At 43.4% G+C, this 126378-nt stretch overlaps 4 protein-coding genes across 5 annotated transcripts; 3 read left to right on the plus strand and 1 right to left on the minus strand.

Moving 5' to 3' along the window:
* The first annotated feature begins 34605 nt into the window (after positions 1 to 34605).
* LOC139564381 (nucleolar GTP-binding protein 2-like) lies at positions 34606 to 74903 on the plus strand. The gene is given in 17 exon segments (XM_071383859.1): positions 34606 to 34776; positions 35198 to 35288; positions 35496 to 35590; positions 35892 to 35958; positions 35960 to 35999; positions 52997 to 53181; positions 53468 to 53534; positions 54173 to 54331; positions 59670 to 59783; positions 60437 to 60565; positions 64306 to 64410; positions 65147 to 65305; positions 65974 to 66081; positions 66631 to 67124; positions 73354 to 73430; positions 74000 to 74082; positions 74248 to 74903. Coding segments are annotated over 17 exon segments (2181 nt in total). The 5' UTR covers positions 34606 to 34712; the 3' UTR covers positions 74392 to 74903.
* dnali1 (dynein, axonemal, light intermediate chain 1) lies at positions 74904 to 80737 on the minus strand. Of its 2 annotated transcripts, none has more exons than XM_071383862.1 (7): positions 80503 to 80737; positions 80274 to 80372; positions 79891 to 80027; positions 79578 to 79747; positions 79160 to 79338; positions 78473 to 78637; positions 74904 to 75070 (listed from the first exon to the last, which is right to left on the minus strand). In XM_071383862.1, the coding sequence occupies exons 2-7, from the start codon at positions 80352 to 80354 to the stop codon at positions 75035 to 75037; spliced, it is 768 nt and encodes a 255-aa protein (XP_071239963.1). In that variant the 5' UTR covers positions 80355 to 80372; positions 80503 to 80737; the 3' UTR covers positions 74904 to 75034. The 2 variants fall into 2 exon arrangements, with proteins under 2 accessions (XP_071239963.1, XP_071239962.1); XM_071383861.1 differs by having other exon boundaries at positions 80469 to 80737.
* Positions 80721 to 87047, plus strand: LOC139564382 (smad nuclear-interacting protein 1-like). Its single transcript, XM_071383860.1, has 4 exons — positions 80721 to 81020; positions 84626 to 84749; positions 84922 to 85550; positions 85809 to 87047. The coding sequence occupies exons 1-4, from the start codon at positions 80854 to 80856 to the stop codon at positions 86059 to 86061; spliced, it is 1173 nt and encodes a 390-aa protein (XP_071239961.1). The 5' UTR covers positions 80721 to 80853; the 3' UTR covers positions 86062 to 87047.
* A 3071-nt stretch (positions 87048 to 90118) lies between these two features.
* LOC139564380 (mitogen-activated protein kinase kinase kinase 5-like) lies at positions 90119 to 120595 on the plus strand. Its single transcript, XM_071383858.1, has 28 exons — positions 90119 to 90620; positions 90804 to 90943; positions 91699 to 91886; positions 92188 to 92356; positions 95918 to 96024; positions 96337 to 96507; positions 96947 to 97059; positions 97645 to 97804; positions 102285 to 102435; positions 102834 to 102938; positions 103311 to 103363; positions 105156 to 105251; positions 105937 to 106021; positions 106702 to 106835; positions 107667 to 107794; positions 113782 to 113918; positions 114225 to 114330; positions 114500 to 114657; positions 114932 to 115124; positions 115524 to 115683; positions 116030 to 116201; positions 116744 to 116929; positions 117349 to 117454; positions 117662 to 117905; positions 118218 to 118330; positions 119116 to 119213; positions 119527 to 119603; positions 119872 to 120595. The coding sequence occupies exons 1-28, from the start codon at positions 90290 to 90292 to the stop codon at positions 119978 to 119980; spliced, it is 3990 nt and encodes a 1329-aa protein (XP_071239959.1). The 5' UTR covers positions 90119 to 90289; the 3' UTR covers positions 119981 to 120595.
* Positions 120596 to 126378: the final 5783 nt, after the last annotated feature.

Genomic DNA, 126378 nt, shown 5'->3' on the forward strand with positions numbered 1-126378 from the left:
CACCTCCACCATGAAATCTTCCAGGTTATGGCAAACGGTGGATTATTGCTCCCGAACAGCCGTCACCCAGGAGAGCGCCCTTCCGGACATTAGCGTAATTAGATAAACTATCTTCGATTGAGCCGAAGGGAATGAAGATGGCTGAAGCTCAAAAATGAGGGAGTACTGGGAAAAAAACACCCGGCAGGTTCTAGGATTGCCAGCATATCGCTCCGGAGGAGGTAAGCGGGGTTCTCGGGGAGCCAGGGTAGTCTGAACAAACCCACCACTAGTAGGGAAGTTACTGAGTGGCTGGAAGGTCTCAGATGTGGCGTGCTGTCTGCGAGCTAATTCACGGAATTGCTCCATTAACGCCTTGATCACCTGGTTGTGGTGTTCCGCCAGAGATCAGAACCCCTCCATCAGGTTCTGAAGTAGCTCCTCCTGTCTCTTAATGGTAGCTCCATACAGGGAGACAGCGACGGAGCTGGTCCAAGTCTGCTGGGTCAGTCGTGGTCAGTTCGTACTATAACGACACAAGGACAGGTGAAACAGATCAGGGTGTGACTGACCTTATATAGACTGGTGTGTGCCTTTCCAAATCATGTCCAGTCAATTGAATTTACCACAGGTGGACTCCAATCAAGTTGTAGAAACATCTCAAGGATTATCAATGGAACAGAATGAACCTGAGCTCAATTCCGAGTCTCGTGGCAAAGAGTCTGAATACTTATTTCAATAAGGTATATTTATTTTATATAGATTTTTTTCGCAAAATTTCTAAAAACTTGTTTTCACTTTGTCATTATGGGGTATTGTGTGTAGATTGATGAGGGAAAAAAATATTTTATCCATTTTACAATAAGGCTGTACCGTAACAAAATGTGTAAAAAGTCAAGGGGTCTGACTACTTTCCGAATGCACTGTATGTCCTGATATCGAAATGTACCTCCAAATCGACATCATCTACCATATCTTGCCGATCTTGCTTTTTACTCTTCAATCACATGACAGGGAAGCAGAAACGTTTAAACGTGTCAAAATGGTGTCCAAGATTGAGCGACTGGAACCACCAAAGTTAATGGTGCAAAAATGATGGAATGTTTGAGAAAGTAGGTGAGGCATGAAAGAGCCCATGAATAGGCTACCAGGCCCTGGGCTTTGCTGAAGTTCAACACAATATGGCTCTGTCACAACGTTCTGTAAAATAAGCACCAGACCTGGGTTGAAATACTATTTTAAATATTTTAAAATACTTCAGCTGTGCTTGATTGTGCTTGCCTGCTTGCCTGTCCCCAAGGTGCAGACCACGCCCACCTGGCACTCCTAGCAGACCAAAGCAAATGCTCAAAAGTATTTCAAAGATTTCAAATAGTACTTGAACCCAGGTCTGATAAACACAACTCAGGGTGAAGCAGGGCATCCCTCTCCCTCTGCCTCTCTTCTCTTCCCTCTCTCTCGTTCTCTCTGTTCTTCTCCAGACAGACAGGGAGAGAACCAGGGCTGAACGACCACACTAACACCAAAATGCCTTGCGAAGCTAAATTAATGGGGTTCAGCACTGCGAGACAGTCGTGGTGATGCCAAACGCTCTGCACTGCCTGGTAGAAAAACACCGTTAGCCGCCGCAAACCCATTTATTAAAAGGGATCTTGGGGGAACCTTGGTTCTAATTTACAGGTCCTCGGGTCCACCACGAAGGGAGTGTTGTGGTTGCCCAAGGATGCCAGTGCTACTGCTCCAGATCTAGTTCTCGAGTCAGTCAGGTCAGAGAGAAACCATTAAAGGAGACGGGCAAAGGGTTGTTATAAAGGCACATACAGTACATGCTTATAAGAAGTTTATAAAGCATTATACCCGAAGGCTTTTAGTAGAATGTTACCAGTTTCTTTTTATGGACTAGAAACGTGGTAATGAAAGTAATAAAATGAGGATTGTGCTGTTTAGACAAGATGATATCGTGGCACTTCATATGTATGACTACAGAATATGAATGTGCTATGTATTGTGTAAAACGGTAACAAGCAGGTTGCCATACACAAGGTCGCTGATTCGATTCCCACCCCCAACACCTTACCCTGAACTTAACCAATCACGTCTTGCCTATATTTAGCCCAATCCCTAAACAATTAGGATTACTTCCCTAAATTTAATGTGGCACTCCAGTCTCCTTTTCACCTCATTTAACAGCTGATTTACTGAACAAAAGGCACATCTCAATAGGTGGTTCAGGTTAGTCATAACATAGCACAAGTTCTCTATTGTTCTCTATTGCTCTTCTAATGTTCCTCAAGCACAGGGGGAGGCCGTTGACGTCACGGATTCCCATCAGACCAACTCCTTGAATGCCCTACTGAACTCCTTGATGTTTGCAAAACAGTTTTTGTTTTTTACCTTTTAGTGTGTGTACTTTACTGTATTTATACTTGGGATGTCGCTTTTCAACAGTAAAAGTAAAAAATATTGTTGGAGGATGTCTTTAACCAATCTTCCCTAAACTTCACCAATCACATTTGTTTCTGCCCTCGTGGCAGAGCTGCCCTCAGAAAAAGATTGAATAAGAAAAACAACCTGAAAGTTGCTGACACAAAGAAATGGAAAATATATAGAACTCTATGTCTCTGACATTAGCAAGCTCCCAGTCACTAAACCTATAGGTGCTGAGTCATGTGGCTGTATGATGTGGCTTTTCTTGAACACTGAATAATTTCCCACCTCGGGGAAGCCAAGCGAGCAGACAACGGGTACAAAGACAAGAGGAGAGACAGCATGAGACAGAAAGAGAAAATGGAGAGAAGAGAGAAGGAGGAGTGCAGACGGACTACATGGGAACTAATCATCTGGGAACTAATAATCCATACACAATGGCCCCAGGCATGAAGGTTCTGATCCGCACCATGGTGGCTCTCCCTGGTCCCGCACATTCTTCCCAACCCAGGTTTAGTTCCTCCGGGAAACGGCACCCACGTTGGGTCTTTTTCCCACTCCCCCGTAGAAGCCAATATCTCTGATCTTTCCCCGGGTCCATATAGCACAAGGTTGGGGGTCGGAGGGAAAAACGTCTGACTCATACCCTTCATGCCTCTTTGTAATAGCTTTTTAAGTATCAAGGTCAGACTCTGCATCACTGTAATAGTTACACAACTTAAAGAATTGTTACAGAAAATCCATTTGATTTGTCTTTGAGTACTGATTCATTTTAGTCCATAATCTCTCTCTATGGAGTGCAAAATGTCACATAGGCATATACAGTAACATGTGCCATGGCAGGTCAATCATACTACTCTGTCTTGTTACAGCCCTCCCAACCTTTGTCACTCTGCCAGAATACTTTTTTGATCCTGGATCCAATTCAAAGATATGCAAATCATATAAATCATTGTTTTTGCATATTTGTGGACATACTTGGAGCACTAGCTGAAGCATGCGGAGCGATTGTTATATATTACAAGTCACCCCTCCCGCTCCCATCATGGTCTGTAAAGAAGAGAGGAGGCTGGGGAGTAGCTGTGGCATCCCTGACTCTAGGCCGGACAGCATCAAGCTTTAGCAGCCATTCCACAGCTAGTGCTAGACAGGGGTGATGTGAATTCCATCATGGCAAAGTGAAACTTAATTTACAGCGATGCTTCTGTTTCATTGGACATACAGAGAGAGAGCGAGAGATCCCCATCAGGCCTGGAGAGCAGCTGCAGCCCACACCTCTATTCCCTCGCGTTTCCCCCTAGACTACTTTGCCTCAGTCAGCATTTTACGTAAATAAAGCTCCTTAAAAGCTCTGTTTCTCTCTATGTGACAGCAAGATGTTTCAACAGAGATTAACATTCCACAACCGGTGTCTGTGTGTGTCCTTAGTCTTCACACTCCAGTATGTGCACACTGAATACTGGTTATTGATAGACTGCCATTGCACAATTCTGTGCTGTATTTGGTCTTCCAGCCTTTCCCTGACAAAGCAATCCGTGCTCATTCCACATTTTACACATCTGGCCAAAACGAAAAGGGAGAAAATAGACATAGAGAGGTCAAAGTGTGTTTGTGTGTGGAGGGGAATAACAACTTCTACTATAAATCTTGTTATTTGATCAGCTGGATGAAGAGGGGAGAAGAGGCACTCCAGTAGCATCAGAGAAGAAAAAAGGAAATGCACTCCACATAGGAGAGCAGGACAAGGGGATGATTTTCACCTATTTTATAACCACCTTTGCCGGGGTCATTAAAAGAAGCCAGAAGCATTGTGGTTTGCGGGGACCGTGACAGACCTTAGGTAAACATGTCTTGAAGCAAAATAGAAGGGCGCCGTTAAACCAGAGCTGTTTTTTATGTTCTCTGGCGGAGGTCGTTGCAGGTTAGATGTGGAGACCAGTGTCTGGAAGAGGTTTGGTGGAAACACAGACACAAAGAAACACACACGGCTGCCAGGGGTGTCACTGTCTCTATCTCTGTCCTTTAAAGGTAACACTTGCACCATAGTGATATTCTGTTGTTGCTCCCCCGGGACACATAGTTGCGATGGTCCCCATCCTGTAAGCACCCAAAAGGTTGTATCACGATACCTAGAAAGAAAATTATTTCTTCCATTTGTCCCTTCCAGAGATCCACTTAAAGGCGCTGTAAGCGTTCACTTCCGCAAATATTTAAAGTGAGACGGATACGATAGCTTCACCTGGCCACCGAGGAGGGATTGTCATAAGTGGTCTGGATGAACACCAACATAGTCTCATGAGCTTGATGAAAACAGAAGCTAACAAACGCAGGAGGTCAGAATGGTCTGATGAGATTTGTGTTTAATGAACATTTCCTGGATGTGTGCCCGCAATCTTCCCAGACTGATCTCGCTTGAGTCATTACAGGCCTGTTGCAGAATTGTCCAATCAAATTTCCCTATTTACTGTGATCTCTAAAAGGTTTCTATTTTCGACATTGTCCTCTAGCCGAATTCAAAAAGCGTTTCAGAGTGGTACTGCTGACCGAGGATCAGGTCCCCGCTGTCCATATGATGTTTTTGATTATGATCTAAAAGGCAAAATGTATCCTGTATCCTGTATCAGCAAATCTACTGTGAGACTTGTGCATACGGGCACAAAGAATAAAGACCTCTCATGGGGCCCTTCTAGCAATTCTGGTTGAATTGGCGCTCAGGTCAAAAGGATGCAAAACTCAAGCCATTCTCCATTATATTGAAGTGAAACAGCAACCCACATTATAAAAGCACCATTATGATACACATGCAGTATGTAGTTTGGCGGTTTGATACGACCCCTGTATGACACACAACATAGATTTTTCCCGGTCATGTATAGAGTATTTTCAGACCCCGGGCTAAAAGGGTTATTCAGCTGTCCCCATACGAGAACCCTTTGAGGAACCCTTTTTGATTCCAGGTAGAACCCTTTTCGTTTCAGAGAACCATCTGTGGAACTGGTTCTACATGGAACCGAAATAGTTTTTTTCCTCGAACCAAAAAGGGTTCTCCTATTGGGACAGCCGAATAACCCTTTTACAACCCTTTTTTCTAAGAGTGCATTTCAAAATGTATGGAACCATGTTACTAATACACCAAACGTTTAAAACAACTGCCTCGGGAGAATATAAAGGAAAGGACACTTCTGTGTCTCTGTGAGAGTTGTTCTCTGTGTGGTGTCTGACTGGTGCTGTGACTGGCCCTGTCAGACAGACAGCTTTACACAGGGAGGGTCAGGACAAACAGCAGAGGCATGCTGGGAGTCGGACAAGGGATTGTTTCCTTCTGCGCTTCCCCTCTTCACCTGACATCCTCTCCCACGTTGTTACAGAAGAAATATGTGGCTTACCAAGGCCAGTCCCATGTCATTTCAATGTGGAGAATTGGGTAATATTTGGTAGATACGTTGATCAATGAGATTCCAACCTATTTTCACCCACTCAAAAAGACAGCCAAAAGTTGGCTGGATGATGCAATCTCTATTGCACTCCACACTGCCCTTTCCCACCTGGACAAAAGGAACACAGATGTGATAATGTTATTCATTGACTACAGCTCAGCATTCAACACCATAGTGCCCTCAAAGCTCATCACTAAGCTAAGGACCCTGGGACTAAACACATCCCTCTGCAATTGGATCCTGGACTTCCTGACGGGCTGCCCCCAGGTGGTAAGGGTAGGTAACAACACATCCGCCACACTGATCTTCAACACGGGGTCCCCTCAGGGGTGCGTGCTCAGTCCCTTCCTGTACTCCCTGTTCACTCATGACTGCATGGTCATGCACGACTCCAACACCATCATTAAGTTTGCCGACAACGATGAGACAGCCTATAGGGAGGAGGTCCGAGACCTGGCTGTGTGGTGCCAGGACAACAACCTCTCCCTCAACGTGATCAAGACAAAGGAGATGATTGTGGACTACAGGAAAAGGAGGACCGAGCACACACCCATTCTCATCGGCGGGGCTGTAGTGGACCAGGTTGAGAGCTTCAAGTTCCTTGGTGTCCATATCACCAACAAACTATTGTGGTCCAAACACACCAAAACAGTCGTGAAGAGGACACAACAAAGCCTATTCCCCCTCAGGAGACTGAAAAGATTTGGCATGGGTCCTCAGATCCTCAAAACGTTCTATAACTGCATCATCGAGAGCATCCTGACTGGTTGCATCACTGCCTGGTATGGCAACTGCTCGGCCTCTGACCACAAGACACTACAGAGGGTAGTGCGTACGGCCCAGTACATCACTGGGGCCAAGCTTCATGTCATCCAGGACCTCTATACCAGGCACTGTCAGAGGAAGGCCCTGAAAATTGTCAAAGACTCCAGCCACCCTAGTCATAGACTGTTCTCTCTGCTACCACACTGGAAGAGGTACCGGAGCGCCAAGTCTAGGTCCAAAAGGCTTCTAAACAGCGTCTACCCCCAAGCCATAAGACTTAAGACATAAGACAGCTAATCAAATGGCTACCCAGACTATTTGCTTTGTCCCCCCCCCCCCCCCCCCCTCTTTTACACCGCTGCTACTATCTGTTTATTATCTATGCATAGTCACTTTAACTCTACCTACATGTACATATTACCTAAATGACCTCAACTAACCGGTGCCCCCACACATTGACTCTGTAGCGGTATAACACATATATGTTCCTTTTATTTTTTACTTATCTATTTTTTACTTAACACTTATTTTTCTTTAAATTGCGTTGTTGGTTAAAGGGCCTGTAAGTAAGCACTTCACTATTGTATTCGGTGCATGTGACAAATAACATTTGATTTGAAGTTTGTTGAATTCCCAATGTGTTATCACTATGCTTTCAACCATTTAATTTTTTTTTTTTAAAAGCACAACACAGTTCAAATGGGAATACAATGTGTTATCACCATGCTTCATCTAATAGCACAACCAAATGACCTGGATTGCAGTTGGGTTTCCAATAAAGTGCATGGTGCAAGTGATCAATGCCGTTTGAGATTCAGTGCAGATTATTATAGCAATTGTGAAGATTTCCACAGACCTGTCAACCCGAACATGCACTCTTTACATAACTCTTTACATTACATAAGAATACATGTATTGTATACAGTAACCTCAACATGTGGCCGTGGATGTGTTACTAATTTGAATAAATGCTGTTACATTCGTTTTTAAGATAGCCTTAACATTACACGATTTATTGTCTTACAAAAGTAATATTGAACAATGCAAGCAAATATCAACATTTAAAGGAGATGTACAGTGCATTGGGAAAGTATTCAGATCCCTTCACCTTTTCCACATTGTTACATTACTGTCACGCTCGTCGTCCTCCTCGTCTGAGGAGGAGTAGTTGGAAGGATCGGAGGACCAAAATGTAGCGTAGTATGTGTTCATCATGAATTCAATAAACAGAGAACACTGAACAAACTATACAAAACAATAAACGAACAACGAACGTGAAGCTATATAAGAAATGTGCTGACACAAGCAACTAACATAGACAATCACCCACAACCCACAACCCACAATGACAAAACAGGCTACCTAAATACGGTTCCTAATCAGACACAACGACTAACACCTGCCTCTGATTGAGAACCATATCAGGCCAAACACAGAAACAGACAAACTAGACATACAACATAGAATGCCCACTCAGATCACACCCTGACCAAACAAAACATAGAAACATACAAAGCAAACTATGGTCAGGGAGTGACAGTACCCCCCCCCCCCCCCCCAAGGTGCGGACTCCGGCCGCAAAATCTGAACCTATAGTGGAGGGTCTGGGTGGGCATCTGACCGCAGTCGCGGCTCTGGCGCTGGACGTGGACCCCACTCCACCATAGTCTTAGTCCACTTTAGTAGCGTCCTTTGAGCGGCGACCCTTGCCGCCGACCTAGGACTGGCAACCCTACTAAAGGGCTCCACTGGACTGAGGGGCAGCTCTGGACGGAGGGGCAGCTCCGGACTGAGGGGCAGCTCCGGACTGAGGGGCAGCTCCGGACTGAGGGGCAGCTCCGGACTGAGGGGCAGCTCCGGACTGAGGTGCAGCTCCGGACTGAGGGGCAGCTCCGGACTGAGGGGCAGCTCAGGACTGAGGGGCAGCTCAGGACTGAGGGGTAGCTCAGGACTGAGGGGCAGCTCAGGACTGAGGGGTAGCTCAGGACTGAGGGACAGCTCCGGACTGAGGGACAGCTCCGGACTGAAGGGCAGCTCCGGACTGAAGGGTGGCTCTGGCGGCTCCTGGCTGACGGACGGTTCTGGCGGCTCCTGGCTGACGGACGGCTCTGGCGGCTCCTGGCTGACGGACGGCTCTGGCGGCTCCTGGCTGACGGACGGCTCTGGCGGCTCCTGGCTGACGGACGGCTCTGGCGGCTCCTGGCTGACGGACGGCTCTGGCGGCTCCTGGCTGACGGACGGCTCTGGCGGCTCCTGGCTGACGGATGGCTCTGGCGGCTCCTGGCTGACGGACGGCTCCTGGCTGACGGACGGCTCTGGCGGCTCCTGGCTGACGGACGGCTCTGGCGGCTCCTGGCTGACGGACGGCTCTGGCGGCTCCTGGCTGACGGACGGCTCTGGCGGCTCCTGGCTGACGGACGGCTCTGGCGGCTCCTGACTGACGGACGGCTCTAGCGGCTCAGGACAGACGGGCGGCTCTGACGGCGCTGGACAGACGGGCGGCTCAGACGGCGCTGGACAGACGGGCGGCTCAGACGGCGCTGGACAGACGGGCGGCTCAGACGGCGCTGGACAGACGGGCGGCTCAGGCGGCGCTGGACAGACGGGCGGCTCAGGCGGCGCTGGACAGACGGGCGGCTCAGGCGGCGCTGGACAGACAGGCGCACCTGTAGGGAGGAGACGGAGAGACTGCCTGGTGCGTGGGGCTGCCACAGGACCCACCAGACTGGGGAGACCTACAGGAGGCCTGGTGTTTGGAGGAGGCACCGGAAGGACCGGGCTGTGGGGGAGCACTGGAGCTCTGGTGCGCAGCCTTGGCACCACTCCCCCAGGCTGGATAACTACTCTAGCCCGGACCCTCCAGAGTGCAGGCACAGGTTGAACCGGGCTGTGGGTGAGCACTGTAGATCTAGTGCCTACTACGCACACCTATCCCTTGGGCTCCACTCCCACATTCGCACGGCACGAGCGGAGTGCAGGCATAGGACGCACTGCACCCTCCCAGCGCCCCGGAGACACAGCACGCAGAGCCGGCGCTGGATACCCTGGTCGGAAACGGCGTACCAGAGACCAGACACGCTGAGCAGGCACAATACGCCCTGGCTGGATACCCACACTCGCATGACACTTTCGGGGGGCTGCCCTATAGCGCACCGGGCTATGGGCACGTACTGGCGACACCGTGCGCTTAACCGCATAACACGGTGCCTGACCAGTGTCATGACGTCGCCTGCTTGGGTATTGCAAACCTCACCACCCCCTCTCCCTGCCTTTCCCTGCCTCTTCAACCCATGCTGTGGTCACAGAGAGGTCGTAAATTCCTGAAAATCTCCTCATGGCCAAACAGTATTAAGAGAGAGGGTAACCTTTCAGGACAAAGGAATTCTTTTCCACCTCACAGAACTTGAGGTACGAACATATTTCATATTCCTGCAAAAGTATAAAAGATCGGTGGGGAGTCCAGCTATTAACATGTCCATTTGTCACCACGTGGGAAACTCATGTGAGACTGTGGGACTACATTACCATACCGCTGTTTATATAATAACCTCAGATATGAGGTTTACATCTGTTTGTTGTATAAAATGAATGAGTGAGTATGATACTGTTTGTATAATTGTGTAATATGATTTTGAACTGTTTAATGAAGAAAAATACAAATCCCTGTTGTATTTTAACTAAATCCAAGGACCGCCCTGAGCCAGTTGGGTCAGAGACCATGGGACAGCCCCTCTCTGCTATCTGAATAAAAGCCAACTCTAAGAAATTACCATTAAACCATGTTTTTCTCCATTAGGAGGAGAACGAAGGTTGAGTACCATTGCTGAATCTTTAACCATACCACGTGGTTAAACTCTTAAGACGAATAAGAACAAGTCGTTGATATTGACTACTAGTCTGCAGCTAGGAATTCGGTATCATTGAACGCGAAGAAAGACAACCGCCGAAACATCCATTCTATAACGAATGTCACTCTGAACTCTCCACAATAACTACGACAGAAGGAACTCCAACAAAAACGAACTTCTCTCCAACGATCAAGACGACACACAATGAGCGTAAATATATATATATTGATTGCAATTGTTCCCGAATGAGTGAGCGTTCATGTGTAAGGATTAGCATGTCAATTGTTATAAAGAGTATACTCTGTAGTGACTTCTGAATCGACCCCCCATCCATCCCTTTTGTCTAACAAGCCGCTATGCCGGTTCAGCCCACTAGGGCATATTTCTCCTATCATTTCATGTTACTATTTTAAGTTTGTGTGTTTGTTTAATTAGTTAGTAATAAATAAATGATTTAAGACAATTGATGTATGGATGACTCATAGTGAAGACTGGGTTCGTGCAGATAATCAACAATTTACGACGTTTGAAATGAGACTAACGTGAGGTAAAAATAAATAAATCATTAATCAGAAGACTATTGATCAGATATGAAAATATCTGAAAGGTTATATTGGGAAATTATAACTTTGTAATCTAATAACTTTCCCTGGTGCCCTCGAATTCATAGTTAATTAGTTACGTTATTACTCAAGTGATCGCGTAATCCCTAATTACAGGAATCTTTGATAAAACTATAAGTCTTCAATTTAACGATAGCAAAGACACGACACCAGTAACGCGCTGCTTATAATAAGCACGAGGAGAGACACAAGCAACTAACATAGACAATCACCCACAACCCACAATGACAAAACAGGCTACCTAAATATGGTTCCCAATCAGAGACAACGACTAACACCTGCCTCTGATTGAGAACCATATCAGGCCAAACACAGAAACAGACAAACTAGACATACAACATAGAATGCCCACTCAGATCACACCCTGACCAAATAAAACATAGAAACATACAAAGCAAACTATGGTCAGGGCGTGACAATTACAGCCTTATTCTAAAAATGGATAAAAAAAATTATACTCATCAAATACTCACCAATCTACGCACAATACCCCATAATGAGAAAGCAAAAACAGGTTGTTAGACATTTTTTAAATACATTTTTTATGGAATATCACATTTACATAAGTATTCAGACCCTTTACTCAGTACTTTGTTGAAGCACCTTTGGCAACGATTACAGCCTTGAGTCTTCTTGGGTATGACACTACAAGCTTGGCACATCTGTATTTGGGGAGTTTCTCCCATTCTACTCTGCAGATCCTCTCAAGCTCTGTTTGGTTGAATGGGGAGCGTCGCTGCACAGCTATTATCAGGTCTCTCCAGAGATGTTAGATTGTGTTAAAGTCTGGGCTCTGGCTGGGCCACTCAAGAACATTCAGAGACATGTCCCAAAGCCACTCCTGCATTCTCTTGGCTGCGGGCTTAGGGTCGTTGTCCTGTTGGAAGGTGAACCTTCGCCCCAGTCTGAGGTCCTGAGTGCTCTGGAGCAGGTTTTCATCAAGAATCTCTCTGTAATTTGCTCTGTTATCTTTGCCTCGATCGTGACTAGTCTCCCAATCCCTGCCGCTGAAAAACATGCCAACAGCATGATGCTGCCACCATGCTTCACCGTAGAGATGGTGCCAGGTTTCCTCCAGACATGACGCTTGGCATTCAGGCCAAAGATTTAAATCTTGGTTTCATCAGACCAGAGAATATTATTTCTCATGGTCTGAAAATCCTTTTGATAAACTCCAAGCGGGATGTCATGTGCCTTTTACTGAGGAGAGGCTTCCGTCTGGCCACTCTACTATAAGGGCCTGGTTGGTGGAGTGCTGCAGAGATGGAAGAACCTTCCAGAAGGACAACCATCTCCACAAAGGAACTCTGCAGCTCTGTCAGAGTGATCATCGGGTTCTTGGTCACCTCCCAGCGACGCCCCCCTACTGTATATGTATTGTGTATTTTTTGTTGAATCCTGGGCTGAATTTAAACAACAGCTGTTGCCCACTGAAGTCGGTTACGACGCCGAACTGCAGTCAGGTCAAGACCTTGGTGAGGACGATGAGCATGCAGATGAGCTCCCTGAGACGGTTTCTTACAGTTTGTGCAGAAATTCTTTGGTTGTGCAAACGCACAGTTTCATCAGCTGTCTGGGTGGCTGGTCTCAGACGATCCCGCAGGTGAAGAAGCCGGATGTGGAGGTCCTGGGCTGCCGTAGTTAAGCTTGGTCTGCAGTTGTTGGGTTGGTTGGCGTACTGCCACATTCTCTAAAACAACGTTGGATGCGGCTTATGGTAGAGAAATTAACATAACAATTTCTGGTAACAGCTCTGGTGGACATTCCTGCAGTCAGCATGCCAATTGCACACTCCCTCAAAATTTGACACATCTGCTGCATTGTGTGACAAAAGTGCACATTTTTGGCCTTTTATTGTCCCCAGAACAAGGTGCACCTGTGAAATGATCATACTGTTTAATCAGCTTCTTGATATGCCACACCTTTCAGGTGGATGGATTATCTTGGCAATGGAGAAATACTCACTAACAGGGATGTAAACTAATTTATGCAGAAAATTTGAGAGAAATACTAGTTTTATGCGTATGGAAAATTTGGGGGATCTTTTATTTCAGCTCATGAAACATGGGACCAACACTTTACATGTTGCGTTTATATTTTAGTTTTATACATCTGAAACTTAAAGCATTGTATTTGGTTCAAACCATTCTGTAAGACCTAAACCTCAATAGGAGTTATGAATAAAGAGTGTGACCATTGAGCAAGTTGAGGAAGCTAAACTCTAGGTATAACATTGGATGGTCAATTATCATGGTCAAGTCATATTAACAAAGTTGTTGTGAAGATGGGGAGGGGTATTTATGTTATAAAAAAGATGTTCTGCGTTTTTTACACAAAAATCAACTGTAGTGGTTGTTCATGCTCTGGTCTTGTCCCATTTTTATTACTGCCCCATAATATGGTCAAGTGCAGCAAAGAGAGACCTAGCAAAGCTGCAGCTGGCTCAAAACAGAGCAGCATGCCTTGCCCTTAATTACACATGCAGAACTAACATCAACAACATGCATGCCAGTCTTTCCGGGTTGAGGGTTGACGAGAGATTATCTGCTTCTTTTCGAGAAATATTTCTGTGATGAAAATTCCAGATTGTCTGCATAATCAAATAACATTTACCTCAGACACTCATACATACCCTACAAGACATGCCACCAGGGGTCTCTTCACAGTCCCCAAGTCCAAAACAAATGTACGGCAATGCACAGTATTATACAGAGCCCTGATCACATGGAACTCCCTTCCATCTCCAGCAAAATGACCTTTAAAAACAGATTAAACAACAACTCATTGAACGGTGGGGACTGTGAGGGGACACACTAACACACACATTATTTTGTGTTGTTGTATTGTTTGTATTATTATCTGTTGTATTATTTGTATATCGTATTTTATCAGTGGTTTGTTACTTTTTTTGTGTTACTTGTATTGTGTTTTTTTGTGGACCCCAGGAAGAGTAGCTGCTGCTTCTGCAAAAGCTCATGGGGATCCAAATAAACAAATACAAAAAAATGGCATTCATATCGACGTTTATCAATCAGACGGTTAACAAGCAAATATTATATATGTTTTCCACTCGCAACTAAACCTGGCTGATTAAGCTAGCCAGTTGATAGTAAAGCTATGATGAATGTCAGAAGTCAGCTACAGTAGCTAGCTAACGTTAGCTGCTGTCAATGGAGTTCATCTGAAATGTACCATTATATTTCACATGATAAACAAACTACACCAAAAATCGATGTACACATATAAAAGAGAATATTACCGTCAAATAGATCATTTTATTCTAGTACTTCAGGCCGAGGAGTAACATTCATAGCATTACTTTGTAGAAATTACTGATGTTCTCCTCTTCAAGGTACTTCCTGAAATTTGATTGATGGATCAATCTAGCAATAGTTGCAGTAATAGGCAGCTGTGTTTTTGGCTGAATGGTCAGGAGTAAAAGGTCCTACCCCTAGAGCAGCTCAAACCTCGTTTTTAATTGCAAATCTCTTTCTACAAACTTAAAAAACGTTCAACAAGCTTACGAATCTTTTAATAAAGTGATAGAACTCTGAGCGTGCACAGATTCAAAATCTGCATGTAACGGCTGTCGTCGGTGGAAGAAGGTGAGGACCAAGGTGCAGCGTGGTAAGTGTTCATGATGTTTAATAATCATCAAAACAGAACACTGAATAACAAAATAACAAAGAATCAACCGAAAATAGTTCTGTCTGGTGCAGACACACAAAGACTGAAAATAACCACCCACAAAACCCAACAGAAAACAGGCTACCTAAATATGGTTCCCAATCAGGGACAACGATTGACAGCTGCCTCTGATTGAGAACCATATCAGGCCAAACACAGAAATAGAAAATCATAGAAAAACTAACATAGACAACCCACCCAACTCATGCCCTGACCATAGTAAAACAAAAGACAAAACAAAGGAACTAAGGTCAGAACGTAACACTGCAGGTGTATTTTTTGATTCACAGCAGAATATTTATAGTCGTAAATGGACCAAAAATCCTATTGAATGTATTTAAATGTCAAGTTACAAGTTTGCGACCATTGTTACATTTTTCACACATCATGATACAAGCTTGCGAAATTAAATTACACATTTGCGAATTATATTTGCAACCACGGATCTCAATGTGTGACCACAAAATTCAAAATACAAACTCATGGGCTTCCGTTATCATTATCCCATAGAAAATTGGTTATCATGATGACATAATCTTGTGGTTTAAATTTTACCCTCAAAACAACAGTTGCTGACTTTTTCAAATCCAATGTATTTTCTACATAGATTCCACAACACAATACAGTGACAAATTATGTTAAAACAACATTGATTTACACAGCTTGTGCCCAGTAGGTAGTTACTGTCACGTTCCTGACCTGTTTTCTGTTAGTTTTGTATGTGTTAGTTGGTCAGGACGTGAGTTTGGGTGGGCAGTCTATGTTTTCTGTTTCTATGTTGGTTTAAAGGGTGACCTGATATGGCTCTCAATTAGAGGCAGGTGGTTTTCATTTCCTCTGATTGAGAGTCATATTAAGGTAGGTGTTTTCACACTGTTTGTTTGTGGGTGGTTGTCTCCTGTGTCTGTGTAAGTGTATGTTACGCCACACGGGACTGTTTTCGGTTTTGTTTGTTCGTTCGTTTTATGTAGTCAGTTTTCCTGTTATTGCGTTTTTCACGTTATATGTAAGTTCGTGTCCAGGTCTGTTGACTGCGTTTGTTATTTTGTAAATTCTCAAGTGTTTCGTGTTCGTCGTGTTTTGTTTAATAAATAATATGTCGAACTACAACGCTGCAGTTTGGTCGAATCACTACTCCTCCTTTTCGGATGAAGAGGAGGAACGCCGTTACAGAACCACCCACCAATCCAGAACCAAGCAGCATAAGTTCGAGCAGTGGAACACGAAACAGGAATGGACATGGGAGGACGTATTAAACGGCAAGGGTTGCTACACATGGGAGGAGATCCTGGCTGGAAGGGATCGCCTCCCATGGGAACAGCTGGAGGCACTGAGGAGAGCAGAGGCAACCGGACAAGGGAACCGGAGATATGAAGGTACGCAGCTAGCGAGGAAGCCCGAAAAGAAACCCCCAAAATTTCCTGGGGGGGGGCTAAGAGGTAGTGGGCCAAGGGCAGGTAGGAGACCTGCGCCCACTTCCCAGGCTAACCGTGGAGAGCGGGAGTACGGGCAGACACCGTGTTACGCAGTAGAGCGCACGGTGTCTCCTGTACGTGTGCATAGCCCGGTGCGGGTTATTCCACCTCCCAGCACTGGTAGGGCTAGATTGAGCGTTGAGCCGGATGTCATGAAGCCGGCTCTACATATCTGGCCACCAGTACGTCTCCTTGGGCCGGCTTACATGGCACCAGCCTTACGCATGGTGTCCCCGGTTCGCCTACATAGCCCGGTGCGGGTTATTCCACCTCCCCGCACTGGTCGGGCGACGGGGAGCATTCAACCAGGTAAGGTTGGTCAGGCTCAATGCTCAAGGGAGCCAGTACGCCTGCACGGTCCGGTATTTCCGGCGCCACCTCCCCGCCCCAGCCTAGTACCACCAGTGCCTACTCCACGCACCAGGCTTCTAGTGCGTTTCCAGAGCCCTGTTCCTCCTCCACGCACTCTCCCTATGGTGCGTGTCTCCAGCCCAGTGCCTCCAGTTCCGGCACCACGCACTAAGCCTCCTCTGCGTCTCCAGAGCCCTGTACGCACTGTTCCTTCTCCCCGTACTCGTCCTGATGTGCGTGCACTCAGCCCGGTGCCACCAGTGCCGGTACCACGCACCAGGCCTATAGTGCGCTTCGAGAGGTCAGTGTGCCCTGTCCCTGCTCCCCGCACTAGGCTTGAAGTGCGTGTCTCCAGTCCGGTGCCTCCAGTTCCGGCAACACGCACCAGGCCTACAGTGCGTCTCAGCCGGCCAGAGTCTGCCGTCTGCCCAACGGCGCCTGAACTGTCCGTCTGCCAAGCGCCGCATGAACTGCCCGTCTGTATTGAGCCTTCAAAGCCGCCCGTCTGTATTGAGCCTTCAAAGCCGCCCGTCTGCCATGAGCCTGCAAAGCTGCCCATCTGCCATGAGCCTACAGAGCCTTCCGCCAGACAGGAGCCGCTAGAGCCTTCCGCCAGACAGGAGCCGCTAGAGCCTTCCGCCAGACAGGAGCAGCCAAAGCCTTCCGCCAGACAGGATCAGCCAGAGCCATCCGTCTCCGCAGCGCCATCTGAGCCATCCGTCTCCGCAGCGCCGTCTGAGCCATCCGTCTCCGCAGCGCCGTCTGAGCCATCCGTCTCCCCAGCGCCGTCTGAGCCATCCGTCTCCCCAGCGCCGTCTGAGCCATCCGTCTCCCCAGCGCCGTCTGAGCCATCCGTCTCCCCAGCGCCGTCTGAGCCATCCGTCTCCCCAGCGCCGTCTGAGCCGTCCGTCTCCCCAGCGCCGTCTGAGCCATCCGTCTGTCCCGAGCCATTAGAGCCGCCCGTCTGTCCCGAGCCGTCAGAGCCGTTAGTCAGTCAGGAGCCGCTAGAGCCATTCGTCAGTCAGGATCTGCCAGAGCCGCCAACCAGACAGGATCTGCCAGAGCCGCCAACCAGACAGGATCTGCCAGAGCCGCCAACCAGACAGGATCTGCCAGAGCCGCCAACCAGACAGGATCTGCCAGAGCCGTCAGCGAGCCATGAGCGTCCAGAGCCGTCAGCCAGCCATGAGCGTCCAGAGCCGTCAGCCAGCCATGAGCGTCCAGAGCCGTCAGCTAGCCATGAGCGTCCAGAGCCGTCAGCCAGTCATGAGCTGCCCCTCAGCCCAGAGCTGCCAATGATCCAGAACTGTCCCTCAGTCCAGAGCTGTCTCTCTGTCCGGAGCTGCCCTTCAGTCCGGAGTTGCCCCTCTATCCTGAGCTACCTCTCTATCCTGACCTACCTCTCGGTCTTGAGCTATCTCTCTATCCCGGTGCTGCCCCTTGTCCTGGTGCTGCCCCTTATCTTAAGGTTAACATTTAAATTAAGTGGGTGTAAGATGAGGGTGGTCATTCTAAGGGGGAGACGTAAGCTGGGATTGACTATGGTGGGGTGGGGACCTCGCCCAGAGCCTGAGCCACCACCGTGGTCAGATGCCCACCCAGACCCTCCCCTAGACTTTGTGCTGGTGCGCCCGGAGTTCGCACCTTGAGGGGGGGGTTATGTCACGTTCCTGACCTGTTTTCTGTTAGTTTTGTATGTGTTAGTTGGTCAGGACGTGAGTTTGGGTGGGCAGTCTATGTTTTCTGTTTCTATGTTGGTTTAAAGGGTGACCTGATATGGCTCTCAATTAGAGGCAGGTGGTTTTCATTTCCTCTGATTGAGAGTCATATTAAGGTAGGTGTTTTCACACTGTTTGTTTGTGGGTGGTTGTCTCCTGTGTCTGTGTAAGTGTATGTTACGCCACACGGGACTGTTTTCGGTTTTGTTTGTTCGTTCGTTTTATGTAGTCAGTTTTCCTGTTATTGCGTTTTTCACGTTATATGTAAGTTCGTGTCCAGGTCTGTTGACTGCGTTTGTTATTTTGTAAATTCTCAAGTGTTTCGTGTTCGTCGTGTTTTCTGTTTTGTTTAATAAATAATATGTCGAACTACAACGCTGCAGTTTGGTCGAATCACTACTCCTCCTTTTCGGATGAAGAGGAGGAACGCTGTTACAGTTACTGAAAGGTCTCTGTATCGCATAGAAAGTTCTGCAAATGTGCTTGAGCAGGAGAGGTATTACTTTACCAATTGGTCTCACTTAATATTTTACCTCATAGATTGAGGTTATCAGCCAACCATTTGTTTTACTGGGTAAAAGGCACAAGATAAACAAAGTAAAGAGACCCTAATTGAAGCATCTTGTGGTTTTTAGTATCACAGGCGTTTCACTTTTCTCACAAAGTTCAAGATGGAAATGTGATGTATGGTGTCATAGTCCCTCTGCCCAGAGTCCCAGACCCTTTCCCTTCCTCCCCAGGCCCTCTCTCCTGGCAAGAAAAGTGAGAAGAAGTGGTTTCTTGGTTCTCTTTGATCCACACTGGACCATGACTCTTTGGAGAGGGCAGAGAGTCGTTGTAATCATCTGTGCTGTAGATACATCTCACTGCATGACCTCAGTGGTTCCCCCTCAAAGTTTCAGGGTGCCACGAACCTCGGGCACAATGGTCTTCTCTGTTGTCTATCTAATGCTAAGTGCACCAGATAAACAGTGGAGACAAGGTGGCACAGTGGGTAGCGCCCGCCACAGAAAAACTAGAGGAGTAGGAGAGAGTGGAGGTGCCCACTGGGGAACACAGCACTGTTTCGATTCAACTGGAGAGAATTATTGGCAGGGAGCAAGCATGGCTTAATGCCCTCTTTAAACTTACCGTGCAAAAATATTTTTAGCCTTCCCCTCCAGTTTTACATCACAGCATGACCGCAATCCAGTTACTGACATTCAAACTATAGCCCGCAGTCCAAGCTCTTTACATTTGCACGAACACCCCAGATGCACAGACGTGGTGCGAAGGAGAGGCCTGAACTCCATGAGAGCTCATCGTTGGACTTTGGAGAGTGAGGAGCGTCCGAGCGTGTTTGTTTTGGACCGACTATAGACAGACCTACATCTGCCAGCTTCTCTGAGCAAGTGCTCTGGCAGAAAGCAAATGGCTCGGGAAACTGAGATTGCGGGCGGGGAATCGTTTTCGCGTTTCACTTCAGATTAGCGTCGGGTTTCCGAGAAAACCTCGGCTGCACATATTTTTCTTATCAGAAGGTCATTCTTTTATTGTTACTTTAAACACTCTGGGATAGTTTGCATACTTGCCTTCCTTAGTGTGTTTCATTTGAAATACTAGGCCCGTAAGAAACAGATGAGTGTGTTTTCAGTCACATAAAGAAACAAGCGGTGTAGAATAAAAAAGGAGAGCAAGCTTTGAATCTTTTTGGTCCTAAAGGGCTGTGGGAGATCAGTTTCCTTGATGTCCTGTTGCCTTGGTTGTTCCAAGACACAAGTCTCTCTCTGTTAGTTCAGTCATGCACCCTGTTTTACAGATTTTGTAGTCCTTGATATTGTTTCATCAAAAGACTCTTGAAAGTATAGTTATTTCGACTTTTTGGGCTTTGCTCGTAATTGCTCCCACATGTTTCATTGGAGATCGCTATCTGATCAGATAAAACACTAAACAAAAGTGGAAAACTATTTTCAGGCTAACTAATAAATGCCTTTCAATGTAGAAAATGACTTGTAAAACCCCTGACTCGCTATAAAACACTTTCAATCACAGGCTCAATGCGAAGAAAATTTCTTCCTTCAGAGGTGACAAAGGTGACAACAGAGGCTGTTTTATTCTCAGTGGCCATGCACAAATTTCCACTAACTGTGATGCTCACTTGTGATTTGTGGCAAAGAGAGACTATGTAGGTGGCGAATTAGCGCGCATTATGAGTCAGTATGATGGCGGGTATTCCTCACTACTGTGAGGCCTACATCACTTCCCATTGGGCACAGACGTCAGTTCAACGAACTGTCACCCTTTAACTGGATTTAGGTTCAAAGTTGGGTGAAAAAGAATTACGAAAATTCCCTTGTGTTGATAACTTTTTTCAAATCCAATCAGTTTTCCCCATTTATTCAGCGTCGTCACATTAAATGTTTTTGTTGATATGACGTGTAAACAAAGTTGATTCATCCAGTTTTTGCCCAGTGGGTTGCTCCCAATATGATTCCAATGCAGAGGAAAAGTCACTGAATGACTGACTGTAAATTGGTAGCATGAAATTAACTGATGAAGTTAAACAATGGTGAAACAGAGTATATCAGTTTGGATTCTAGCCAGGTTAGCAGATTGGATCCTACCAACAATCTAGGCAAAGGTTCAGCTAATGTACTACATACACTCGGCCTAACCCTATTGACGGAGACATATAGCCCAAACAGTAGTTTATATGCCGTAGATTAGGCCCCATAAACACCATTCATTAAAAGAGTGGGCGCAGAGAATGCCTCTCAAAGCCCCTGCCAGCATATAATGCCATGATTTATGTGGTGTGAAAATTGTGGCCACGGCAAGCTGGGGAAGTGGGGCAAAAATAAACAGAGGATAAAACCCATTAGTAAAACATATCTCCTTAAAGAAGAAAATACAAGAAGTGCCGTAATTCCATTCCAGCTGGGTTTTTCCAACATTGTTTTCATTAGTTTTAGTGATTCACCGTTTGTTCCCGTCTTTCCATCTTTCTCTCGTTCGATCCCCTACCGTGAATTCCAAACCGGTCTAATCCCACATTAAACTGGCAATAGTCTGTCCACATATTTAATGAGGTGTAGGCGGGTATGAGTGATCTGCAGACAGTGCTGCTGGGTAGCTGCTTTGGCCTGTTAGCCGAGTGTGGGTAGATGGAGATCGAGGAGCTGAGATAGCCGCTGCCTCATAGCAAAAACCACAAGCCTTCAAGAAGATCTTCAAATGATATATAATGACACAAAGTGGGAATGTTGGAACTGCCTTAACAATTGGGTTTAGCTCTGCTGAACATGCTCCCACCCAAAGGAGATGGAATCTCGTTTCTCTGCGTTTCCAACCCACAACTGCATCTACACCTTCTCTCCATCGATGGGTGATCCCATTCGAATGTGGTGGCAAACCTCTGGGTTATTTCGATGAAATGGCTCAAAGCAGCAGTGGCTCCGTCAGCACTTCGGAAGCACTTCAGTCCAGCTCTGAAACCCCCTTGTCATGAGAGCAGGTATTCTACAGCAGGGTCTCCACAGCACAGCACAGCGCTCAGAGTGCGAGAGAGAGCTTAGAGCATCAGCAATTAATCTCTTTTTGTTTAGTCAGGCCGGTCGAAGGCTGTACTCCCTCACCAGGGCCACGTATCCCATTTTGACTCAAAGCAGAGCTGCTTCGAGACCCTTCTAATTAACCACACTGAGATATTATCTACAAATGTACATACACAGTCAATTAGGAGCTTACTTCAATGCGACGCCACGCCGAGCCGAAGTGGAATAACTCACTAGGCCTAGCCTGTTTTGATCATCCCCTCTCGCTGCATGCTGTCGATTTTAAAAGGCAATTTTACCTTTTAGCCTCGTTGTATCCTCTGCATCTGGCATTTGTCTAGCTGGTGCATAGAGAGAACAAATGTTTTCAACGAAAAGAAAATGTTTATAATTCCTGCCACAGCGTATTAGTGCCCAGCCAAACAATAGCGAGGGAGGAATTGCCTAATTGCATTGCTTATGACGAATCATTTTGCTTTTCGGGCACTGCGGTTTTATACCAGCTTTAATTTGATGCTGCTGTGGCCTTTTGAGATTTTTCAGGGCTTCACTGTACAGAAGGGGGGCTTTTAACGCCTGCCTTTGTGTTTTGGAATTACATTTTCCTGTAGGCCAAAATCTGTCCTCAGTTACAGATTCTGAAGAAGTTATGTGATTTGTTTTGCTCTGACAAAATGAAGACAGAGGCCACACACTACATGTTCCTGTGATGAACACCTAAACAACGCTGACCTGAGTTTGACCTGCATTCCATCAACAGCCATAGAACAGCAATAGAGCAGCTCAGGTTTCTCTGTCTTATATCATCTATGTTGCCAGGCACAGGTAAGCCATCAAGGGGAATTGGTTCTCATTCATTAAACTGCACCAGCCTTTCTGAACCCTCGTATACTTAGGTTAGCTTGAAGACACCACCTCTGCAGTCTCTGAACCTTGTTCTATATGGTAGCCTAAGTGTAGCAACATCAGAGGTGAATACATCATTAGCCCTGCAGTGTTACTTAAGACATAACTGAATAATCCCAAAGCAAAGCAATGATGGCCTAACGACAACGTTTACAGTATCCACAGGGGTAAGAGCAACTTAACGTAAAGTGTTACCCAACAATACAGTTTACTATGAGACGCCTTGACTCTTAGCACAATACGAGGTCCAGTGTTGTGTTTATTATAAAACATATGATCAGCTCTGATAGCTCTGCTGGGAAACGGTGTTGTCTGGATCTCACGTCCTACTTCTGTGACGTCAGTCACGAACACGCTCCACGGAGGAGTCCGCATCCATCCAAGAACTTGAGTGAGTCAATACCAACCCGCAAGAGGGATGCCATGACCTCGCTCGTTGGCCCTGGGCAGAGGCAAAGACGAAATAAACAAGTTCTCCTTCCCATGAGGCTCCAGAAGAGGACCCAACAAGAAGAAAGGGAAGAGAAGCACTCTGCAAGTCATCTGTCAAATATTTCTCACACTGGCTCCTGGATGAGTGGCCAGAGCACATGGGGCTCCCCTACTTGCTAGCCCACTTTGTTATATAGTTCTATAAAAACTAATACACGCAGAATCCTGTAATTTAATACAAGATTGCTAGCTAAATCTGCAATTTATTGCAGTGGTGTAATTTAGCTGTGTCTGCCGCCGCTTGCTCTGTCTGCACGAGAGCACTGTGACCTCACTCTCCCTCCAAGACACGGCTTAGACGCTCCAGAGTCTGGGAGCACTGATACATGCTTTTGTAAACCTGCCTGAAGAGTAGGGCATAAATAACCTTACCACACAAGTGGAGGAGAATATAGACCCATCTCACATGGCAAACATCAACAGGATCACTTTGGGTGCGTCCCAAATGGCACCCTACTCCCTAAATAGTGCACTCCTTTTGACCAGAGCCCTATGGGGCCTGGTTAAAAGCAGAGCACTAACTAGGCAACAGGGTTTCATTTGGGACGTACCCTTTGTCTGTTTAAAGTCAACCTACTGAAAATGTAAAATACTTTGCAAAACCCCTATGATACAAAGTGACATAGTACATAGTTTACGAAAGTTTAATCAAGAAGGCTGGTCTGAATGCTTGTTAAATTCATCAAGTATTCAGAACATAATTTACTGTGTTTCCTATTAAATGGGCATAGTGGGAATGAATGCAAACATATCATCATCAGCATAGCGTCTTGCTTCTTCTCCTCTTTCCTTTGCGGAATGTCATTCACCTATTTACCTCATAGCCTATAAGCAAGGCACAGTAATGCACATTCCTCATGCTTGCTGTTCAATCTATGGGCTCACTCTTGCAATTATCACCAACTCTCTCAACCAAGGGGTATAAATCTTGGGAGGTATTTTTGTCAACTTACTCATGTTCTCTCACTTGCTGTTTTTCAGCAGCAGTTGTCGACAACCATCCACCTCCCCACCGCCACCAGCATAATAACCTTAAGGCCAGTCACTGGAACTCCTTTCCCCCAGCGAGGGGTTTTGATGCCAGCTGCCCAGCATAGGGCTACCTGTCATCAGCATCTGGCTCTGATGAGTATACCCCAAACTATTCAATAAAATTCCATATTGCATTCTGTCTTTGTTGTCTATTCAGTTTAGTACTCGGTTGAACTGTTCTGCTTCTGTTAGACGGTATAGTGTCTCCTACAAACTACAATGAAAACAAATGTCTTAGTCAAAATGTTTTCCGTATGTTGTAGATGGCTGGTTCCACATGGTAGTAATGACTGGTTACACTTTGCAACATTCATTTACAACACTTTATTGCTCAAAGAACAAAATGTTAACAAAGATAAAACAGGAATAGGGTATTTATTATCTGTGACGTATGATATGACCAGAGTAATACTCAGAAATTACCCTAAATTGCACTCCCACTCTAATCTAAACGGTTAGGAAAATGTGAAGTGGTCTTGAAGCAACAGCTCTAATGTTAAAAAGACAGATGAGCTCAAAAAGGCAAAAGGTATAAAAGCTGAAAATAATTCAGGAGCATTTGTCTGTTCTCTCTTTGTTTGTCCTGACAAGACCCCAGCCTTTGCTTGAGATTTCAATACATTTTGAAGGGAAAACGCAGCTTTGTGATCTGAGGGTGTTTTATTTATTTATTTATTTGCAGTGCATTGCTGATGCCGTCTGTTCCAATTTCATCTGTATGAAAATTAACAGAGAACATTACTTGGTTTGGTCAGAACTTTTCTCCTGCTGCTGTTGCGAGCTTACTGGAGTTGAACACTGGCAGAGCCACCTTCAGAGGCAACGAAAATGAACGCTACGGCATGGCACTGTGCCATATAGTGTAGTACTACCACAGTAGCCAACTCTACACAATCTTATCTTTACTTCTATAAAGTGTTTAGTTGAGTGCAATTTATGTTATTGCGTCGTATACACTACCGGTCAAAAGTTTTAGAATACCTACTCATTCAAGGGTTTTCCTTCATTTTTACCATTTTCTACGTTGTATAATAATAGTGAAGACATCAAAACTATGAAATAACACATATGGAATCATGTAGTAACCAACAAAGTGTTAAACAAATCAAAATTCTTCAGAGTAGCCAACCTTTGCCTTGATGACAGCTTTGCACACTCTTAGCAATCTCTCAACCAGCTTCATGAGGTAGTCACCTGGAATGCATTTAAATTAACAGGTGTGCCTTGTGGAATTTCTTTCCTTCTTAATGCATTTGAAACAATCAGTTGTGTTGTGACAAGGTAGGGGTGGTAAACAGAAGATAGCCCTATTTGGTAAAATACCAAGTCCATATAATGGCAAGAACAGCTCAAATACGCAAAGAGAAACGACAGTCCATCATTACTTTAAGACATGAAGGTCAGTCAATCCGGAAAATTTCAAGAACTTTGAAAGTTTCTTTAAGTGCAGTCGCAAAAACCATCAAGCATTATGATGAAACTGGCTCTCATGAGGACCGCCACAGGAATGGAAGACCCAGAGTTACCTCTGCTGCAGAGGATACGTTCATTAGAATTACCAGCCTCAGAAATTGCAGCCCAAGTAAATGCTTCACAGAGTTCAAGTAACAGACACATCTCAACATCAACTGTTCAGAGGAGACTGTGTGAATCAGGCCTTCATGGTCGAATTGCGTGCAAGGCCTTTGATGCCATTATCTACGCATTCCACAAGGTATCTGCACAGGTTTCAAGTGTATTAGCCTATAGACTGTAGGCAAAACACATATATTTGTCAGGGCTGTACCGTCACACGCAAAAATACCTTGAAGACCACATTTTCATAAACTTATCTACTATGAGCACAGATTGTTGCAGAATAACAATGTAATCTAACCAACATTTGCATTTGAGCTTAAACTGATGCATTTAGGCTAACTTTTTAATAAGTTAGTGGATAAGTAATCAGAATGACAGTGTTTTCAGTTAAGAATGGAAACAACAGCAAAAAGACAGGTACGATGTATGACAAACAGTCCAAAGTTGGTAGTTAGGCCTATATAAATCGATGGCACACATGGGTAGGGTATAAAATAAATTGTTATGTGGTTAAATAAAGTGCAACTGTAAAACTAAAATGGGAAGGCTATTTATAATCTCAATTTATAACCTGAAAGAAAAGTTGCAATAGGAATAGATGTATAGGATTGACAGTAAAAGGCTTAATGTACACTTTTGTGCACAATCCTCTATGACCCAGGCAAGCAAACCAATACAACTGTATTGCACCCTCTTCTGGAAAAAGCAGCAATGTGCAGAATTATAGCATTTAGTAGCTAGTATCACCAGTACAAGCTACTATATAAATAGGGTCTACATAAAAAAAAATGCTTTCTCAATTGGTGATAAAAATAAAATAAAAATCTACAAAAAAGTGAAAGAGCAGAACATTTAGTTTGGGGGGGGGAGGTCACCTCGAAAAAGACAGAACATGTATTTTATTCGTCGTTTTGGGACGTGGTTTGCATTGTTAGTATTTCGCTTGGCTAAACAGCACCCGTTTGGGAATTTGTTTGGGAATGTAAAATAAGCAGAAGACCTTAGAACACCAGCTAAACGATTTTTGGACAAAACTGCATAGGACATAGCCCAGGATGTAGGTCTACTCTTAAGGAGCCTACCACTACTCCTTAAGATCCAAGGATGTTATATATTATTTTCATAGGTAACTGGCTCTGCCAGCCAAAACAGCCAAAAGCTCCATCTAAATGTGAATTGATTCTCAATTGCTATACGGTTCTCAAAACATAAAGCCCTTTCCTTTCATGTCACATTAAAATTATTTCACAAATGCAAAAATATACACTTACTATGCAGTGTTTTAACTGGCTTCATCACAGTTGCAGCAGACAGTATTTTTCAATGATCAAGTTTACATGCGCACAGTATTCATGATAGTAGCTCATATCCCGCTTAAGGTGTTATTCGGGATAAGCTGTTTACATGCACCTTTGATATCTCGCTCATGAGTATCCCTATATCTATGAATAAACAGAATTTACCTCATATAAATATATGGGTTAAATGGATAGTAACTGAAATATGAACGCTGACTGTAGGCCTTTAATCTCTCACCTGTAGTGTAATATACACTGAACGAAACATGTAAAGTGTTGGTCCCATGTTTCATGAGCTGAAAGAAAAGATCCCAGAAATGTTCCATGCGCACAAAAAGCTTATTTCTCTCAAATTTTGTGCACACATTTGTTTACATCCCTGTTAGTGAGCTTTTCTCCTTTGCCAAGATAATCCATCCACCTGACAGTTGTGGCATATCAAGAAGCTGATTAAAGAGTGTGATCATTACACTGGTGCACCTTGTGCCGGGGACAATAAAAAGCCATTCTGAAATATGCAGTTTGTCACACAACACAATGCCACAGATGTCTCAAGTTTTGAGAGAGTGTGCAATTGGCATGGTGACTGCAGGAATGTCCAGCAGAACTGTTGCCAGAGAATTTAATGTTCATTTCTCTACCATAAGCCATCCAATGTTGTTTTAGAAAATATAGCAGTACGTCCAACCGGCCTCACAACCGCAGACCACGTGCATGGCGTCTTGTGTGCAAGCGGTTTGCTGATGTCAACGTTGTGAACAGAGTGCCCCATTGTGGCTGTGGGGTTATGGTATGGGCACGCATAAGCTACTGACAACAAACACAATTGCATTTTATCGATGGAAATTTTAATGCACAGAGATAGTGTGACGAGATCCTGAGGCCCATTGTGAGGCCCATTTTTTTATGGTATCTGTGACCAACAGATGCATATCTGTGAAATCCATAGATTAGGGCCTAATGAATTTATTTAAATTGACTGATTTCCTGAAATAAACTGTAACTCAGTAAAGTCTTTGAAACTGTTACATGTTGCGTTTATATTTTTGTATAGTATAATATTAATTCCTGCAGAATTTTACATTTATTGCAACGAAATTATACAACAAATGTTCATTTTGTTTCGGGAACAGGAGTGAAGAAATATATATATATTTTATTAGCATCGCTTGAGAAAATGCGAATGCACGTGTAATGTGTTGTCTTTGACACTGTTAAGCAAGCAGACAGTATTTCAACCACATAAAATATGCACCCATAGGTGTTTCATCGTTTCCTCAGCTTTTCATTTCCTTAAAACTGTTCAAACTGATTGAATTGCCATTGCCATTTTGCACAGGACCAATCTTTGCACTGTTTTGGAGTTATTGTGTTTTCTCCCTGCTCCTTAAATAAAACAGAAACCTTAACCAGTGTTAACTACACTGAACAAAAATATGAACACAACATGTCAAGTGTTGGTCCCATGTTTCATAAGCGGAAGAAAAAAAATCTCCGAAATGTTCCTTAAATACAAAAAGCTTATTTCTCTCAAATGTTGTGCACAAATTTGTTTATATCCCTCTTAGTGAGCATTTCTCCTTTGCCAAGATAATCCATCCACCTGACAGGTGTGGCATATCAAGAAGCTGATTAAACAGCATGATCATTACACAGATGCACCTTATGCTGGAGACAATAAAATGCCACATACTGTATCTCGTAAGTTTTGAGGGAGTGTGCAATTGGCATGCTAACTGCAGGAATGTTCACCAGAGCTGTTGCCAGATAATTTAATGTTCATTTCTCTACCATAAGCTGCCTCCAACATCATTTTAGAGCAATTGGCAGTACGTCCAACCGGCCTCACAACCACAGACCACATGTGACCACGCCAGCCCAGGACCTCCACATCCGGCTTCTTCACCTGCGGGATAGTCCGGGGGGGATTCATTCTTGGCTGGGCCTGGCTCGCCAGTGGCTGACAAGTGGGTGGGCCTATGCCCTCCAAGGTACCCATGGCTGCACCCCTGCCCAGTTATGTGGAATCCATAGATTAGGGCCTAATAAGTTTTTTTCAATTGAGTGATTTCCTTATATGAACAGTAACTCAGTAAAATCTTTGAAATTGTTGCGTTTATATTTTTCTTCAGTATAGATTACTAATGCATTAATTCTATCGATGTAAGACATTATTCAGGTGAGCACTACATTATTTAGTCTTCTGGGGGAACACGTATTGATAGAAGAGAAGCTGCGTGTATCAAACTATAGTTGACAAACAAATGGCCTCCCAAATGTCGGAAATTATAATATGGCCTAGCAAATGTTGGAAATTATAAGCAGAAAGTTGTCTAAATTAGGGGTGAAAGTAGCCAGTAGTAAATTATAGTAAATTAATTATAGTAGGCTATATTATTATGTTGGATTGAACTGCGCAGGTTGAACTGCTTTTTGAAGTGATTTGTTTGACAATCAGATGAAAACATCATCACACAACATCCATGATATGTGAAACTGATCCTGCACAGACCGCAATACAACAGTAAACAGGATAAGATGTTTACATGCAACAGTATCCTGTTTTAGATCAGCATATTCCAGGCATCTTATCCGGGTTTTTTAACACCGGGATACAAGCTTTTTCGGGTTATTGTAAACGAGATATGAGGTTTATACAGTATGTGTCAACTCAAAAACAGAATACTTGAGTATCCTGAATAATAACATGATATTGGTGTGCATGTGAACATGGTCACTGACAACATGTTTCAGGCGGCCTTAATCCATTAGCATGCTAGATAACTAATTAGCACAGGTGGTCCCTCTGTCTTCTGTAAATACATGCTGTAACATGGATGTATGGCTGTGTGGGAACAGTAACCCTAACCCTATAGATGGGCTAGGGCATAGCCGCGGGAGGGCGCTACAGCATCCCCTGAGAAATCTGAATTAAAAAATGTGATTTAGTGCACTGCGCTTTTAATAGTCCTTTAATAGTGAAACTATATGGCTATGGGTTAAGAGTTATGTTTAAGGTAAGGGTGGAGAAGTCCTAATGATCCCGGATAGCACTGACCCTTACTTGAGCATCACATGGTCAGAGATTTCATGTAGCGTTCAAAACAACTGGGAACTCGGAAATCTCTGACTTCCGACTTCAGTGTGTTCAAGACAACTGGGAACTCTGGGAAAAAACGAGCTCCGACTGGGAAAAATTATTTTGAGCGTTCCTCCAACTCAGAATTCCAAGTCGTAAACTCTGCCATCTTTCTAGAGCTCCGAATTTCTGGCCTGAAGATCACTGACATCATGATTTCACCTTGGTTTTTTTTTGTTCCCAGTTGTCTTGAACGCACCATACCTATCACTAAAATCTGTCCAAATAATGCAACGTTCAAAGTCACTGGGAGCTCGGAACTTGGAAATCTCAGATTTCCGACATCAGTGCGTTCAAGACAACTGGGAACTTTGAGTAAAAACGAGCTCCGACTGGAAAAAATAGTTTTGAACAGCATCCAACTCGGAGTTCCAAGTTGGAAACGCTTTCATCTTTCTAGAGCTCCAACTTTCCCACCTGAAGATCACTGACGTCATGATTTGACCTTGTTGTTTTCCGAGATCCCAGTTAGCTTGTGCCACGTTCAAAACAACAGGGAACTCGGAAAATACAAGGTCAAATCATGACATCAGTGATCTTCAGGTGGGAAAGTCGGAACTCTAGAAGAGGCCAGATTTCCCGAGTTGGAATTTAGTTTTCCCATTCGGAGCTCTTTTTTAATTTTTTGTTTGTTTTGAATGCACTGAAGTTGGAAGTCAGAGATTTTAAAGTTCCCAGTTGTTTTGAATGCGGCATAAGCCTAATGCGTTTCGTCATTGTATACAGATCAGTGTTTTGGTACATGTATTGTCAATGTGACCCTTTTGGTCACATTCTTTGTCTTGTTATCAACTGTAACAACATCATTATTACTATTACCAACATTTACGGGTACAATTCCAAACTTGAAAATGATCAGTTACTTGAATCTTTGGAAAAGCGTTTTCTCCATTGGCTAACCAAGTTCCCTAATGCTTTACTTATAGTAGGTAGGGATTTTAATATTTCTATGAATCATTTAATTGATAGATGGCCTCCGGGACAGTCCACTTCTATGAATACAAGTTTGAGGCAGTTTTTGGAAAGGTTGAATATTATAGATATTTGGAGAGTAAAGTTTCCTAATGACAAGTCTTTCACTTGGAGTAATACGGCATGCTCCAGACAATCACGCATAGATGTTTGGCTGGTGTCTAAATGTTTTGATAAACAGGGTATTTCTGTTAACATCCTGGACACTCCCGTTACTGATCATATAGCTATTTATATTGACATTAAACCTTTTATCTCTGATATGATGGCCTTGGCAGAGAATCCTACTGGAAGCTTAATAGCTCTATATTAAAACACGAGTTGGTCAAGATGGAGATAAACAATTTAATTACACACTTCTGGAACAAAGCTATAATGACAATTCATACAGTAATAACTGGGAGCTTTTTAAACATGAGGATGTAAAATATTTCAGAAAATATGGGAGTATTCTTGCCAAGACGAGCTGAAGAAGAAAGTGTAATTACAAAGATCACCTCTCTTGTTCAAAAGCCTGTTGAAACTCTCTCAGAGGAGGACAAATCTGTTATTTTTGAGCTACAACACAAGTTGGATGATATGTATGAACTGAAAGCAGAGGGAGCCTTTGTCGGATCTAGGAAAAAGTGGCTAGAGGAGGGTGAACAAAAGTCATCTTATTTTTTCAGTTTAGAAAAATACCACTCAAAAAATAATACAATTCAACAATTAAATACTAATGGTCTCATCACAGATGATCCCAAATTAATCTCTAACTTTAGTTGCAACTTCTACAGGAATTTATATAGTTCTAAGTATTGTGAGATGTCCTCAACTCTTTTTTTTACTCTCTGGGGGATGTGAAATCAATTGGGGAGGCTGAACAACTTCAAAAGAATACGTCTCCTGATGGTATATCTGCTGAGTTTTACCAAACGTTTCCTCAACAGTTGGCCCCATTTCTGTTGGAGGTCTTTTCTGAAAGCATTGAAAATAATGCTCTCCCTCCCAGTTTGACTCAAGGTCTGATTACCAGAATCCCTAAGCCCAAGAAGACTTGCTTCTCCTCGATAATTGGCGTCCAATCTGTCTGCTCAATAATGACTACAAAATATTAGCCTGTATAGTTGCAAAAAGAATGAAGGCAGTATTGGACTCAATTATAGAAGAGACCCAATCTGGCTTCATGAGGAATAGACATATATCTAATAATATCCGACTTGTGTTACACCTTATTGACTATTCTGATCTAATCTTCGAAGAGAGTTTTATTGTCTTCTTAGACTTTTATAAAGCATTTGATACAGTGGAACATGAGTTTCTATTTCTCTCCCTTGAGAAATTTGTCTTTGGGGAATTATTTTGTAGTACTATTAAAACTATTTATATAAATGGGAACAGTTACATTAAATTAAAGCATGGCATTTCTGCTAGATTTTATTTGAAAAGAGGAATTAGGCAAGGTTGGCCAATTTCGCCTTACCTCTTCCTGCTTGCAACCCAACTTCTTACAAGTTTTGTTAAATCCAGCGATATAAAAGGGATCTCTATTGCTGACAGAGATATTATCATAAGTCAGCTTGCAGATGACACCACCCACTTTTTGAAAGATGCTGACCAGATTCCTAGAGCAGCTGATAAATATTTTTTCCAAAGCATCTGGTCTTTGCCTATAAGTGTGAATTGTTTGCTGCTAAAGTGAGATACCCTCAATATGCAATATTCCAGTCAGGGAAAAAGTAACATACCTTGGCATTACCATATCTAAGGATCAACAGGAAAGATGCTCATTAAATTTCATATTATTGAAAAAAACAAAAATTAGTTGAACCATTGGTTGCAAAGTGATTTATCCTTGAAAGGTTGATCATTGCTTTCTAAAGCTGAAGGTATCTCCAGACTTACTTATGCAGCCCAGTCCCTACATCTTGACAAAAAAATAGGTAAAGCTTTTCAACTTCATCTGGAAAAATCGTACACATTATATTAGGAAATCTGTCGTTATGAACACATATGAATATGGTGGTCTCAATTTTTGGGATTTTCCTACTTTGAATAATACTTTAAGATAACTTGGGCTAAACATTTCTTAAAGAATCCAACTTCCATTTGGAATTTCATCCCTTATTATATCTTAAGATCTTAAGATAAATTGGGCTAAACATTTCTTATAGAATCCAACTTCAATTTGGAATTTCATCCCTCATTATATCTTCTCCCGTTTTGGTGGCTTCAATTTGATGTTACTTTGTAACTATTGTTTTTTTTTTTTATTGAACCTTTATTTAACTAGGCAAGCCAGTAAAGAACAAATTCTTATTTACAATGACGGCCTACACTGGCCAAACCCGGACGACGCTGGGCCAATTGTGTGCCGCCCTATGGGACTCCCAATCACGGCCGGATGTGATGCAGCCTGGATAACATTGATAAGATTCCTACAAAATTATCTGCTTTTCATAGACAAGTATTCTTGGCGTGGTCGTTAATATATAAACATGATTTTTTCCCCTGCATAGGTATTTCATTTGGAAGGATATTTTGTATAGAAAGAAGTATTTTTTAAGAACTGGTTTAATAATCATATCCTGCTGGGTGAGTCAACTTTTTAATGCAGAAGGATTGTTACTCAATTATGAGGAATTTATATCTTGTTACAATATCCCTGTTACACCTAGAGAGTTTGCCATAGTCTTTGATGCTCTTCCATCTGGAACTCTCATGTTGTTTAGAGGTGTAACCAGACCTCAACTTCTTGACCTACCCTCGCTTAATCCAGTTGACTCTTCAGTAGGAAAAATGTGTTTCTCCTTGTTCCCTCAGAACAGATCTATACGTGCTTTATTTCAAAGGGATATTGTATCCATTCCTTATGTCACAACTTACTGGAATACATCTGTCTAAAATATCTGTTGGGGAAAAGTCTGGTTATTACCACACAAATACCTGCTTGTTAACAAGGTCAAAGAGGTCTCTTTCAGAATGATCCATAAGTATTACCCTGCAAATCATTACCTGAAGAAACTCAAAAAAGACATTCACAATTTTACCTCATAAATCTAATTGTGTTAATGGCAAAATGTCATATTCATAAATTTAAATTCACTAATAAAAAAACACTTCCATGTTTTCTGTAAGGAATTTGAACAGTACATTAAGACCATTCTGCATTCTTCTAATAAGAAAGCTGTTAAAACAATCTATATGTGTGTATATTTGAAGGTCTGTATAATCTGTAATTTGTTTTACCCCCTAGCATATGGTATCATTGCCTGTTTGTATACATATATATATATATAAACTAAAAAAGAAACATAAAAAAAACAATAAAGAACACATGTGTCGCTCTCTGATGACGTCCTTCCGGAATGTGCGGGACTGATTTAGGACACGTGGTTCGGGTACATAGAAGAAGTTGAAGCTATAACTTGACATTTTGAGTGTTTTCTACTTGTGCCAGATAACCTGTCAAGATGGTGAAGCCACGGTTCAAGGGGAAAAGCACGATAAACACATCGGCGGCCAGCAGTAATCCTGGTAAGTTACAGTCCATGCTCTATGTAACGTTACTGTTTGTTTACAGTTAATGTTAGCTAGCTAACGCGATAGACTTTCTCTCTGATAGATCTGTCTGTTTCGTCTAACTACACAGACACATTTGGTCCATATGTGACATTCGTGTTAGCTACAAATAAAAACGTATACAATATGTTTGGCACTGACATAATTAGTTCAGTAACTAGCTAATTTAGCTACACATTCTGTTTAACTTTATGCCAAAAACACAACGTAACTTTCATAACAAAATTGAGAACTACACTTTTTATATCGATTTCCAATATTGTTCTGACACTGACAATGAATTAACCCAAAATACCACCACACACACACCTATAATCTCTAACACTGTGTGGCATATAATGTTGTCACCATAACCTTACGACTCTACCTTTTACAGACCGACCAAAGACTCCTGCAGGTTCAGGCAACAGCATGAGGGACCGGGCAACTGTCAGGCGTCTGAATATGTACAGACAAAAGCAGAGATGGTAAATGATGGAGAGAAAAAAACATGTGACACTTACTTCCATATGAACTCTTTCCTTTAATGCTAGTGTAACTCTCAGGTCAGGGGTTGACATCAGTTCCTGGTATTCTATATGTTGCTCCTCTTCATTTCTTTTTTTTAATGATTGTGTTGTAATATATTTGACTAATATAACCATGTGACCACTGACTATTTCCTCTGCCATTAGCAACAACAGAGGCCAGGTGATCAAGCGTTTGTCGTACCAGTCCACTGTGGCTGATGGGACACAGGCCAGAGTGGAGCCCAACATCAAATGGTTTGGTGAGTAGTGCTGTTAACTGCAATTGCCACACTGTCTCAGGTTAATCCACAAATTCTCTTGGGTCTGTTTTTATTATTGATTGGACAGGTATAATGGCAATTTGTCTAACAATTGATTGGCTAGTTAAAGCAAGTTGAAACTGCATACAGAATGGTGGAGTTCTTGTCAATAATGACTAGCAAACCCTTGATTTGTAAGAATAAATCTGTTTTATGTATTTTTAAATATCTGTGTATGGAGAGAAGATGGCAGCCTCAACTCACACACACACACTGGTTAATTCTTCCCCTCTGGTCTCAGCAAACACTCGGGTCATCAAGCAGTCATCCCTACAGAAGTTCCAGGATGAGATGGGTGCGGTGAAGAAGGCTGCCCATGTCCCTCCTGCACGACAGAGTCAAGGCACATGTGGGTACCAAGCAGGGGCGCATTCATTTGCGCACACTGTGGTGTTGTCACGATACCAACATTTTGACATCGATACCAGGTTTAGTATCAGGACACTGAAACAATACTGCTGCAAAAAATGTCACAGAATAACCACTGGCCTTTATTTTTTTTAAACATTGAACAATATGTTTAACTTGTTTTTATTTAACCCATATTTAGTACAACATCTAAAATAATATATTCAATTACTTTCAAAAAATAAAACTCCATATTAATTACCACCTATAGTTCTTTTTTACTATTTTCTACATTGTAGAATAATAGTGAAGACATCAACACTATGAAATAACACATGGAATGGTGTAGTAACCAAAAAAGTGTTAAACAAATCAAAATATATTTTAGATTCTTCAAAGTAGCCACCCTTTGCCTTGATGACAGCTTTGCACACTCTTGGCATTCTCTCAATCAGCTTCATGAGGAATGCTTTTCCAACAATCTTGAAGGAGTTCCCACATATGCTGAGCACTGCTTTTCCGTCACTTTGTGGTCCAACTCATCCCAAACCATCTCAATTGGGTTCAGGTCGGGTGATTGTGAAGGCCAGTTCATCTGATGCAGCACTCCATCACTCCTTGGTCAATTAGCCAGTGAACAGTTGATGTTACTTGAACTCAGTAAGCATTTATTTGGTCTGCAATTTCTGAGGCTGGTAACTCTCTAATGACCTTATCCTCTGCAGCAGTCATGACGGTCCTCATGAGAGACAGTTTCATCATAGCGCTTGATGGTTTTTGAGACTGCACTTGAAGAAACTTTCAAAGTTCTTGAAATTTTCTGGATTGACTTATCTTCATGTCTAAAAGTAATGATTTCTTTTCTCTTTGCTTATTTGAGCTGTTCTTGCCATAATATGGACTTGGTCTTTTACCAAATAGGGCCATCTTCTGTATACCCACTTACCTTGTCACAACCCAACTGATTGGCTCAAATGTATTAAGAAGGGAAAAAAATCCACAAATTAACTTTTAACAAGGCACACCCTTTAATTTAAATGCATTTCAGGTGACTACCTCATGAAGCTCTTTGAGAGAATGCCAAGAGTGCAAAGGGTGGCTACTTTGAAGAATCTGAAATATAAAATATATTTTGGTTACTAAATGATTCCGTATGTTATTTCATAGTTTTGATGTAGAAAATGGTAAAAATAAAGATAAACCCTTGAATGAGTAGGGGTGTCAACTTTTGACTGGTACTGTATGTTCGTCATTCAAATTTAGTTGCTAGTAGAATAACGTTACAATGCAATTGTTCTGTGTACAGTGGCAAGAAAAAGTATGAACCCTTTAGAATTACCTGGGTTTCTGCATAAATTTGATCTGATCTTCATCTAAGTCACAATAGACAAACTCAGTGTGCTTAAACTAATAACACACAAATTGTATTTTTCTGGTCTATATTGAATTTAAACATTCATAGTGTAGGTTGGGAAAAAATGTGAATCCCTAGGCTAATGACTTCTCCAAAAGCTAATTGGAGTCAATGAACTTGGAGTCGAATCAATGAGACGAGATTGGAGATTTTGGTTAGAGCTGCCCTGCCCCGTTAAAAAAAAAAAAAAAAATCCACATAATTAGAATTTGCTATTCACGAGAAGCATTGCCTGATGTGAACCATGTCTCGGACAAAATAACTCCGAAGACCTAAGATTAAGAATTGCTGCCTTCCATAAAGCTGGAAAGGGTTACAAAAGTATCTCTGAAAGAAAGTCCACGGTAAGACAAATTGTCTGTAAATGGACAAATTTCAGCACTGTTGCTACTCTTCCTAGGAGTGGCCGGCCTGCAAAGATGATTGCAAGAGCACAGCGCAGAATGCTCAGTGAGGTTAGGAAGAATCCTAGAGTGTCAGCTAAAGACTTACAGAAATGCTAACATCTCTGTTGACGAGGCTACAGTAGGTAAAACACTAAACAAGAATGGTTTTCATGGGAGGACACCATGGAAGAAGCCACTGCTGTCCAAAAAAACATTGCTGCACTTCTGAAGTTCGGAAAAGAGCACCTGGATGTTCCACAGCGCTTCTGGAAATATATTCTGTGGAGAGATGAAACTAAAGTTGTGTTGTTTGGAAGGAACACACAACACTGTGGAGAAAAAAAGGCACAGCACACTAACATCAAAACCTCATCCCACTGTAAACTATGGTGGAGGGAGCATCATGGTTTGGGGCTGGTTTGATGCCTCAGGTCCTGGACAGCTTGCTATCATCGACGGAAAAATGAATTCCCAATTTTATTAAGACATTTTGCAGGAGGCTATCTGTCTGCCAATTGAAGCTCAACAGAAGTTAGGTGATGCAACAGGACAACAACCCAAAATACAGAAGTAAATCAACAACAGATCAACAATATGCCTTCTGAAGTGGCCCAGTCAGTTCTGACCTCAACCCAATTGCGATGATGTGGCATGAACTTGAGAGCGGTTCACGCCAGACATCCTAAGAATATTGCTGAACTGAAACAGTTTTGTGAAAAGGAATGGTTTAAAATTCCTCCTGACCGTTGTGCAGGTCTGATCCGCAACTACGGAAAACTTTTGAGTTTATTTCTGCCAAAGGAGGGTCAACTGTTATTAAATCCAAGGGTTCACATACTTTCCCCAACCTGCACTATGAATGTTTATACGGTGTGTTCAATAAAGACATGACAAATTATAATTGTTTGTGTTTTTACTTTAAGCAGACTGTTTGTCTATTGTTGTGACTTAGATGAAGATCACGTTTTATGACCCAATTTATGCAGAAATCCAGGTAATTCTAAAGGGTTCACATACTTTTTCTCCACACTAATTTTTTTTTGTCGTTTTGGAATCAACCTTCCTTGCACTGCTTTGTAGCACCTTGTGCTTAGTTGTTTCTGTTGGCTGGCCCTCATCTGCTCTGTACGCAAAGTATTCCCATAGTTCACTTCTGGATATCATTTTGTCAACAACCTGGGGGCGTGGAGATATGATGTTTTAGTTTGAAGAAGCCATGCTGTCGGCATTTTCTCTCTCCTCCCGCTTGCTTCTCAAATGTGGCTTGCGCTGTGTCTGCTGCATGCGCAAGTAGCCTGGCTATCTTACTACTGTCCCCCTTGAAAAGATTCAGACAAATTACTAGATGGACTAGCTCCTCTCAATCCGTATGTGACTTGAGAAACATTTGACACAAGTGCCGAAAGTAACAAATTCTAGTATCAACCCGTTTTTCATGTTTTTAGTATCGAAAAGTACCAACGCTTCGGTAGACCGTGCTACATTAGCCCACTGTAGCAAAATGTTTTGCGACTGAAAACTAAAAGTGGTTCAGAACTTTTAGTCTTCTGTTTGGTGCCTAATGAATACGAGCCCGGTCAAATTAGGACACCAAGTGACTCAGCACTGGGGTGGAGTTGGCTACTTGATGCTGAGCAGACGGCACTCTCCCCACTGTGCTTTCATATTTGTGGTGGTGATGTTTTTGACTACAGGGAGTGTCAATTGTGTTCGATCCCACGCAATTCAATATTGTCCCATCTGGCAAAGCTGTAGCGGTCTGTCTGTCTTGTGTGATATGAACATTAATTTTTATTTATTTGGATCCCTATTAGCTTTTGCAGAAGCAGCAGCTACTCTTCCTGGAGTCCACAAACTCAAAACACTGATGGACAAGTCACACACATTTTAAATACAACATGAAACAAACAATACAGCTATAAAAATAAAAAAAATGGCTCCTCATTGTCCCCGCTGTTCCATGAGTTGTTTTTAAAGGTAGTTTTGCTTGAATAATTGGAGATGGGAGTCCCATGCGATCATGGCTCTGTATAACACTGTGCGTTGCAGTGAATTAGTTTTTGAACTTTTTGAAGAAACTCCTGTTGGCATGTCTTGTGGGGAATGTATGGGTGTCTGAGCTGAATGTTATTTGGTTATATAGACTAGAGGTCGACCGATAACTTGAGAATCGCCATGCCAATTATTAATAACAATCGGTAATCGGCCTTTTTGGGTGCCGATTATGGCCGATTTACATTGCAATCCACGAGGAGACTGCGTGGTAGGCTGACCACCTGTTACGAGAGTGCAGCATCAAAATGACCTTGTGGCTGCAAGGAGCCAAGGTAAGTTGCTAGCTAGCATTAAACTTATATTAGAAAAAACAACCATTCTTCACATAATCACTAGTTAACCTAGTAATATCAACCATGTGTGGTTAACTAGCTTGTCCTGCATTGCATATAATCAATGCGGTGCCTGTTAATTTATCAACGAATCACAGCCTACTTCAACTTTGCCAAACAGATGACAATTTATCAAAAGTGCAATTGCGAAAAAAGCACATTCGTTGCACAAATGTACCTATCCATAATGCCTTTTTAAAATCAATACACAGAAGTATTATTATTATGAATTTTTTACCTGCATATTTAGTGTCACGAGAATTATGTTCTCAATGTTCATAAACCCAATTCAATTAACTACTCCGTCTGCGACCCAGAATTTGTAAGATACTGGTTGAAATGAAACAGACGGAGGCCCCAGCTATGATAGTCAATGTTTATTCACGGGCGCGCTGGTTAGTTGTACAAAACCATTCATTTTATACTAGCTCCTTACGCACATACTCTTGCACACAAACAGAATTCATACGCACATACATTTGCACACAAACAGTAGTTGTCCTACGCACATACTGTCCTGCTACCCAGCCGACAAAGATTAGGGAGTCCGTGAGAATCACTCCCCATCCTCCCTCAAGATAGGGAGACCCTGGGAAGTACTCTGTGGCCCCCAGCCAAGGTCGGCACCGAATCTTGCTCAGACAGTCTGTGTTTAAGATACTGTAGAGACATATTGTTTTACTGACTGAAACTACACACATCATTAATTATAACTTTATGATTCTAGTCAATTTCATACAATTATATGGTTTCAGGGTGGAGTATTCTAATCATTCATTTAACTTCTCTGCGCACAGATCCCGTTAGCGGGATTAAATTTGACAACATACGGTGAGCGCTACATAAATAGTCATATTAAATATTCCTGAAAATACAAGTGTCTCACATGGTTCAAAAGCCTAGAATCTTGCTAATCCAACTGCGTTGTCAGATTTAAAAAAGGATTTACTGCGAAAGAATACGATGTGATTATCTGAGGACAGAGCCCTATACCAAAATACTATTTCAACCAGCACAGGCATAACAAAATCACAAATTGCAATAAAATAAATCATTTACCTTTTGAAGATCTTCCTCTGTTTGCAATCCCAAGGCTCATTGTTACACAATGAATGGTCTTTTGTTTGATAAAATCTATTTTTATAGCCTAACACGAAACATTTTGTGAACCGCTTGTGTCGTGAATTCCGTCTCATTCAATTTTTGACGAAACATTCAATGTAAATACACACACTAAACGTGCTTTTATCCAGTCATGTTTGATTTCATTGCAATCAACTGGTTGTGTGTAACACAACCAAACATGATGGGTCTCTTCGCGGGACGTATTGACCGAAAGAAACCGATTTGAAGACAAGTAATAACCTCATTGTGCACCAATTATATGACCGCTGTTTCGTTGATTGACTGTATTTTAACCCAATGACCACTGATCGTCTTGAAATCTTACTTGGTAGATAGCCAATGAGCTGAGGTAAACGGCAATATGTAATGGATATGTGTTGGAAGACCAGCCCATGTAGTAAACTCCGGCGTAAAGAGGTTCATTCGCCATTGAAGATTCATACTGGAAGGAGCCACGTGTGTTACGCACAGCACTATTTTGGTAAAGCGCATCTTCAGCTGTTTATATATCAAACAATATGGCGACTAAGTCAGGGAAATCTAAGTCTAGATATACAGATGGACACAGAATTATAGAAGAAATTGATAGGGAAAGTGAGACAGAGAGGCTCTTGGAGGACGATTCAGTTAGCGAGCATAGATAGCTATGACTCCCAAATGGAAGATTATTTTTTGAACGGAGAGGACATCGTTTTGGACTGGTAAGTTCTTCTCATGCTAATGCCGTTGTTTGAAATTAATAATATCAAATATTTTTTTTTTTTAATTTGCAATATATAAAAATGTAATGAAATGTGTCAAGTACACATTGGCTATACATTGTGGGTGGGGGTATGTATGTGTATGACCCATAGCCTATGTTTGTGTATGTGTGTGTATATACTGCTCAAAAAAATAAAGGGAACACTTAAACAACACAATGTAACTCCAAGTCAATCACACTTCTGTGAAATCAAACTGTCCACTTAGGAAGCAACACTGATTGACAATAAATTTCACATGCTGTTGTGCAAATGGAATAGACAAAAGGTGGAAATTATAGGCAATTAGCAAGACACCCCCAATAAAGGAGTGATTCTGCAGGTGGTGACCACAGACCACTTCTCAGTTCCTATGCTTCCTGGCTGATGTTTTGGTCACTTTTGAATGCTGGCGGTGCTCTCACTCTAGTGGTAGCATGAGACGGAGTCTACAACCCACACAAGTGGCTCAGGTAGTGCAGCTCATCCAGGATGGCACATCAATGCGAGCTGTGGCAAGAAGGTTTGCTGTGTCTGTCAGCGTAGTGTCCAGAGCATGGAGGCGCTACCAGGAGGCAGGCCAGTACATCAGGAGACGGGGAGGAGGCCGTAGGAGGGCAAAAACCCAGCAGCAGGACCTCTACCTCCGCCTTTGAGCAGGAGGAGCACTGTCAGAGCCCTGCAAAATGACCTCCAGCAGGCCACAAATGTGCATGTGTCTGCTCAAACGGTCAGAAACAGACTCCATGAGGGTGGTATGAGGGCCCGACGTCCACAGGTGGGGGTTGTGCTTACAGCCCAACACCGTGCAGGACGTTTGGCATTTGCCAGAGAACACCAAGATTGGCAAATTCGCCACTGGAGCCCTGTGCTCTTCACAGATGAAAGCAGGTTCACACTGAGCACATGTGACAGACGTGACAGAGTCTGGAGACGCCGTGGAGAACGTTCTGCTGCCTGCAACATCCTCCAGCATGACTGGTTTGGCGATGGGTCAGTCATGGTGTGGGGTGGCATTTCTTTGGGGGGCCGCACAGCCCTCCATGAGGTAGCCTGACTGCCATTAGGTACCGAGATGAGATCCTCAGACCCCTTGTGAGACCATATGCTGGTGCGGTTGGCCCTGGGTTCCTCCTAATGCAAGACAATGCTAGACCTCATGTGGCTGGAGTGTGTCAGCAGTTCCTGCAAGAGGAAGGCATTGATGCTATGGACTGGCTCGCCCGTTCCCCAGACCTGAATCCAATTGAGCACATCTGGGACATCATGTCTCGCTCCATCCACCAACGCCACGTTGCACCACAGACTGTCCAGGAGTTGGCGGATGCTTTAGTCCAGGTCTGGGAGGAGATCCCTCAGGAGACCATCCGCCACCTCATCAGGAGCATGCCCAGGCGTTTTAGGGAGGTCATACAGGCATGTGGAGGCCACACACACTACTGAGCCTCATTTTTGACTTGTTCTAAGGACATTACATCAAAGTTGGATCAGCCTGTAGTGTGGTTTTCCACTTTAATTTTGAGTGTGACTCCAAATCCAGACCTCCATGGGTTGATATTTGATTTCCATTGATAATTTTTGTGTGATTTTGATGTCAGCACATTCAACTATGTAAAGAAAAAAGTATTTAATAAGAATATTTCATTCATTCAGATCTAGGATGTGTTATTTTAGTGTTCCCTTTATTTTTTTGAGCAGTGTATATATAAATTGAATGGAGTAGAATGTAACAGCAAACCCACACATCTCAACACAGCGACCATGCTTCCTCCACTCAGTCAACATATTGTGGATTAGAGGGAGCATGGTCGAGATGCGTGTGTCTGCCGCTCCACCCCACCCCCACATGAAATAGCCTATTTGAGGCTGTTGAGGCAGGCCCACAACAATGGCCAAGGTGAAATGGAACAGCACTTCAACCTAATGTTCCCTGTACTCTATATATATCTGTTTTATTATACCTGTTGATACAGGGCTCATATGTGAAACTATTCTAACTGAACATTTTCTTTCACAGTGACACTGACTCCGAATGGGAGCCCCCTGTGCCAAGGTGTCCATCCCCCACTGAAACTGGTTCATCCAGCCGGAACCCTGCTGTCTCCGGCTCCACACCTCCCGGTCCATCTAGAGGTGTGAAGGCACTGACAAATAAGTGGAGGAGGGGAAGTGTGCAACCTGCTAACAAAGGGACAGAAGGGCGTTGGCACACTGTCCTAGAAGAAACAAACCAACCAAGTGGGGTTACAAGCTGTTTGTGTTGGCTGATTGTGTGTGTGCTTACACATGCAATTGTTTTGTCTGAGGGGAAGAACAGTTTTGCTACCGGTAAGGGACTTAGCTATGACTCTGTAATGGAGTTATTGGATTTTCAACTGCTAGGGAAGGGCTACAAACTGTTTGTGGATAACTTCTACACAAGCCCTACCCTGTTTGCAGACCTTAGGAAGCGGGATGTGTGGGCTTGTGGCACCATTCGTACCAACAGGGTGGGCTTTCCGAAGACGAAGGTGAACGACATGCCTAAGCAGGCTGAGCGGGGGACCATGCGATGGGTCCGTGAAGATGGCCTACTGTTTGTAAAGTGGATGGATACCAGAAAGGTGGTGATGTGCACAACAATCCACAAATCCTTCAGTGGCGATCACGTCGTCAGGTGTGTGAAGGGCGCTACTGGGGCATGGACCACAAAAAATTTCCCCATTCCAGCTGCAGTGAAGGACTACAACAAGAGCATGGGAGGTGTGGACCTGTCAGATGTGCTGATAGGCTATTACAATGTTCTCCATAAGACGATGAAATGGTACAAGACATTCTTCTATTATTTCATCGACATTGCTGTGGTGAATGCATTCATCCTACACAAGGAAATGGCTAAGAGCTGTGGAAAGCCCCTTCATCTCACAGCTAGCATTCAGAGAGCTGCTCATCAGGGAGCTTGCTGGCTACAGCACCACTGCACTACGTTCTGGCCCCTCTACCTCTGTCCCTTCTGCTCCTGCCACAAGTGGTGTTCGTCTGCCCAAATTTATTTCTGCAGGCATGGATGTGCCTCGGGGCCAAAAGGGTACAGCATGGAGGCGTCGCTGTGTTCTTTGCAAAATGAAGTCCCCCATCACCTGCACCACATGCTTGGTGACCCTCTGCTTTACAGCGGAAAGAGACTGCTATGGGACCTGGCATCAGCAGCACAATATTGTGTAGAGGACTGAGGGTCTTCCAAATATTGAAAGTGTGTAAATAGTTACCCTTGTTATTTTGTACATTTATTTATTTCTCAATTTTTTGGGGGGGAGATGTGTTAGAATACCATTTTGGTATTTTGTATATAGTTATTTGTTTCAAAATGTATAACTTCACCAATTTGGCCACTTGGGTACATTTGGGCTACTTGTGTGGGACACCTGGGTGACTACATGATAAATGTCAGGTAGCACACTCATTCCTGAAGTTATCATTCTGAAACTTTGCACAAGTACTGTTGCCTTATGTTTTTCACTGAAATTGTCCCCATCATCCTATCTGAATGTTTGTTTTTTCTTGTTCATTTTAAAGATGATGATGCAACAATAAAAAAGAAAAACGTATGGTTTTTTCATTGTATTATCTAAACCAGATCTATTGTGTCATATTCTCCTACATTCAATTCACATTTACACAAACTTCAGAGTGTTTTCTTTCAAATGATAGCAAGAATATGCATATCCTTGCTTCTGGGCCTGAGCTACAGGCAGATAGATTTGGTTATGTCTTCAGGCTGAAATTGAAAAAGGAGAGGGGGTAGCATTAATTCCAACAACAGTTAGACATTCATGTTAGCAGGCAATATTAACTAGGGAAATTGTGTCACTTCTCTTGCGTTCAGTATAAGCAGAGTCAGGGTATATGCAGCAGTTTGGGCCACCTGGCTCGTTGTGAACTGTGGGAAGACCATTTTTCCCAACAAGGACCATAATTAATTTGCCAGAATTTTACATAATTATGACATAACATTGCACAACCTTCAATGTAACAGCAATATTTAGATGTAGTGTTGCCACCCCTTCGATAAAATACGGAAAGGTTCCGTATTTCACTGAAAGAATAAACTTTTTGTTTTCTAAATGATCGTTTCCGGATTTGACCATATTAATGACCAAGGATTGTATTTCTGTGTGTTTATTATCAATAAGTCTATGATTTGATAGAGCAGTCTGACTGAGCGGTGGTAGGCAGCAGCAGGCTTAATTCAAACGGCACTTTACTGCGTTTGCCAGCAGCTCTTAGCAATGCTTGATGCACAGAGCTGTTTATGACTTCAAGTGGGTGATGGCAATACGAAAGTGCCTATAAGAACATCCAATAGTCAAAGGTATATGAAATACAAGTGGTATAGAGAGAAATAGTCAACGTGTCATAATTCCTATAACTACAACCTACAACGTATTAACTGGGAATATTGAAGACTCATGTTAAAAGGAACCACCAGCTTTCATATGTTCTCATGTTCTGAGCAAGGAACTTCAACGTTAGCTTTTTTACATGGCACATATTGCACTTTTACTTCTCCAACACTGTTTTTGCATTATTTAAACCAAATTGAACATGTTTCATTATTTATTTGAGATTAAATTGAATTTATTGATGTATTATATTAAGTAAAAAATGTTGAAATTGTCATTATTACAAATACATACAGTTGAAGTCGGAAGTTTACATACATCTTAGCCAAATACATTTAAACTCCGTTTTTCATTCCTGACATTTAATCCTAGTAAAAATTCCCTGTCTTAGGTCAGTTAGGATCACCACTTTATTTTAAGAATGTGAAATGTCAGAATAATAGAGTGATTTATTTCAGCTTTTATTTCTTTCATCACATTCCCAGTGGGTCAGAAGTTTACGTACACTCAATTTGTATTTGGTAGCATTGCCTTTAAATTGTTTGTTTAACCTGGGTCAAATGTTTCGGGTAGCCTTCCATAAGCTTCCCACAATAAGTTGGGTGAATTGTGGCCCATTCCTCCTGACAGAGCTGGTGAACTGAGTCAGGTTTGTAGGCCTCCTTGCTCGCACACGCTTTTTACGCCACTCCAATACCTTGACTTTGTTGTCCTTAAGCCATTTTGCCACAACTTTGGAAGTATGCTTGGGGATCATTGTCCATTTGGAAGACCCATTTGTGACCAAGCTATAACTTCCTGAATGATGTTTAGAGATGTTGCTTCAATATATTCACATAATTTTCTCCTCATGATGCCATCTATTTTGTGAAGTGCACCAGTCCCTCTTGCAGCAAAGCACCCCCACAACATGATGCTGCCACCCCCGTGCTTCACGGTTGGGATGGTGTTCTTCGGCTTGCAAGCATCCCCCTTTTTCCTCCGAACATAACGATGGTCATTATGGCCAAACAGTTCTATTTTTGTTTCATCAGACCAGAGGACATTTCTCCAAAAATTACAATCTTTGTCCTGATGTGCAGTTGCAAAACGTAGTCTGGCTTTTTTTATGGCAGTTTTGGAGCAGTGGCTTCTTCCTTGCTGAGCGGCCTTTCAGGTTATGTCGATATAGGACTCGTTTTACTGTGGATATAGATACATTTGTACCTGTTTCCTCCAGCATCTTCACAAGGTTCTTTGCTGCTGTTCTGGGATTGATTTGCACTTTTCACACCAAAGTACGTTAATCTCTAGGAGACAGAACGCGTCTCCTTCCTGAGCGGTATGATGGCTGCGTGGTCCCATGGTGTTTATACTTGCGTACTATTGTTTGTATAGATGGAACGTGGTACCTTCAGGCGTTTGTAAATTGCTCCCAAGGATGAACCAGACTTGTGGAGGTCTACAGTTTTTTTTCTGAGGCCTTGGCTGATTTCTTTAGATTTTCCCGAGAAGTCAAGCAAAGAGGCACTGAGTTTGAAGGTAGGCCTTGAAATACATCCACAGGTACACCTCCAATTGACTCAAATGATGTCAATTAGCCTATCAGAAACTTCTAAAGCTATGACATAATTTATTGCAATTTTCCAAGCTTTTTAAAGGCACAGTCAACTTAGTGTACGTAAACTTCTGACCCACTGGAATTGTGATATTCTGAATTATAAGTGAAATAATGTCTGTAAACAATTGTTGGAAAAATGACTTGTCATGCACACAGTAGATGCCCTAACCGACTTGCCAAAATTGTAGTTTGTTAACAAGACATTTGTGGAGTGGTTGAAGAATGAATTTTACTGACTAACCGAAGTGTATGTAAACTTCCAACTTCAACTGTATATATAAATAAATAGTAATCGTCCGATTTTAATCGGTATCGTCTTTTTTGGTCCTTGAATAATCGGCGTTGAAATATCAGAATTGGTCGACCTCTAATTTTCGTCAGTAATATTTCTTATAAAAAGTAGATCAGAAGCAGTTAATCGCTCATCAACCCTCAACCAAGAAAGACTGGCATGCATGTTGTCGATTTTAGTTCTGTATGTACAGTTAAGGGGAAGGCGTGCTGCTCTGTTTTGAGCCAGTTGCAGCTTTGCTAGGTTTTTCTCTCCTGCACATGACCCTATTACCGGACAGTAATCAAGAAGGAACCAGAGCAGAGCCTGAACAACTAGTACAGTTGATTTGTGTCAAACGCAGAACATCTTTTTATAACAGACATAACCCTCCCCATCTTCACCACAACTTTGTCAATATGACTTGACCATCCAATGTAATACCTAGAGCAAGTTGAGGAAGTTAAACTCCTATGGTCATACCTTTTATGTACAACTCCAGTTGAGGTTTAGGTCTTAGAGAATGTTTTGAACCAAATACAATGCTTTTAGTTTTAATGTAGTTAACACCAGTTTATTATGAATCACCCATTCTGATGCTAACTAACTCCTTATTTAGAATTTCAGTGAGCTCTCCGGCTTTGGTTTCTGAAATGTAGCGTGTGGACTCATCTGCATACAGTCTTTATAGCTTTGTGGCAAATCATTTGTATAAAAAAAATAGATGCGTAACGGCCCAAGGCATCTGCCCTGAGGGACACCGCACTGCACATACACTACTTGACCAAAAGTATGTGGACACCTGCTCGTCGAACAGCTCATTCCAAAATCATAGGCATTAATATGGTCCCCGCTTTGCTGCTATAACATTTTCCACTCTTCTGGGAAGGCTTTCCACTTAGATGTTGGAACATTGCTGCGAGGACTTTCAGCATTAGTGAGATTGGGCGCTAATGTTGGCTGATTAGGCCTGGCTCGCTGTCGGCGTTCCAATTCATTCCAAAGGCGTTCGATGGTGTTGAGGTCAGGGCTCTGTACAGGCCAGTCAAGTTATTCCACACTGATCTTGACAAACCAGTTCTGTATAGACCTGGCTTTGCGCACCGGAGCATTGTCATGCTGAAGCAGGAAAGGGCCTTCTCCAAACTGTTGCCACAAAGTTCGAAGCCCAGAATCACCTATGACGGTGCCACATTGAAAGTCACTGAGCTCTTCAGTAGGGCCGTCCTACTGCCAATGTTTGTCTATGGAGATTGCATGGCGGTGTGCTCGTATTATTTATAAAAAAAAAAAATCCCCCCTTTTCTCCCCAATTTCGTGGTATACAATTGTTAGTAATTACTATCTTGTCTCATCGCTACAACTCCCGTACGGGCTCGGGAGAGACGAAGGTCGAAAGGCATGCGTCCTCCGAAACACAACCCAACCAAGCCGCACTGCTTCTTTACACAGCGCGCCTCCAACCCGGAAGCCAGCCGCACCAATGTGTCGGAGGAAACACCGTGCACCTGGCTACCTTGGTTAGCGCGCACTGGCCCCGGCCCGCCACAGGAGTCGCTGGTGCGCGATGAGACAAGGATATCCCTACCGGCCAAACCCTCCCTAACCCGGACGACGCTAGGCCAATTGTGCGTCGCCCCACGGACCTCCCGGTCGCGGCCGGCTGCGACAGAGCCTGGGCGCGAACCCAGAGTCTCTGGTGGCACAGCTAGCGCTGCGATGCGATGCAGTGCCCTAGACCACTGCGCCACCCAGGAGGCTGTGTGCTCGTATTTTATAACCTTTCAGCAACGGTGTGGCTGAAATAGCCGAATCCACTAATTTCAAGGGGTGTCCACATATACTTTTGTATATATACTGTATCTGATGTTAGAACACTCTCTAGGTTCTGTTGGATAAATAACTCTGCAACCATGTGATGGCTGGTGATGTAAAGCCATAGCAAGTGAGTTTTTTTTCAATAACAATTTATGATCAATAAAATTAAAGGCTTCACTGAAATCTAACAATACAACTCCAACTATCATCTTATTCTTTTATTTTAACCAATCATCAGTCATCTGAGTCAGTGCTGTACAAGTTGAGTGCCCTTCTCTTTATTTATGCTGAAAGTTAACTTATTGTAAAATCATTACTCTGTTTTCTTCAGGTAGCCTATTTCTTAGAGCCTCGGATACACCAGACTGAGCGTTCATTCCGGTTTAACCAGGCTGTATTTGTGAGGTGAAAAATGCACGGGTTGACAGGTCAGGTGGGATCTTCCTCTCCAACTGGCCTATTCCCGCTCGTTTTGCTCCACTTCACAATGAACCAACCTGCCTGTATCGAGTTGTGTTTTGCAAGAGAGAGTTCGATGCAGTTGGCCAACGTTGCGCCCCCGGGTGATTTTGCTACACAATGTTCCTGTAGATTACTCTAAAACCATTATTTTCTCAACCGTAATAGCCTATGCATTATGTTGATTCCTGCTATGAAAGTATCTGCCTGTCCCTGTTTCGCGGCCTGCTGCTGTGTGAGCTGTGCGCATGGTGGAGGGAGAGATGCATTCTGAGAAGCACAACCATATGACCGTTGACAAATGCTACTGCAGGCAAATTCAAGTTTTTTAAGCTACTACTGTTTTAGAAACATCAAGTAGCCTACGCCTGGCACTGGAAAGTTGTTGTTGTAGGACATTAGCCTACATTTTTACTGATGGATTAATAAATGATCCTACATGGCTATATATAAACACTCAAATATTTTGAGTTATCAATCTAGCAAAATGTTTTGAGTTTGCACTTCCATCGGGATTTGAATAATTTAGCTTATAAGCCAATATGAACAAAGATGTCATCAAATTCTCTGAAGAGCCAAAAATAAATCAGATCATTCTGGATCTTATTTTGACAGGTTTCATATCAAAATATTAGTCATGCATTCCCTGTATATGCTACGTGAAATAATAGCTCTTTTAATCAGAGGCTGCCATCTCTGTCTTACTGGGTAATTGTCCAGAGCCCACTAATGTGCAGTGAATGTTCTTGTATTTGTTATCGAGCAACATGGTCAAATGTATCACAATATGACTTATTGTCCATTTCGCCCAGCTAAAAAAAAAACACCCCAAAAGACTACAAACAATACTTCTGTCCAGTTCTTCATGTTCTCTCTGAACATTGTTGTTGACTGAGTTTTTCTGTGTTCTTTCCCTTCTAAATAGCTCCATATGCGTGCAAGACCTTTCAAGACGCTCAAAGCTGTTGGAAATGAATGGCCTTTTCCTTTTTTACTCTCCCTCCTTTCCCCACTCCTCCTTCCTCTTGCCATTTTATGTCTTACGCCATTTAGGGAATTGAACCCCATGCCAAAGCAATGTGAGCAAGTCCAGATACGTTGCATAAATAATTTTTAATTGGATGTCAATTTTGGTTCTCTCTCCGTCTTCTGATCTGTTCCTGATCTTCACTGTTTGTTGGCAGAGTATTCTCGCCAAGGTCTTTGTCAGGTCTCTTATTCTATTTTATGGTGATGTTTTCACCATAGTTTCTGTCTTCAGTCAGTAGCACGTATTTGGAGTTTTTGCTCCCCCCCCCAAGGAAAAAAAAAAAAAGGTCATTTACTGTTCGATTTTAATTTAAAAAGCCAGGCTTAGCATTAGAATACTTCAAAACAAGACCAGAAGGGGTGGAAGAATGAACCTGGAGGTGATGGACACATCGTTTTAGAAAGAACAACCTCTAAAACATCCTGGCGGATGGTCAAGGTGAAGCTGAAATCTTAAACATCGTTGCTTTTGACAAGATCCGTAAAACTGTTTGTTTTCTCTCTCTCTCTCCGTGTTGCAATAGGACTAAGGCTACCTTTTACGGTTGTGTCGGAGGATAATTTAACTCCTAATCAGATCTGGCTCAGACAATGCAGTTTATTGACAGTTTCACTGCATACTTGAGGTTCTGTGTGCTGTGTTTGTTCTCCACCGTTGTTTATTGGTAGAACCCCTGGAACATGGCCACCAGCTCCGTCGCATAAAGCTTTGCAGTTTGCTCCAACTAGTTATAACCTAACCTATACCTCACACGGAACACACATGGAATTCTACATCACTGTTCTTTCTCTCTACTACTGTTCCACACAAGAGTTGTGTTCCAACTGTTACCCCCTCCAAGCCGTTGGGTTTTTACTCTGCTTGTTTCTTCGCAACGAGAGAGAAGGAGAGAAAGAAACTGTTGCTTTAGCGGAAGCATTTATTTTGCATTGCATGCAGCATTACAAAGCCACACTGTGATACAACGCAGGCGGCCGTAAATCTGTTGGGCGAGCACAGAACTGCTCCTCTCCAGCCCCCTGGGTTGTGGTTTGTCTGTAAGGCAGCTGAACAACTTGCAGACATTTTGAGGACACTTATGGTTATAGAGCTCAGACACCCATTTGAAGACCATAATAAGAGAGTACAGCACAGACATAATCGCATCTATCGTCCCACATTTCCACATCCATCTTTCACATCTATCGTAAAGTCTTCCCCCTGTCTGTCTTCCTAATGTCTCCCTCCTGTTGCTTCTCTCAGGAAGCAGCTGTGATAGAATGGCCTCTCAAATAGATTGCAAAAGCCCCTGTTTCTCCTCCTGTTATCTAACCAGTGCAGTCTGTCAAACAATTCTGTCTAAATTATCTCTCCCCGTCTCATCCCCTTGGCCACCGTCTTCTGCAGAACTCTAAGGTACACATCCTGGACACCGAGGGCTTTGAGACCACGTTCGGGCCCAAGGCGCAGCGTAAACGACCCAACCTGATGGTGGGAGACGTGAAGGACCTGGCAGAACAGGCTGAGGTCTTGGCACAGACCTACAGCACTGAGAAGGACCGCGACTTGGTCACAGAGGACGATGGGGTCAGGTGAGTGCAGTAGCGCCTGTTAATTTTGTCACTGGCTACTGTCACTGATGTCACTTTGACTGACAGTGACAATGCCTTCCAAACGTACTGGGCTTCTTCAGGTATACCAATAACTACTAACCATTTTCTATTTACTACTACCCCAATTCCATGATAGATACTCCATTTTCTTTGTTTTGATAATATAGCCTAGCTTTAGACTGTATGTTGGACCACATGAGCAGTTCCAGTCTGTGGTTAATGTTGGGGTGTGGCACCTGTTGCACTGTATGTAATCTACACACAGAGAGGTCGCTCGTGAGGAGATCTTCAAGAAGGGCCAGTCGAAGAGGATTTGGGGAGAACTCTACAAGGTACAGCATCTTTCTATCTGATCTAGGAATGTTTATTTTAGTTCACCTTGATATTTCCTAATAGATACTGTGTACGGTGCAGGTATCAGGGATGCAAACTTGCCACTATGTTTCTCATATCGAAATGAATGACAGAATGCATCCCTACGCTTCCTACAAATAGAATATCAATGTTCAGAGCGTGATGTCCGATATGTCAGAGCAGAATGCGTCATCCAATAGTACCACGTGTGACAGCTGTGAGCAGCCATCCGCATCCCCTAACAAGCCATTAGTCTACACATCTGCTTTTCTCTCTCCATTCTTTCTGTGCACCTCTATCAGTTTTAAAATGTTATTTAGCCGTGATGGCGAGCTGGGGTGTGCAGGCAGTGATGAGGTTGAATACGCGAGCGTATCACCTGTAAGAACAAGCAGGCCAGTCTGACTAGGCTTTGCAGTCATGCATCCTCAGTCACTGCCATAGAGGAAAAATGGACCACAGTGACAGTCATGCTTGCGCCTTTATATCACTGAATTTTTTTCTTCTGAAATATAGTGATTTGAGATGAGTTTAGATCAACTACGAACTCTCACTCCTGGTTATGCCCAAACCCTGACTCTGTCTTCCTCTCTCAATATCACTCCTTAACCCACAGGTGATAGACTCGTCAGACGTCATCATACAGGTGCTGGATGCCCGCGACCCCATGGGTACGCGCTCGCAGAGCATCGAGACCTACATGAGGAAGGAGAAGCCTTGGAAGCATCTGATCTTCGTGCTCAACAAGTGTGACCTTATCCCTACCTGGGTCACGGTAAGAGATCCCTTTACTCTATCCTGAGACAAATGCATGTGTAGGGGGTAATAATTATTGTGTATGCGTATTACACTGACAACAATATCAATGCAACATGTAACGTGTTGGTCCCATGTTTCGTGAGCTGAAATAAAAGATCCCAGAAATGTTCCATATGCTCAAATGTTGTGCACAAATGTGTTTACATCCCTGTTAGTGAGCATTTCTCCTTTGCCAAGATAATCCATCCACCTGACAGGTGTGGCATATCAAGAAGCTGATTAAACGGCATGATCATTACACAGTGCACCTTGTGCTGGGGACAATTCAAAGCCAGTAAAGAACAAGAAGGCCTGCACACTTTTTCAAAGGCCAAATGTGCGGTTTTGTCACACAACACAATGCCACACATCTCAAATGTTGAGGGAGTGTGCAATTGGCATGCTGACTGCAGGAATGTCCATCAGAGCTGTTACCAGATAAATTAACATGAAATGATCTACCATAAGCCGCATCCAACGTCGTTTTAGAGAATGTGGCAGTACGTCCTACCAGCCTCACGACTGCAGACCACGCTTAACCACGCCAGCCCAGGACCTCCACATCTGGCTTTTTCAACTGCGGGATCGTCTGAGACACCCGGACAGCTGATGAAACTGGGTTTGCACAACCAAAGAATTTCTGCACAAACTGTCAGAAAACGTCTCAGGGAAGCTCCTCTGCGTGCTCGTCGCCCTCACCAGGGTCTTGACTGCTTTTCGGTGTTGTAACCGACTTCAGGGGCAAATGCTCAGCTTCAATGGCCACTGGCATGCTGGAGAAGTGTGCTCTTCAGCAATGAATCCCGGTTTCAACCGTACCAGGCAGATGGCGTTTATGGTATCGTGTTTGGGCGAGCAGTTTGCTGATGTCAACGTTGTTAACATGGTGCCCCGTGGTGGCGGTGGGGTTGTGGTATGGGTAGGCATAAGCCACGGACAACTAGGTTTGCACATTTTGGGGAATATTCAGATGTGGAAACTTTCTGTGGGAATTATATGGGAATTAACGGGAATATAAGGGAATTAATATTAATACCATTTAAATGTAGATGTTTTTTGCATTGGATATATTTACCATATCATGTTGGAGACAGAAATATAAGTATACATAATTGCAAATGATTAAATCCTTCCAATAGAAATCAAAAACTATTTAGAATACAAATTGAACTTGAATTAAATTAGTTGACTCATAACATGGGATGATTTCACTGAACATCAAAAGAAAGAGAATATTGAATGATCCCCACTGATCCATCGCATCTCCCAAAAACGTTTTCAACATACATCTGTAAAATGATAGTCTAGAAACTAAAGCTTTGGTTGTCTTCCTCTCAGGCTTCCATGTCTTCTCTCTGGACCTCCTCAATGTCCACCTCTTGAACATCAGACTCTGAGGCCTCATCTTCAACGTCACATTCCAACCTTGTTAAGGATGGCTCATTGTCAGGCTCAAAAAGCCAAAAAATTGCCTGGATGGCGACCAATTTTTCAACCCTTGTATTGGTCAGCCTGTTGCGTGCTTTGGTGTGTGTTCCCAAACAAGGACCAGTTGCGCTCTGAGGTGGCTGATGTTGGTGGGATTTGGAGGATGATGGAGGCAACAGGGGAAAGAGCCTCAGATCCACAAAGTCCCTATGACCAGGTGGCTGATGAGATATGTTGGCACGACTGCCATATTGCATCTCCATCCCAAAGCCCTTGCTTGGAAGTGTACTTTGCCATACTGCCAAGAACCTTGCTGTCATCCAGGCCAAGGTGGCGAGACACGGTAGTGATAGGCCTTGTTGATCGCTGCACCCGACAGGATGCTCTTGCCAGGATGCTTGGGGTCCAACATGTACACTGCGGCGTGTATGGGCTTCAGGCAGAAGTCTACACGCTTTTTCATCCAGTTTCCCAGTCCCTGCCGATGGAAAAACATCCCCACAGCATGATCCTGCCACCACCATGCTTCACTGTGGGAATGTTATTCTCGGGGTGATGAGAGGTGTTGGGTTTGCGCCAGACAGCGTTTTCCTTGATCGCCAAAAAGCTCAATTTTAGTCTCATCTGACCAGAGTACCTTCTTCCATATGTTTGGGGAGTCTCCCGCATGCCTTGTGGCAAACACCAAATGTGTTTGCTTATTTTTTTCTTTAAGCAATGGCTTTTTTCTGGCCACTCTTCCTTAAAGCCCAGCTCTGTGGAGTGTACGGCTTAAACTAGTCCTATGGACAGATACTCCAATCTCCGCTGTGGAGCTTTGCAGCTCCTTCAGGGTTGTCTTTGGTCTCTTGGTTTCTCTCTGATTAATGCCCTCCTTGCCTGGTCTGTGAGTTTTGGTGGGCGGCCCTCTTGGCATGTTTGTTGTGGTGACATATTCTTTAAAAACAATGTAATAATGCATCTAATGGTGCTCCGTGGGATGTTCAAAGTTTTGGATATTTTTTTATAACTCAACCCTGATCTGTACTTCTCTACAACTTTGTCCCTGACCTGTTTGGAGAGCTCCTTGGTCTTCATGGTGCCACTTGCTAGTGGTGTTGCAGACTGTGGGGCCTTTCAGAACAGGTGTGTGTATATATACTGAGATCATGGGACACTTAGATTGCACACAGGTGGGCTTTATTTAACTAATTATGTGACTTCTGAAGGTAATTGGTTGCACCAGATCTTATTTAGGAGCTTCATAGCAAGGGGGTGAATGCATATGCACGTACCACTTTTCATATATATATTTTTTTAACAGGTAATAATACTTTTTGCTTCACCAGTTTGGACTATTTTGTGTATGTCCATTACATGAAATCCAAATAAAAATCTATTTAAATTACAGGTTGTAATGCAACAAAATAGGAAAAACCCCAAGGGGGGTGAATACTTTTGCAAGGCACTGTATGTTTTAGGCTAGTCTAACCAGCAATAATGGTACACAAGCAAAAAACGGTGTCAGAAATCTTTAAAGGGGTGGCAGGTAGCTTAGTGGTTAGAGCGTTGGACTAGTAACCGAAAGGTTGCAAGATCGAATCCCCGAGCTGACAAGGTAAAAATCTGTTGTTCTGCCCCTGAACGAGGCAGTTAACCCACTGTTCCTAGGCCGTCATTGAAAATAAGAATTTGTTCTTAACTGACTTGCCTAGTTAAATAAAGGTTAAAAAAAAAAATCAAGTATGTCACATCGTTGTTCAGTGATAACAGTAATTCGTCTGATCATAATACATTTGCCAGCAGCATACCACCCTGCATACCACTGCTGGCTTGCTTCTGAAGCTAAGCAGCGTTGGTCCTGGTCAGTCCCTGGATTGGAGACCAGATGCTGCTGGAAGTGGTGTTGGAGGGCCAGTAGGAGGCACTCTTTCCTCTGGTCTAAAAAGAAAAATATCCCAATGCCCCAGGGCAGTGATTGGGGACACTGCCCTGTGTAGGGTGCCGTCTTTCGGATGGGACGTTAAACGGGTGGCCTGACTCTCTGAGGTCATTAAAGATCCCATGGCACTTATTGTAAGGGTAGGGGTGTTAACTCCAGTGTCCTGGCTAAATTCCCAATCTGGCCCTCAAACCATCAGTCACCTAATAATCCCCAGTTTACGATTGGCTCATTCATCCCCCTCCTCTCCCCTATAACTATTCCCCAGGTCGTTGCTGTAAATGAGAATGTGTTCTCAGTCAACTTACCTGGTAAAATAACGGATAAATAAAATAAAAAATAAAGAAATGTATGTTTTATATTTTGGTAAAATGGTGCTATTCTATAATTTATGTATTCAAATAGCTAAAGGCTTCTTAAAAACTGAACATAGGTGAAGTGTCAAACTTATGGCTGAACAAAGATTGACATTTCTGAGTCATGAAGATCTATCTGCAATTGCAGATGGTCAATAATTTTCTAATGTCGCAGGATTTTGATACTCTGTACTTTAGGTACCTTTTTATGGTGAGGACCTTTTTAATGGGTTTTAAAAATTATTATTCACTACAAAACAGTTCTGATATCTAGTATGTGAAATCTGATGCCCAATATCTCAGAACTATGCTTTGTGCAGATAGAACCTTTTTATAGTCCTACAGACAAACGATTTTGTGACCATTGAGGCTACCAGACAGCCCTTTTCATTATTTTGTTTATGTAATAATTAATTTAGCAACAAATTCCTAATGCAAGCTTCGAAACTCAATTATCAATTCCAAGCAATTTTGACATACCGTAAGACCAGCTATGCTAATAATTGTTGCTTGATGCTCCGCCCCCACCCGACCTGTGTTGATTGAGAGCTTGCTGGTCCAATCAGAGGGCCGAGTGTGCGTTTCACTAGCCAATCAGTTTTATTTCAAGTGCGATGCTGTCTGGCTGCATGGTGAGTAGTGACAAAAACCTGCCCAGATAATTTCCAAGTCTAAGTCGAGTCCAGAGTCTTAAGGCTCCAAGTCTCAAGTTTTATTTTCGATCAAGTCGCGTCTCAAGTCATCATTGTGATTTGGGTCCGTCTCGAGTCCAAGTCGTGTGACTCGAGTCCACACCTCTGGCCAAGCCTACACATGGACCCCGTTCACTCTATTGTGCCGGCCCAAACTGTACTCAGCTGAGTTTCTTTTCACATTGTCTTTTTCAACACGGTTCCAGCAACTATGGCAGATGGAAAATAAACCAGTTTGATTTGGCTCAGTAGTGTTTGATCAAAGACTGGCAATGCCTTCTATGCCAATTGTTTTCTGGAGTGAGTTGATGTTCTCGGGAGTTTTATGTAAGTAGTTATCCACAACTCTTTATTTTTTCAATCCCGTATCATGCTTGCTCTACCTTGACAAAGGATAGCTTGTGGCCTCAAATAACATGTGTGTGGATTCGGGGGTCACCAAAACAGGAAGGATGGTGTCCGCGCCAACTGTTTTCGTGATGTGCTGCAGGATTTTGCTGTCGTGCCAGTAGAATACACTAGAGATGCACTGTTCAGCACACATTATGAATGAATGTCAGACTTACATTGGAATGACACATTGTTTGTGCCTGTGTTAAATGGGTTATTCTTCAGTGCTAATCTTGTGTAACCACCCCTCAAATATTATTTACTCCATCACTACCAGAGAAGATGCTGCCCGACCCCTAGAGTAATGATACATTTCTAGACATAAATTGTTCAATGGCCAACTGAATTGTGCGTACTTGCAGGATATTTGATGTGTTTGACATTCGCCTGGTTTGTAGACTACTATCGACATACTTTCCTTTCATACTGACACACGTGCTGTGCAAACTAATTACAATTTCACATAGAGTAAATGTATGTCCATCTCTGTCTGACTTAGGTCTGTCTGTTTTGTTGTCTTCGAACCAGAAACGCTGGGTAGCCGTGCTCTCTGCAGAGTACCCCACCCTGGCCTTCCATGCCAGCCTCACCAACTCGTTCGGCAAGGGCTCCCTCATCCAACTCCTCAGGCAGTTTGGCAAGGTAGGCACCGCCTTCTCACACACGAGTCCCCCACTCCACACGGACCGAACTAACCTCCCCATTTGGTCAAAAGTAGGTCCCTAAGGAGCAGAGGCTGGTACAAATGGCCAACTTTTGTCATGGCCCCCGACTCTAAACACCCTTATGAGCATACGGCTCCGCTCGGGGTCCTCACATCTGCTGCCAAGCTATTTTTGGTACGCACGAGCCATAAAACAGGGCCTTGGATGCTCAGAGGAGAGCACAGGCTTAGTTAACATAAATCAAGTTGAAAGGTATATCGCTGACATTTTCTCTGTTGGGTTTAAGATAACTGTGTTGAGTAGGAAACATACCAATGTTGCCATGATCGGGTTGTACAAAAACCAATGGCTGTTAGAATTTTACCTTTTGGGGAAAAAGTTTAGAGACTAATATTTATGCCTACCTCTTGGTTTTGACAGATTTTTGATCCATGGTGTAGACTTATCTGCTTCCAGTAGCTATTTTCTGCTGGTGAAAACAAGCTTTTTTAGATTACGTGATCACATGTTTTATTAGTATTGGCCTACATCAAAGTGTGGTCTGGAGTTGTTGCTGTCCGGAATTGAAGACAGGTTAAGTATAGACTGTTGTTCAGGAAACTGCTATTTTAACTTGTTTTGCCTCTTCAGCTCCACACAGACAAGAAGCAGATCAGCGTTGGGTTCATCGGCTACCCCAACGTGGGAAAGAGCTCTGTCATCAACACGCTACGCTCCAAGAAGGTCTGCAACGTGGCACCCCTCGCCGGTGAGACCAAGGTATGGTATTGTTCCCCTCAAAAATACCTTTTTAAATTAAAAACACTTGAACATAAGCCCATATTGATACCTGGGGTGTCATGATGAGCAATGTACATACGTCCGTGTAATCTCAATAATGGCCAATGCAGGGGGGGACGATCTCACGCAATTCCCTTGATTGCTAAGAGAGAGCACAGAATAGAATGTTGCAGGCTGCATTGTTTGTGTATCAGTGTGCTACTTATATCCTAAGTAACTTCCCAACGATGCGCTGAAGTATATGTATTTAAACCCTCCGCCTCGATTATACACGTCTGATACCTGGCAGAGACATGGCCAAAAAGCAAGAAACAGTAACCCTCATCCTTCATTTCCTCTCTCTGGACCTGTTCATCCTGTTTGGAACCAAACGGTGGATCTGGAGGTCTGGAAACCCCACTGAGGGTGATGCTATCGGAGTTGGCCGTCTGTTGCCAGAGCTGTGAGCGTGCAAACGAGATCCAAGTTTTTTTTTTCTCCCCTTTGGGATCTATCAGATCGGCGCGTAACCAGCGAGAGTTTATCGCCCAATGCAAGGTGGCTCTCGCCAGAGGCTGCTAGCGTCTGCCTGCCTGTCTGTGGCCAAACAAGTTTGTTCAGCATTAGGCTGGCCCTCCTGTCTCTAACTCTCTCACACCCCGGTTGTTTGAATGGATGTGCAATGCGTTTGTTTCTGTGTTTAAAAAAAAAAAAAGAAGCTTGTAAAATATTTCCTTCCGCTGTCCAAATGGGGATATGAGTATTGGTTTTCAGGCAGAAGAGAAAGCAATGTGATTCTCAGTACAGTAGCAAGCTCCTCTCAAAAGCAGGAGACCTTCTTACCAGGGGTTGGAAATGAAATAATTTTCCAATTTCGTCCGTTATTTTGGGGTTCCTTTTAAACCTCTGAAATCGATACGTTAAATTACTTCACCAATGGATAGAGAGCCGCTTGCTATGGAGCGGGCAAGCTATGTACATGCATTGGACAGACAAGTGTACACTGCGTGCACAATTATTAGGCAAATTGTATTCCTCAGGATTCATTTTATTGTTGATCAAACACAGTGGTTTCAGTCAATCAAATGTTATTTACCTCAAACCTGAGTGTTTAACAAAGGAAAAGTGAGTTTTGTCTTTCTCAGGGGAATATATGTGTGCACAATTATTAAGCAACTAAATTACAAAAATAATTTCCCCCAACTCACTTGTTTATTCTACATTTTTAGAGTAAGTGTAACAGATAAGTAACACAAAATGACAATTAATAAAAATGTTGGCCTTTCAAAAATATTCAATCACTGCCATGAGCCTTCCATCCATGGAGTCTGTCTATTCACGATCAACTTTTGCTGAAGCAGCAACCACAGCCTCCCAAATGCTGTTCAAAGAGGTGTATTGTCTTCCCTCAGGTTTGAGAAGGGCCCAGAAGTTCTCAATAGGATTTAAGTCAGGTGAGGAAGGGGGCCAGGTCATTATTGGGGCATCTTTGAGGCCCTTGCTGGCTAGCCAAGCAGTGGAGTACTTGGATGCATGTGATGGAGCATTGTCCTGCATGAAGATCATGGCCTTCTTGAATGCTGACGACTTCTTCCTGTACCATTGCTTGGAGGAAGAATCTTCCAGAAACTGGCAGTAGGTTTGGGAGTTGAGTTTCAGTCCATCTTCAACCCGAAAAGGTCCAACTACCTCATCCTTAATGATAGCAGGCCATACTAGTACCCGTCCTCCACCTCGCTGGCGCCTGACTCGAAGTGGTGCCCTGTGTCCATTACTGATCCAGCCACGGGCCCGTCCATCAAGAGTCACTCTCATTTCATCTGTCCATAAAACCTTTGGGCAACAAAAAAAAACATACCTGAAGACAGATCTTTCAATTTTGACGCTTCAACTTTTGAATCTTATTCAGTGGTGGTCGTGTTTCAGCCTTCTTGACCTTGGCCATGTCTCTGAGCACCTTGTACTTCTGGACACTCCAGGTAGGTTACAGTTCTGGAATATGGTGGCGCTGGAGGATAATGGGTTCCTGGTAGCTTGACGTTTAATTCTTCTCAAGTCTTTTGCAGTTAATTTGCGCCTTTTCTTCTCCATGCGTTATGACTATTGGCATCAAAGCGTTTGAATGTCCGGTGGTCACCCCACAATAGTTTAGCTTTTTCAAGAGCGTTGCATCCGTCTGAAAGGTATTTTAAAATGTTTGACTTTTCAGTGTCAACATTTCTATAGGCTATGCAACTGCGTGAGAAAACAGAATGATGGCTTCTATTAAAAATAAGAGGATCCCATCAGCTTTCTATAGGCTAGGTCTACTATATTTATATCTCAACTTTCCTAGTATTAAGCACATTGCTTGTCTTTGCAACAGGAGTATAGCCTACCTGGCAGGCATGAAAATGAACCACGGGGAAAGCATCCTCCATTTGCTATTTAAGCATAGATGACATGTATTTTTTTTCCCCTGCCCCTGTTTCGAGACAGGTGTATGGTAATGGTCCATTGTAAATCAAAATACATTTCAGATTTGATTTAGTATATGTAAAGAATATTTAAATCAAGAATAGTTTGAGTTACAATATTAGCCTATCACTTGTGAATGATGCCCAGTGTAAGGCAAGAAACGATGCATACCTTTTTTGGCGACTTCAAATCAAACTTTTTTTGTCACATGCGCCAAATACAAGTGTAGACCTTACCGTGAAATGCTTCCTTACAAGCCCTTAACTCTTCTTGAACTGCACTGTTGGTTAAGAAAATATTTACCAAATGAAGTATAAAAGTAACACAATAACATAACAATAACGAGGCTATATACAGGGGGTACCGGTACTGAGTCAGTGTGTGGGGGTACAGGTTAGTTGAGGTAATTTGTACATGTAGGTAGGGGTAAAGTGACTATGCATAGATAATAAACAGCGAGTAGCAGCAGTGTACAAAACAAATGGGGAGGGGCGGTGTCAATGTAAATAGTCCGGTGGCCATTTGATTAATTGTTCAGCAGATTTATGGCTTGGGGGTAGAAGCTGTTAAGGAGCCTTTTGGTCCTAGACATGGCACTCTGGTACCGCTTGCCGTGCGGCAGCAGAGAAAACAGGCTATGACTTGGGTGACTGGAGTCTCTGACAATATTTTGGGCCTTCCACTTCACCGCCTATTATATAGATCCTGGATGGCAGGAATCTTGGCCCCAGTGATGTACTGGGCCGTATGCACTACCCTCTGTAGTGTTTTACGGTCAGATGCCAAGCAGTTGCCATACCAGGCGGTGATGCAACCAGTCAGGATGCTCTCGATGGTGCAGCTGTAGAACTGAGTTTCAAGTTTGAGGAAGATAATTTTCACCATAAAAATGCACCTTTATAATAAAAGCATTAAATGCATAATCACATTTGCGGTAACTTTTGATAATGGAGTTTTCCCGCTAATGGCAGAATACAATAGTTCAACTTTTGTACTATGGGGGATAGTAGATTGACAAAAGCTAGTGCTTTTGCTGGTCGCTAGTCCTACTCACCTTGTTGGCTGACGAAAAGTACATGTGGACAGTTCTGCGGTGCGCTCTGAGGGTCTGTCCTCTTTTTAAGATCTGTTTTGTTTATGTTGATGCAGTAGGGTCTTTATTTCTGCTACATTATCAAATGAAATGAAATTGTCCCAAACCGGTGAGTTCTTGTGAATAGGTTGAGTAGAAAGTCATTAGACCCTGTGATTTAGCTGATGTTGGGCCCGGTCTCTTCTTCCAGGTGTGGCAGTACATCACCCTGATGCGACGCATCTTCCTCATCGACTGCCCTGGTGTAGTTTACCCCTCTGAAGACAGCGAGAGCGACATCGTGTTGAAAGGAGTGGTATGTTATTTTTCTCCATCAATAATCTATATGGTTGTTTTGTTTGTAGTAAACCATTTTTTATTATTTTATTTGAGCAGGCAGGGTTATACAGTGAGCTCAAAGTATTGGGACAGTGGAAAATAGTTTTGGCTCTGTACTCCAGCACTTTGGATTTGAAATGGTTAAAGTGGTCAGCTTTAATTTGAGGGTATTTTCAACCATGTTGGGTAATCTGTTTGGAAATTACTTTTAGGGGACTAAAAATATTGGGACAAATTCACTTGTGTATAAGGTCGTCAAAAGGTGAGTATTTGGTCCCATATTCCCAGCATGCAATGATTTCATCAAGCTTGTGACGCCAAACTTGTCGGATGCCTTTTCTGTTTGTTTAAGTTGCGTTTCAGATCATTTTGTGCCCAATAGAAATTAAAGGTAAATAATGGATCATTTTGGAGTCACTTTCATGGTGAATAGAATGTTTCTGAACACTTGTATATTAATGTGGATGCTACCATGATTACAGATATTCCTGAATGAATAGTGAATAATAATGGGTGAGAAAGTTAGATGAACAAATATCATACTCCCCCCCCCCCCCACTCCCAAAAATGCTAACCTCCCCTAATGGTGAGAGGTTAGCATGTCTTGGGGGTATGATATTTGTGCATCTAACTTTCTCCCTGATCATTTTTTTTTATACTTCCATGTCTAAACCTGTAGCATTGTCATTGTATGCTTCACTGCTGTTTCCCAGGTGCAAGTGGAGAAGATCCGTAACCCGGAGGAGCATATCCCGGCAGTGCTAGAGCGGGCCAAACCAGAGTACATCCAGAAGACGTACCGCATCCCCACCTGGAGCTCCCCAGAGGACTTCCTGGAGAAACTGGCGATGCGCATGGGCAAACTCCACAAGGTCACTGCCTGGGTCATATTAATTAGTGCACACTGTAGGAAAATATTTTAACGGAAAACAACAAGTGTTTCTTATTGGACACGACCGGATAGTCCCTCCCTGTTTCAGTCAGTTGTCTCGTTTGGTACTTAATTAACATAACCCTGGAGTGTATCAATGGGGGCTGAAGTCACGGTACAGGGTAATTGTCCGTAGGCTGTTGGTCGCCCCAGATCCGTTTGTGCTTCATCGCCAGCTCTTATGGTTGTTGCTTGGCATGCTAATGACCATATGGATTGGCAAGACAACACAGATCTGAGACCACCAGGCTACATTGCCTGGGCTGCTTGTCTTCAATTCTGACCATCTTTCATCTACCTGAATGATCTTTTATAACTCTTTGTGGTTAAGGGAATTTGAATGTCACAATATACTTTAGTCCTGAAAGGTGTGTGTTATATTCAGGATTTATCTTTTGTGTGGTAAAAATTATCTTCCCTAAATATACACTCTGTTTTTGTATGGGCCATTTTTTGGATCAGTTTGAAATTCAAAACTTGACCCTAAAGCTTACTTAGCTTATTTAGAACCCATAAATCCCGAGTGGAATATAAGGTCTATATAAGGACACTCCATTTATTCTTACTTTATTTCCTTCTCATGTTTCCCTAATGCATTATCTGTTGCAGGGTGGTGAGCCAGACCTTACCTGTGTCTCCAAAATGGTGCTGAACGACTGGCAGAGAGGACGCATCCCCTTCTTCGTAAAACCCCCTGGCTGTGAGGGAGAGCATGAGGTGAGAGGTGGACGAACGGCTGGAATAAAACTCTCTTCCTCGCATACGAAAATAAAGAGACATTCTCAACAGTAATGTTAGCACATATTCTGGTTGTAGTCTGCCACCCTCTGCCTAAACGTAAAATATCATCACAGGCCTTGCCAAGAGTGCATGCATGGTCACATTGACTTTGTTCAAGCTATCTTTTTTATTAGATTTATTTGACAAGTAAAAATCGATAAAGCTGCTCCAGCCGGGGACAACGATGCATACATTAAAATGATTGAGGCTAAAACCCAAAGTCGTATTTCTGTTGTGGTTCTCTCAGGTGAGCAATATTGTCCACTCAATCTGAAATGTACACATGGTCTGCATGCATCCCAATTCTCTCCCTTTCTCCTGCAGTGTGCACTTGCACACTCCCCATTGGATCGGTGTAAGCATTGGCTGGAGGGAGTTTCCATCATTTTTAAATCCACGTCGAATGAGTGTGCAAGTGCACACTTCAGGAGAATCGGAACCTAGCCATGATTATGAAAGTTGTACTGACTGGTGTGTTGTTTTCAGGGCAAGGATATACTGCCAGTGGAGGGGGCACCAGAAGCTACAGAGCGTGTACAGGAAGAAGGAGCAACAGAGGAGCAGAGCGAGGAGGTGGTGGCTGCCCTGTCGGCCGAGCAGGAGGCCCAGCAGCAGCAGAAACACAAACATGAGCAGGTGCAGAAGATTCTCTCCAACGTCCGGCAGAACTTCGGCAAGATCAATGTGGCGCCCGAGTTCAACGATGAAGACCTGGCACCCGTGCAGACCGCCTACCTCGTTTTCTCGGACGTGTCCGGCTCGGACGTGGATGAGGAAGAGGAAAATGGAGATGAAGATAAGGGGGATGGGGAGACAGCAGTTGGAGATGCTGAGGGTGCCGCAACCACCCCAGCCGGTCAGCCTGCCAAGGTGGAGGAAAAAAAGAGTTCGCTTGAAACGATCCGCGAGCTGGATGGGAAGATTGCAAAGTACAAGCAGTTCCTGGACCGGGCCAGACTCAAGCGCTTCTCCGCCATCCGGTTTGTCTTATTCTTCTCCGTTCTCCCCACCACTTATCATTTCAGTCTTGTTCTGAAGATGTGCTTTATTATTTTCTAATAAACCCACATCAACCCCGGTTCTTGTCCAAAAGACCGGCATAGCTCTGTCCCAAGTGGCACCCTATTCCCTAGATAGTGAACTACAAAAGTAGTGCTCCATGTAGGAAATAGGATGCCATAGAGAGATGAAGGGTGCCTGGGTCCTTTGAGGTGAAACATGCCCTGTTTTTCACTGTCCAGGCACCTGGGGATTGGCAGCTGCTCATACCGTTCTGTCTGATAGATGGGGTTTTCGATCACCATTTATGTCATGTTCCGCGCACTCACCAACTGTCTCTCTCGCTGGTGAACGTAAGCTCACGCCCTCGCTCAACAACGTCAATTTTTTAAATATTTGTACATTTTTATTTCACCTTTATTTAACCAGGTAGGCAAGTTTGAGAACAAGTTCTCATTTACAACTGCGACCTGGCCAAGATAAAGCAAAGCAGTTCGACACATATAACAACAGAGTTACACATGGAGTAAAACAAACATACAGTAGAAAAATAAGTATATACAATGTGAGCAAATGAGGTAAGGGAGGTAAAGGCAATAAATAGGCCATGGTGGCAAAGTAAATACACTGCTCAAAAAAATAAAGGGAACACTTAAACAACACAATGTAACACCAAGTCAATCACACTTCTGTGAAATCAAACTGTCCACTTAGGAAGCAACACTGATTGACAATAAATTTCACATGCTGTTGTGCAAATGGAATAGACAACAGGTGGAAATTATAGGCAATTAGCAAGACACCCCCAATAAAGGAGTGGTTCTGCAGGTGGTGACCACAGACCACTTCTCAGTTCCTATGCTTCCTGGCTGATGTTTTGGTCACTTTTGAATGCTGGCGGTGCTTTCACTCTAGTGGTAGCATGAGACGGAGTCTACAACCCACACAAGTGGCTCAGGTAGTGCAGCTCATCCAGGATGGCACATCAATGCGAGCTGTGGCAAGAAGGTTTGCTGTGTCTGTCAGCGTAGTGTCCAGAGCATGGAGGCGCTACCAGGAGACAGGCCAGTACATCAGGAGACGTGAAGGAGGCCGTAGGAGGGCAACAACCCAGCAGCAGGACCGCTACCTCTGCCTTTGTGCAAGGAGGAGCAGGAGGAGCACTGCCAGAGCCCTGCAAAATGACCTCCAGCAGGCCACAAATGTGCATGTGTCTGCTCAAACGGTCAGAAACAGACTCCATGAGGGTGGTATGAGGGCCCGACGTCCACAGGTGGAGGTTGTGCTTACAGCCCAACACCGTGCAGGACGTTTGGCATTTGCCAGAGAACACCAAGATTGGCAAATTCGCCACTGGCGCCCTGTGCTCTTCACAGATGAAAGCAGGTTCACACTGAGCACGTAACAGACGTGACAGAGTCTGGAGACGCCGTGGAGAACGTTCTGCTGCCTGCAACATCCTCCAGCATGACCGGTTTGGCAGTGGGTCAGTCATGGTGTGGGGTGGCATTTCTTTGGGGGGCCGCACAGCCCTCCATGTGCTCGCCAGAGGTAGCCTGACTGCCATTAGGTACCGAGATGAGATCCTCAGACCCCTTGTGAGACCATATGCTGGTGCGGTTGGCCCTGGGTTCCTCCTAATGCAAGACAATGCTAGACCTCATGTGGCTGGAGTGTGTCAGCAGTTCCTGCAAGAGGAAGGCATTGATGCTATGGACTGGCTCGCCCGTTCCCCAGACCTGAATCCAATTGAGCACATCTGGGACATCATGTCTCGCTCCATCCACCAACGCCACGTTGCACCACAGACTGTCCAGGAGTTGGCGGATGATGGCGGATGATTTAGTCCAGGTCTGGGAGGAGATCCCTCAGAAGACCATCCGCCACCTCATCAGGAGCATGCCCAGGCGTTGTAGGGAGGTCATACAGGCACGTGGAGGCCATACACACTACTGAGCCTCATTTTGACTTGTTTTAAGGACATTACATCAAAGTTGGATCAGCCAGTAGTGTGGTTTTCCACTTTAATTTTGAGTGTGTCTCCAAATCCAGACCTCCATGGGTTGATAAATTTGATTTCCATTGATAATTTTTGTGTGATTTTGTTGTCAGCACATTCAACTATGTAAAGAAAAAAGTATTTAATAAGAATGTTTCATTCATTCAGATCTAGGATGTGTTATTTTAGTGTTCCCTTTATTTTTTTGAGCAGTGTACAATATAGCAATTAAAACACTGGAATGGTAGATTTGACAGTAGATGAGTGTGCAAAGTAGAAATACTGGGGTGCAAAGGAGCTAAATAAATAAATACAGTAGGGGTAGAGGTAGTTTTTTGGGCTATTTATAGATGGGCTATGTACAGGTGCAGTGATCTGTGAGCTGCTCTGACAGCTGGTGCTTAAAGCTAGTGAGGGAGATAAGTGTTTCCAGTTTCAGAGATTTTTGTAGTTCATTCCAGTCATTGTCAGCAGAGAACTGGAAGGAGAGGTGGCCAAAGGAAGAATTGGTTTTGGGGGTGACAAGAGAGATATACCTGCTGGAGTGCGTGCTACAGGTGGGTGCTGCTATGGTGACCAGCGAGCAGAGATAAGGCGGGACTTTACCTAGCAGGGTCTTGTAGATGACCTGGAGCCAGTGGGTCTGGCGACGAGTATGAAGCGAGGGCCAGCCAACGAGAGCGTACAGGTCGCAGTGGTGGGTAGTATATGGGGCTTTGGTGACAAAACGGATGGCACTGTGATAGACTGCATCCAATTTGTTGAGTAGGGTGTTGGAGGCTATTTTGTAAATGACATCGCCGAAGTCGAGGATCGGAAGATGGTCAGTTTTACGAGGGTATGTTTGGCAGCATGGGTGAAGGATGCTTTGTTGCGAAATAGGAAGCCAATTCTAGATTTAACTTTGGATTGGAGATGTTTTATGTGAGTTTGGAAGGAGAGTTTACAGTCTTACCAGACACCTAGGTATTTGTAGTTGTCAGAACCGTCCAGAGTAGTGATGCTGGACGGGCGGGCAGGTGCAGGCAGCGATCGGTTGAAGAGCATGCATTTAGTCTTACTTGTATTTAAGAGCAGTTGGAGGCCACGGAACGAGAGTTGTATGGCATTGAAGCTCGTCTGGAGGGTTAACACAGTGTCCAAAGAAGGGCCAGAAGTATACAGAATGGTGTTGTCTGCGTAGAGGTGGATCAGAGACTCACCAGCAGCAAGAGCAACATCATTGATGTATACAGAGAAGAGAGTCGGCCCAAGAATTGAACCCTGTGGCACCCCCATAGAGACTGCCAGAGGCCTGGACAACAGGCCCTCAGATTTGACACACTGAACTCTGTCGGAGAAGTAGTTGGTGAACCAGGCGAGGCAATCATTTGAAAAACCAAGGCTGTTGAGTCTGCCGATGAGGATGTGGTGATTGACAGAGTCGAAAGCCTTGGCCATGTCAATGAATACGGCTGCACAGTATTGTTTCTTATCGATGGCGGTTAAGATATCGTTTAGGACCTTGAGCGTGGCTGAGGTGCACCCATGACCAGCTCTGAAACCAGATTGCATAGCGGAGAAGGTATGGTGGGATTCGAAATGGTCGGTGATCTGTTTGTTAACTTGGCTTTCGAAGACCTTAGAAAGGCAGGGTAGGATAGATATAGGTCTGTAGCAGTTTGGGTCAAGAGTTTCCCCCCTTTTGAAGAGGGGGATGACCGCAGCTGCTTTCCAATCTTTGGGAATCTCAGACGACACGAAAGAGAGGTTGAACAGGCTATTAATAGGGGTTGCAACAATTTCGGCAGATAATTTTAGAAAGGGTCCAGATTGTCTAGCCCAGCTGATTTGTGGGGGTCCAGATTTTGCAGCTCTTTCAGAACATCAGCTGACTGGATTTGGGAGGAGAAATGGGGAAGGCTTGGGCAAGTTGCTGTGGGGGGTGCAGGGCTGTTGACCGGGGTAGGGGTAACCAGGTGGAAAGCATGGCCAGCCGTAGAAAAATGCTTATTTAAATTCTCAATTATAGTGGATTTATCAGTGGTGACAGAGTTTCCTATCCTCAGTGCAGTGGGCAACTGGGAGGAGGTGCTCTTATTCTCCATGGACTTTACAATGTTCCAGAACTTTTTTGAGTTTGTGTTGCAGGAAGCAAATTTCTTGGTTTCTAACTTCCCTGAAAAGTTGCATTTCACGGGGGCTCTTCGATGCTAATGCAGAACGCCACAGGATGTTTTTGTGTTGGTTAAGGGCAGTCAGGTCTGGAGAGAACCAAGGGCTGTATCTGTTCCTGGTTCTACATTTTTTGAATGGGGCATGCTTATTTAAGATGGTGAGGAAGGCACTTTTAAAGAATAACCAGGCATCCTCTACTGACGGAATGAGGTCAATATCCTTCCAGGATACCCGGGCCAGGTCGATTAGAAAGGCCTGCTCGCTGAAGTGTTTCAGGGAGCGTTTGACAGTGATGAGTGGAGGTCGCTTGACCGCTGACCCATTACGGATGCAGGCAATGAGGCAGTGATCGCTGAGATCTTGGTTGAAAACAGCAGAGGTGAATTTAGAGGGCAAGTTGGTTAGGATGATATCTATGAGGGTGCCCGTGTTTACGGCTTTGGGGTTGTACCTGGTAGGTTCATTGATAATTTGTGTGAGATTGAGGGCATCAAGCTTAGATTGTAGGATTGCCGGGGTGTTAAGCATGTCACAGTTTAGATCACCTTGCAGCACGAGCTCTGAAGATAGATGGGGGGCAATCAGTTCACATATGGTGTCCAGAGCACAGCAGAGGGTGGTCTATAGCAGGCGGCAACGGTGAGAGACTTGTTTTTAGCAAATTGTTTGGGTACAGACCTGGATAGTAGGACAGAACTCTGCAGGCTATCTCTGCAGTAGATTGTAATACCGCCCCCTTTGGCCGTTCTATCTTGTCTGAAAATGTTGTAGTTAGGGATGGAGATTTCAGAGTTATTGGTGGCCTTCCTAAGCCAGGATTCAGACACGGCTAAGACATCCGGGTTGGCAGAGTGTGCTAAAGCAGTGAATAAAACAAACTTAGGGAGGGGGCTTCTGATGTTAACATGCATTAAACCAAGGCTTTTACGGTTACTTCAGTCATCAAATGAGAGCACCTGGGGAATGGGAGTGGAGCTAGGCACTGCAGAGCCTGGATTCACCTCTACATCACCAGTGGAACAGAGGAGGAGTAGGATAAGGGTACGGCTAAAAGCTATGAGGCGATAAAAAAGATTCAAGGTATAGTGTACAGACAAAGGTATGGTAGGATGTGAATACAGTGGAGGTAAACCTAGGTATTGAGTGATGATGAAAGAGATATTGTTTCTAGAAACATCATTGAAACCAGGTGATGTCATCGCATGTGTGGGTGGGTGAACTGAAGGGTTGGAAAAGGTATAATGAGCAGCGCTAGAGGCTCTACAGTGAAATAAGCCAATAAACACTAACCAGAACAGCAATGGACAAGGCATATTGACATTAAGGAGAGGCATGCTTAGCCAAGTGATCATAAGGGTCCAGTGAGTAGTGAGGTTGGTTGGGGTAACGGTGATTCAGAAAGCTAGCCGAGCCATGGGTAGCAAGCTAGCAGAAGATGGAGGTCTGTTTTTAGCCACCCCGTGCGTTTCCGTCGGTAGATTAGTGGGGTTCCGTGTGGTAGAGGGGACCAATCCAATTGTCAAAATAGTTATAGTGGCCCAAGAAGATTGTTCGATAGACCTGTTCAGATAGCAGCCGATATGCTCAAGACAGCTAACGATTAGCGGACCGCAGTTAGAAGATGGGCGTTCAGGTTACGTCGCGATGGAGGGGCCAGTTGAATAACTCCCTCGGGCAGATAACGTCGGTATTCCAGTCGTGAAGGCCTGGTGGGGCTCCGCATCGGCAGTAAAACGGGTCCGGATAGGTGATTGTAGCCCAGGAGTGGCTGATGGAACTCTTCAGCTGGCTAGCTCCGGGATAATTGGTGTTTGCTCCGGAATCGACGTTAGCCAATAGTCACTCGGATAGCAGCTAGTTAGCTGCAAGATCCAGGTGTAAATGTCCAGAGCTTGCGGTAGAAATCCGGGGATATGGAGAGAAAAGAGTTGTCTGCGGCCAATATGCTTTCCATTGTCGGCTCAGCGAATTCCAACAGGACTAAACTGTCTGGATGTGTAGGGAGTAATGAGGTTGTATGTGACGACTCTTTCTACTGTTCTTTTTTTGGACAGGATTCCGAAGGCACTCTCTGACAAAGTGCTCACAGACATGAAAGTGAAGCAGGCGGCGAATAAACCTCAACCTAAAGGTAACAACTTAATTTCAACTTATTTGTGATTTTCCTTTGTGGGCTTATCTGACATCCCAAATGCAGGGGTTAAAGTTCTGTCATGTATTTCTGTCATATGGATTCTTTTTCCAATTAAAAAGGACAGGAATTGGTCAAACTTGCAGTTTAATACATGTACAAAATGATCCTCTTTCCCTAAAAACATAATGGTCATGATTATTATTCATTTTTTACATGAAAGGGGAGGTTCACTTCTCTCCGCAGACATTTGATCTGAGATCAACTTAAGTTTCAGTCATGGGATTTATTTTCTTTTAACCCGGCAAATGTATTCCATCAAAGAATACAAGGGCCTTCTAGCAAAATATGCACTTTCCTTTACACAAAGTACAGACTTTATACAAGTCTTCATGGATAGCAGCAGATAAAATGTATAATTAGAGTAGGTATTTGGCCAAAGACCACTGTCAAACTGAAACCAAACAAGCAATCAAACCATATAAATAGAATGGGAATGTCCTATTAATTGTTTTAGGAATTCCATGCCTACGGCTCATCCACTTACTGGCCAACCTTTTGTTCCTCAGCTGTAACACAGGTTGGCAAGAAGAGGAAAACCGATGAGGCAGAGGAGCCCACGCGTCCAAACAGAAGTCTAACATCCAAGCAGGTACTGCGTGTTTGACATCAAACAGGCCTATCTATCTAGACTGGATGCCTCCGATGGATGGCTGCTCCCCTACCGCTATTGTTAATGGAATGAAGGAAAGCACTGTTCTTCCTCAGGTTTAAATCGCCCTCATTTGTCTTTCTCTCCCCCCCCCCTCCTCTGCAGAGGAGAGCAGCGGATCGTGCTCAGAAGGTGAAGAAAGTTGGAACGCGCTATTACGAAACACACAACATCAAGAACAAGAACAAGAACAGAAAGATGCCTACGGTGCCCAGTGAGGGCAAGAAAGCCAAGAGATTGAAGCGCTAGTCTGGGGTCCAAGAGACTAATAAATATTTATTTTAATGACCCTGTCATTGTAATGAATTGTTTTATGGCGTCTTGGTACCTACCCTTGGTATCTTGATGGAAAGTGATTTGGGTAAGGGGCATTGAGTGAATTAGGTTTTGATTAACCTCTTAATCAAGTGAATCGCTTGATGCATTAACCTGATCCTGAGTGACCTTCAGCGAAGTGACAATGATCACTTTCGTCAAACTATTACTTAAACTCATATGGAGCTTCACTGCAAAGTGAAAGGATGGGTCTGTCATCCCCTCCCAAAAAAGTAGACTTGTACTGCATAGCCTGGGTGCCCGTCTGTTTTCATTATTTTGCTAACTGTCAAATTTGGCATGACAATTCCATAAGGAGTTGGCTAGAGAGCAGAAACACTGGCACCCAGGTTATGTACTGCACTTTTGAATAAAAAAAACATAAAGTAACAATATTTATCCAAATATACATGTCATACCATAAAATAAAGAATATGAACAAATGATTTCATTTTTTAAATTTTATTCTGCTATAGTAATGCAAGGCTTTATGGTTATGAAGTAGACTTTTATTACATAATGCTGTGTTGGACCATCTGAAATCTGCCGGTTATAGATCACTTGTGGAATGAAGGAGTCACTTTTTGGGGGCAATGATCCCCTCCAGCTGGGCCTGTAAAGGATAAGAAATTGAAATGTTAAAAATATCTATCAAATATACATACACCAATTTGAAGGGATGTCCACATACTTTTGTATTTGTCTAGTTCAGCCATACCCGTTGCTGGTAGGTGTATACATTTGAGTACACAGCCATGCAATCTCCATACACAAACATTGGCAGTAGAATGTCCTTACTGAAGAATTCAGTGACTTTCAATGTGGCACCGTCATAGGATACCACCTTTCCAAGAAGTCAATTTGTCAAATTTCTGCCCTGCTAGAGCCACGGTCAACTGTAAGTGCTGTTATTGTGAAGTAGAAACATCCAGGAGCAACAACGGTTCAGCCACGAAGTGGTAGGACACACAAGCTCACAGAACGGGACTGCCGAGTGCTGACGCGCGTAGTTTGGAACTCCCTACCGAGTTCCAAACTGCCTCTGGAAGCAACGTCAGCACAAGAACTGTTCAACGGGAGCTTCATGAAATGGGTTTCCATGGCCAAGCAGCATCGGCTGGAGTAGTGTAAAGCTCGCCGCCATTGGGCTCTCAAGCAGTGGAAAAGCGTTCTCTGGAGTGATGAATCACACTTCAACAGACAAACCTGGATTTGGCGAATGTCAAACAAGTCTCAATGTCCTTGAGTGGCCCAGCCGATCGAACATCTCTGGAGAGACCTGAAAATAGTTGTGCAGCAACGCTCCCCATCCAACCTGACAGAGCTTGAGAGAATCTCCAGAGAAGAATGGGAGAAACTCCCCAAATAAAAATGTGCCTAGCTTGTAGCGTCATACCCAAGAAGACTTGAGGCTGTAATCGCTGCCAAAGGTGCTTCAACAAAGTACTGCATAAAGGGTCTGAATACTGAAGTAAATGTTATAATTTTTTTATATAAATTAGCAAAAATTTCTAAAAATCTGTTTTTTTGCTTTGTCATTATGGGGTATTGTGTGTAGATTGAGAGGGGGAAACGATTTTAGAATAAGGCTGTAACCTACCAAATGTGGAAAAAGTCAAGGGTTCTGAATACTTTCCGAAAGACACTAAACAAAAGTATAAACGCAATATTCAACAATTTCAAATATTGTTGGCAGTCTCTATGGGGGTACCACAGGGTTCACTTCTCGGGCCGACTCTTTTCTCTGTATATATCAACGATGTCTCTCTTGCTGCAGGTGATTCCCTGATCCACCTCTACGCAGACGACACCATTCTGTATACATCTGGCCCTTCTTTGGACACTTAACTAACCTCCAAACGAGCTTCAATGCCATACAACACTCCTTCCGTGGCCTCCAACTGCTCTTTAACGCTAGTACAACCAAATGCATGCTTTTCAACCATTCGCTGCCCGCACCCGCCCGCCCGACTAGCATCACTACTCTGGACGGTTCTGACCTAGAATACGTGGACAACTACAAATACCTAGGTGTCTGGCTAGACTGTAAACTCTCCTTCCAGACTCATATCAAACATCTCCAAACCAAAATCAAATCTAGAATCGGCTTTCTATTTCGCAACAAAGCCTCTTTCACTCACGCCGCCAAACTTACCCTAGTAAAACTGACTAACCTACCGATCCTTGACTTCGGCGACGTCATCTACAAAACAGCTTCCAATACTCTACTCAGCAAATTGGATGTAGTCTATCACAGTGCCATCCGTTTTGTTACCAAAGCGCCTTATACCACCCATCACTGCGACCTGTATGCTCTAGTCACCTGGCCCTCGCTACATATTCGTCGCCAGACCCACTGGCTCCAGGTCATCTATAAGTCTATGCTAGGTAAAGCTCTGCCTTAGCTCACTGGTCACGATAACAACACCCACCCGTAGCACGCGCTCCAGCAGGTATACCTTACTGGTCAACCCCAAAGCCAACACCTCCTTTGGCCACCTTTCCTTCCAGTTCTCTGCTGCCAGTGACTGGAACGAATTGCAAAAATCGCTGAAGCTGGAGACTTACATTTCCCTCACTAACTTTAAACATCAGCTAACCGATCGCTGCAGCTGTGCATAGTCCATCTGTAAATAGCCCACCCAATCTACCTACCTCATCCCCCATATTGTTTTGTTGCTCTTTTGCACACCAGTATCACTACTTACACACCATCTGCTCATCTATCACTCCAGTGTTAATCTGCTAAATTGTAATTACTTTGCTACTATGGCCTATTTATTGCCTTACCTCCTCATGCCATTTGCACACACTGTATATAGACGTTCTTTTTTTTCTATTGTGTTATTGACTGTACGCATGTTTATTCCATGTGTAACTCTGTTGTTTCTGTCACACTGCTTTGCTTTATCTTGGCCAGGTCGCAGTTGTAAATGAAAACTTGTTCTCAACTAGCTTACCTGATAAAGGTTTAATATACAGTATATATATTTTTTTAAATCAGTCAATCTAAATAAATTCATTAGGACCTAATCTATGGATTTCACATGACTGGGAAAACAGATATGCATCTGTTGGTCACAGATATATATTTTTTTAAAGGTAGGGGCGTGGATCAGAAAACCAGTCAGTATCTGGTGTGACCACCATTGGACTTATGCAGCACGACATCTCCTTCGCGTAGAGATGATCAGGCTGTTGACTGTGGCCTGTGGAATGTTGTCCCACTCTTCAATGCCTGTGGTACAGTTTGAAACTGGGATTCATCCGTGAAGCACACCCTTCTCCAGCGTGCCAGTGGCCATCAAAGGTGAGCATTTTCCCCCTGAAGTCCGTTACGACGCCGAACTGCAGTCAGGTCAAGACCTTGGTGAGGACAATGAACACGCAGATAAACTGACTGTTTGTGCAGAAATTCTAAAGTTGTGCAAACCCACAGTTTCATCAGCTGTCCGGTTTGTTGGATTCAGAAGATCCCGCAGGGGAAGAAGCCGGATGTGGAGGTCCTGGGCTGGCGTGGTTACACGTGGTCTACGGTTGTGAGGCCGGTTGGACGTACTGCCAAGTTCTCTAAATTGTTGGAGGTGGCTTATGGTAGAGAAATATACATTAAATTCTCTGGCAACAGCTCTGGTGGACATTCTTGCAGTCAGCATGCCAATTGCACACTCCCTCAAAAAATGTTGAGGGAGCTTGTGGTCTTTTATTGTCCCGAGCACAAGGTGCACCTGTTTAAATTATGCTGTTTAATCAGCTTCTTGATATGCCACACCTGTCACGTGCATGGATTATCTTGGCAAACTAACAGGGATGTAATATTTTTGTGCATGTGAAAAGTTTCTGGGATAATTTCAGCTGGTACCAACACTTTTGATGTTGCATGTATATTTCAAATGACATCAAATGATTGATTTCATTTCAAAGACTTCAGGAAAATCCTGCCTTTCTTATTTGGCACGACAATGCCCATAGGAGTTGGCAGGACCGCACAGCGATGATGACTGAGCGCCTTTACCTTGAGCTGCTGGTTGGTTCTCTTCAGGAACTGAATCTCCTCTGTGTGTTTCTTCTCCTCCACCTGCCGTCTCTCAGTCTCCCTCTTCTCAATGGCCTCACACTTGGCCTTCTGCTCGTTAACCTGTCTCTCCAGGTCCCTCTTCTCGTTCTCCAAATCGGAGATCTACACAAGTAGATGCAAATCAAATTCTCTTTGGGGTAATAAAGGTTTTTAATCATTCAATGGTGCAGCAGTCCATTCACTTGGATTGTTTCTCCTCATTCACTATCTTTAGCTTTATCTGTAAGATGAAGTGGTAAAAGCTGAGCGTTCTCTGACGTCATGGGCTGGGTTTAGACAGGCAGCCTAATTATAATATTTATTTTCACTAATTTGATCTTTTAACCAATCAGATCAACTCTGAAAAAGATCTGTGAAAGGATTATATGTGATTGATCAAAGGACGCAATTAGTGGAAAAAATATCAGAATTAGGCTACCTGTGTAAATGCAGCCATGAGGGCTAGGCAGATGGCTCCCTCTGCTGGTCTACACTAGCTTGGTTGCTTGAAAAGTTTTCCAGTGACACTGCAGACAGGTCAAGCATTCTAAATGTAGAGGTCAATCTACAATGATGCAAAGGTTGGAAAATGCACATTTATTTTTAGAAAAGTGTAAAATGTTTGTGTGTGAACCATTTCCTTACCCTCTTCTCCATGTCAGACTTGCCCTGCTCAGCCTGCAGGGCTTTTCTCATGCCAAAGGCCACACTGCTCTCGTACAGTGTCTGGTAAGCAGCAATGGTCATACGGATTTCGTCTCTCACACGCAACAACAGCAGTCCTCTCTCAGCACAGTTGATGGTTACCTGTCTGATCAACTCATCTACAGGCAATCAATGGCTTAGAGTTTAACACAAACTCACAATGCAACATTTTTTAGGACCAGTTTCCCGGACACAGATTAAACCCAGTGAAATTGCTTTTTAGTTCAGAACCAGCTTGAGGCTAGCCTAATCTAGGTCCTCTTGGAAACTGGCCCGGCTTTTAGGATTTGTATCCAACACACTTTTCTACTATTACTACCGTCCATGCATCTCATCTCGCCTTCCCCTCTCTCCTTACCGAAGCACTGGGAGTAGAGCTCCCTGCGGACTGGGCAGATGCCCGTCTCCCTGGCCTGTCTCTGCTGCAGCTTCAGATCCAGCTGCTCCTGTAGGTGCACCACATCCATGCGGGTACACGGCGTGCTGGACACCTGCTGCACCCACAGCTGGTTGGTCTCCATCCATTCCCTGTAACAGTGGTAGAGCTGAGATTAACACAGGGTTGCCAAATTTCAGGTTTTGCGAAACCGGAAATATTGGTTAATTTCCCTAAGAGGAAAAAATAGGGAGAAGGGTGTTATCAGTAAAGATGTGTCCGTGTCATGTCATACCTGGGTGGTAGGATGGCATTGAGGATCTCCTCGGTTTGCTGTTTGTTGGTATCGGCTGAGGGGGTCTTGGGTTTGGGTGGAGGTGGCACAGGGCCAGTCATGGCAGGCTGTTGTGGAGCCACTTTCAGGGGCCGTGCCTGAATTTGCAGTACAAATCATTTAGATTAGAAGAACATCAATCTTCAGCCAATTTGTTGAGAAAAAAAATAATACAATTGATTGACATCTCTCACAGCTCACTAGGCACATTGCCATGACATTGATTTCAAAATAATGACAGTGGACATAATTAATGTATGTTAGATACCACTATATGGATACATTTAGCTACTGTAACTAACGTTAGCAGCCAGCATTAAAAACGTGTTTTAACGTTATCCTACCTTTGGAGACTTCTTTTCTGTGTTTCTGCTCACCAAGACTGGGTTGTCATATTTCAGCAGAGAATCAGCCGGAGGAATCATTGTGATACTTTGATTACACTACACATAAAAAAGTGTTTTGTTGTAGCAGGTAATGTCTCAAGGAATGTGTGTTGTTGAAATGTGAATTGAAGACGTTTAATTGTTTATTTTTACCATGGCAACTTAATTCCATGCGCTACTCACTAACCTATCCGAGCTGCTCGAAGGCATGATTCAGAGTTGTTTCAAACATTTGACGCTATGAAATGGGGAACGAAAATTAAGTACATACATTTAAGTATAACATTGTGTAGGTGTATGACCTTATTGAAAAGATGATAGAATAGGTCTGCAATGTTACAACGGAACTAAAGTGAACTAGTCCATAGTCACGGTGAAAAATATTTAAAGCGTTCTGCCGGAAGCGGAAACTCGTTTCCTTGCGCACAATAGAGAACTTTCTCACCGTTTACAGTGGGGTTTGTTGTTCACTTTTTAAACATATGTATTCGCTATGAACTTTATTTAGTCGATTTACAACTATTGGTTAAGTTTCATAATGGATAAAGAGAGACGGCATAAAAGAGTGGAATCCCCGGTGCGGGACTCAAAACCGAAAATCAAACAAGAGAAACTCAGCCCTGCTAGGCCCCAGAGATCACGGCGCTCGAGTTCGGGGTCCAACGGCAGCCCAAGCCCACCGCCGCAGAGGAGACGAACGAGCAGGTACCCTGATTTCATGGGTGTATGGTATTGTAGCTAGCGAACACAAATTACACCGTAGGGTTGCAAGGCCATGATGTTACACATCAATAATAGCAACTAGCTAGCCACTAAGCTAACGATTTAGCTAGCTAACTAGTAGGCGTTATTGTTATGCTTTAGTCGTGTAACGTTAACCCTCAATTAGCCCTTGATCACGACTCTTGTTCCATTACATTACACAAGTCATTGAACAACGTTGTCTTCTGTACGGGGAGTTTTGTTATGAGCACCGACGCTCATTCTGAACATTAACACGCGTGATTGGATTAAGGTTAGTGTTCCCACACTGAAATATCTCCACGTTAAAGCGCTTGTTTCTGAAGACGAGGCGACCGACCACCTGTACTAATTAGCTATCTAGCTAGCTAGCATGCTCCATCCCAACACCTGTGTAAGCATAATTCGTTAAATGTAGTTGAGTGTGGTTTCATCTGGTGGAGGTAACCATAGCTGAATGGATCTGCAAAACTGTTTGAGTGTATTTTTATTTTATTTCTCGCTGATAAGTTCCACATGTCTTGAAAGACTTATGGAAGTGATGATTATTGACGTTTCTAAACGTTAATAACACGGTGTCAGGATTGTACCTAGTTCTTATGAGGTGGTAGTGGGCAAAGTAAATGACTGAATGCAGCCTAGTTTTCCCTCAATTAGCTAGCTCATTTAAGCTAGCTAGAATTCAAATAAAATTGTCACAAGCACTGGAGACTTTACCGCGAAATGCTTGCTTACGAGCCCTTCCCAATTATGCAGAGTTTTGTTAATTTAAAAAATATATATTTTTATATATTTAGTTTATTTAGGAAATATTTTCTTAACTCTGTTTTCTTAACTGCATTGTTGGTTAAGGGCTTGTAATTAAGCATTTCACGGTAAGGTCTATATACCTGTTGTATTTGGCACGTGTGACAACATTTTATTTGATTTTGATTTGACAGTATATACAGCAAGTACCAGGTCAATGTGCATAGGTACGAGCTATTTGAGGTAGATATACACATGAAGACGGTGACTTCGCTAGGCATCAGGATAGATAATGAGTAAAATAAAGAGGAGCAGCAGCAAATGATGAATGTAAATGTTTATGCATGTGTAGTTTGTATTGTCTGTGTGGGAGTGTCAGTATAGTGTGTGGGAGTGTCAGTATAGTGTATGTAGTCTAGTGAGTGTGCTTAGGGTCAATGCAGATAGTTCTGGTACCATTAACTGGCTATTGAGCAGTCTTATGGCTTGGAGCCTGTATCGGAGCCTGTTGGTCTGAGAGCCGATGTTCCGGCCGGCAGCAGAGTGAATAGTCTGGCTTGAGTCTTTTGCAATTTTTCGAGCCTTCCTCTGACTGTGATGTACTGGGCTGTCCGCACCACCCTCTGAAGTGCTTTGCGGTCAAGGGCGGTGCATTTGCCATACCAAGCGGTGATGCAGCCTGTCATGCTCTCGATGGTACAGCTGTAGAACTTTAAGGGTCAGAGGGCGCAGTCGCATGTGGTCATGCAGCTGCGTGGGTGAACAGGGAGTACAGGAGGGGACTAAGCAAACGCACCTGTGTTGATGGTCAGCGTGGCAATTGTTGTTGCCTACCCAGGATCCAGTTGCAGAGTTAAGGGTTCAGTCACTGGGTCCCCTAGCTTGGTCATGAGCTGTAGTCTGAAAAGCATTCTTGCATAGTTATTTCTGCTCTTGTCCAGGTGGGAGAGGGCATTGTGAAGTGCAATTGAGATTGCATCATCTGTGGATCTGTAGGGGCGGTATGTGAATTGGATATCAGTCATCCGGGAAAATGGGCTTTCAAGCAAGGCACAGTGTTCTATTCCTTGAAGCGAGCATGAAAGGCATTTAGCTTGTTTAGGAGTTCTGCATCGCTGGGCAACTCTGCGTTTCCCTTTAATCCCTTATCATCTGCAAGCCCTGCCACATATCACGAGTGTCTGTACTAGCAAAACAGTCTTGTTGCCTCGCGTCTGCTTCCGATCACCTCCATATTGAGCACATCACTGGTACTTCCTGTTTTGAGCTTTGGTTTGTTAACAGGAAGCAGGAGAAGGGAGTCATGGTCGGATTTGCCCAACGAAGGACGAGGGAGGGCCTTTTATGTGTTTAGTCTTATTAATCAGGCAGTAATACACAGTTAATTGGTACGCAGCCCGAAACTCATGCCTCCAGAATGTTGAATAAAATTACATTTAAACATTACTGGTTGTCTGAGTGGTTTGTCCTTCATCTTCTCCAAATTTGAGAAAATATCCACAGCAAAGTATTCTTTACCCAACTTTTTAGAGAGCCGGTAGGTATATGGTTCGATTTAAGGGACATTTTTAAGGAACATTTACATGATTTTGCGGTCATTTGTTTCAGGCTGTATATACCAATTCTGTATTACAGCCTGATTAATCAGACAAGCTATAAATGGTAAATTTGCCAGTGGCACACCAGCCCAGTGCCAACTGAAAGCTACTGGACCAAATGGAAGAAATTATACACTGTCCCGGGCCAAGATCTCACAGGAAAAAGGATAATGCGCGCATAATTTAAATATCAGTTGATTATATACATATTTTGCAGGCTGAGCAAGTAGCCTATAATAACCTACCCTCCATACACTAATAATTTCATTTTAACTTGACAATATAATATTTACATTGATTGTTTATAAAACCTTAACGTAATCTCAAAGGGTGTTATTCGTGATTTTTAACAGTCAGCAGGACCCTATAAAATCATATATTTTGCTAAATTCAATTTTCCCAGTTTCTGGGTTTTCCTATTTTTGTCTGGGTTTCACCCTCAAAATCACACTTTTTATATATAGAAAATTATAAAAATGTGATGTTCTAAATCCCAAACAATGCTTAAACCACATCAGGAGACCGCTTTTGAGGTCAGGAAAAAAATGTATGTTGGAGGAGGGTGTAGTTGCCTTTCAATTAAATTGCGCACCTAGCAAGAGACAGTTCGGCTAATGGTGTTTCTGTACTGTACCATTTGGCCTAAATGTGATGCCAGAGTTAGCAAAACAAATTGGGAAGGTTTTTTAGGAAAGCATTTAGAAATGTTCATTCAGAGCCTGATGACTGAATTGCGCATCACAAAGATTTAACCATGACATCGGACCAAACTTTTTAAATACCCGGTTTGCATACCCATTGTTGCCTTAGCTTTTACTGGAAGTTGGCATAAGTTGAAACGTCTTCTGTGACAACCAGTTGAAAGCTGCATCCTCTTGCTGCCCGACAGATTATTTTCTTCTCAACGGCTATGTGTGCGGTGCGTGTTATAAATAATGTACATAAAGAAGTAACAGCTTTGTGAATTTCAGTTTTTCATCAAATCTATGTCCCAGATTGAAAATAGCATTATTACAATATATTTTTTCACTGGCCCAAGCAGACCACTGACACGGATGATTGACTCCCTAGGCCAGCGGCCATCCTGTATGTCGAACCCCGTATTACGAATTATTTGTCAGATGTCGCTGAGAGAAGCTAGGAGCTGTCCGTTGTAGCTAGTTATCCTTGGTGTTAAATTAGCTATTGGTTTTAAAGCCTTTCCTTGTTGATTTGATTGACTAGATCGCCACCCAGGGCAAAAGGTCATTCGCCAGGTAGAAGGGCGTTGGGAAGACGAGACAGATCGCCCAAAAACACCGGCAGGAGCCGAAGCCCTCCCCGCGGTGCCGATGTCAAAATAAAGCGGGTGATTCTATCACTACTTATGAGTAAATGTAACAATTGGGGGAAATGCATTCATGTAAAACTTTCAATGCAGCAAATATGTTCTTTAAAAAATAACACTTTTCCAACTAATTTTGACCCGGTGCTTGACTTGGAGTTATGCTAATATTCCTGTCCCACTGTCTCCCCAACAGGAGCAGGGTGACCACCGCGGTGCTGACCGAGGTGCCGATGACCATAGAAGGCGCGACCGCAACGACAAGCCAGAGCCCTCGGAGCCACCAGTGCGGCGAAGTAGGTGGGAGCAGGCTGACGGACCCGGAGATTCTGACAGACCCAGGGAGAGAAAACGAGGAGAGAGAGAGCGGGGTGGAGGTGGGGACAGGCCCAGAGAGCGAGAGTCCCGCTCCTTCCAGGAGCAGCAGGCAGAGAGACAGCAGCACGACAATCAACGACGGGACAACCGGCACCGGTTTGAGGAGAACAATGACGAGGGACAAGCTTTCGGACATGGTACCCAAGAGGGGGGCGAGGGCAATGAAAGCCCCCCAGTCGATAAAGAGAAGCCCAACTTTGAACTGTCTGGTGCGCTCACGGAAGATACCAACACGTTCAGGGGGGAAGTGATCAAGTACAACGAGCCCCCCGAGGCTCGCATCCCCAAGCGCAGGTGGCGACTGTACCCCTTCAAGAACGATGAGCAGCTTCCGGTCATGTACGTGCACAGGCAGAGTGCCTACCTGATGGGGCGGCAGAGGAAGATTGCTGATATTCCCATCGACCACCCCTCCTGCTCCAAACAGCACGCTGTGTTCCAGTACAGGTGAGATCTGACAATCACTTGGTTGCTCAAATCAGGCCCTCGGGATGACATTAGTTTAGCTGCTAATCCTTTGAAAATGGTCTCTGTTTTGAAATTATGCCATTTTCCCACTTACATAATTTCCCAACATTTTGTTGAGGTCTGACACTTATGACATCTGGTTAATGTAGTTCTGTTGGGTTTATGTGATTTCAATCTCTAGGTCGGGACACTCAACATCTGGGTAATGTAGTTCTTTCTGTGTCTGCTGATTTCCAGGTTGGTGGAGTTCACGCGTTCGGATGGAACTGGCGGGCGGCGGGTGAAGCCCTACATCATTGACCTAGGTTCGGGCAATGGCACCTACCTGAACAACCAGCGCATCGAGGCGCAGCGCTACTACGAGCTCAAGGAGAAGGACGTGCTCAAGTTTGGCTTCAGTAGCCGCGAGTACGTCCTGCTGCATGAGTTCTCCGACACAGCCGAGGTGGACGCCAGGGCGGAGGAAGATGACGAGGGCCTGGACAAGTGAATGCAAGATCTCTGAGCCTTTATCGAATAGTTGCGACATGCGTCCTTCCGTCCTACTTTCCTTCTTGAAGTAATTACAGAGCTTAATTGGTTAGATTGTTGAAAATAGTAGGATTTTGCTTAGTAAATATGTGCTTACCTCAGGGAAACGCGGAAGGAAATGTGCGTGCTTTCAAGTATTCTGACAGGGCCATGGATTATCCAGTCAAGTGTATTTTTGGAAAATAATATTCTCACTGATGCCTACCACCTGTTGGCCATCTCCTTAACACGGATGGAACAATGAACTGCACAGATGGCGTGTTGCGTTAAGCAGCTTTCAGTGTTAACGGAACAAATAAAAAAAGTGGTAGGGGAAGTCTTTGTGGTCTCTTTGGCGGTCATAAAAACCTGCTTTAACCTGCAGTAACAGGTCTCAGTACTCTCTATTCTCAGGACATTAACTTAAGATCAGTAGTGTGGTTGATTTCTTCCCCCTCCCATATCTGACTGCTTACGTTCAACACAAGTGCTCAATGCCAGAAAGAAGTTACTTTACAAAAAATTATTTTGTTATTATATTTTTGGAATAGAACATTGAATATAAATTAGTATATTGCTGAAGGCTAGCCTATGTCCAGACCTTAATTGTAAATACACTGGATGTATTGAATGTGAACGCTGGATTCATTATGTAGTGTACTGTATTTGGGTTTGAGCGTTGCAACCAGGAGTAAAGAAAGCATATGTGTGTATGTATCTGCTTTAAATGTGTGCTGCTTGTGACGTAGAGAAAAACGTGTGTGTCGCAGTGTATTCTCGTTTACCCAGTCTTTACCACCGAATTGACTAGGCTATGGAGGTTTCTGGACAAAGATCATACCACACTGTACAGCGTGACTATTCCCACTACAAAGACAATTTTGTTTTTTACTTTTTTGAACACCATCTACATTGTAGTTCCATTTTAGGTGTTTTGTATTGTACATAAAGGTTGTGAAAGACTTAGTTTTGTTGATATTTGTTCGCCATAACTTTGATGGTTGATGTATGTTCAAGTAAACCATCGTAACCACACAGTAAGCCACGTCAAGTTATAAACCACATGTAAATTTCGTAAGCTCTACAGACTAATGTACCCAAAGTTCTGATAACTGCGGTTTTCAGTTTTATTAGCCTCGCCTGCAGTCCTATGCCGCGCTGCTTTGTGTGAGTAACATTTTCTCATTTGTCATATCATCAGTAATAGTATCACGTAGACCCCTCAAACTTAACTCTGGACCTCAAAGCCAGTTACACTGCATTTTCTTTTCAGGGACTGATTTAGACCTGGGACACCAGGTGTGTGCAATTAATTATAGGTAGAACAGAAAACCATCAGGCTCCGGACCTCGTAGGTTAAGAGTTGAGTACCCCTGACGGTTCTCAAAGTTTGAGCCACAGAGGTACTGCCAGATAAATATTACATGAATATTGCTAACCACAACAAATTGAACATATTTTGGCCAAAGACTGGTATCTATCAAATAAGTTTAGAGGGTGTAATGCAATACAATGTAATAATATTTTTTTAAACTAATGTAACATTTTTGCATTGTAATTTCAAGAAAGTCCTTCAATGTCCTTTAATATATATAGTGATATATTTTCAATTGTTTTTTTATTGGGGGCTCACACAACTGCATTCTAATGGTGCAGCCTTATTGGTCAACAAAGGACGAACTGTCTCTTGTCAAATTGACTGGGGCCAACAAACGTCAAACATGTAGAAATCGCACAGCCCCAGTCAATTTGACTATGAGATTTGCTGGCCCCAGTCAATTTCACAACGAGATTTGCTGGCCCTGGTCAATTGGTCGTCACTCGTTTCTATAACCACAGAGTCATAAACCCCGCCCAGTTCTACAATTTCTCTTAACATTTTAATTTAACCGTAACAACTGCAATGCTAACCTTAAATTAAACCCTAACCTATTTTTTTTGTAGCCAATTTTGACTTTGTGGCTGTGGAATCTTAATTTGGGGATATAGAAGGGATTGATTGTTTAGCAACAAACCAACAAGTGCGCAACTATGGGGCAAAACACGGGGTTGGCATAGATTTTAGTCTATCTCTAATGTTTATTGAAAACACAAAGTTGCACAATGAGCACTTGTTTCTTTCTCAATACATTCTTAGGTTGTTGGCTAGATACCAATTTCTTTGCCATATTATCATAGATGTGACATCAGTCAAAACACCTACAAATAAGACATGGTATTAAGATCAACTGAGCTGAAACGAGCCACTAAGGATTCACCACATGTCAGTTTCTTGTCATTGTTGAAGCGAAAGGAAACTCAGTCAATGTGACCACGAACTGGTTGTCTTTTGTTGACCAATAAGAAAGCTCTACCCTTAAATGTAATATTGTGTGAACCTAATACATTTTTTGGGAAAGAATATTGTGAAACACTATCATTCTACTATTAATGTCGATATTAAGAACAAAAATAACTTATAGCCTAGCTCCTTTTCTACAGTGTATGTTCTTAACCCTGGGCAACATGGGGCTTGGAGGCTCCATAGTACTCCATCAATACTTCTTGTATTCCCCTTGAAATGTTTTTGGAACATAACACAGTTCTGGTTTTCTGCCTCATGGCAAAATGTGTAGAATTGCAGGATATTAGCTTTAACGCTGCAACAACAAAAAGTCTCTGCCCCATTACAAAATGTGTAGAATCGCAGGAAGTTAGCTTGAAAAATGCCAAATTTTGTCTGATGCTGTCGTAGAGACTCAATGTTGAAGCAGCCTTATAGGCAGTAAGCAGCAGGAGCAGGTGCAAAATGGTGTCCAATTTTTTTAACAGTGAAAGGTGGTTCCTGGTGAATGACGAAATCCAATGAATGAATATTTACATAATCTACATATTTACAAAATGAACAGACTCTCAAAAATACAGAGTTTAATCTAAATAGAAAACTTAAGCCGTAACCAGTCCTACACTACTAAACCAGGTTGGGGTATACCATGCTATGGACAGCCTCCCACACATCTCACATGCTAGAACGTAACTCCAGCTCATAGGTGAAACAGGTACCTGTATACCTATGGCACCTCCCTATGGACCATACCATTATTAAACATGGAGCTCTTTGCCCAAATATGAAATATGGCATATTAACTCTATACAATTTCCACTGCCCTGCGGAAATCAATTTAACATAATAAAAAAATCCTTCTGTTTAAAACAGATCTATTTCTGCATGGGATGTGTCTCAATCAACCCCCTCCCCCAGAAGTTTCAACGGGACGTCTGTCTGTAGCAGCCGAACAGTTGGGGCTACATACATGTCGGTTGTTTTGCTCCAGAGGCAAACACGCCTCACAAGACTTATCTGAAGGTCCCCCGGTACCAGTTTAATGAATACATGTTTAATAACAATAGTTCTACAGGCCAATAGGTGGCAAAAGTATTACTTATGGAGTCGCCCGTGCTCCCATTACGCACGGACGTGACAGATAAGACATGGAGCTCTGAGACACGCAAACTAAAAAACACAGGACACATTACAATATGGAAATAAACACAATTCTTTCTCCCTTGGAAAAATGTGTAGAATTACAGGAAATTAGCTTTAAAATAGCAATATTTTCTATCAGCATCATAGCAAAATGTGTAGAATAGCATGAGATTAGCTATAAAACGACAAAATGTATCTAAATAGCAACATTTCTGCAGGCCCACCCAACGAATTTCTGGCTACGCCAGCAGAGGTCGTAGAGGAGCCGCTGTAAATCCAACAGTTAATTTGACCTAGATAGTTTGTGTGTATGCATTGATATGTAGGCTACATATGCCGTTTAAAAATGTTTTATGTGGTTCTGTCCTTGAGCTGTTCTTGTCTATTGATGTTCTGTGATTATGTTTTGTGTGGACCCCAATAAGAGTAGCAGCAGCTAATGGGGATCCTAATAAAATACCAAAGGGGATGCGATGTTCAGGTGCACATGAACACTTGCTACACCAATGAGAAAGAAGTTTGTTTATATCCATATTGTAACGTGTCCTGTGTTTGAGGTTTGCGTGTAGACATTGGGCGAGTTCGTAGCCGGGGATATGGGAGGGGTTGAAGGCGTGTAAGGGAACAGTTCGCGGAATGTCACTGGAGACGGGTCGAGACGAGACGCACCTGGGGAATTTACAGGAACAGAGCTCCACTGTCTATGACATACTGGAATATGCGTTCTTGAATATTTGGGAAAATGTATACCACCGAACGCAGGCGTATGAGCCTGCACGAGGTCAAGAGAAAGGATCCTGTTTGGGTATCAGCTGGAAGTTTATGGCAGGACCCCTTGGCTATTGATCTCACCACCTCGAATAAGCACATTATTTCACCCCGGAGTCGGACTAGGGCTGTTGCTGTTGCATACATTATCGTTGAGGATGCATCCCTGCCACAGACAGAAGATAATCTGTCACTGAAGTGTGTGAAAGAAGCCTGCGCGGATACGCACGCGGTGTTCAAAACCATTCCTTTCGAGAGGATATCGCTTGGGACGACTGACGTTCTTGATATCTTCTACAATGCAGGCAAGTATAGTCATGTCGACTGTCAGCAAGGCATTTGCGACACCACACTACTTAATTCTTCTAAATTGTTGTTGGCCAAAAAGTTAGTGTGTGTTCTGCACACACAGGTATTTTAAATGTGTATCTGCGCTGCACGGGTGTTTTCGAATTTCGACACTTAATTTGACCCTTCTCTTTTGACAGATGTGGCAGTGGTGGAAATTAGTGACACTTGCTGCCAGCAGTCACTCTTCTATCACCTGGGCGTAAGAGAGAGCTTCAGCATGACCAATAACATCATCCTGTATTGTTACAAGCAGGACAGTGACCTACAAGCACTCAAGGTACACGCAGGGCATCGTGAGAGTTTACAATAATTAAATGATTGACGAAGGGACCAAGTGGGCCTTTTGCCAGCTCACTTTGGGGGCAAATTGGGTTGTAAACAGATTTTAGGGTGTGACATTTTGGAAGAAGTAGGCCACAGTGCCAAAAAAATGTCCTTTCCATTGCCACAACAATCCCACCACCAGTTGCAGAATATTGCCAATAACTACTGCTGTACTTAAAAAAAAAGAGAAAAAAAAGGGATTTGTGACTTTTTTAGCCCAGATGTCTCTGATATAGGTTGATCCTAAGGTTGTTTTCTCTGCATTGTTGAACAAAGGTTGAATTGCAGTCTTTTATCGGTTTATAGGCCAATGGATTTCCTTAGGCCTATCAAGCGGATGTGTGTGTTTAGTAGATATGTGTGTTTAAAGCAGCGCCACTATTAGAGCATGATACCACTCTGGAATGGATAAGGTAGCAAGATGAGTACTCCATTGTCATAAATCCTCAAGCAGGCATATGACAATGGAACAATGTTCATCACCTCATTTATATTTATAAAGCTTTTGCAGAGATGGGATTAAGCAAAAACATTTCCTAATATTTTAACACATGTTAATACAGTGGTTCCAAGGTGAATATTGTATATGTTTCTGTTTGCTAATAGTGTGCCGGGGTTTGGTCATCATATGTTTATGTATGCTGCATATAGGTAATGCTTGTGTGTGAGAGCTTGTATGTTAATGCCCGTATGTGTGTCTTCCCTCAGGAGCAGTGTGGGAGCTACACGTTCATCCCGTATGTAGTGTTGCCACAGGGCAAGGTGTTTGCCTGCGACGCGACCCTCTTAAGCGGCATCAAAGAACTGATGCAGCCAAGCTTCCAACTGGAACCCCTCCTCACCCCACTGGTAGAGAGGCTCATTCAACTGCTGGATAATGTGCACGTTCATGCCAGGTCAGCATGTCATGCTACCCACGCTGCATGTCTAGTTATTCCCTTATGACTCCCTCATTGTGTCTTTCACTTAGTTTTTTTGCCCAACCAATCTGCTTGGTTCGCTAGCTTGGTTGGGTGGGAGAATAGCAGCAAATAAAGTACATGGTTAAGCTTGGAAATGTCTAGACTGCCCAACTGCAAATGTCTTTCAGTTAGACATGAGCTATTATCAGTCATTTGTGTTATATACAATATATGCCCCTGGATCACAAGCATTTTCAGGGGTTAAGTGTAAGTGTAAAACTGACTCTCTTATTAGTGAGTACTTCCGGGAGTCCATCCGGCATGAGATCCGCACGGCCCGGGAGCGCTTCAGTGGCCAGGACTTGAGTCAGGAGCTGGGCCGCATCCAGAAGCGCCTTGACACGGTGGAGCTGCTCAGCCCAGACATCATCATGAACCTACTGCTGTCGTACCGGGATGTCCAGGTGGGCTTAGCTATGGGAGCGAGGGACCTGGATCATGTTTATTAGGTTACACTGTAGCAAAGCTTTGTGTAATGGAATATGAAAACGAGCGCTTCTTATCGGACAAGTCCAGGTAGTCCCTACCATTTGGTGCCTAATGAACACGACCCAGGGCTCAGTGGTTCTGTGTTTGCCAGTGTCAAGACTGCCCTTGTTTATGTTATGGTGGCTGTTGTGTTTGGGCAGTAGATTTTTTGGCATGGGCTCACTTTTATGACTGTGGAATGCTTTTGTGAGAATCGGCGATATGACCACGAGCAGAAGACTGAACCACACATATTGCAGACAAGCGTGACGCAAGACAGTTCACTCACAGAGTAACTGCTGCAATGTGATAGCTGCGGGACCAAAATAGCTGAGCATTTTAGCCCCGTGCCTCGTACTTTTAGTTGGTGTGGAAATTGGCCCAACTCTGCAGTTTACTTCATGCATCGCCGAATCTACCTTTAAAACCTGTGTGTTAGTGTGGCGGATCTACAGTCTGCATGATGTTTGCCTGTGTTTGGTTGACTACCTTCATTGAGACATTAATGCTCTTTCTCTGTGTACACAAAGACCAATATAAAGGGGATTGAATGCTAACAATGATTAGTTAGCAGCCCTCCAAGGTCATTCTAAGTAAAAAATAAACTCATCTTATCAGGGGTCTCGGTTGTAGGCAAGAACTTTTAGGGTTGGGTGATATTATGATAGTATCGGATATCGAAGACGATTGCAAGTTCTCGCTGATGGTGATGACATCGTGATGTGACTGACAATGTATAGCCTGTTTCAACTTGATTGGCTCCACGCAGCAAAGAGCTGACAGGGCAGCCCACAGCAGGGCCATGCCAAGTGGGCTTTTTCTTTGCTATAGCCTGCTATAGCCTGCATAACCTATTTCAATAAATATGTTACAAAGAATTTACAGAATGCAAAAGAACGATGTAGACAGCTAAGATTTTCACCAAAGCAGCGCAAAATGTCCTTTCAGAAACATATTTTTTCTTTCTCAATGGGCATATAGCCGAAGCCTATACATTTTTTTATAGCGGACAATCCGGTGTCTAATTATTTTAAAATCCAAATTTTGTATTTTCTCCCCATTTGACTTGAATATGACATCCGTTTTTATGCATGCTGGCTTTCTCCTGCCTCCTCCCGTCGTACTACTTCATGATCAAATACAGAGTTCTCAGACAGTTTCAAGTTGTTTTTGAATAACTTAACATGATAGTCCTAAGGTAATAATGAGAGGTGGAACATACGAGAGCAAGATAGAAAAATAGAATGAGTAGTTTCAACAAACCTTAGTCTAAAATAAGTTATTCATCCCTCCTACTTGCCGTTGCGAACCAAACGGCCAAAAGCCAAATCCTACTAATTAAAATAGCCTATCAAAAGCATTAAGACAAGTTAAAGTTATAAAAGATATTTCCCAAGTAGGCCGCTGAGCAAAGCTTATGAAAGAAATGATGTGTAGAGTAGGCCTACTTCAATAGCCTATTATTAACAATGTACAGAACCTACCTACAACGTATAGAAACCTAGGCCTAAGAAGAGAGGAAGATTAGGCAAAAATGCAAATCATTGAATAATTATCCAGTTCTGGGGACAGCAGAGTTGCATGCTCTGCAGCCGGGCCCTTCATGATTTACAACCCATAATATATGTCGGCACACACAGACACACACTTATTTTATGCCACAGCTCCAACAGAGAGGAATAGGCTACTAAAATATGTTTTAGCAGGCTTTTTAGTGTCCATTTTATAACTGTATGTATTATTGTAAATGTAAACAAATATACAGTACCAGTCAAAACGCATATGGAATCATGTAGTAACCAAAAAAGTGTTAAACAAATCCAAATATATTTTATATTTGAGATTCTTCAAAGTAGCCATCCTTTGCCTTGATGACTGCCAAGAGTGTACAAAGCTATCTCTCAAACAGCTTCGTGAGGTAGTCATCTGGAATGCATATCAGTTAACAGGTGTGCCTTGTTAAAAGTTAATTTGTGGAATTTCTTTCCTTCTTAATGCGTCAATCAGTTGTGTTGTGACAAGGTAGGGTTAGTTTACAGAAGATAGCCCTATTTGGTGAAAGACCAAGTCCATATTATGGCAAGAACAGCTCAAATAAGCAAAGAGAATTGACAGTCCATTACTTTAAGACATTAAGGTCAGTCAATCTGGAAAATTTCAAGAATTTTGAAAGTTTCTTCAAGTGCAGTCTTAAAAACCATCAAGCGCTAATATGAAACTGGCTCTCATGAGGACCGCCACAGGAAAGGAAGACCCAGAGTTACCTCTGCTGCAGAGGATAAGTTCATTAGAGTTACCAGCCTCAGAAATTCCAGCCCAAATAACTGCTTCACAGAGTTCAAGTAACAGACACATCTCAACATCAACTGTTCAGTGGAGACTGTGTGAATCAGGCCTTCAAGCTGCAAAGAAAGCACAACTAAAGGACATCAATAATAAGAAGAGACTTGCTTGGGCCAAGAAACACGGTGGAAATCTATTTTTTGGTCTGATGAGTCCAAATTTGAGATCTTTGGTTCCAACTGCATTGTCTTTGAGATGCAGAGTAGGTGAACGGATTATCTCTGCATGTGTGGTTCCCACTGTGAAGCATGGAGGAGGAGGTGTGATGGTGTGGGGGTGCTTTGCTGTTGACACTGTCTGTGATTTATTTAGTTTTCAAGGCACACTTAACCAGCATGGCTACCACAGCATTTTGTAGTGCTACGCAATCCCATCTGCTTTGCGCTTAGTGGGACTATCAATTGTTTTTCAACAGGACAATGACCCAACACTTCTCCAGACTGTAAGGGCTATTTGACCAAGAAGGAGAGTGATGGAGTGCTACATCAGATGACCTGGCCTCCACAATCACCTGAGCTCAACCCAATTGAGATGGTTTGGGATGAGTTGGATCGCAGAGTGAAGGAAAAGCAGCCAACAAGTGCTCAGCATATGTGGGAACTCCTTCAAGACTGTTGGAAAAGCATTCCAGGTGAAGCTGGTTGAGAGAATGCCAAGAGTGTGCAAAGCTGTCATCAAGGCAAAGGGTGGCTACTTTGAACAATCTCAAATATATGTTGATTTGTTTAATACCTTTTTGGTTACTACATGATTCCATTTGTGTTATTTCATAGTTTTGATGTCTTCACTATTATTCTACAATGTAGAAATAAAGAACAACCCTTGAATGAGTAGTTGTGTCAACCTTTGATTGGTACTGTATATATTTTTGGCTTGGCAAATAAAGGGGGATATTAATTTTATATTACCAATTGTTACGGCTACTTAATCACGTTTGAACAAAGGTTGACATCGCCCAACCCTACATGCATGTGTAACAAGTACTGCAGGGGTTAAAGTAAATCAATTTGAGGGAGGATATTCACTTTGTATGTCTATTTAAAAATATTAAAGGTGTCTGCAGCTATGCCTAATTTATAATGCTTTGAAATCAGAGATGTTATTATAATGTTGATAAAGGGTTTGCTGTAATCCAGTCCTCTTTCTGACTTCAGGACTACGATGCCATTATCAAACTGGTAGAGAGCCTGAACAACTTGCCCACGTGCTTGGTGGCTGCCCAGCAGAGTATCAATTTTCACTACATATTTGCTTTAAACAGGTACTACTGTTCCTCCACTTGTCTTGCTCACATATTCTGTTTGACGATAGTCTTTCACATGATATCATAAAAGGAAATAATGTGTATACAACACTAAATGGGTGAGAGCCAACCCCCATTTTAACACATAATTAGGGGGCTTGCTGAAAGCACAGTACTGTTTTTCCCCTATCTTTATTATTTTAGACGACTGAATCAAGCACACAGATTTTCTTCAAGAAATTTACCCGACACTGTAACTTTCAGCACGACACAGGCTGTTGATTCTGAGGATTCCATCTGTCATAATGTTTCCTAATCTTTGACCTTCAGGAGGAATCGTCCAGGTGACCGTGCCAAGGCCCTGGAGTTGATTCTGCCCATTGTGGAGTCAGGTGACAGGGTGGCGTCGGACGTGCACTGCCTCTGCGGCCGTATCTACAAAGACATGTTCATGAGCTCTGGCTTTAAAGACCATCGCAGTCGAGACCAGGCCTGCTACTGGTGAGACCTACCATTACGGTGTCCATATTAGTACAGCCTTAGAGTCACAAGGAGTTGGTGTCAAAGCCACTCGGACTTGTTGTTCGTCCTAATATCCACGCCGTACGCACAGCATCCCTTCACTCACTCCAGTCAAGTCCTCCTTACTAGGGCTCTACATCAGTCTATGTTATGTTATTCCTTTGAGTTCCCTCCATCCTTTTCAGTTACACTTGAGTCCTCTGTCATAAAGGCTGCATAACACTGTTAGAATTAAGACATAGCAGATGGCATAAACAGTCATGACACCTGGTGTCAGGCTTATGACAGCTGACACACCTGATACTATATGATACGCTGTTATTAAACAAATCATTGGTTAGGTCAGCTCATTGACTAGGCAGCAATATGTGTTAATTAATTAATCCATTTGAATCTCCCTTCATGGATTCTCCCCCAGGTACGGCAAAGCCTTCGAGACAGAGCAAACCCTTCACTCCGGCATCAACAACGTTGTCCTCTTGATGGCTGCCGGCCACGAATTTGACACCTCCATCGAGCTGCGCAAAATAGGTACATTGTTCTCACCGACACTCCACTGCCCTGAATCAGTACCTTGTTCTCAAGGTACATAACCCAATTTAATTATATTCCTCAGTCTGCAAACCAGAATTTGTAAGATCCTGGTCGAATGAAAGGCCCAGCTAAAATAGTCAAAAAGGTTTATTCACGGGAACGTTCTGAAGTCAAGAATACAAAACAATTCATTTTATACTGACTTCTCACGCCCACACATTCACACAACCATACGCACACAATTGTCCTGCTACCCAGCCGCCAGAGATTAGTGACCTTGTCCTTGAGACGTACTCCCCGTTCTCACCCAAATCTCTAGTCAGGTCGGCACCAAGCTCAGACAGTCCGTGTTTAAAATACCATAAAGACATATTGTCTTTACCCTCATTCTGACTAGGACTACACATTTATTGATGATGATTTTATACATTCTAATCAATTCCATCCAGTTACATGTTTCAGGGTGGAATATTCTAATCATTCAATCAACAGATGATTCTCTCCTATCATATTCTCACTATCTAACCTCTGTGTCTGTCTGCGCCCGTCTGTGTGTTTGTGTTTTGTTGTGTGTGTTTCCAGGCGTGTCCTTGAGCAGCCTGCTAGGGAGGAAGGGCAGCTTGGAGAAGATGCAGGACTACTGGGATGTAGGCTTCTACCTGGGAGCCAGCATCCTGGCTAACGAACACAGGAAGGTCATCGAGGCTTCAGAGAAACTCTACCGGCTCAATGCACCCATGTGGTGAGAGGAGTCACAGTTCCATCTTGTTAGATCCTATGGTCATTGTCACTGCAAACATTCAAGACAGCACAAACAGATCTGGGACCAGGCAGGCATTCTTGATGTGAAATATATGAGCATATCATTCTAACAGATTCCTCAATAACACTGATGTTTATATGAACCTGGTTTTTGAGAATGAGATGATTAGAAACCAGGATGAGAGGGCACATTTCAACATATCCTGTTAAAGGGCAAGTACAGTCATCCGGATTAAATGTAAAATAGCCTTTATATTTTTTCACGGTTTTAAAAATGATAAAAATTTGAGGAAATTCACTTTTTCTCTCATGTCTAACTATCAGTAAGGCTGAAAAGACGGGCTGAGTGGGCGGGGAGATAATAGGCTGAGTGGGGGGGAGCTCGCCTTGACTGACAGTTCTTTGAAATACTTATGACAAGCAACTTGGAGGTAATGAGCAGTGTTGCAGTGCGATCATCATAGCTAGCTAGTTCATCTTGTAGTTAGTTCATCTTGGACAATTTCAGTTGAAACTGGACAGGGTGAGGCCTGGGTATGCCTCATAAAATACACTGCTCAAAAAAATAAAGGGAACACTCAAATAACACATCCTAGATCTGAATGAATTAACTATTCTTATTAAATACTTTTTTCTTTACATAGTTGAATGTGCTGACAACAAAATCACACAAAAATGATCAATGTAAATCAAATTGATCAACCCATGGAGGTCTGGATTTGGAGTCACACTCAAAATTTAAGTGGAAAACCACACTACAGGCTGATCCAACTTTGATGTAATGTCCTTAAAACAAGTCAAAATGAGGCTCAGTAGTGTGTGTGGCCTCCCAGACCTGGACTAAAGCATCCGCCAACTCCTGGACAGTCTGTGGTGCAACGTGGCGTTGGTGGATGGAGGGAGACATGATGTCCCAGATGTGCTCAATTGGATTCAGGTCTGGGGAACGGGCCAGTCCATAGCATCAATGCCTTCCTCTTGCAGGAACTGCTGACACACTCCAGCCACATGAGGTCTAGCATTGTCTTGCATTAGGAGGAACCCAGGGCCAACCGCACCAGCATATGGTCTCACAAGGGGTCTGAGGATCTCATCTCGGTAACTAATGGCAGTCAGGCTACCTCTGGCAAGCCCATGGAGGGCTGTGCGGCCCCCCAAAGAAATGCCACCCTACACCATGACTGACCCACCAACAAACCGGTCATGCTGGAGGATGTTGCAGGCAGCAGAACGTTCTCCACGGCGTCTCCAGACTGTCACGTGCTCAGTGTGAACCTGCTTTCATCTGTGAAGAGCACAGGGCGCCAGTGTCGAATTTGCCAATCTTGGTGTTCTCTGGCAAATGCCAAACGTCCTGCACAGTGTTGGGCTGTAAGCACAACCCCCACCTGTGGACGTCGGGCCCTCATACCACCCTCATGGAGTCTGTTTCTGACCGTTTGAGCAGACACATGCACATTTGTGGCCTGCTGGAGGTCATTTTGCAGGGCTCTGGCAGTGCTCCACCTGCTCCTCCTTGCACAAAGGCGGAGGTAGCGGTCCTGCTGCTGGGTTGTTGCCCTCCTACGGCCTCCTCCACGTCTCCTGATGTACTGGCCTGTCTCCTGGTAGTGCCTCCATGCTCTGGACACTACGCTGACAGACACAGCAAACCTTCTTGCCACAGCTCGCATTGATGTGCCATCCTGGATGAGCTGCACTACCTGAGCCACTTGTGTGGGTTGTAGACTCCGTCTCATGCTACCACTAGAGTGAAAGCACCGCCAGCATTCAAAAATGACCAAAACATCAGCCAGGAAGCATAGGAACTGAGAAGTGGTCTGTGGTCACCACCTGCAGAACCACTCCTTTATTGGGGGTGTCTTGCTAATTGCCTATAATTTCCACCTGTTGTCTATTCCATTTACACAACAGCATGTGAAATTTATTGTCAATCAGTGTTGTTTCCTAAGTGGACAGTTTGATTTCACAGAAGTGTGATTGCCTTGGAGTTACATTGTGTTGTTTAAGTGTTCCCTTTATTTTTTTGAGCAGTGTATATACAGTTGAAGTCGGAAGTTTACATACACTTTAGCCAAATACATTTAAACTCAGTTTTTCACAATTCCTGACATTTAATCCAGGTAAAGAATCCCTGTTTTAGGTCAGTTAGGATCACCACTTAATTTTATGAATGTGAAATGTCAGAATAATAGTAGAGAGAATGATTTATTTAAGCTTTTATTTCTTTCATCACATTCCCAGTGGGCCAGAAGTTTACATACACTCAATTAGTATTTGGTAGCATTGCCTTGAAATTGTTTAACTTAGGTCTAACGTTTTGGGTAGCCTTTCACAAGCTTTCAACAATAAGTTGGGTGAATTTTGGCCCATTCCTCCTGACAAAACTGGTGTAACTGAGTCAGGTTTGTAGGCCTCCTTGCTCGCACACGCTTTTTCAGTTCTGCCCACAAATGTTCTATAGGATTGAGGCCAGGGCTTTGTGATGGCCACTCCAATACCTTGACTTTGTTGTCCTTATGCCATTTTGCCACAACTTTGGAAGTATGCTTGGGGTCATTGTCCACTTGGAAGACCCATTTGTGACCAAGCTTTAACTTTCTGACTGATGTCTTGAGATGTTGCTTCAATGTATCCATATAATTTTCCATCCTCATGATGCCATCTATTTTGTGAAGTGCCCCAGTCCCTCCTGCAGCAAATCACCCCCACAACATGATGCTGCCACCCCCGTGCTTCACGTTTGGGATGGTATTTTTCGGCTTGCAAGCCGCCCCCTTTTTCCTCCAAACATAACAATGATCATTATGGCCAAACAGTTCTATTTTTGTTTCATCAGACCAGAGGACATTTCTCCAAAAAATACAATCTTTGTCCCCATGTGCAGTTGCAAACCGTACCAAAGTATGTTCATCTCTAGGAGACAGAACACGTCTCCTTCATGAGCGGTATGACGGCTGCGTGGTCCCATGGTGTTTATACTTGCGTACTATTGTTTGTATAGATGAACGTGGTACCTTCAGGCGTTTGGAAATTGCTCCCAAGGATGAACCAGACTTGTGAAGGTCTACCAAAAAAAATTCTGAGGTGTTGGCTGACTTCTTTAGATTTTCCCATGATACCAAGCAAAGAGGCAGTTAGTTTGAAGGTAGGCCTTGAAATCCGTCCACAGGTACACCTCCAATTGACTCAAATGATGTCAATTAGCCTATCAGAAGCTTCTAAAGCCATGCCATAATTTTCTGGAATTTTCCAAGCTTTTTAAAGGCACAGTCAACTTAGTGTATGTAAACTTCTGACCCACTGGAATTGTGATACAGTGTGTTATAAGTTAAATGATCTGTCTGTAAACAATTGTTGGAAAAATGACTTGTCATGCACAAAGTAGATGTCCTAACCGACTTGCCAAAACTTTAGTTTGTTAACAAGAAATGTGTGGAGTATTTGAAAAAGGAGTTTTAATGACTCCAACCTAAGTGTATTTAAACTTCCGACTTCAACTATATATGTGTATATGTTGACTGCCAGACCATATTCATAAACCATGACTATCAATGATGTCAGGATCTCCCATTTGGCATGTCTCTTCTGTTGCATTTTGCAGCAGAACTGACAGATATTTTTTTATTTTACCTTTATTTAACTTTATTTAACTAAGTCAGTTAAGAACAAATTCTTATTTTTAATGACTGCCTCGGAACAGTGGGTTAACTGCCTTGTTCAGGGGCAGAACGACAGATTTTTCCTTACCAGCTCGGGGATTCGATCTTGCAACCTTCCGGTTACTAGTCCAACGCTCGAATGTTGACATGACAATTGCGTCTGAGTTTTGAACGACCCTCCCCCCTTTTGTTCCATGCTGGCTGAAGAACTAGCTAGCCAGTAACTAGCAAACACCAGACACAGATGAAAGGGGAAACCTATAATTATCTTTGCCGTAAATGAATAGGAGAAACCTGTTGTTTGATGTCACCTTGCAGTCAAATTTTAGCACCAGTACACTAGCTAGCTATGTAAACCACACCCCTCTGCAAACACACCTTCTGTGCTGATGGTTACGAGTCGATACTTATTTAAATTAGGCAAGAGAATAACACGTTACCATTGGTGTATTATGAGGGCTTTATGTGATGTCACACGTAACCCTAAATTTTCCCGCCACCTGAATTCAAGTTTTTGACACGAGGAGGGGACCAGTAGCTTTATGATCAGACTTGATCAATGTACAAGCAACAGTAATTTTTCCTAATTTGTTCATTCTACTTTGATTTGGTTTCATCCAACTATAATCCATTTGATGAAAAACATGATTTTGACTGTGGGATCTTTAATGTTAAAGATACTGTCCATTTTAGAGGACCCCTTTCCCCTAAGCAAAAGTTTGGTATGACCTCTTTTAAGGTCAATGTTTTGAACTTTTATTTTGATTTTCAAACACATTTTCGCATCTTTCTTTTGAGGTATGTGGGCTCGATCATGGAGACGTTCATCTTGTACCATCAGTTCACCAAGCCCCCGGAGGTGAAACCGTCTAAACAGGAGACCGTAGACTTCTGGATGGAGCTGATGCTGCAAATCTGCAAGCCCACTGTTTCCACTGACCGCTGCCCAGTAAGACCTCACCACAGCTCCCAGTACATTCAACTTTATTTAGTTAGAGCATAGCGGCATGTTTCCAAGTCACTCTGTCAGACACTACCGCGCCAAGTACTCCCAGTTCCTCAAACCCACATTGCTTTGTGAGACCTCAATAGATTCTCTCTGCCTACTATATAACAGTTCTGGCCATTCAAATGCAGTGCAGTAAAAAGAAAACATTTGCTTTTACATGCATTTAACTGCACGGTCATGGTCAGATAATTGCTAATGATGTTGGCACTTGACGTCACCCTGCCGGGAGAGTTTGTCACGTTGACAATGCACAGTACCTTTCTGCAGCAAAAGTATTTGGGAAAGTAACCTTTTAATGCCAAAAACGGTTATCACCATTAACCATTGCCGTTCCTCAGGTTCTGATCCTGGAGCAGACCAAAGTGCTCCAGCCCACCATAGTGTGTGTGAGTGAGGAGGACGACAGCTGCACGGTTCGGCTCAACCACATCACACCCCTCAAGGTACAGACCATGTTTGGCATGACAATGACCATAAGAGTTGGCTAATACAGTACAAGCAGATCTGGGACCAGGTAAACAGACCCCTCTACCGCCTTGTAGATATTGAACTATTGAGTTCTACTGTACACGTCTACAGTTTTCAACCTGTTAAGACATAGAAAATGGTAGTTCAGGAATGGTGTGTTTAACCAGAATAGGCGTGGGGTGTTTTCAAAACGGCGCCACGTCAGTGACGGGAAAGAAGACATGCCTATAATCGCCTAATGAGGATGTGTGCACCCGCGTGTGTGTGCAGGCGCGTGCATACTTTGTGTGTGTGTTTAGACTGTTGAGTGAGCATTTTGACAGTCTGCCGTGTCTTCCCTTCCCTAGAAAGGCCAGAAAGCCCAGTGGACTTTCCCAGCCTCGCAAATCCGGGGAGTGAGGTATGGTAACGGACAGTACAGAGTGTGCTAACATTTCTGGGTTAAGTTCCTGGCCCTGTGATGTGTGGGTGTGTCGTGTTCACGCCTGCAGCCCATACACATCACCAGGGCTAGTCTACCAGACATAGGTTCAAATACTATTTTAAATATTTCAGTTTTTCCTTTAGCCTGCCTGGAGTTCCAGATGGGCAGAGTTTGCAGGGTTGCGGCTACTCTATTGGTTCTATTGCGCCAGGCAAGCTCAATCAAGCCCAGCTAAAGTATTTGAAAGGATTTCAAATAGTATTTGAAGCCAGGTTGCGGTTTACTGAGTCTAAACACTATCTGTCTGGTGGACTTGGCCACTGGCCACACAGGGTGTTTTTGTCTGTGTTGTTTTCAAAGACTGTGACTGGATGTGTGTGTCCGTGTCTATTTGGCTGTGGAGGTCACTGTGTACTTTACCCTTGTTTTGCTTACCGAACTGCCTTCAGGGCGATATAGATTTATTTTCTTTCAGTTTATATTTGCAACACTGTCACCCAGGGCTGGGCGATATGGCCAAAATCTCATATCCCGGTTATAGGTCATTTCATATCCCGATAACGATACATATCACGATATACAAATTTTCTGTACATCCAATGAATAAATAGTTGATATAAAATGACCACATGTAGAGGCCTATTTCTTATTACATTTAGAATTATACGCAACAAATAAAAGGTACTAACTCATATTTGATTATTTCTCCTTTTCTTTAGAACCTTTGTGCAAATTTTCAATTAAGCATGTAACAAAATATAAAATATGGATGTATATAATCTAAAAAGGTAAATAGAAAACATTTCAACTGTAGTTGCAAACAAAATATATAATAAATATTTTTAGGGGCTTGCCTGTTTTGCATGTTATTTTGGCATTAATACGTGTCACATATCAATTTGGTACCTTGGGTCGAGGTTAGCACCAACTCACGAAACCCCCGTTTCTCGACCGTGTAAATTGGGGCCATGTCTTTGCAGATGTAAGTTGTAACGGCAGCTGTTATCTCCTTCCATCTTCGTGATTCTTTTCCATATGGTGTGCCGCGGGCAAAAGCCTCTTGCAACGTCTGAGTCGGGGGTTTGTTTGAGCACTTGACTGTACTTTTTGGGGTCTCATCCGTAGACTCTCTCCGCACTGTTTCACATGATTCTTACGTAGGTGGTAAAAGAGGTTAGTGGTGTTTGAGCCTGTCGTCGGGATCGGCCTGCGACATATTATGCAGAGGATGGTTTTCTGGTCCGTGTCAGACTTTTCATACCCAAACCACGTCCATGCGACCGAAGTAGCCCCTCTTTTAGGTACGGTCTCCGTGCTCTGTGTCACGTTCACTCTCCTCCATGTTTGTTTGTGTTGCAAATTTAATTCCACACGGCACGTTTGACGAAAAATATTGCCGTGAAGTGTGTGATTTGCGACACAACGAAGTAAACGATAGAGCATAATATGAAACGATAGACGTTTTTCTATCGTCACACGATATATATCGTCATATCGCCCAGCCCTACTGTCACCTGGTGGCTTCAGACGTATCAGTATTTCAATCTATACAAGATAGAAAGAAAGAAAACGTCCTTCTCTGAATTGGAGAGCATAATATGAATGTGAATGTGCTATTGTCTGCTTTCCTTGTCTTTATTTAAATTCCCTTTGTTTGCCTGCATTGGTATTTTGAGAATACTTGTTGTTATTTCATTGTGATGCTGCTGTTCGCTCTGAAGGGTTGTGTAGCTCTTAATGCCCCTCTTTAACCTTTTGACCTGCTCAGTGTTTCCAAGTTTGACGAGCGTAGCTGCTTCCTGTATGTCCTGGAGAACTCGGATGACTTCCAACTCTGCTTTCCCAGCGAGCTGCACTGTAAGGGGTGAGTCCCACACATGTACAAACACACTTGTACACGGACACACTCACGCACGCACGCACAAACACACACCAAAAGGCAGCCTTTAGCCCAGCTGTCTAGCAGGAAGGGGTGTAACAACCAACCATATCAACCATTGATTCATTCCCCACATTCTCCACACAAAACCTACATACAGATTGGGCCTGTTCTTTCAACCATTATCACATGATTTGATTGTGTTGACAATGACAACTGTTAATGTTTATTTTACTCTGGCCTAGTGAAAATAGAGCCTGCTTCTCTCTCCCCTTTCGGTGTGGATTGATAGGGATGTGCATTTTACATTGTGTGCTAATACAGTACATTATTAGCTAGGTGTTGTGTATTGGGATACAGTAAAACCCAGGTGTTATCCTAGATTTTCTGAGAAGGAAGGAAGTAGGAAGTGGTTTTCATAGTAGTATTTGTGGAATCAGTGAAAGGCGAGTAACTGGCAATCAAAAGGTCCCCTTTAATAGTTCATGACATATAAGATTGATAACAGTGCTGTGTACTGAATTTGTTTGTGTAAGTTTCTGCAGGTCTTATCTATGATTTGCCTGTGAGGTCCATGAATACATGACTGACTGATATGTGACATGCTCCCATGTATTTGAACAGTCTTTCCAGATGATTTAGTTTCTTGTGTGTGCCGTTTCTCCATCAGGTTCTGTGAGATGGTCAACTCTCTTCTAAGCCAGGCAGAATCCCCAGTGGAGTACCCCAGCGAGCTCACTGGAGGATTACTGGAGGTCAGCTAGGTTCTTTCTCAATCCATATTTCCTCGATTTCCTCTCTTCTTTCCTCCTTCTGAAAACGCTTTGGAAACCAGGGCTCGAGGGGAGAGACATAGGACCTTCTCCTTCAATACGGTTGAAAAGGAGGTGAGGAGAAAGGATTCAAGGAGTTGTGGAGACACAAATTGCGATAGGGCCGCAGAGTCCTCCCTCTCGAGGCTGCTTTTCCATTTTTGACAACCCCCCCCCTTCTACCCTACCAGTACACAAACAAGCCCTGTAATGATGGGGTCAATAGGCGAAAAGTTTCCCTTAACCGTTGCCCAAGTAGTGCTATGGTTACCGTATTCCCGACCTCTCATTTTTTTGTGTGTGTTAAGTTCCTGGTATTCACAGAACATTGGATTCAGTCCAGCATGTCACTCCAGCAAACCTGGGTTCAAATACTTTTTGAAATAATTTCAGATAGTATTTCAGTTCACTGCAGTTCAGAGCAGCAGAGGGTTTCTAAATAAACATCCTTTTCCATTGCTTTGTGCTCTCACTCAACCTTTTCTGTTGTGTTTGCTTGTGAAATTCTTTACAATATTTCTAACCCACACACTCTCTTAGACACATTTTTTATGAAACACACACCTCACATTTAGTTTCACACCCGTCTTCCTGTTGAATTAAACCTCCCTTACAACCTGCAGTTTATCTATGAGACCAGCGAAAACAGAGACAAGGTGGTTCTGGGTAAAGGAACCTATGGCGTGGTGTATGCTGGGAGGGACCTGAGCAATCAAGTCCGCATCGCCATCAAGGAGATCCCAGAGAAAGACTGCACGTATGGAAAACACATTTCCCCCTTCTTTTTTTGTTGTTGCCTGGTCCCAGATCTGTTTTAGCTGTATTGTCAAACAATGACCATACTTGTTGACACGGCAGCACAATAACACAAACAGTTCTGGGACCAGGCTACATTTCCCCCTTTTTTTTGTTGCCTGGTCCCAGTTCTGTTTTGCTGTATTGTCAAACAATGACCATACTTGTTGACACGACAGCACAAACAGATCTGGGACCAGGCTACTTTCCTTTGCACATGATACCATAAATCCGAATGATTATTTTAGCCTAATATGTGTAATATATTATACAATGTGAGCGAAACGATTCACGATTAATGATGAGAATAATGAATGCGCAGATGTTTTTCTCAGCATGCCAAATGTGTCATGTTTGCGCAGTGTCCCCATAGCTACACTGGAATCTACTCCCTGAAGAGATGGATGTCTATTTAGATTTCCCCATTCCTTGTTTACGAGCCTTCGACCTCGACGAAGAGCTTCGCCCCATAGTTCAAGAAATGTTAGTACTTAGTTCCTCTGTAGAATTAATGGCCACATAGGTTAAAGCAGCACATGACGGGTGCTTGTAAAGCTCTCATCAAATTCATACAGTACGTGTGGGTCACAGCTACACCATGTCATCACAAAAGCAATATTGGAGTGGATTTTCAGTTGTTTTTCAATGACGGCACAGCTAGCATTAATATTGTTTATGTTTTGTAGAAATGTTGTTATAACGGAAGATGAACACTGTCCCATTTGCTAATGCTATGTTAATCTAGTGCCAATGCTAACTGTTGGTTCTCTCCGCATCTGTGTGCGAATCTCAGTTACTCCCAGCCTCTGCACGAGGAGATGGCTCTGCACAAGAGGCTGAAGCACAGGAACATCGTTCAGTACCTGGGCTCTATGAGTCAGGACGGCTTCATCAAGATCTTTATGGAGGAGGTTCCTGGAGGTACAGTGCATAGAAATATAATCTATTCATTCTATATTCTATATTAAATCTAATTCTGTTTAGAACCAGTTTATTCAGTGTTTCTAATTTCAACTTTTGTGCCTCTCTACTACAAATGTGTAGTCTTTAGACAAGTCTTTCTACCATTCCTTCACTTGGTATGTACAGTATTCATTCATTCTCTCACTGACGGAAGTTTTGGTAATCTTGTCCTGCTTTACCTTTTTAAACTGCCACATAGCTACTGGTTTCAGTATTCACTTCTCGGTTGTTGTGTGTCTCTACTACTCATTCTCCTTCCTTCAATCTCTCCCCACCACTCACACACTGGTACTGTGTTCACTCATTCTCTCATCAATACTTCCAGTCCTGCTCATCTTTCTCTGCTCCCCTAATTATGAAACTGTCACATCAATCAATCAAATGTATTTATAAAGGCCTTCTTACATCAGCTGATGTCATAAAGTGCTGTACAGAAACCCAGCCGAAAACCCCAAACAGCAAGCAATGCAGGTGTAGAAGCACGGTGGCTAGGAAAAACTCCCTAGAAAGGCCAAAACCTAGGTAGAAACCTAGAGAGGAACAGGCTATGAGGGGTGGCCAGTTCTCTTATGACTGTGCCGGGTGGAGATTATAACAGAACATGGCCAAGATGTTCAAATGTTCATAGATGACCAGCAGGGTCAAATAATAATCATCACAGTGGTTTTTGAGGGTGCAACATGTCAGCACCTCAGGAGTAAATGTCAGTTGGCTTTTCATAGCCGATCATTCAGAGTATCTCTACCGCTCCTGCTGTCTCTAGAGAGTTGAAAACAGCAGGTCTGGGACAGGTAGCACGTCCGGTGAACAGGTCAGGGTTCCATAGCCGCAGGTAGAACAGTTGAAACTGGAGCAGCAGTACGACCAGGTGAACTGGGGACAGCAAGGAGTCATCAGGCCAGGTAGTCCTGAGCCATGGTCCTAGGGCTCAGGTCCTCCGAGAGAGAGAGAGAAAGAAAGAAGGAAGGAAAGAAAGGAAAAAGAGAGAGAATTAGAGGGATCATACTTTAATTCACACAGGACACCGGATAAGACAGGAGAAATACTCCAGATATAACAGACTGACCCTAGCCCCCTGACACACAAACTATTTGGGAGACAATGTGGCCCCGTCTGACGATACCCCCGGACAGGGCCAAACAGGCAGGATATAACCCCACCCACGTTTGCCAAAGCACAGCCCCCACACCACTAGAGGGATATCTTCAACCACCAACTTACCATTCTGAGACAAGGCCGAGTATAGCCCACAAAGATCTCCGCCACAGCACAACCGAAGGGGAGGCGCCAACCCAGACAGGAAAGGAAGATCACGTCAGTGACTCAATCCACTTAAGTGACACACCCCTCCTAGGGACGGCATGGAAGAGCACCAGTAAACCAGTGACTCAGCCCCTGTAATAGGGTTAGAGGCAGAGATTCCCGGTGGAGAGAGGGGAACCGGCCAGGCAGAGACAGCAAGGGCGGTTCGTTGCTCCAGTGCCTTTCCGTTCACCTTCACACTCCTGGGCCAGACTACACTCAATCATAGGACCTACTGAAGAGATGAGTCTTCAATAAAGACTTAAAGGTCAAGACCGAGTCTGCATCTCTCGCATGGTTAGGCAGACCATTCCATAAAAATTGAGCTCTATAGGAGAAAGCCCTGCCTCCAACTGTTTGCTTAGAAATTCCAGGGACAGTAAGGAGGCCTGCATCTTGTGACCGTAGCGTACGTGTAGGTATGTACGGCAGAACAAAATCGGAAAGATAGGTAGGAGCAAGCCCATGTAATGCTTTGTAGGTTAGCAGTAAAACCTTGAAATCAGCCCTTGCCTTAACAGGAAGCCAGTGTAGAGAGGCTAGCACTGGAGTAATATGATAACATTTTGGGGTTCTAGTCAAGATTCTAGCAACCGTGTTTAGCACTAACTGAAGTTTATTTAGTGCTTTATCCGCGTAGCCGCAAAGTAGAGCATTGCAGTAGTCTAACCTAGAAGTGACAAAAGCATGGATTCATTTTTCTGCATCATTTTGGGACAAAGTTTCTGATTTTTGCAATGTTACGTAGATGGAAAAAAGATGTCCTTGAAACCGTCTTGATATGTTCGTCAAAAAGAAAGATTAGGGTCCAGAGTAACGCTGAGGACCTTCACAGTTTTATATGAGATGACTGTACAACCATCAAGATTACTTGTCAGATTCAACAGAAGACCTCTTTGTTTCTTGGGACCTAGAACTAGCATCTCTGTTTTGTCTGAGTTTAAAAGTAGAACATTTGCCACCATCCACTTCCTTATGTCTGAAACACAGACTTCAGCTGTGTGTTGTCCGCATAGCAGTGAAAGTTAACCTTATGTTTCCGAATGACATCACCAGGAGTTAAAATATATAGTGAAAACAATAGTGGTCCTAAAACGGATCCTTGAGGAACACGAAAATTAACAGTTGATTTGTCAGAGGACAAACCATCCTCAGAGACAAACTGATATCTTTCTGACAGATAAGATCTAAACCAGGCCAGAACTTGTCCGTATAGACCAATTTGGGTTTCCAATCTCTCCAAAAGAATGTGGTGATCGATGGTATCAAAAGCAGCACTAAGGTCTAGGAGCATGAGGACAGATGCAGAGCTGACGCCATTAAAAGGTAATTTACCACCTTCACCAGTACAGTCTCAGTGCTATGATGGGGTCTAAAACCAGACTGAAGCATTTCGTATACATTGTTTGTCTTCAGGAAGGCAGTGAGTTGCTGCGCAAAAGCTTTTTTTTTTGAGAGAGAGAGGATTGGAAGATTTGATTATAGGCCGATAGTTTTTTATATTTTCTGGGTCAAGGTTTGGCTTTTTCAAGACAGGCTTTATTACTGCCACTTTTAGTGAGTTTGGTAAACATCTGGTGGATAGAGAGCCGTTTATTATGTTCAACATAGGAGGGCCAAGCACAGGAAGCAGCTCTTTCAGTAGTTTAGTTGGAATAGGGTCCAGTATGCAGCTTGACGGTTTAGAGGCCATGATTATTTTCATCAATGTGTCAAGAGATATAGGATAAAAAAAACTTGAGTGTCTCCCTTGATACTAGGTCCTGACAGTGTTGTGCAGACTCAGGACAGCTGAGCTTTGGAGGAATACGCAGATTTAAAGAGGAGTCTGTAATTTGCTTTCTAATGATCATGTACTTTTCATCAAAGAAGTTCATGAATTTATCACTGCTGAAGTGAAAGCCATCCTCTCTTGGGGAATGCTGCTTTTCAGTTAGCTTTGCGACAGTATCAAAAATACATTTTGGATTGTTCTTATTTTCCTCTAAGTTGGAAAAATAGGATGATCGAGCAGCAGTGAGGGCTCTTCGATACTGCACGGTAGTGTCTTTCCAAGCTAGTTGGATGACTTCCAGTTTGGTGTAACGCCATTTCCGTTCCAATTTTCTGGAAACTTGCTTCAGAGCTCGGGTATTTTCTATATACCAGGGAGCTAGTTTCTTGTGACAAATGTTTTTTGTTTTTAGGGGTGCGACTGCGTCTAGGGTATTACACAAGGTTAAATTTAGTTCTTCAGTTAGATGGTTAACAGATTTTTGTACTCTGACGTCCTTGGGTACGTGGATGGAGTCTGGAAGGGCATCTAGGAATCTTTGGGTTGTCTGAGAATTTATAGCACGGCTTTTGATGATCCTTGGTTCAGGTCTGAGCAGATTATTTGTTTCAATTGCAAACGTAATAAAATGGTGGTCCGATAGTCCAGGATTATGAGGAAAAACATTAAGATCCACAACATTTATTCCACGGGACAAAACTAGGTCTAGAGAATGAGTATGGCAGTGAGTAGGTCCGGAGACATGTTGGACAAAACCCACTGAGTCGATGATGGCTCCGAAAGCCTTTTGGAGTGGGTCTGTGGACTTTTCCATGTGAATATTAAAGTCACCAAAAATTTGAATATTATCTGCCATGACTACAAGGTCCGATAGGAATTTAGGGAACTCAGTGAGGAATGCTGTATATGGCCCAGGAGGCCTGTAAATAGTAGCTATAAAACGTGATTGAGTAGGCTGCATAGATTTCATGACTAGAAGCTCAAAAGACGAAAACGCTGTCGTTTTTGTTTTTGTATATTGAAATTTGCTATCGTAGATGTTAGCAACACCTCCGCCTTTGCGGGATGCACGGGGGATATGGTCACTAGTGTAACCAGGAGGTGAGGCCTCATTTAACACGGTAAATTCATCAGGCTTAAGCCATGTTTCAGTCAGGCCGAATACAAAATGTGTAGACTTTACCGTGAAATGCTTACTTACAAACCTTTTCCCAACAATGCAGAGTTAAAAAATAATAATACAAAAATTACAACTAAATAGCAAAAAAGGAAATGTTAACACAATAAAATAACGAGGCTATATACAAGGAGTACCGGTCCCGAGTCAATGTGCAGGGGTACGAGGTAGTTGAGGTAATGTAGGTAATATGTTCATGTAGGTAAGGGTAAAAGTAACTAGGCAATCAAGATGGATAATAAACAGAATAGTGTGTGTGTGTTGGCGTGTGGGGGTAGAGTCCAGTGAGTGTGGGGGTAGAGTCCAGTGAGTGTGGGGGTAGAGTCCAGTGCAAGAATATCAGTACAAAATAATGGGGGTCAATGTAAATAGTCGGGGTAGCCATTTGAGGAACTGTTCAGCAGTCTTATGGCTTGGGGGTAGAAGCTGTTCAGGAGCCTTTTGGTCCCAGACTTGGCGCTGTTGTGAAGGCTTAGTGATATCCACTGGAATATTACAAAATGATCGTATTTTAGTTTCCAGGAAGTCTGGAGGTCTTTTTGGTGTGTGTTTGTGTCTGAATGCATGTGTGTGTGTGTCTAATTCAGTGCAATAGCTACAGGCAGGATATGACACAGGAAGTGTGGGTGTTTCCATTATCACAGCGATTGAGAAAAATGGATTTCACAATGCAATCAAGTCACTGATGTATCCGTGTTAAAAAAGTGACAACACTTTAAAAAATTCATGTTTTATTTCAGCTTCTGACATTTTATCATTGTGAATATTCTGGGCCTTGTTTCCCAGAGCCTTTGTAGCGTTAAGATTACCGTTAGAACCTTCTTACGATGTATCTTTAGTAGCCGAGGTGATTCCCAGTTCCTTCGTTGGTAACGTGGCACATCTAGTGATCCAGACCACTCGTAGCGCAGCCAAAGTGCATCATCATATGCATTTCTTTTGTCCTTTCGCGTCACTTTATTCACAGGTCTTCGCTAAACAGCATAAACATCTTGATTTTTTTTTTCTGTCTGACTGTGACTACCGTTACCTTCAGAACAAAGTTGACTACAAATACAAAGTTGCCAAAGTGTTTGAAATTGTTACAAACAAGTGAAGAATAAAATTATGCTTCGAATGAAAACCGAGATGACTGCATTAAAATATGCTTAGCCTACATGGGTCTATGCAGGCTATTTCCATCAATTGAGTTCTATTTTTGACTAGGCTATTGTCTGTACTTTTTGCTTCAAAGTTTTTCATGATGTGTGACAACTTGGTCAATGATGTGCCCAATCTGTGATGTAGTGCATTGTTATTGGGTAAGCATAATAAGCTGCCTCGATAGCCTATTTTCAGCCGTAGGTGGTAATATCTCTCTAGGGGCTGATCCTTGGTCAGTATTGTGGAATCATTTTAATGTTAAGATTTGAATGGCGAAATCTGATCTGAAAGCAAGCGCTGCTTTTCTTTTGATGCTATCAGTGTCGACACGTGGTATAACAAGGCACTAAGTGAACGTTCTCACCGGGTGGTTGTTTGGGAAACACTCTCTTAAGAAGTTGGCTCGTATATAACGATGCGTCTGGTACGTCATCGTAACGCTTAAGTTACATCGCAACTGGGAACGAGGCCCACAGGTGTTGCAAATCCTAAATAGAATCGCTTACATATCTAACCGTAACTCATTCCAATGTCATCTCTCCCATGTAGGAAGCTTGTCCTCTCTCCTGCGTTCCAAATGGGGACCCCTGAAAGACAACGAGGCCACCGTCATTTTCTACACCAGGCAGATCCTGGAAGGGCTTAAGTATCTCCATGACAACCAGATAGTCCACAGAGACATCAAGGTGAGTTTTGTTGTTGCAAAATAAAAGTTTTTTTTTTTTAAGTACCAAAGTCACAGCGGATTTAAATTCTCACGGTCAGAAGTAGTTGTGTTCATTAGGTACTAAACGACGAAAAATGGAGTGAAACAGGAAGGCGTTTCCTGGACTTAAGAAACGCTCCTTTTTGGTTTCAATTTCAAAACGTTTTGCTACGTTGTGGCCTACTGAGCATGAACCTGGTGTATGTTGCTTACTCAACTACCAACGTGTCACAATGTGTTGTGGGGAAAGTGTATCTAGTGTAAGAAACAAGTCATTTTCTCACAGGGTGACAACGTGTTGATTAACACCTACAGTGGTGTTCTCAAGATCTCTGACTTTGGCACCTCGAAACGACTGGCGGGAATCAACCCTTGCACAGAGACCTTTACAGGTGTGTGGGTGTATGTTTGGTGCTTTTGTATGAGTGTGGTTGGGTATGTGGCCATTTTTTTTTGCATATGAACACTGTATTTGACTTTGTTGGTATGAATATTATTTACATGTGTTGTCTACATGTTTGTGTAGGCAGGTGTCTAAATGTCTCTGTGTGGTGTTTTTAGGGACACTGCAGTACATGGCTCCAGAGATCATCGACCAGGGCCCGCGGGGTTATGGAAAGCCTGCAGACATCTGGTCCTTGGGCTGTACCATCATAGAGATGGCCACGGGGAAACCACCCTTCCACGAGCTGGGCAGCCCACAGGCAGCCATGTTCAAGGTAATCTTTCTCTTAGAAACCTAAAGGTTTGACAATTAGTATGTTATTACATTGTAGCCTATACCTTGTTAGTACCTGGTGAATACTGGACTGTACAGACTTTTACCAGCTGAATCCTTTGTGTTCATAAAGCATCAAACTGAAGATGTACTGAAACAGGGAGGGACAACCTGAACTTGTCCAATAAGAAACTGTCAGTTTCCGTTGCAAAACGTTGCGTGCCCTACTGAACACAACCCTGAAGAGTACGTACTCTGTTCCCGTCTCCCTCTAGGTTGGTATGTTCAAGATCCACCCGGAGGTGCCGGAGTGTATGTCAGGTGAGGCCAAAAGCTGCATCATGAGCTGCTTCACACCGGACCCAGACAACAGGGCCACGGCCTCTGAGCTGCTCAAGGACTCCTTCCTCAAGTCCACCCCCCGGAGGAAGGCCAAGCCAGAGCCTGAGACACTGCCTACGGATGCTGGTGAGTCATCATCATTGTTGTCGTCATAATCATAGGTAGCGTTATTTTCATCATCGTAGTTAGCGTCATTATTTTTATAGTCATCAGTGCCAGATTCTGGTCGTGTGGCAACACTGCCTACCCCTGACCACTTACCCCCCGACGATGGGAACGCATGCCCTTTCTTGGCCACTCTTTTTTATATATATATAAATCTCGCTCTCCTGTTCTTTCAAAAATACAAAAGGGATCCTAATTTCTATCACCACACTCATTATTCATTATTTTCATAATTGTCTGAAATATGAATTGTTTTTGCCTTTGTCTGTGTATAGTCTTCCTAATTCAGAAACGCTATGCTCATCGCCATTCCATCACCATTATTGGGGTAATGACTCGGCCCTGCTTTGTGTCCTGTAGGTGACATCTACCAGCGCAGTATGTCTGTCCCAGTGTCTATACAAGTGACAGATACAGACAGGATGGACCTGTCGTGCTCCTGGGACCTCCGGAGGACCATCTCCCCCCTCAGAGGAAAGGACATTACAAAGAGCCCACCCAGCACCAGAGGCTTCCTGTCGTAAGGAAAAACATCCTATACCCTCTGGTTCCCCATTCGATTACATCCGATTTGTGAAACAACTTCATTGTAGATCATTGCCTTACTGTTAATGCAATAGATCATCTCAAGATAGACCATGGCTTTTTCTAAATTGTCTGAAAAAGCCTGCTGCTCCATGATGAGCTTCCACCATATTGTCTTATTTTCCAGTCACTGCAGATAGAGGGGAGGAGTAGAGGAGAGGTCAGATTTTCAAACAATTGAGATGGAGCCCATGCTAAATATTGCCAAGACCATATTTGTATGGCAGAATGTTTTATCTATGTGACATTGGTGTATCTCGTCTCCACATTGTGGTGGCCAGGGTGTCAGAGGAGCCCAGTGCTGTGGACACGACGGCTAGTCCAGCCACGTCAGGGGAGAACCTGGGCCTGTTCCTACTGAGGAAGGACAGCGAGAGGAGGGCCACACTGCACGGGATCCTCACTGAGTACATCACCGACGTGGTGCACAACATCCAGAACACACTACCTCAGGTAGAGAGAGAGAGATCTTGGGCTGTATGTGTCAGAGTAGGAGTGCTGATCTAGGATCTGTTTTACCTTTTAGATCATAATGAATAAGACAGGATGGACCTGATCTTAGATCGGTACTTCTGCTCTTTGACAATTTTTTAATATGGGCCCAGAGAAGGATCTATCCCTAATACAGTCAACTCCTGATAAATGCAATGGCTTAGGATGGTTATGAGGGCATGCACTCAACCGATTGGAGCATGCATATATCCAGAGCAATTAAAGACAATGTATGGTGATATAATAATAATATATACCACTTAGCAGACTTTTACGTATGGTTGGTCCCGGGAAAGTGAACCCACTACCCTGGTGTTACAAGCACCATGCTCTACCAACTGAGCTACACAGGATCACAAGGCACTTAAACTGCGTTTACCCTCATCAGGAGTCTGCTGTACATGTTAGGTGTGAAAGAATGAGTGTTTATGTCTACATTTTACATTTGTAGGTTTCTTTGCCTATAATTATTTTAGAACGTTTCCTCTCTCCTTGCCTCTAAGCAAACAGACGTTGGGTCCGTGACCTCCGAGCACATCTCTGAGCTGATTGGCTGCCTGCGGGAGAACATCCGCTCTCCAGACAGAAGGCACTTGACCAACAAATTGGTGAAGTTGCGCGCCACACTGCTTGCTACCGCAGTACCCCTCAAAAACCTGCAAGCGGTGCTCTTCAGCTTCCAGGATGCGGTAGGTCACTGAAGGTCACGGTTGTGTTCATTCGGGTATGCAACGGAAAACATTATAAAACATCTTGCAACATCTTCTTGGAGTAGTCCCTCCCTGTTCTTTTTCAGTTGGTACTTAATGAACATTACCCAGGAGTTGCATCGCCAGTCCTTGAGGACAGTAGCCCTGCCAGTTTCCATTTCTCCCTGGCACGTAAAAGAATGCGTACTGTCATTGATTGGCCATATATTTCACACAGGGTTCCTCAAGTATTAGATAGATAGTAATCACAAGGCAAGGGTGGACGTGGGATTGAACAGGGGGAGTCGTATATGTGTAAATCGCCAGGAGTTTTACCACAGGCTCTGCATCACACCCAATTATATTGTGCTAACCCATTCTTCTCACTCCCTCGTATGTGTGTGTTTGTGTGTGTGCAGGTGAAAAAGGTGTTGAGGCAGCAGCAGGTGAAACCTCACTGGATGTTTGCTCTGGATAACCTGCTGAGGCAGGCCGTACAGGACGCCATCACTGTACTATTACCAGGTAAGAACCAGCAGAGTCAGGCCTAATTCCATCTCAACTTCTATCAGTTGTATTGGACATAGAAATTCCTCATAGAACTACAGTTCAATTTCATGATATGACTCTGGGATTTGGAATTGAGTCTAACCCCGCCATTCAAAGACCTCACCACCTCCCAAACCCCCACACACGCACACACTTGCTCACACACACCTCAATGTCTTTCAGAGCTCAAGCTCCAGCTGCAGTCTTGCTTTGAGACGGAGGAGAGTAGCCCAGAGAGAGAGCAGCGGCCCAGTGAGCTAGTAAAGCTTTTGCCTGCAGTTTTCTCAGATGACCAGGTGGCGGCGCCAGCCCACACCGAGACCACAGAGGGGATTTCAGAAAGCCCCTGCTTACCCAATGGCCTCCAGTACAACACTAACTGTCCCCTCAGTCAGGAACTGACAGATCTACGGCTAGAGACTCGCAGGTTCAGTGCCATTTACTTAGCTGTTTATATTACATTGCTTTATTGTCAGGACAAAAAAATGCATTTGTATTGTCATTTTATTCTTTATTCCACCTTTTAACCTGGGGTTTCCTTTTATTTCAACTTTAGTATAATGGGCTTTAAAATTTAAAGAAAATAAAGTCATTCCTACAGATTCAGTGAAAAGTGCCAGCCCACCACCAAGGATTAAATTGCAACCAGTTACAATATGGACAGTGAAGTGATATGTGTAAATAGGGAAATGTACTGTTACTTCAGGCCTGGTCCATAATGACTAATTGTGTGTTTCAGACTGCTGACTCAGCTGAGTGAGAAAGAGAGAGAATACCAGAAGCTACTGAGGAACTCTGTCCAGAGGAGACAGGATCAGATCGACACTACCAGGAACACATCAGAACCCACAGGTAATGTTTTCAGCTCCTACTCCGTCCCAAAGCGGTCTGACTGTTGCTAATCTCAGCCCATTTAAGGCTGGTGTGTTGGTAAACATTGCACGTTTGGGTGAAGTACCTTGGTGAGCCAAATTCTGTCACTCTGCCACACCTTAGTATGTAGCAAGGCCGAACACTCTTTTGCCTAATAAATAATGAATATCAGGCGTTAAATCCGGCGTGTTTTTGAATACATGTAGACACTGAAGGTTGTAGCTTGTGGTATGACAGTGGCCCAACAAGTCACAGCTTGCCTACTGTAATGTTCCTAAAATGGAGAGATGGAATGCCATTGAGACAGTTGGTAGGCTTTGTGATTCACACCCTGTGTTTCTAGATCTCTCTCCACACCTCACCCTCAGACAGTGGGTTTCTGCTCTACTGGTTTGAGTTTCAGGCGTGTAGCTCATTGCCCGCTGAGATTTGAGACTTCGAACCAGATGTGTCAGACATAATAATGATTAGAAACTGGCATCGGAAAATGTTGGCCTGTTTTTGTTTATAAGACCCTAATTAACGCTTTTGCTTAGTATCTGTCAGGTTTACTTCCTTTACCGTTAACGTATACTGTCGCGAATAGCCCCGACCGGGACTCAAAACCTCAGTCCCTGTGACTGTCAGTCCCTGTGACTGTCAGTCTAACACCTTAACCATGACTGAAAATCTGCATTTGAAATACTCATAATGTTCAGCCTAGTAGCATGACGGTGCAAACTGGTGACCAGATCATACCAACTTGTCTTCTCATCCTCCTGTAGACACAGAGTTGTCCCTGCAGATGAGTTCGAACCCAGAAGTCAAGTCCTTGGTTTGCTGGCTGAAGGCTATCCCAGTAGATCAGGACACCATAAACAAGGTAAGGAACTTCAAAACGACTTTGTGATTTAATGATGTGGGATTGATTATCAAAATATGGTGTGACTATTGATTGATGGGTAACTACATGCATGGAATATACCATCTAACCGGTGAAAGAGTGAGCCTTATTCACATTATAAAAATATGACGAGTCACAAAAGTCTATACCACGAAAAATCTGAAAAAATAGGAAGTAATCCATTATGTCAAAATTCTCTTTATAATGTGGCTCAGTTTCAGTCAGTGTTTGCGTGAGGCTTGTTCTCACTGATGTTGCGTAAGTAGAATTCACGCTGTGCTTTTGTTTCTAGTTACTCTCTCACGAGTTCACCTTGGACTGTCTCCTCACCATGGCCTGCAGGGATGATTTGATGTACTGTGCCATAAGGTGAACTTCCTCCTCCAATCATGTTTGCACATCCGTAAAGCAGAAACAGGAAACTGATCTGCGCTATTGAGGAAAACCCATTGTTTTCTGTCTGGATGGTTGTTGTGTCTTTATTCAAAGGACTGCGGAAGTACTGTGAATCGCTGAGATGTGTCAATGTGTGACTAGGGATCTGTGCAGTAGGAGGGTGTACAGATGTGACACCCACCCACACACAAAGGGTCTGTACCGTAATGGTTGGTTGTTTACTGTTACTGTTTCTCCACAGAGGAGGGATGCTGTGTCGTGTCTGGGCGGCCATCACGACACGGAGGAAGTCACGGCTCAAATCTCAGCTCAGCACACACTCTGAAGAGAGCGAGGACACCATTGTCTGATGGGTCGTCACGTGTTCCACTAATAGGCTGGCACTATAAGCACAACATGGTACAAATTTACTGGGTCTGTGAATTTGTCTCATAGTTAAGATGCAGGAATTAGTGTGTGTGTCAGTGTGTGTGCGCATGTGCGGTTTTCTGAGAATGAGATAATCATGTCATAAAAAGTGGACCTACCTTACTATTTCCCCAAAGTTGTTATATTGAAACTGAAATGGTTACAGAAAGATAGATGAACAGTAAAGGATGTGTTTTTCTATCATTTCTTATTGTGAATAACTATACTTATAAAACGTGTTCTGTGAAATCTGCAGTCTGATTGGCTGAAATGGGGTTCTAAACCATTGACAATTCCCTGATATTCACAATGCATATGGAGGGGGGAGGGAGGGAGGGAGGGGAGAGGGGGAATATTTAGTGCCAACAGCTGTCATATTTTTTACCTCAACAGACATTCCATGCCTCCATGATACTTTATATTCCTTTGTTTGTTTGGTGTGTAGTACAAAACAAAATGAACCTATTTAATGTACACCATTTCTGAGATCTTCGCAGGGCCTCGGACTTGAAGGAAAGGTGTGTTATTGATGGTAAATATACACTTTTGCGAGAATGTGCACTGGTGATTGGTCACTTAAATAAGTGGGAATAGTGGTGTACATATTGGTGGTTTCTGTAATATATGTATATGGGTCTTTCGATAAAGAAAGGGGCCAATGTTCATGTTAAAAATGTCATATGTTTAAATATGATTTTTCTTTCAGTTTCACATGGGTAGTTACAGGAATAAAAGTCTAGGTAGGCATACTGACTATAACACCACCTAGCAACAACAAAACATCTACATGTCATTCAAAATGTCACATGAAACATGGACACTGCATGTTTCTTTGTCATGCCTAGTAGCCAGGTCTGTTTGTGCTTTAGTCAACTTTTCTATAATTTATAGCCCTGCTAAACATTCCTGATTTCGTGGTATCCAATTGTCTCATCGCTGCAACTCCCGTACGGACTTGGGAGAGGCGAAGGTCAAGAGCCGTGCGTCCTCCGAAACACAACCCAACCAAGCCGCACTGCTTCTTGACACAACGCCCGCTTAACCCAGAAGCCAGCCATACCAATGTGTCGGAGGAAACACCGTACACCAGGCGACCTTGTCAGCGTGCACTGCGCCCGGCGCGCCACAGGAGTCGCTAGTGTGCGATGGGACAAGGACATCCCTGCCGGGCAAACCCTCCTCTAACCCGGATGACGCTGGGCCAATTGTGCACCGCCCCATGGGTCTCCCGATCGCGGCCGGCTGCAAAAAGAGCCTGAACTTGAACCCAGATTCTCTAGTGGCACAGCTATTACTGCGATGCAGTGCCTTAGACCACTTCACTACTCGGGAGACCCAAAAGTAATTTTAAATATTTTTTTATTTTTTATTTAAAAACAAAACAATTGACCTTTTTCACATTTCTGATTGCTCCATTTTAACTCGGGAAAACAAACGATCAAAACGTACACTGACTGTAATCTTATCTCAGGAATCCTGACTTAATGTTGTCCACAGAGTAGGCTAATTATCTTGACCGCCATAATAACATGGACACAAACATGTTCTGTCAATCCTCGAGATCAACAGTACTTCCTGCACTTTGGCAGTTGTCACATGCGGTATAACGAGCTCTTTATCGCTTGACTGTCATTCAACAAAAAAATCCTGAATCAGATGATGTAGTGCGATAATGTCCCCTTTATATACTAAACAGCTAGACATCAAATGCGCATCAAACAACTATGCATACAGTGGCAAGAAAAAGTATGTGAACCCTTTGGAATTATCTGGATTTTGATCTGATCTTCATCTAAGTCACAACAACAGACAATCACAAGCTGCTTAAACTAATAACACACAAATTATTATATTTTTCTTGTCTATATTGAATACATAATTTTGAGTTTGCTATTCACAAGAAGCATTGCCTGAAGTGAACCATGCCTCGAACAAAAGAGATCTCAGAAGACCCAAGATTAAGAATTGTTGACTTCCGTAAAGCTGGAAAGGTTTACAAAAGTATCTCTAAAAGCCATGATGTTCATCAGTCCACGGTAAGACAAATTTGTCTATAAATGGAGAAAATTCAGTGCTGTTGCTACTCCGTAGGAGTGGCCGTCCTGCAAAGATCTCTTTGCAAAGATGACCGCAAGAGCACAGCGCAGAATGCTCACTGAGGTTAAGAAGAATCCTAGAGTATCAGCTAAAGACTTACAGAAATCTCTGTTGATGAGTCTACGATAAGTAAAACCCTAAACAAGAATGGTGTTCATAGGAGAACACCACGGAAGAAGTCACTGCTGTCTAAAAAAAAAATCATTTCTGCACATCTGAAGTTCGCAAAAGAGCGTCTGGATGGTCCACAGCGCTACTGGCAATATATTCTGTGGAGAGATGAAACTAAAGTTGTGTTGTTTGAAAGGAACACACAGCACACCAACATCAAAACCTCATTCCAACTGTAAAGTTTGGTGAAGGGAGCATCATGGTTTAGGGCTGCTTTGATGCCTCAGGGCCTGGACAGCTTGCTATCATCGACAGAAAAATGAATTCCCATGTTTATTAAGACATTTTGCAGGAGAATGTAAGGCTATCTGTCCGCCAATTGAAGCGCAACAGAAGTTGGGTGATGCAACAGGACAACGACCCAAAACACAGAAGTAAATCAACAACAGAATGGCTTCAATAGAAGAAAATACGCCTTCTGGAGTGGCCCTGTCAGAGTCCTGACCTCAACCCGATTGAGATGCTGTAGCATGACCTCAAGAGAGCAGTTCACACCAGACATCCCAAGAATATTGTTGAACTGAAACAGTTTTGTAAAGAGGAATGGTCTAAAATTCTGTTGTAAAATACTGTTGTAAGCTAAAAGATCAAAAGAAGGAAAGAGGATCATATTTGTGTACGTGTGAGTGTACACACGCCCCTGCTCACTCAATCTCTCACACAGATGGAGAGAAATCCAAACACACAGTCTGGTGGAAGAAGTGATGCAGTGGTGCCCACACTGTAAAATCCCACACATGCTTCCCCATCTGTTTTCATACCGTTGACATCACCTTGGAGACAAGTGTTTGGTCCTTCCTGTTATCCCAGGCCATATGGCTACACACTGTGTGTGTGTGTGTTTCATCCATTTAGTTGTGTAATTATTCCCCAGTATTCTCTATGGTCCTATATGCAATTGGTGAGATGGGACAATGAAGTCAATTATTTTCAGAACTACAATAAGTGATGGAAATATTAGAGGGCTAGTGAAGTACAAGTTTACTCAAACACTGCCTCATAAGGAATATTAAATCATTTAGGGATTGGGCTTGGTTCACTTTAATGTATGAATAATACCAACACAGGCATATCAGTATTGTCTGTTATTTAGATAAATGTTTTTTTCCTTTCTATTCTTCTCTATATGAGTGTTTTTTTTCTCCATATTTCTATTGCATGTAGCACATGGGTACATGATTAAAAACACCCAGAGAAATTGGTTCAGAACAAAAAATTGTACATTTACATTTTAGTCATTTAGCAGACGCTCCTATTAAGAGCGACTTACAGTTCATCTTACGATAGCTAAGTGGGACAACCACATTTCACAGGCATAGTAAGTACACTTTTCCTCGATTTAAGTAATTGTCAGCCAAGTCAGAGCTAGGAAGGGGGGCAGAAAGTTCAAGTGTTGGTTTAGGAAGTAGTTTTTTGGGGGGGGGGGTTGAGGTGAGGAGGGTTATTATTTAAGATTCTCTTTGAAGAGGTAGGGTTTTAGGTGCTTTCGAAAGATGGGCAGGGACTCCGCTGTCCTCGCTTCAGGGGGAAGCTGGTTCCACCATTGGGGTGCCAGGACAGAGAAGAGCTTGGACTGGGCTGAGTGGGAGCTGCCCCCCTGTAGGGGTGGGAGGGCCAAGAGACCAGAGGTGGCCTTGTAGTGGATGCGAGTTTAGACTGGAAGCCAGTGGAGTGTGCAGAGGAGCGGGGTGACATGGGAGAATTTGGGAAGGTTGTCCAGGGTCACACCAAAGTTCTTTGCACTCTGGGAGGGCGACCCTGTGGAGTTGTCAACCGTAATGGAGAGGTCCTTGTGTGGGCATGCCTTCCCCGGGAGGAAAAGCAGCTCGGTCTTGTCGAGGTTGAGCTTGAGGTGATGGACTAACATCCAAGCTGAGATATCGGCCAGGCACGTAGAGATGCGTGTCGCCATTTTACAACCTAAGTTGAGGTGGAAGGGGAATGGGAACTGGCAGCCGTGTCAATAAAGTCTGTCTACGACCGTGGAGCTGAATCAGTGCTAAATGGTTGCGTCACAGTCCATAGTGCTGAATTGTTTAGGATTGTACACCGTGCACATCTTGGGGTTCCCCAGATGTCAACATTTAACCCTTGGCTTCCCTCCTAATTAAGTGGCAAACCCCATGATAGCCTAAGTCTTACTCAAGAAATGAAGTAAGAACATAGAATTACTCATCACTGGAAAACAAGGCGCAGGGGTTGTTGCACAGAGCGCTCATGGGACATCAATTATTTGACCCAATGTCTAAATCTGTACAATCAGGTCCAGAATTATTGGCACCCTTGATAAAGATGCGCAAAAAACACTGTATAAAATAAATAATACTAAATAATGAGCTATAATGTACGCTCAAATCTTTCTTCTCTAAAAGATAGGCGTCAAAATGATTAGCACCCCTGTTTTCAATAGCTTTCTATACCTCACCTTGCAAGGATAACTCCTCTGAGCGGCCAGAGCCTTTCCCTAAAATGTTTTATGAGATTGGAGAACACATAGGGAGGGATCTTAGACCATTCCTCCATACAGAATCTTTCCAGATCCTTGATATGCTTTGCCTGCACTTATAGAATGCCCTCTTCAATTCAAACCACAGGTTTTCAACGGGTTTCAAGTCTGGACGCTGAGATGGCCATTGGAAATGTTGATTTTTATGGTCAATTAACCATTTCGTTGTGGATTTTGATGTGTGCTCGGGGTGTGAGTTTCTTTCAAGCAACAGCACCAGTGTCCGTCTTCATGTTTTAAGGTTGTTTTGGTACTGATAGCTTTTACTGTTTTGGCACTACAGGTGACAGGAAAACTAATAAGTATGTTGGATTCCAATAGTTGTTCTTGCCTTCAGCAAACACATCTAATGAGGCTATTCTCAAACCCAATAAGCACAGTTTTTTTTTACAATGTCACCCAATAGTGTTCTGTAGATAAGGACTGCACACGGTATATTTGAGAAGTTATTGCACAATTAAAATGTGTGCCTCTGTTCTCTGATAGGTCCAGGTCAATAGTGTCTCTAAGGTTTGTTGCTAGGGTTTACATCAAGTTTCGAGTCCGGTGAATAACCATATTAGTAATACAAACCAACATGTCATTTTTTGAGTAAACAAAGTGTTCTCAGTCAATGACTGACGATGACCAATGTAAGAGTTATAAATGATGCTCTCTATACAGATAGTGTCCCTTTCATTTCCAGTGTCCTATTGTACCTCAATGGGAGCTCAGAATACAAATTCTAAGTAGAGGCTTGAGGAGCCAAAGTACGAAGATGTCCTGATGATGTTGGACGGTTTCCCATGGGAAGGATCTTCCATCACCAAGAGTTGCAGTCTGTTTTGGAATGGGTTGTCCTGAACATCTCTAAAACTAAGAGCATTGCATTCCCTAAGTTCTAGACCTCAGCTGAATCTGGTAATGAATGGTATGGCTGATGAACAAGTTGAGGAGACTAAATTACTTGGCGTTATCTTAGATTGTAAACTGTCATGGTCAAATCATATAGATTCAATAGTTGTAAAGATGGGGAGAGGTCTGTACGTAATAAAGAGATGCTCTGCTTTTTTTTCTTTTTTTTATAAATTTTATCCCATTTTCTCCCCAATTTTTTTGTGGTATCCAATCGCTAGTAATTACTATCTTGTCTCATCGCTACAACTCCCGTACGGGCTCGGGAGAGACGAAGGTCGAAAGCCATGCGTCCTCCGAAGCACAACCCAACCAAGCCGCACTGCTTCTTAACACAGCGCGCCTCCAACCCGGAAGCCAGCCGCACCAATGTGTCGGAGGAAACACTGTGTACCTGGCCCCCTTGGTTAGCGCGCACTGTGCCCGGCCCGCCACAGGAGTCGCTGGAGATCCCTACCGGCCAAACCCTCCCTAACCCGGACGACGCTATGCCAATTGTGCGTCGCCCCACGGACCTCCCGGTCGCGGCCGGCTGCGACAGAGCCTGGGCGCGAACCCAGAGACTCTGGTGGCGCAGCTAGCACTGCGATGCAGTGCCCTAGACCACTGCGCCACCCGGGAGGCCCTGCTCTGCTTTTTTTGACACCACACTCCAAAAAGCAAGTCCTGCAG

The sequence above is a fragment of the Salvelinus alpinus genome, chromosome 35 (genome assembly GCF_045679555.1).
Source record: "Salvelinus alpinus chromosome 35, SLU_Salpinus.1, whole genome shotgun sequence".
NCBI lineage: Eukaryota > Metazoa > Chordata > Actinopteri > Salmoniformes > Salmonidae > Salvelinus > Salvelinus alpinus.

Coding starts and splice junctions, on each gene's coding strand:
- dnali1 (XM_071383861.1), bottom strand. Junction 80,028..80,273: donor CAGAAAAGAAGTCTCCAAAG/GTAGGATAACGT, acceptor CTGCAAATTCAG/GCACGGCCCCTGAAAGTGGC. Junction 75,071..78,472: donor GAACCAACCAGCAGCTCAAG/GTAAAGGCGCTC, acceptor TATCCTTTACAG/GCCCAGCTGGAGGGGATCAT.
- LOC139564382 (XM_071383860.1), top strand. CDS start 80,854: ATGGATAAAGAGAGACGGCATAAAAGAGTGGAATCCCCGGTGCGGGAC. Junction 81,021..84,625: donor CAGAGGAGACGAACGAGCAG/GTACCCTGATTT, acceptor TTGATTGACTAG/ATCGCCACCCAGGGCAAAAG. Junction 84,750..84,921: donor CCGATGTCAAAATAAAGCGG/GTGATTCTATCA, acceptor TCTCCCCAACAG/GAGCAGGGTGACCACCGCGG.
- LOC139564380 (XM_071383858.1), top strand. CDS start 90,290: ATGTATACCACCGAACGCAGGCGTATGAGCCTGCACGAGGTCAAGAGA. Junction 92,357..95,917: donor TGTCGTACCGGGATGTCCAG/GTGGGCTTAGCT, acceptor TTCTGACTTCAG/GACTACGATGCCATTATCAA. Junction 96,508..96,946: donor CGAGACCAGGCCTGCTACTG/GTGAGACCTACC, acceptor ATTCTCCCCCAG/GTACGGCAAAGCCTTCGAGA.